This window comes from Dipteris shenzhenensis, chromosome 1 (assembly GCF_047967505.1).
Source record: "Dipteris shenzhenensis isolate YYH24624 ecotype China chromosome 1, Dip_SZ_1.0, whole genome shotgun sequence".
In the NCBI taxonomy this organism is placed as follows: domain Eukaryota; kingdom Viridiplantae; phylum Streptophyta; class Polypodiopsida; order Gleicheniales; family Dipteridaceae; genus Dipteris; species Dipteris shenzhenensis.
In genome coordinates, this window is record NC_141596.1 from 3,797,929 (window position 1) to 3,942,107 (window position 144,179).

At 43.6% G+C, this 144,179-nt stretch overlaps 1 protein-coding gene across 1 annotated transcript; it reads right to left on the reverse strand.

Annotated features, from left to right (window-relative positions):
• Nucleotides 1–52,755: 52,755 nt before the first annotated feature.
• Nucleotides 52,756–115,553, reverse strand: LOC147905270 (putative E3 ubiquitin ligase SUD1). Its single transcript, XM_087397025.1, has 9 exons — nt 115,178–115,553; nt 113,951–114,682; nt 113,034–113,789; nt 59,853–60,064; nt 59,389–59,760; nt 59,131–59,288; nt 58,722–58,885; nt 58,034–58,180; nt 52,756–53,823 (listed from the first exon to the last, which is right to left on the reverse strand). Exons 1-9 carry the CDS (start codon nt 115,433–115,435, stop codon nt 53,083–53,085), a joined length of 3,540 nt encoding a protein of 1,179 aa, XP_087253151.1. The 5' UTR covers nt 115,436–115,553; the 3' UTR covers nt 52,756–53,082.
• Between the last annotated feature and the right edge of the window lie 28,626 nt (nt 115,554–144,179).

The following is a 144,179-nucleotide window of genomic DNA, read 5'->3' on the forward strand; positions in this document are numbered from 1 at the left end:
CTAGACAAACTGAACCTATAGATTGATATTCCACTAATTTTATTGGCTGCAGTAGGATAATGGCAAAAGTGCCAATGCACATGTGAGTTTAGGATTCCTTGTGCATGTTTTCAGGTCATGGTATGAGATTGGCACCACTACCATTCTCCACTTGTACAAATGTTTACCTTACTATTCTAGGAGGGGTATTCCAGTGATCATAGGAGAGTGGTGAACATTTGTACATAGCGGAGACAATGATCAGTACATAGAAGAATGCACATGTGAGTTTAGGCTTCTCCACTAGTGGTAATCTAGACAAACTAAACCTATAGATTGACATTCCACTAATTTTATTGGCTGCACATGTGAGTTTAGGCTTCACAGTGCCATTTTCTAGGGCCTAATAAGAGATTGGCACCACTGCCATTCTCCGTTGGTACAAATGTTTACCCTAATATTCTAGGAGGGGTATTCCAAGGATCATAGGAGAATGGTGCTCGATTCCAATCCACATGTGAGTCTGAGGATCTCAGTGTCATTATGTAGGTGCCAGCATGCGTTTGGCATCACTGCCATTCTCCATTAGTGGTAGTCTAGACAAACTAAACCTATAGATTGACATTCCAGGGCCTAATAAGAGATTGACACAATTCCATATGATCTCTACACAGCGGAGACAGTGATGACTACATAGAAGAATGCACATGTGAGTTTAGGCTTCTCAATGACATTTCTTAGGGCCTAATAAGAGATTGGAACCACTGCCATTCTCCACTTGTACAAATGTTCACCCTACTATTCTAGGAGGGGTATTCCAGTGATCATAGGAGAGTGGTGTCCGATTCCAATCCACATGTAAGTTTGATGAACTCAGTGTCATTATGTAGGTGCCAGCATAAGTTTGGCATCACTGCCATTCTCCATTAGTGGTAGTCTAGACAAACTAAACCTATAGATTGACATTCCAGGGCCTAATAAGAGATTGACACAATTCCATATGATCTCTACACAGCGGAGACAATGATCACTACATAGAAGAATGCACATGTGAGTTTAGGCTTCTCAATGACATTTCTTAGGGCCTAATAAGAGATTGGCACCACTGCCATTCTCCACTTGTACAAATGTTCACCCTACTATTCTAGGAGGGGTATTCCAGTGATCATAGGAGAGTGATGTCCGATTCTAATCCACATGTGAGTTTGATGAAATCAGAGATTGACACAATTCCATATGATCTCTACACAGTGGAGACAATGATCTCTACATAGAAGAATGCACATGTGAGTTTAGGATTCCTTGTGCATATTTTTAGGTCATGGTATGAGATTGGCACCACTACCATTCTCCACTGGTGGCATTCTCCATAGAGATTGACACAATTCCATATGATCTCTACACAGCGGAGATAGTGATCACTACATAGAAGAATGCACATGTGAGTTTAGGCTTCTCAATGACATTTCTTAGGGCCTAATAAGAGATTGGCACCACTGCCATTCTCCACTTGTACAAATGTTTACCCTACTATTCTAGGAGGGGTATTCCAGTGATCATAGGAGAGTGGTGTCCTAATCCATTCCACATGTGAGTTTGATGATCTCAGTGTCATTATGTAGTTGCCAGCATGGGATTGGCATCACTACCATTCTCCGCTAGTGGTAATCTAGACAAACTGAACCTATAGATTGACATTCCACTAATTTTATTGGCTATAGTAGGATAGTGGCAAAAGTGCCAATGCACATGTGAGTTTAGATTGGCATCACTGCCATTCTCCACTAGTGGTCCAATAATTTTATTGGCTGCAGTAGGATAATAGCAAAAGTGACAATGCACATGTGAGTTTAGAATTCCTTGTGCATGTTTTCAGTTCATGGTATGAGATTGGCACCACTGCCATTTATTAGGGCCTAATAAGAGATTGGCACCACTGCCATTCTCCACTGCCATTTATTAGGGCCTAATAAGAGATTGGCACCACTGCAATTCTCCACTTGTACAAATGTTTACCCTACTATTCTAGGGGGGTATTCCAGTGATCATAGGAGAGTGGTGTCCTATTCCATTCCACAGGTGAGTTTGATGATCTCAATGTCATTATGTAGTTGCAAGCATGAGATTGGCATCACTGCCATTCTCCGCTAGTGGTAATCTAGACAAACTGAACCTATAGATTGACATAACACTAATTTTATTGGCTGCAGTAGGATAATGGCAAAAATGCCAATGCACATGTGAGTTTAGGATTCCTTGTGCATGTTTTTAGGTCATGGTATGAGATTGGCACCACTGCCATTCTCCACTGGTGGCATTCTCCACAGAGATTGACACAATTCCATATTATCTCTACAGAGCAGAGATAGTGATCACTACATAGAAGAATGCACATTACCACTAGCGGAGAATGGTAGTAGGATAATGGCAAAAGTGCCAATGTACATGTGAGTTTAGGATTCCTTGTGCATGTTTTCAGGTCATGGTATGAGATTGGCACCACTGCCATTGTCCATTGGTGGCATTCTCCACAGAGATTGACACAATTCCATATTGTCTCTACATAGCGGAGACAGTGATCACTACATAAAAGCATGCACATTACCACTAGCGGAGAATGGCAGTAGGATAATGGCAAACGTGCCAATGCACATGTGAGTTTAGGATTCCTTGTGCATGTTTTCAGGTCATGGTATGGGATTGGCACCACTACCATTCTCTGCTAAAGGTAATCTAGACAAACTAAACCTATAGATTGACATTCCACTAATTTTATTGGCTGCAGTAGGATAATGGCAAAAGTGCCAATGCACATGTGAGTTTAGGATTCCTTGTGCATGTTTTCAGGTCATGGTATGAGATTGGCACCACTGCCATTCTCCACTGGTGGCATTCTCCATAGAGATTGACACAATTCCATATGATATCTACACAACGGAGACGGTGATCACTACATAGAAGAATGCACATGTGAGTTTGATGGTCTCAGTGTCATTATGTATTTGCCAACATGAGATTGGCATCACTACCATTCTCCACTAGTGGTAATCTAGACAAACTAAACCTATAGATTGACATTCCACTATATTTATTGGCTGCAGTAGGATAATGGCAAAAGTTTCAATGCACATGCATGTGAGTTTGATGATCTCATTGTCATTATGTAGTTGCCAGCATGAGATTGGCATCACTGCCATTCTCCACTAGTGGTAGTGCCAATGCACATGTGAGTTTAGGATTCCTTGTGCATTTTTTCAGGTCATGGTATGAGATTGGCACCACTGCCATTCTCCATAGAGATTGACACAATTCCATATGATATCTACACAGTAGAGACGGTGATCACTACATAGAAGAATGCACATGTAATGGTAATCTAGACAAACTAAACCTATAGATTGACATTCCACTAATTTTATTGGCTGCACATGTGAGTTTAGGCTTCACAATGCCATTCTCTAGGGCCTAATAACCACTACATAGAAGAATGCACATGTGAGTTTAGGCTTCTCAATGCCATTTCTTAGGGCCTAATAAGAGATTGGCACCACTGCCATTCTCCACTTGTACAAATGTTTACCCTACTATTCTAGGAGGGGTATTCCATTGATCATAGGAGAGTGTTGTCCGATTCCAATCCACATGTGAGTTTGATGATCTCAGAGATTGACACAGTTCCATATGATCTCTACACAGCGGAGACAGTGATCACTACATAGAAGAATGCACATGTGAGTTTAGGATTCCTTGTGCACCACTGCCATTCTCCACTGGTGGCATTCTATAATGGCAAAAGTGCCAATCCACATGTGAGTTTAGGATTCCTTGTGCATGTTTTCAGGTCATGGTATGAGATTAGCACCACTGCCATTCTCCACTGGTGGCATTCCCGACAGAGATTGACACAAATCCATATGATCTCTACACAGCAGAGACAGTGATCACTACATAGAAGAATGCACATGTGAGTTTAGGCTTGTCAATGCCATTTATTAGGGCCTAATAAGAGATTGGCACCACTGCCATTCTCCACTTGTACAAATGTTTACCCTACTATTCTAGGAGGGGTATTCTAGTGATCATAGGAGAGTGGTGTCCGATTCCAATCCAAATGTGAGTTTAGGATTCCATATGATCTCTACATAGCGGAGACAGTGATCACTGCATAGAAGAATGCACAGTAGGATAATGGCAAAAGTACATGTTTTCAGGTCATGGTATGAGATTGGCACCACTGCCATTCTCCACTGGTGGCATTCTCCACAGATATTGACACAAATCCATATGATCTCTGCACATGTGAGTTTAGGCTTCTCAATGCCATTTCTTAGGGCCTAATAAGAGATTGGCACCACTGCCATTCTCCACTTGTACAAATGTTTACCCTACTATTCTAGGAGGGGTATTCCAGTGATCATAAGAGAGTGGTGTCCTATTCCATTCCACATGTGAGTTTGATGATCTCAGTGTCATTATGTAGTTGACATCATGAGATTGGCATCACTACCATTCTCCGCTAGTGGTAATCTAGACAACTGAACCTATATATTGACATTCCACTAATTTTATTGGATGTAGTAGGATAATGGCAAAAGTGCCAATGCACATGTGAGTTTAGGATTCCTTGTGCATGTTTTTAGGTCATGGTATGAGATTGGCACCACTGCCATTCTCCACTGGTGGCATTCTCCACAGAGATTGACACAATTCCATATGATCTCTACACAATGGAGACAGTGATCATTACATAGAAGAATGCACATGTGAGTTTGATGATCTCAGTGTCATTATGTAGTTGCCAGCATGAGATTGGCATCACTGCCATTCTCCACTAGTGCCACTCTTAAGGACTTCTTATGAGGTCTTTCAATTTATCTCAAGGGATATTGGCACTAGTGCCACTCTCAAGGACTTCTTATGAGGTCTTGGAGAATGGCACTGGTGCCATTCTCCATTTAAAATTAGAATTTCAATCTCTAAATTTGCCATTCAATCATGAAAATCAAAATTGAGATTGAAGTTTAACTTGAAATCAAAATTTGAAAACTAGAATTTCGGTTTTGAAATACAATTTCAAACAGATTATACAAATTGAAATTAAAAATATCAATATGAATTTGAATTTAAATTTAATATTGGAGAGAATGGCATAAGTGCCACTCTATATATCCAAAATTCAAAAGGGAACAATGGCGGGAAGAGCTATATTTCAAAATTTTATTTATCTCAAGGGATATTGGCACTAGTGCCACTCTCAAGGACTTCTTATGAGGTCTTGGAGAATGGCACTGGTGCCATTCTCCATTTAAAATTAGAATTTCAATCTCTAAATTTGCCATTCAATCATGAAAATCAAAATTGAGATTGAAGTTTAACTTGAAATCAAAATTTGAAAACTAGAATTTAGGTTTTGAAATACAATTTCAAAAGAATAATTTCAATTTGAAATACAAATTGAAATTAAAAATATCAATATGAATTTGAATTTAAATTTAATATTGGAGAGAATGGCATAAGTGCCACTCTATATATCCAAAATTCAAAAGGGAACAATGGCAGGAAGAGCTATATTTCAAAATTTGAATTATTTAGTAGTTTCAAACTATCACTTTTAACTTTCAATCTACATTTCAGACAAATCAAGACCTTTTCTCTCATTTCAATTAATGCCTTTCCCTCATTCACTTTCTATTCATTCCAAACAACTCATTTCAATTTAGCAGAATTGGAGAGGAGTCTCAGAGTTTTACTCACCACAGCTCTCAGAGGCAGGGGCAGAATCGACTTTGTAAAGTCCCTTTTGAGGCCGGTGACTTTGTGAAGTCCTCTTGTGGGATTTTATCACTGAGATTGTTGTGACTCGAATCGAGGCTCACAGTGTAAGGAAGGTTCCCTAGACTGTAGGGAATCAGACCAAAGAGGTGGTTGAAGGACTTGAGCGTTCCGGGATTGCACCTAAAAGAATCGGCTGAAAGGTCGAGCTGCTCTAGGGCGAGAACGAGAGTCTGCAGCTGGCGGCATCCCATGATAGGCAAACGAATTTCGCCGAGCAGCTTGTTACTAGCGTTTTTTCTGCCGTCTTCTTCTTCTTCTTCATCGTCTCTTTGCTTAGGCGACTGATTTGAGGAGGCAAAGCTCCCGTTATTTGGTTGCCTCCATGCAAGATGGTGCAAACGGACGTCACGTTGAAGAGCTCAGGCGGGAGAGTTCCATGGATGCTGTTTCCCTGAAGAGCTCAAGCGTTGAAGAGCTCAAGCGGTGCAGCTGATCGACTGATCCAATTGATATGATGGCGTAGCTTTCTGTGGGATGGTGGTGCAAGAGATGCCACTCTAGTAGCAAGGCGTATCATTGCTCACGAGAGCGCAAATTCCCACGAGAAAACAGTCGATCAACTTAGGGCAACGAGCGCAATGACAGAGAAGGTATTAGGGTATTTCAATTTTTTACCTTCTAACCTTTTGCTTTTCGTTAAAAAACAAATTTAACAATTTTTTTCCTTCATTAGTTTAAGCTTTTGCTTTTCGTCAAAATTGCATTCAAGGCTTCATACTACATTGGCCTAGCCTATAATTTGCCATTATTGCCAGTCTTTATAATTAGCGTCCATGGGTTGATCCTCTTTTATCACATCCCTATCACATCCTCTTCATTTATTGTTGTTAGGGATTCAGATAAAATCGAAAAAGTGCCTTAAGATGTTTTCCAAGTAAATACTTGCAAGACTTTCTTTGGCAATTTCCCATTCCTTGCATCTGCATTCTAAGCAGCACATGCTTCAACATGTAATCCTTTGATAAGTCTTGATACATTTCTAGGGAAGCACTTTTTTCCAATGAGAGCTTGGAAGCACTCATTTTTGTGTGCAAGAGTGTACATGCTATCTTTTATCACCTGCAAGCTCGTTGAGTTGCAAGCACACCTTAAAGCTACATCGATTATCGAGATACTTGTCACCATTGAAGTATATGTTGCTTCCATGTTCTCTAGCAATTGCCTTTTTTGAATAATGTAGTAATGAGTATCATAGAACCAAATCACACTAGTTGTACAACAAACACGTGATCTTAACTTGAAAAGATGAGTATCTTAAAGCCAAATCACACTCCTTATTTTGTGATCCACCATGTGATCATAACTTGGAAAACATGAGTATTATAAAGCCAAATCACACACCTGATCTTAGACATCATAATGATCCCATATTTATTCTCTATTATGACACTAAAGCAGATATGCTAAACCTTAAGATCAAACAAGCACACACTCAAAAGAAGTACAAAGCTATTAGTGGCTATAAAGAATTTCCCAACAAAGCTGTCATTGATGTTAACATCATTGATAAATGAAGGCAATTCCTGTTTTGTGATAGATGATCTGTTTCAAAGTTTTTAGTATATGCTTTTCAAGTTGCTTTTTAGTATAAGCACCAATTAGCCAACTAATGGAGGAATTGGGACATATCTAACATTTATTTTATTTCTTTCATTTAACATATCTAACGTATGCATTTCTTTTATTTCTATTTTACATTGTCCACACTCATTTTCTTCCTTTTTTACATTGTCCTCATGCCTTTTATTTAACCTATTCTCATCTTCCTTTAAAAAAATCCATAGCTTGCGATCTAATGATGAGCATGATTACAATTTTTTTAACATGGAGAAAAATCACATTCTCGTCAACTAATTCAATCTATACCTTAAAATTTTACATTACTTGGACCTTGATCAAGAAAAACATACTCTAACATAAAAATTTGTAACTTAACCAACCTAACATAAACAAACTAACGTGAATAAACTCACATAACGAGCTAGGTTTCATAAAGTAATATCGATCAACTTTACCACATATATGAATAAATGGAAGTAAAATAATGTATGGTTTCAAATGAATACCACGTTCACACACACACACACACACACACACACACACACACACACAAAGTCTATGGTTTCAAGTTCTGGCATTGTAATGGGAGAATGGCACTACTGCCATCCTCCAATCTCCCCATTTTGCAAAGCTAAAAATTTCTAAATTTGCTCCACTTCCATTCTCCCATTGCAATGTCCCAATTCAAAACGTTGGCTTTGCAAAGGGGGAATGGCACCAGTGCCATTCTCCCATTGTGATTTCCCGAATCAAATCTTGGCTGTGCAAAGGGAAATGGCACTAGTGCCAATCTCCCAGATTCAAAGTTTTGGCTTCACAGAGTCAAAATGGCACATGTGAGTTTGATGATCTCAGTGTCATTATGTAGGTGCCAGCATGAGATTGGCATCACTGCCATTCTCCGCTAGTGGTAATCTAGGCAAACTAAACTTGTAGATTGACATTCCACTAATTTTATTGGCTACAGTAGGATAATGGCAAAAGTGCAAATGCACATGTGAGTTTAGGATTCCTTGTGCATGTTTTCAGGTCATGGTATGAGATTGGCACCACTGCCATTCTCCACAGAGATTGACACAAATCCATATGAACTCTACAGAGTGGAGACTATGATCATAGGAGAGTGGTGTCTGATTCCATTCCACATGTGAGTTTGATGATCTCAGTGTCATTATGTAGTTGCCAGCATGAGATTGGCATCACTGCCATTCTCCGCTAGTGGTAATCTAGACAAACTAAACCTATAGATTAACATTCCACTAATTCTAATGGGAGAATGGCACCGGTGCCATTCTACCTTTGTGAAGCCAAAATTTTGAATTAGGACATTCCATTGGGAGAATGGCACTAGTGCCATTCTCCACTTTCCTATTACAAAGCCAAAAATTTTAAATTTTAAATTTGCACCACTGCCATTCTCCCGTTGCAATGTCCCGATTCAAAACTTTGGCTGTGCCATTCTCCCCATGCAATGTCGTGATTCAAAATTTCTACTTCACAAAGACAGTATGGCACTAGTGCCATTCTCCCATTGCAATGTCACGATTCGGAATCTTGGCTTTGCAAAGGGAAAATGGCACCAGTGCCAGTCTCCCAATGCAATGTCTTGATTCAAAGTTTGCCTTCATAAAGGGAGAATGGCACCAGTGCCATTCTCCCATTGCAATGTCCTAATATAAAATTTTGGCTTTGCAAAGGGAGCATGGCACCATTGGCATTCTCCCAAGGCAAAGTCCCAAGTCAAAATTTTATCTTCCAAAGGAAGAATAGCACTAGTCTGTTCTCCTCTTATGAAGACAAATGTTTTTCTCAAGTCAATGCATGGGGAGAATGGCATTGGTGCCATTCCCCTTTTCAAAGATGGGATATGCAATTCTCCATAGGAAAGCCTAATTCACATGGAGAATGTCACCAATGCCATTCTCCACAATCCCACATGGAGAATGGCACTGGTGCCATTCTCCCCCCACTACAAGGACAACTTTGTTGGTCTTATGAAATTCTTTGGTTGTAGTTTGTTCATAATCAATTTACTGTCATCGTAATGAGAGGGGATGGCTACTATCAGATGCATGAATTAGGTCATGATGATGGTGAAAATAATTCATGCTTTAGAAAAAGTTTTATGAAATTGCTAAAATTTTTAGGGAAATAATTCATGCTTTCATGAAAATTTTATATAGACTCATTCATGCATTCTAGAGATTTGCACCAATGCCATTCTTCCCCTCTAGAAGGACATGTTTGATGGTCTTATGAAATTCTTTGGTTGTAATTTGTTCATAATTAATTCTCCGTAATCATAATGACAAGGGATGGCTATCAGAAGCAGGGACAAGGTCATGATGATGGTGGGGAATGAAGTGGTTGGAATTGGTGGAGTGTGTGTAATAGATCCGGAGGCCTACTATAGTGGTGTGAAGATTGGGACAGAAAATGTATCGGTGATAGTGGAGAAGTCTATCAATAGTGAAATGCTCTTGCCATTTCCCACTATGGATGCAGTGCTTGTTGGTGAGGCAATTTGGAGCGTTGTCAAGTGGCCTAAGGGCTCTCTAAAACATGTTGGTGATTCTTTAGATGATGCGGTAACTGAAGAAGCTACACCAAGTGAGCCTAAGCGACCTTATGTTGAGGCAATGCCAGTTTCTTCATTGGAAACTGACAATTTCATTCGTGAATCTTGGAAAGAGAAAAAGGTTGTCTTATGGGATGAGAGCAAAACAAAGACCGTGGGGGAAGGTGTGATCTTATATGTTTTCCTGGGAGACTCTATAAACTTTGACCTATTGGGTAACGATTGCATTGGTGTGGGTATTGAAAAGAAAGAACAAATTAGAGGAAGTGACTTAGGGTCTTCTATGCAAGATGTCGGCTCTCTCAACCTAGTAAAGTGGCCCATCAAGTAGATTACCTTACTTGAAGGAAGTCCATTGCAACAATATGTGCCCATGGACTGAGAGTGCTCTCAACGGAAGCAAGAACGGAAGAAGGAGAGAGAGAGACAGAGAGCCACACAAGTTTGGTGGGTGCAGAACCACCCTAATCTTCTTTTTTCATTCATTTATATATGTGTTTGAGTATTGTACATAATCGGGGTTAAGGCACAGTGACCTTTAACCCCCACAACCTCCCACTTAAAGGACAATGTGCCTTTAAGAGAGAACAACTAGTGAGCATACTATCCAATGCCCATCAATACACGACAATACTCAAACCGTTGACTAGGTAGACTCTTCGTCAGCATATCTGCAGGGTTATCATCTGTATGAACCTTGACAAGCTCTATGCGCTTGTCCTCAAGTACCTCCATGATGAAATGGTACCTGACCTCAATGTGTTTGGTCTTTGCATGAAAGACCGGATTCCATGCTAGTTGAATAGCACTCATGGAATCACTATGCAATGTCGGTACACCTGTATGAATCCCCAAATCTCCCACTAGTCGATCAAGCCATATAGCCTCCTTGCAACCCTCTGTGGTTGCAACATACTCAGCCTCTGTGGTAGACAAAGCAACGCACTTTTGTGCACGAGACATCCACGACACTGCACCACCTGCAAAGGTGAACACATAACCAGAAGTGGATCTCCTACTATCCACATGCCCTGCATAGTCTGAATCTGTGTACCCAAGTACACGCATGTCTCCTTTACCAAAGCAAAAGCACATCTCCTTGGTACCCTTCATGTACCTCATGATGCACTTAACTGCCTCCCAATGCCTCTTTCCTGGATTAGCAATATACCGGCTAACAACTCCCACTGCAAATGTAATGTCTGGTCTAGTAGCTATCATAGCATACATAAGACTCCCAACTGCTGATGCATAAGGAACCTTGGCCATCATGGCCCTCTCCTCATCTGATTTGGGACTATCTGTATGACTCAGTTTCACATATGGAGGCAATGGAGTACTCACTGCCTTCCCCCCCTCCATATTGAAACGCTGCAATACTTTTGTAACATACTCTTTTTGTAAAAGCCAAAAAAGTTTCCTACTCCGATCACGCGTGATGCGCATACCAAGAATATGACCTGCAAGTCCCAAATCCTTCATATCAAAGGCCTCATGCAACTTGGCCTTTAATGCATCTAGCTCATAAGTATTCTTGCTAGCCAATAGCATATCATCCACATATAGTGCCAAGATTATCAAGCTATTATCCTTAGCCCTTTTAGTGTAGAGGCAGTGATCAATTTCACTCCTTCTAAAACCTTGGGACCGAATGAAAGCATCAAACTTCTGATACCATTCTCTAGGTGCTTGCTTAAGACCATAGAGACTCTTCTTCAGCTTGCAAACTAAATGCTCTTTGCCCTTTTCTTCAAAGCCTTCTGGCTGCACCATGTAAATTTCCTCATGCAAATCCCCATGCAAGAAAGCTGTCTTGACATCCATCTGCATAAGCTCCATATCCTCTATTGCCACTAGTCCAAGCATGCATCTAAGTGTGGTCATCTTCATAACCGGAGAGAATATCTCATCAAACTCCACACCCTTCTCTTGCTTGAACCCTTTAGCAACCAAACGGGCGTTGTACCTAGGCACATCATCACATGTGACCTTCATCTTGTAGACCCATTTACATGGCAATGCTTTCTTTCCATGTGGCAAAGAAACCAAGTCCCAAGTCTTATTCTTCATAAGTGAACTCATCTCTGATTGCATAGCATACTCTCACTTGCATTGATCCTCACGCATCATAGCCTCTCTATAGCAAGAAGGCTCCCTGCAATCAGTAAGCATCACATAGTCTACCCCTGGAACAAACCTATCAGGCGGTCTAGACACTCTAGATGATCTTCTCAAGGGCATTTCAGCTTGCTGTCCCACTTGCATATCAGCCACATTTGGCTCATCATTTCCACCAATAGATGATCCATCATCTACCCTTGATTGTATACCTGTGGGAGTACTTGGTGGTACCATTTCTTGCACATTTGGTGCATGGATAGCTTGCTGTCTATCAACATAGGCAGGTGGATTTACATCCTCGAAACTGATTCTCCTCATTTCCACATCCCTCATGGGTGCCTTATGCATCTTCTTCTCATTGAAGACCACATCATGGCTGCGTATGATCTTCTTTGCTTCTGGATCCCAGAGACGATAGCCCATCTCTCCACTTTCACCATAACCCAGAAAGATGCCTTTCCTAGACTTAGGATCTAGCTTCTTTCGAAGCTCTTTTGGCACATGTGCATATGCCTCACACCCAAATATACGCAAATGAGAGTAAGAGGGCTTCTTGCCACTCCATGCCTCTTCAGGAATACCACCATCCAAACTCTTACTAGGTGATCTATTGATCACATGCACTGCAGTCTTCATTGCCTTAGCCCAAAAACCACCAGAAAGACTTGCATTGGAAAGCATGCATTGCAACCTTTCTTGAATGGTACGGTTCATCTTTTCTGCAACTGGATTTTGCTTTGGAGTACGAGGGGATGTGAGCTCCCTCTTAATCCCACGTGTATCACAGAAATGCTGAAAGTCATGAGAGAGATACTCTCCACCATTGTCAGTCCGTAGGCATTTAAGCATTCTACCTGACTGATTCTCAACCAAGGCCAGCCATTTCTGAAATACCTAGAACACATCACTCTTCCGAGCTATAGCATAAGCCCACACTTTCCTAGTTGCATCATCAATGAATGTCACATAGTAATCAGCCCCACCTAATGACCATGTAGGCATGGGACCACATACATCTGAATGCACTAAATCAAGCTTTTCAAACTCTTTCTTTCCTTTTCTTTTATGGGCTGATTTAGTCTGCTTCCCATAGAGACAATGCTCACAAAATTCAAAATTAGAAAAACTCAAATGCGGTACATAACCCAAATGGCATAAGAGTTTCATTCCATTCTGGCTCATGTGCCCCAACCTGCAATGCCACAAAGAAGTGCTTGGCTGCTCGGTTATTGCAACAAGATGATCAAATACCCCTGATACATGTAAGGGATACAAAGTCCCACACTTGGCACCCCTGGCCAAAAAAAGCATAGAGCCCTTCTGAATTTTCCAACTTTGAAAGCCAAAAGTGGTGTGAAAACCAGCATCATCTAGCTGACCCACTGAAATAAGACTCTTGGTCAGCATAGGCACATGTCTCACATGTTTCAAAACAAATGCAAACCCATTTGCAAAAGAAAACTTTATGTCACCTGCTCCCACTATGTCACATGCATAGTCATTTCCAAGATGCACACAACCTGTCTTTCCACTGTCATAAGTGGAGAACCATTCCCTATGGGGAGTAACATGGAATGAAGCACCAGAATCCAAAATCCAATCCTGGGAATATGCATCATCTGAAGTGGCAAGCAACTCTGCAGATAAACTAGACATGAAGAGAACGTCATTGTCACTATCATGTGTGACTGCATTGATCTCCTCGATCTTCACTTTTCCTTTTTCCTCCCTTGGACTCTCTTCCTTTTGATTTGCACCCCAATTTGCATTCTTTTTCTTATCCTTTTGCTCTCTTTTCAGCTTGTAGCAATCCTTTTTCATATGGCCCTTCTTGCCACAATGGTAACACTCAATGTTCCGTGCCCTGGATTTGCTACGAGACTTCCCTCTTTCTTGGGACTTCCCCTTGAACTGTGATCTGCCCCTTTGCACATTTAAGGCTGCATCCTGCTTGTTGCCATCCATAGACTTCCGTCTAATCTCCTCGGCCAACAAGCTACCCACAACATCATCAAATTTCAGTACTCCACCAGGTGCAGAGTTACTGACAGCTGTACGGAAGGTATCCCATGAGGATGGCAATGAACTTAAGAGAAATATTGCCTTAGTCTCCGCATCAAAATTCATTTTCTGAGCCTGAAGATGGCTGAAAATAATATTGAATTCATTCAAGTGAGAAGCAATGGAGACCCCTTCCTTCATCTGCAGCTCAAACAACCTCTTCATGAGGTAAACTTTATTAGAGGCAGTTTCCTTCTCATAAGTGGCACACAGTTTCTTCCACAAATCTTCTGTAGTCTGCTCATTTACTACTGTGAAATAAACTGACTCTGCAAGATGAAGTCTAATAGTAGACTTTGCTAATGCATCCAACTCATTCCAATCATCCTGAGACATATTTGCAGGCTTAGCTTCAATCCCTGCCAAGGGTTTAATTTGCTTCTTTTGAATAAGCACAACCCTTATTTGTTCTTTCCACAAAGAAAAGTTTGTCCCATCAAACTTTTTAGTCCCATCAAACTTTTTAATGCTAAAAAACTCCTTTTCAGACGTGGAAGAGGATGCCATGATGCAAATGAAACAAAATCCCAAATGCTAGTGCCTGCAAGAGAGAATCACACCAAATACTAGGTGCACCGAAATGTGTATGCCACAATAGAGTGAAATATCACCAAAATTCAAAGCTCAAAGCATCAAAAGATGCATCTGACTCATGTGCATATACTATGCATCCATATGAGCAAATCTGGCCCAAAAGAAAATGCCAATAAGTGCCAAATGACTCAAGCATAAACACCGTCCACTGGCATATGCATCAATAATATCTCATCCAAGAGAGCATAGCACTATCAGTGCATCACCTGCAATGTGTCAAAGCTGTTCCTCAGCATAAAATAGCATCCATGTGCAAAGCGTCCATAAAAAATAGCATCCCACAAGGCAATTTGGGCCTATCAGCGCATCCAATAAGGACCGCAATGCATCTAAATGGCCTATAAATCATCCACTGCAACCCAATGCACACCACGAATGAGCGCACACTACTCAAACTGCAACCAGAGTGATCTGCATAAGGTATGCTCAAGAAATCATAGTCCCACAGTAATGAGCGCTACTGAAAATAGAACCTGAGATGCCTCAAAACATGGGCGCCATTGCATAATCGGAATCAGCAAAAAAATCTGCAAATATCTCTCTTCTGCCAGAACTCCAAAATCCCAACCGATGAGTGAGAAATGGGAGTCAACACTTATCCACTGCCATGTGGCATAAATCTAAGGTTTCAAAACCTTAGAATGAAAAATGCATAACAGAGAGACGAAATCGAATACACAGAGATCTATAACTCTGAAAATCCTTCACCAAATCACGCAAGAACTGATAGGTAGGGGTTTTTTGGGCGTCCGGAATGCAATGGGACAGACGGTTTTGGAAACCGTGGTCTCAATCACTGGGTCCAACACACGGACTGAAAAACGTTTTTGGAAACAGAGCTGTTTGTAAACTCCACCGGAGTGCGAATGATGAGCAACATAGAAGTTTTAGGACCTCCTGAGTCCACTGGAACTGACAGATCTGCAAATGGTTGCTCCAAACTTGAGTTCCAACACCTGGGCAAAAAACGCAAGAACTGACACAGTGAGTCAGAAATCCAATGAAATGATCCCAGATTCAAGAATTAAGGTGTTTCCAAGCTCCTGAAGTAATGTGGACACCAAAAGCAAGCAATAGCTGCCTCTACAAGTTAATATGGAGTCTCTGTCATCGAACAGAACAGGGAAAAGCTCAAAAAACGACTTTTTCTTTGAAAGCTCTTAACAGGCTCTCAAAACCACTTCGCAAAGCCAAAGTGACTTTTCCAAAGATTCCTCCAAGGTCTCTGCACACTCGGATGCAAGTAAAGTCGCCCACAAAGCTTCCCACAAAGCTTCTCCTTCCTCCCACAGAGCTGCTGAGCTACAAGATTCACGCACGCTCAGCTAGATCACCCGGGCTCTGATACCAGTTGAGAGTGCTCTCAACGGAAGCAAGAACGGAAGAAGGAGAGAGAGAGACAGAGAGCCACACAAGTTTGGTGGGTGCAGAACCACCCTAATCTTCTTTTTTCATTCATTTATATATGTGTTTGAGTATTGTACATAACCGGGGTTAAGGCACAGTGACCTTTAACCCCCACATGGACCACGTTGCTGGTATAGATGAGTTGGTCAATGATCAAATGTTGAAAAGGGATGATCCAACATCAAAGAAAAGAAGGTACACTTTCATTAACAGGGTGCCTAAACAAAGAAAGCCTCCAACACCAATGTACAAAATGTCACTAGATTCAGTGTAGCAGGTTTCTTCCATCGATTGTTGTGGGAGTAGGTGTTGCCAACATGCAGAGTGAGATCTCTTAATGAATCTAAGGAAGAACTTTTGGGGCAGCTCCTTGGAGTCTCGTACAAACTTTATATACGATGTGTTGTCAACGGCTTGGCATCATGACTACACAAGGAGGATATGCTACAACTTCAGGATAAACGGTCGGGATGTCTGTTGTAGAGCATGGTATGAGATGCATGGAATTCCAAGGACATCATTTTATCGATACAGGGAGCAATTTGAGAGTGGTGTGCAGCGATATGTGCATGGCAATTCAGGGATTATGAGGAGGAGCAGGGAGCACATAGGTATGGGAAGGGCTCTCATTCAACACTTTCTGGATAATAGCACAGAGCATATGCCTCACAAGAGTAGAACCATGCAGGATGGTTCTAGAGAGACACAGCAAGTGATACCTAAAGTGTATAAGAAGATAGACGTCCTACGTGAGGTCAACACTTCACTTAATCATCGTGGTTATCAAAGCCTATCCACATCCACATTTGGCAGGATTTGGAAATCAGACTTAAAAAATGTAGCCCTTGCTAAGACGAGTGAACTCTCTAAATGTAGCTTGTGTAGCAGGCTCAATTGGCAGCCACAAAAAGTCAAGATGAGCACAATTCGCTGATGGAAGAGAGAAAGATGCATATGATACAGCAACAAAGTTGTAGGAATTTATACTATGCATGGCGTAGGTACTCCGAGATGGATCCAAAAAAGTATGTATGCATAATCCATGATAAGATGGACCAAAAAAAGATGGCAATTCCAAGACTTCGAGTGAGGTCCAAGGACACCGATTCTGCATGGCAATTACAGGTTTCACTCATTGGAATGATTACCCATGGGCATGGAAACGGTCATTATGGACACTTCACCCTCAATGGTTTATGGCCATCTGATCCCAGCCTGCTGACGATTGGATCGCTCTCAATTTGTTTACACAACCTCGAGAGGATGGATATGCATGACCTTGGAGACCTTGCTACCAATGGGATTCCTAGAAGCAATGCTGGCCTTTTGAATGCTCTATGTTCAAGAAACGCTTTGGACTCCCATTACAGTTCTAAAGGTGCACATGTTTCCACAAGTGGAGCTAGCTTGTCTGAAAATGTAGATGTCACGATCACAGATGCAAATCTAGAAACTGTATCAGAAAGTGACCTGAAGTCTGTCACGGAGGCCATGACAACTTCCATTGCAAGGGCTACAGACACATGTATGAATTTTTTTCCGTCAAATACAAGAGAAAACCCACCCTCTTTAGAGGAGAGTGTTGCTATTGAGCCACCATTCCAAAAGTTGCTAGAGAACTTGCTACTCCAACTAGATAATTGTGGGTCTGAGAACAAAAATAGATACTTGTTTGCATACCTTTCTCTTCTTGTAGCAAGGGGCATTTTCAAGACAGTTCAATTGGGCTTCTTGATGGTAGGGCACGCACATGAGGACATTGATGCAATGTTCAACAGGTTTTCTGAGAGCTTGCGGGTAAGACAACCTAACTTCAAGGATTATGTGGATGGCTACCTATGTGATGGGCAAGAAATGCTAGTTGGACATGCAAAGCCATTACAATTTCGATTTTACATGGAAGGTGACAGAGCAATGATGCAGTACAAGGTGCATCCAAAATCACTGAATTGGATGCCCATTGAAGGGGGAATTGAGCTATGGAAGAAAGATAGTGAGGGTCGATCATTGTTGCCAACAGGTTGTCCGGATATACTGCCAATGGCTGCATTTGTGAGAGATCACTTGCAAGTAATATCAGGGATAAAGGATTACATAAGTTTTGGGAGAGATGTGCAAGTGGAAAGAATGCATCCTATGAGTCCTACATTAGGCCAGTGATAGACTATTGGAAAACCATGATTGGTAAGCTCGAACAGGAAAACATCTCAGAGATAGGAGTGTACAGAGAGTTTTGGCCAAGAACACAATCTCCTGATGAGGAGGATGATATAGATGCTTGCATTAATGATTTCCAAGGCTATGAGGAATGGAATGATCACTATTAAGGGCCTCTAAAAGGTAAGCCGAGGGAAGAGTTTAGACCAATGGTGGATGTTAAGCAAGGTGACTTCCTCTTGGTGAGGCCATTAGATCCTATATACCCCATATGGCTTGGGGTTGCCATATCAAGTGCCGAGATGGATGCTGCTTCTCCTAATTTCAAGAAATTATTAATTCAGTATTGGGCACCATCAGTTAAGAGAAAGGGGCTCAATGATGCAGATGCCTATGTTGATTGCTGGAACAAGTATTGGGTAGAGAATAGGTTGGATCCACAGGTATGGGAGTGTATTGATGCAATTGTCTGGTCATGGACATCAAAATCCATAAATAGACCCAAGAAGATCAAGATTCCACAGAGCATATGTATCAAAGCACAGGAGAGCTTGCTTGGTATTAGAGCATAGAAAATGGTGTCGATTTTCTCCCTCTTAATCTCCCAAACTTCCATTGTAAGGTGTGTTCTCATGTGATGTTTCTCAATTGTTGTTATCTTGTCAATGGGTATTTGCATATTATTAATATGACAATTTTCAGAAGCTGACCTTCACCAACAATTGCTTTGTTTCTAGTGGAACTCACTATGCATGGTGTTTGTTAACACCACCAACTGTGTTTATTAACACCTCAAGTAAAATATACATGTTGTCCCTAGACGGTGTTTATTAACACCACCAAATACATGATTTTCAAACTTTGCCACAAATGCTTTATTCCGGTTTTTATACGCAATGAACTGTTTCAGTATTTCATAATCATTGGAATTCCAAATATTATTTTTTAATATTGGTAAAATTCCCACAATCAATGGAAATTTTCCCAATTTTAATGAAATCCACCCAATTTCAAAATTCCCAAAATGTAACTTTTGTCCCACTTTATCTAATACTGTGTTGCATGGAGATGGATATCCATCAAGCACATTCCATCGAAATGGTAGGTTATTACATGCAATCCATTTCAGGTAGAAAGTTCACTATGGAACGAGCATAATTACAAGAACTTCAATTGGTTATTGGAGTCTCTAGAGGGGTGAACCACAGGAAGTGTTTAGAGGTAGATGGTCAGAGCACAGATCAGGGAGGATAGGCATCTACATGAAGAAACAGGATGCCAAAGGTGAATGTTTTTTTGCTCATAGGTGGTGCACTCAAAAACCACAATATGTGTGCAGGGAAAGTGAGAGGTATGTGCTGTAATCATGAAAGGGCTTTTCAAGACATGAATAATGCATATGTTACACATATTTTGATTTTTTCATGTATGTTTATATGTAGGTCCATGTGATGCATGTAATGGTGTAAGTGTGCCAAGGTAAGGAGCATAGGGCCATCCCCTTAGATGAATTTGTGGAGGATGATATCAGCACCATGGAATGGATGCGCGATGCGAATGATATCCCTGTGTGAGGTACTGCTTAGCAATTGTGTAATAGCTTTGGCAAAGTTCGAAACACAAGCTAGGCTTACATTGACTTTTAATGTTATGGTAGGTGGCATGCAATGTGGACGATTATTTTGGACAAGGTTGTTGCAAGCCTTCTTAGAACATGGAGACATGCTCCTCAATTGCAATGCAGGGTGCAGAGAAATGGCAGTTACTGTAGTGTAAGAGGGGCAAAGAGTCTTGTGCCTCACCACAGAGGGAGGGGAAGCACGATTTCTAAGAGGCAGAGTATGGATTCGAGTTTGATGTTTGCATTAATGTTTGTTGAAATTCAACTACATATAATTTGGTTTTTCCTTTATGCAATATTTCACATTTGTAATCTCATCGAGCTTGTGGCTATGAACAATTGCCCCCAGCCTCAAGAAAGTTGGTGATTTTTTATTTGAACGGGGTGTTGCTGCATAGGAGGCTAAAGACTCAGGGTGCCTTGCTGGCCAAGGAATTAGAGTTGTGAAGCCACTGGGTCCTATTCCTACATGAGGTGGGGAGGCAGTTTGATGTGGCTATTTGGAGCTTGGTACAACAGGACAATCTGCAGAGACTGTTGGGCTTGCTAAAGGGAGAATGTTGCCAAGCCACTGGCTACACACCCTTCTTTGTGTTTGAGTATAGCTAGGATAAATGTACCACACAAGCCAAAGATGTAGGAAGAGGACAGGGGCGTGTGAAGCCCATGTTTGGGAAGCACTTGGCCGACATTCATTGGCAACACCTTGACCCTTTGGCAACGTTGTTTGTGGATGACAATGCAGAGAAGATGGACCAAAATCCCACAAACACGTACATTGTCCCACCCACTTTTATGGCGGATTGCATGGATATAGTTCTCCACTCAAGTCTCTTGCCGATTGACAAACCATGCTGGGACAGTTGAGGATTTTGTGTCCAAAAACCCCTTCCATGTGCCGCCCATGGAAGAATAAATAGAATTGTAATGCTGCTTTGAAATGTCAGTAAAATTGTTATTGTTTGAGACTCCAAGTACTAAATTTCTGGTTCACAAAAAGCAAGTAGCATGGACTTATGTCCAGTGTTTGTACGTGGTTTCTTCATCTGCATTTGTTAAAGAGAGAGAGAGAGAGAGAGAGAGAGAGAGGTTATGCACGCACATGCGCACGCACACACACACACACTCACATGCACTCTCTCTCTCTCTCTCTCTCTCTTCTCCCCTTGGGGAGCCTCGTGACCCCAAGTATGGGTCCACATGACATCCCCCTGAGGACCTTCATGAACCTCTGGTATGCTTATAACTGATAGGCCATAATGACACTGAGGGGATATGGATGCCACCTTACCCTCCTAGAGTGGATGGCCTTCACTTTATGAAACAATTTGGCCCTTTCTGTTTACTTTGAGAACTTATAAATGTAAAATGTGTATCCTCCTAAAAGCTTTATCGAGATTAGCATGTAGTTGTTGTGTCATTTACTCCATAGTGGGGTAAGTAATGGACCTAATGGAGGAGCTTGGATCACCACGTTTGATGCTGATTTGAATGAGAGAGTCACCATGTGCCCATAGATTTTCCCCCCTTCTTCTATCTTGGAATGCATGCTTCTCCTCTTCTTCCTGGCACTCGAACTCTTGGCCTCCACTTCCCTATACTGCGAGCTTGGAAGCCTTGGAGACTTTGGAGAGCTCTTGGCCATTCGAGACCTTGGAGCCTTGGAGCACACTGTCACGAGACTGAACCGTGGAGGATGTCCACATACTATAGAGAGCACACATTGAAGGTGATGGCCATTAAAAGGCTTTAGTGCACTAACATGCTTTATACGGCAAGATTTAATCTATTGTTGTCTCTGTGCCAACAAGGACTTAGGTATAACAGAATGTGTGTGTAGAGTAGTGGGGCAAAGCTCCACTTGTACTTGCATAAGGCTAGAAATAATCCCTTTTAGAAATCCAACTTGCATGTTCTACATGCAAGTTCTACATGCGAGTTCTACATGCAACTCCTACATGCGAGTTCTACATGCCACTCCTACATGTGAGTTCTACATGCAACTCCTACATGCAACTCCTACATGCGAGTTCTACATGCAACTTCTATATGTAAGTTCTACATGTAGAGAGAGAATGTCTTACAATTCCTACATGCAGAGAGAGAAGCTCTCCAACTTGTATAAATACCCCATAATAGAATGAAACCCACACTCTTTAGAGCATTGTGTTGAGTTCTACTTTGGTATTCCAAGCAATTGTCTCAAGTGTCCATGCTTCCTTGCACTCCACGTCCAAAAGCATGTCCTAACCTTGCAACTCCTCCTCCCCTCTCCTCCAACCTTGCAACCCATCCTCTCCCTCTCCTCCTCCCTCCTCCTCCTCCCTTCTCCTCCTGCCTCTTCCTCCTCCTCCCTTCTCCTCCTCCCTCCTCCTCCTTCTCCTCCTCCTCCTCCTCCTCCTCCCTCCTCTCTCTTCTTTTCCCCATGCTCTTACACCTTCTTCCTCTCCCACTCCTATGCTCCCCCTAGACCCTTAGTTCCTCAACCCTTAATCCCCATGATCTACAAGGGAGATGAGTTCTCCACCATGTACTCTACTCTAAAGCTTGGAACTTCTTCTAAACTCTAGAACCTCCTTCTAAACTTTGGAACCTCTCTCTAAACCTTGGAACCTCCTTCTAAACCTTGGACCTCCTTCTAAACCTTGGAACTCCTAACCCTCGAACCTCTTCTAAACCCTGGAACCTCCTCCTAACCCTTAAACTCCTCCTAAATCTTGCAACCCCCAATGAAGACGAAAGCCTTTATTACCTCAACCATGATGATACATGTTCCTTTTACACATGCATGCACTATGTTTGCTTACCACACTTAAGCCTACGTCTCTCACTGGAACATGACTCAAGGTCCTAAGCTATACATATAGTACAAACGGCAACCCCGATATATCTATAGGTGACAAAAAGCCTAAGAACCCTGCATATAGAGAATACCTTACTCTTCCTATGGAAGCCGTGGGAAAGAGCCAACATTTGGCCCCACTGCCGGGGAGACTAGTGTCTCAAGTAACGAGTAAACATCTGCAAGTATTAAAAAACAAACTACTTCAAACTTTCACGAACATAGCACTTAAGGGCAAAGAGAGTAAAATTTTTTCCATTTCTAGCCAAACATATCAACCCCAAGCATCAACCTTGGGTTACTACCTTAAGAAATTTTCTTTATTTGTTAAAAAGAAGCCACTTGATAAACAATCAGGCTAGGTAGTGGATAGAATGCATAGAGCTTGCAATTTCGATTATTTTGCCTTTTTGCAAAAGAGCAAACCGAGCTAACCATAAAAGTTACGGCTCGAGAAGAGTTTAGGGTTTAACCCTAAACCTAAACCCATTTCCTATAAATACCCACTCCACCCCCTCATTCTTTATCTTTCACATCTTGCCTCCATCCTCTTCCCCATTCCGAGCCCTACGTAAGACACTCCTCCCTCTCCATCGACCACCACCCTACTCCCATCCTCACATGGTAAGTTACTTCGGCCCATCTCACAGATAACCTAGCCATCCACCCACCATCCATTGGTCCTCAACAATCCCATTGCATCGAGAAAGACTTAGAGAGCGTTTAGGTGACCACCTCTTCCTCCCTTTGGATTTTCATCAAAATTTTCCGTCCGTCAAGTTTTATTTTTCTTTTTTCTTTTTCCCCTCCCCCTTCACCATTCCTCCCTCCACCACCATCCCCTCCATTTCCCCCCCCCTTTTTTTTCCCCCTCCCTCCATTCTCCCCCCCCTCCTCCATCTCTACCACCCCCCTCCTCCATCTCCACCACCTCCCCCTCCACCATTCCCCCCCCTTCTCTCTACCCCTCCCATTTCCACCACCTCATTCTTCCCTCCCCCACCCCCCTCCATCTCCACCACCCCCTCCCCCCCTCCATCTCCATCACCCCTTTTCTCACCCCCTTCCCTATACCCATCCCATTTCCACCACCTCTTTCTTCCCTCCCCCCACCCCCCTCCATCTCCACCACCCCCTTGTGAAGAGAGTGGGAGAGAAGGAAGGAGTCTCACTTGCAGCTTTCTCACATACACAATTAGGGAATACACACAAAGGTGGAGGCTGAAAACAGTTTTCCTCTTCTTGGTTGTGAAAGCCAAAAGAACTCCAAGTACAAAAGAATAGGTGAACCCTATATGTGGGTCTCAAACCAAAATCAGCTAACTAAGGTAGCATACTAACTGAGCCACTAACTAGAGTATATAAAGATAGCTGTCATCCAGCTATTATTCATGGGCAGTGTACCAACCGCATCTGCAGCTAACAAGTCGGTGACATAAATGCACAATGGTCACCCTAGCATATCACGAGTGGAGCTCGATATCTCAACACCCCTCCCCCCCTCCATCTCCACCACCCCCTTCCACCACCACCCCCCCCCCCCTCCACCACCACCACCACCACCACCCCCTCCCCCTTCCCCCCCCTCCATCTCCACCACCACCCCCTCTACCACTCCCTTCTGAGGGTTGAAGGTCACTATGCCTTTACCCCAGTTATGTACAATACTCAAACACATATATACATGAATGAAAAAGAAGATTAGGGTGTTCTGCACCCACCAAAACTTGTGTGGCTCTCTATTTCTCTCTCCCCCTCTTCCATTCTTGCTTCTGTTGGAAGCACTCTCAACTGGTATCAGAGCCCGGTGATTTAACTAAGTGTGCATGAATGCCTGGAAGCTCAGCAGCTCTATAGGAGGAAGGAGAAGCTCTGTAGGAAGCTTTGCGGGTGATTTTACTTGCATATGAGTGCGCAGAGACCTTGAAGGAACCTTTGGAAAGTCATTTTGGTTTTGCGAAGTGGTTTTGAGAGCCTGTTAAGTGTTTTCAAAGAAAAACTCGTTTTTAAAGCTTTTTCCTATTTCGTTCAATGATAGAGACTCCGTATTGACTTGTAGAGGCAACTATTGCCTGCTTCTGGTGTCCATTTCACTTTAGAAGCTTGGAAACAACTTCATTCTTGAATTTGGGATCACTTCATTAGATTTTTGACTCACTATGTCAGTTTCTACGTTTTTTTGCCCGGGTGTTTGAACTCAAGTTTGGAGTAACCATTTGTAGATTTGTCAGTTCCGGTGGACTCAGGAGGTCCTAAAACTTCTATGTTGCTCATCATTTGTGGTCCCATGTCTACACGATCATTAGGCGGGGCTGAATACTATGTGACATTCATTGATGATGCAACTAGGAAAGTGTGGGCATATGCTATAGCTCAGAAGAGTGATGTGTTCCAGGTATTTCAGAAATGGCTGGCCTTGGTTGAGAATCAGTCAGGTAGAATGCTTAAATGCCTATAGACTAACAATGGTGGAGAGTATCTCTCTCATGAATTTTAGCATTTCTGTGATACACGTGGGATTAAGAGGGAGCTCACAACCCCTCATACTCTAGAGCAAAATCCAGTTGCAAAAAAGATGAACCAGACCATTCAAGAAAGGTTGCAATGCATGCTTTCCAATGCAAGTCTTTCTTGTGGTTTTTGGGCTGAGGCAATGAAGACTACAGTGCATGTGATCAATAGATCACCTAGTAAGAGTTTGGATGGTGGTATTCCTGAAGAGGCATGGAGTGGCAAGAAGCCCTCTTACTCTCATTTGCATATATTTGGGTGTGAGGCATATGCACATGTGCCAAAAGAGCTTCGAAAGAAGCTAGACCCTAAGTCTAGGAAATGCATCTTTCTAGGTTATGCTGAAAGTGGAGAGATGGGCTATCGTCTCTGGGATCCAGAAGCAAAGAAGATCATATGCAGCCATGATGTAGTCTTCAATGAGAAGAAGATGCATAAGGCACCCATGAGGGATGTGGAAATGAGGAGAATCACTTTCTAGGATGTGAATCCACATGCATATGTTGATAGACAGCAAGCTGTCCATGCACCATATGTGCAAGGAATGGTACCACCAAGTACTCCCACAGGTATACAATCAAGGGTAGATGATGGATCATCTATTGGTGGAAATGATGAGCCAAATGTGGCTGATCTATAGGTGGGATTGCAAGCTTAAATGCCCTTGAGATGATCATCTAGAGTGTCTAGACCGCTTGATAGGTTTGTTCTAGGGGTAGACTATGTGATGCTTCCTGATTGCGGGGAGCCTTCTTGCTACAAAGAGGCTATGATGCGCAAGGATCAACACAAGTGGGAGTATGCTATGCAATCAGAGATGAGCTCACTTATGAAGAATAAGACTTGGGACTTGGTTTCTTTGCCACATGGAAGGAAAGCATTGCCATGTAAATGGGTCTACAAGATGAAGGTCACAGGTGATGATGTGCCTAGGTACAAGGCCCATTTGGTTGCTAAAGGGTTCAAGCAAGAGAAGTGTGTGGACTTTGATGAGATATTCTCTCCGGTTGTGAAGATGACCACACTTAGATGCATGCTTGGACTAGTGGCAGTAGAGGATATGGAGCTTATGCAGATGGATGTCAAGACAACTTTCTTGCATGGGGATCTGCATGAGGAAATTTACATGGTGCAGCCGGGAGGCTTTGAAGAAAAGGGCAAAGAGCATTTAGTTTGCGAGCTGAAGAAGAGCCTCTATGGTCTTAAGCAAGTGCCTAGAGAATGGTATTAGAAGTTTGATGCTTTCATTCGGTCCCAGGGTTTTAGAAGGAGTGAAATTGATCACTGCCTCTAGACTAAAAGGGCTAAGGATAATAGCCTGATACTCTTGGCACTATATGTGGATGATATGCTATTGGCTAGCAAGAATACTTATGAGCTAGATGCATTAAAGGCCAAGTTGCATGAGGCCTTTGATATGAAGGATTTGGGACTTGCAGGTCATATTCTTGGTATGCACATCACGTGTGATCGGAGTAGGAAACTCCTTTGGCTTTCATAGAAGGAGTATGTTACAAAAGTATTGCAGCATTTTAATATGGAGGGGGGAAGGCAGTGAGTACTCCATTGCCTCCATATGTGAAATTGAGTCATACGGATAGTCCCAAATCAGATGAGGAGAGGGCCATGATGGCCAAGGTTCCTTATGCATCGGCGGTTGGGAGTCTTATGTATGCTATGATAGCTAGTAGACCAAACATTGCATTTGCAGTGGGAGTTATTAGCCGGTATATGGCTAATCCAGGAAAGAGGCATTGGGAGGCAGTTAAGTCCATCATGAGGTACATGAAGGGTACCAAGGAGATGTGCATTTGCTTTGGTAGAGGAGACATGCATGTACTTAGATACACAGATTCAGACTATGCAGGGCATGTGGATAGCAGGAGACCCACTTCTGGTAATGTGTTCAACTTTGCAGGTGGTGCAATGTCGTGGATGTCTCATGCACAGAAGTGCATTGCTTTGTCTATCACAGAGGGTGAGTATGTTGCAGCCACAAAGGGTTGCAAGGAGGCTATATGGCTTGATCGGCTAGTGGGAGATTTGGGGATTCATACAGGTGTACCGACATTGCATAGTGATTCCATGAGTGTTATTCAACTAGTACGGAATCCGGTCTTTCATGCAAAGACCAAACACATTGAGGTCAGGTACCATTTCATCAGGGAGGTACTTGAGGACAAGTGCATAGAGATTGTCAAGGTTCATACAGATGATAACCCTATAGATATGCTAACGAAGAGTCTACCTAGTCAGGGGTTTGAGTATTGTTGTGTATTGATGGGCATAGGATAGTATGCTCATTGGTTGTTCCCCCTTAAAGGCACACTATCCTTTAAGTGGGAGGTTGTGAGGGTTAAAGGTCACTGTGCCTTTACCTCGGTTATGTACAATACTCAAACACATATATAAATGAATGAAAAAGAAGATTAGGGTGTCCTGCACCCACCAAAACTTGTGTGGCTCTCTGTTTCTCTCTCTCCCTCTTTTGTTCTTGTTTCCATTGGAAGCACTCTCATCCCTCACCCCCTTCACCACCCCCTCCCCCCCCCCCTCCCCCCCTCCCCACCCTCCTCCCCCTCCCTCCTCTCTCTCTCTCTCTCTCTCTCTCTCTCTCTCTCTCTCTCTCTCTTTTCCCCCTCTCTCTCTCTCTCTCTTTTTTTTGCCCCCCTCTCTCTCTCTTTCCCTTTCTCTCCCCCCCCCCCTCTCTCTCTCTCTCTCTCTCTCTCTCTCTACCCCCCCTCGCCGGTCGCTCCCTACACAAAACTAACCTACTAAGCAAGGGCCTTAAGGCTCTTGCTACTAAGGCATGGCGCTTGCAGTGACACCTGTGTGCAGCGTTAGCCCAGGGCGGTGTAGCGCTCACCCCACTAGCAACGGTGCCCGCCCGGCCCTTAACCCCTCCCCTCCACCTGCTTCCTCCCTGCTCCTGCCCGCATAGCCTCCCCCCTCCCATGCCCGCGCCCTCTACCTCCCACCCGTCTCCCTCACCTGCCCCTCCACCTCCCCTCCACCTCCCTCCCCTCCCCTTTGTTCGACCCCCCCTCATCGTTGCTCGCAAACCTGCCCGTCGCTACCAAGCGAAACCCCCCCGACGGCTCGAAACACCCCTCGGCCGCCATCGCGAAATCCCCCCCCTCCCCCCAATAGTTCTCTTTTTTTTTAAAAAAAAATTAACCTAAACCTAACCCTAGGTTAGTTTAACCTAGGTTAGGTTAGTCTAACTTAGTTAGGTTTACCCTAGGTTAGTTACTAACAGTTAGGTTAGTTACTAACAGTTAGGTTAGTTTAACAAACCTTCAGTTAGTAACTAACTATAGTTAGTGAACCTAGTTAAGTTAACCTCCTAGTTATAGTAACTGTGGGAGGATATAGGTTAGTTAATCTAACTAGATTTGACTTGGTTCAAACCCCTTAGTTGGACTTAAAGTCCATTCACACCACCCTTAAGACCCCCCAAAAAGCAAAAATTTACCCTACTTTAACCCCTTGTAACTCATTTGTTTGGGACCCAAATTGGACTCCGTTTGAACCAAGATTTCACATACTGAAACACCACACTATGGGGTATTTTTCCAGCCCATTGCACACCATTTGGCATCCCTAACACTCGCTCATTCATGCCCTCATGTGGGGGCTCATTTCGCATAAATTCGCTCATATCTTCACGCCGTGACCTCCGATTAACGATCCGTCTACACCGGCACAGTTCCCTACACACATAGGATAATCTTAGGCACATTATTAACACAACGGTCGCTACACAAACTAACACCACTCTAACCCTCCCAACAAAACGACATCCACACCCACACTTGTGGCCGAGACACCCTTTGCAACTCTTGCCCAATTTGCATTCAGCTACATTCCGGCCAATGCCTCTGACTCCAATGCTCACCAAATCCGTATACAACACTGCTGCAACCACCGCCCTTGGCAATCATCTACCTCGAATCCCCCCTGAGATTCAATCACTCCCTTTAACTCCTCCATGCCCCAACATGGCTGGACGCCATTGGCGACAATGATGGGGATATCGACCTCGATGCAGAGGCTAACAATTTCTTTAATCAAAGAAATAATAACAATCAAGGCAGACACCCCTTAGGAAAACAGAAACTTCCCAAATATAATGGTAGGGGAGATCCAGCCCGATTCCTCCAGCATTTTGATGCCGCATGTCGAGCAGGTGGAGATTAATCCCATGAAACCAAGGTGGCTTGGTTTCCCATGGCCTTAACTGATGAAGCGTTTGAATGGTACCTAGACCTTCTAGTGGAAGAGCGCGCCACATGGGACCTACTTCAAATAGAATTCAAGCGACGCTTTCAACTAGAGAGGCTACAAGATGATCCCACTCTCCAACTAAGCAAGATCGAACAAGGTCAGCAAGAAGATGTACGCACGTACTTGGGTAAGATGAAAAGATTAATCACCAAATGTGACCCACGCCCAGATGCAAAGTACCTCATTGCATGGTTCATTGTGCAAGACTAAGAAAGAAAATCCGAAAGGATATGAAAAAGATTAGCAGCTATGAAATGTTCAGTGCTACTCATGCGGCAGCCATTGACATTGAGGGTGGAATGACCGACTCAGACACTAGCAGTGTTGATGGCAGATCTAGTATGCGAGATAAGCGCTCAAAAAAGGGCAAATCAAAGTCCACTACTAAAACATCAAATGAAGATCACCTAGAGGCCATGGCCATGAAGTTGAAAGAAGACATGATGCAGGCCATGGAACAAAAACTTCACTTGTCTCAGCCACCAACTCAGACATATCCACAGCAAGAAAATGTCTGGTGTCCACATTGCACGGCCAGTCATATAGCAAATGAGTGCCCAGTCCTAAGAGCTAGGATCACTGCACAAGCAAATCCACTGCCAAGGTTGTGGTGCCATATCTGCATCGTCGGCAGCCATGATGAAAACAGTTGCATCTTCAACATGCGCAACAATTTGCCTCGACCTCAACAATACCAAGCAGTACCCATGCCAATGTATAGGCAACTGGCACTTGCACAAGCACCCCCAGCTCTGAGACTAAATCCTATTTTCATTTGGACACAAGTCCCACAACTACTTAGGAATCCAAATCCACGACCATATCCAAGAGCACCAAATCCAGCTCCTCAGGCAGTCCCAATACATCAATTACAAGCCAAGGAAGTAGACTCATCATTTGAGTATGAAACAGAGTACCCATCATACTATGTAGAAGGTGTAGAGGGTCTAATACTAGTTTATGCAAATCAAGTACGTCCCAACACATATCGAGCACCAATCAAGTGCTACAGTTGTGGCGAAAATCACCGGATCACAGAGTGCCCTCATCATGGTAGCTCAGCTACTTTCCAACCCCTCTGTAGAGATTGTGGCATAGGACATGCTTGTATGGATTGTCCCATGAAAAAGGCCCAAAACAAATAGAGGTTAAGCCTGACATCCTAATTGGCATCATTGGGGTGGACCATCAAAGTCTGGGTCCAGCAAGTGTAATATCACAACCTATAAATGTAATTACATGCCAACAGAAAGAGGCCACCAAGGACCCTAACATTCCAATCCGACCAAAGCAGCTTCTTTAAAAGAAAGCACAAGTGCCTCCACCTCCACCAAGCAATGAGCAGCTGAGCACATCGACATCAACTCCTGAGCCTCAAATAAAGGAAGCTCCATACTGAAATGCAGACGTGGAGAAGGCTCGCTTTCAGGCACTTCAACAATATGTACAAAAGGAACAAGCTCAATTTGAGACTGAGAAACAAGCTTAATTTGAGGCTGAGAAACAAGCTCAAGACCCAATCCATGACTTGGCCCCACAGAGTATTGATATTATACTCGAGCCTCTATTCTAACAACAGACTCCACAACATCATGTACTGCCACATCATCTTGAAGGAGCCGCACTCTCTAGCATCTTGAGTTGCCTTGTGTCAATTCCCATCGGAATCCTCCTATGGAATTGTCCCAATCTCTGAGAGAGTTTCAAAGGATGGATTGAACTCGCAAATCCCCCTCCACCTATGAATGACATTGAAGATATCCCTGTGCAGATGGATGAGAGAGATGACATATGCAACATTACTGTGCCTTTGATCCACAAGGCATATAATGAAGTCCAAGCCATAGTGGATGGTGGAGCCGGTGTAAATGTCCTATCAAAGGAGCTCTACGAAGAATGGGGTCTCCCACCAATGCAAAAGGCTAATTTCAACATACATCTTGCCGATGATTCATGGGCTAAACCCTTGGGAATAGTAAATGGCGTGTCTAGAAAGATCGCAGGAGTCTGCTTTTCCCTTTAATTCACAATCTTGGATCTCCCCAAAAATTCCTATCAAATCTTACTGGGACATCCTTGGTTACGAGAAGCATCAGTCCTCCATGACTAGGGAACTGATAGACTGACAATCCAAAATCATGACACCGCAGTCAGGGTGAATGTGGGGATAGGAGCTATAAAACCAATTGTGCCTAAAGCGTTGGATGACACATCTTCAATGACCAATCTCAAGCAAATCAACTCCCTTGCAACAGCATGCCATAGCGGGCGATTCACAAAGCAATGTCAATAACTGGATACAAACATTGGCAACCATCGACAACTGCCATTCATTAGACCCCATCTTCTCACAGATAGATGCTAAGGTGCTACAGGTAGATCCTCCACTCACACATGAAGAACCAATCGATTTGGAGATGCCATTCTTTATGGCTGACCTCGAGTGGGATAATGAACTTGAAGAAGGTACCCATACCAATGATGACTCAAATTTTCCTTGGGACCTTGAAACAGAGGTTGAGAATGCTGAAATTGAAGATCAAATATTTGATAATGACTTAGCCATTCTGCATGCCCTAATGGCAGTCAAACTCCCAAAAGTTGAACCTCCAAAGTTAAATAACGAGCAGAAGATCCCGTAAGAAAGCTGAAGGAGGAAATCGCAGAAAAGCCAAAGCCAAACACTTCAATGAATTCGAACGAGTCCAAACAAGGATCGTCAAATTGTACCTTGCAAAGCTAGCTCCCTCAAAATCAGAGCCACCACCTCTTGAATGGTTCCCTGAGGGACTGGAAGGAGTATGCTCAGCAAATGAACCCTTACTTGGAAACACCTTACCAGTGGAAAAGTTACCCCACAATTCCCAACGTAAAAAGTTTCAAAAATATAAGCCACATGTGTGGATGAAGCTCGATCAGGAGACTTCAAAAAAAGAAAGTCAAAAAGAGCCTAACAAATTGGTAAATGAAACTATGCCACCAAATACACATGGCACATGTCAGGCCAGTTCAACACCATCAGAGGCCAATCTTCGAGAAGTGCCAGAATACTTCAAGAATTACACAAGTGGCAATGCACCAATAGCAATGCCAAGACCACTAAGAGAATCTGAAGTTCAAGGAATAGATAGCTTTGGAGAAACTCCAATCTATGAGGGATCAGCAAAAACATGCACAATAAACCTTGCCCTTGAAGGGGAGGAAGAAAAATTGGATTTCATTGAGAAACAACTTCAACAAGAAGATGAAACCAAACTCAAAGCACTCCTAATGGAATACCGTGACCACCTAGCATGGTCATACAAAGAGATGAAAGGAATTTTACTAGATGTGGCAGTACACATGATACCTATAAGGGAAGGTGCTCACCCTAAGATATGTGGACCTTATCCCACAAATCCTAAATATGGCACCATGGTTTATGATGAGCTAGAAAAACTCCTAGATGCCGGATTCATCTACGAGATAGAGCACACTGATTGGGTTTCACCCATCATCATTGTGCCTAAATGCAACAAGAAGCTCAAAATATGCACGTAAAATTAAAAAAATGTGAATGCTGTCACAATTAGGGATCACTATCCCCTACCCTTAGCAGAAATAGTGTTGGAAAAGTTGGCAGGCTCCAAAATATATAGCTTCTTGTATGGCTTCAGTGGCTATAACCAAGTGCAAATTGCTCTTAAAGACCAATCAAAAATAGCATTTGCTACAAAATGGGGTATTTTTGCATGTAGAGTCATGCCATTTGGCCTTTGTAATGCCCCAATCACATTCCAATGAGCCATGTTCATAGCTTTCAAGTCATTTCTAAATAAGCTTTTACAGGTGTTCTTGGATGATTTGTGCATCCATTCAAACACAAAAGACCACTCCAAATGTCTTGAAGCAATACTAATCAAATGCAGGGAGTATGGCATCTCCCTAAATCCAACAAAATGCTAGTTCATGGTCACCCATGGAGTTGTTTTGGGACACCGTCTCTCAACATGGGATTGCAAAACTGACATGGTCAAAATCAAAATCATCATGGAATTGCCTCCTCCTACAAATTCCAAAGGTGTACAGGTCTTTATGGGACATGGCGGCTATTATAAAAGATTTATATTGCGGTATGCCATGATAGCTAGACCACTTTACAAATTATTAGTGGAATTCTTATGGACCGAAGAGTGCGACCAAGCCTTTGAGCTTTTGAAGTGGTGCCTAATCACAGCACCCATCCTTATATCTCCCAATTGGGATATTGATTTTCATGTTCATAATGATGGATCCAAGTATGCAATTGGGAGTGTGCTTTGTCAACCTGGTGAACATAAGAAAGACTACCCATTCTAGTTTGCCAGTTGACAACTCAATGATGCAAAGATCAACTATACCACCATAGAAAGAGAAGCCCTAGCAATGGTGTACAGTGTAAAGAAATTTCGGCACTATCTACTACTGGCAAATGATTTTGTCTTCTACACTAACCATCAAGCATTGCTTTATCTTGTGAACCATCTGTGTACAATAGGAAGAATAACTAGATGGCTCCTTTGCTTCAAGAATTCAACTTCAAAATACTGGTCCACAAAGGTGCCCAACACTACATTGCTGATCACATGTCTCGTGTCAAGTCAGGAGAAGAAGCCACTAGAGTAGAAGACGACTTACCAGATGCCACACTATTTCAAATAGATGCTGTTCCAGAGTGGTGTGGAGATATCATTGGGTACTTGATGGCAGGAAGACCACCCTTTGAAATGAAAGCAGTAGATGCCAAAAAATTGATTCTAAAGGCTGCACCCTATCAACTCATTGCAGGACAACTGTACAAGATGGGCAAGGACCAGATATTAAGAAGATGTGTAATGCCTCATGAGATCATGCCAATCCTGAGTGAAGTCCATGAAGGCATTGCAAGAGGACACTTCCAAGGGGAAGCCACAGCAAGAAAAGTTCTCCTCACAGGCTACTGGTGGCCAACACTGTGGGCAGATGCCTATGAATATGTAAAAGCATGTGATGTATGCCAACAGACTACTAAACCACAACACAAAGAATTCAATCCCCTAAGAATAGTTGTTGCACAAAAACCATTTGAAAAATGGGGGATTGACTATGTGGGTCCCATACATCCAGCAGCAAAAGGAACATAGGCACGCTACATCATTGTGGCCACTGATTACTTTACAAAATGGGCTGAAGCTAAAGCAGTCAGAAAGGCAGATGCCAGAAGCACAGCAAGATTCCTATACAAAAATGTAATCACCTAATTCAGCATTGGAAGACAACATCAATGAAGCCCCACTACAATGCACAATGGTGGTGTACCAAGAGCTTGTGGCTGCTCTACAAGTGGAATATCACCTCAACGCACGTGTGCTTATCCAATGGAAGCAACTCCAAATCAGGATCATATCTGCTCATCCAACAATCAAATGGGGACATTCCATCAAGACTAGAACCCTATGCATAATTTGCCAAGACTTGTCTGAAGATGAGAAAAATATCTTCTACCTATCTACACATGTCGGGTTAATAGCACTCAGGACGGATGCTTTCATTGCATATGTATGCCTCATGGGTAGTCCTCCCCTCAGGATTATTGCAAGTTTGTTGCCATTGCTACAAAGGCCATCACTATTATTTGCAAGGCACGACATAATTGGCATCCCACCCATACAACTGATGATCCCATTGCACCAGCAAAAAGAAGTGTTGGAAGATGACAAGGCCTATCTCACATCCAACTTCCATATCTAACCACTCTTTCTGCCAACATCATAACCTCACTTACCCTTGCTACTGCTACCACCCTCTTAACCTTCCTTGAGCTCCATCCTAACATCTATTCCATCCATCGTCTCTTTGCTTATGCCTCTCACCACTTTCAACTAAGCCAACAGTCACAAACTGACGAGCCCCTCACACCTAGCTTCTTCCACTTCCTTGCTAATCCTACCCTTGAGGATTACCAAGCTGCCCAAACCATTTGCCCAATTCTTCCCCCCCTCCCCTCTGCTCCCCCTTTTGCAACTAACACTCTTCCATATTTCTCCCCCATGTCCCTAGATTCTCTCCCTGCCCTGTTATCACCTCCGACACTACTTGTGCTTCCATCAGTAGAAAATGACACACTATTTGATTTTGAATATTAGGATTCGGATAATCCAATTCGTACTCCCATGCCAAAATTTTGATGAGATTCACTTCCCAGTAACCCCATTAAGAAAATTTGGAGCAAATATCCTAATATGAAATTTCGAGGTGGATGGCAACTTTCCTACCAACCTTCATCACCATCAAATTAGTGAAGGTTGGATTAGCAAGTTGGATCCACAACCTAATTGGCACTGCCCCAAGCTCTTTGATGTAATCTTCTTGAAGGAGCACCTACATGCACCTCCATGTCTCAGAACCCATCCCAAGTTCTATGCAGTTCCACGGCATAAAAAATGGGAAGCCAACATACACACGTTGGATGAAGATCGAACCATTAATTGGCCAATGATCGAACCATACTCTGGTGTAGAATGGAATATTCAAGGCACAATGGTCTGAGCACTTCAGTAGCATGAGAAAATAATGCGCGGCAACATTGATCGCTTCCTTCCCCTAAGTGCTATATTCTATAAAACATTGGAATTCATTCTAGAGGTCCCATGTTATCTCGATTTCCATTTGCCTCCACTCAATTTCAATCCCAATGAATGGGTCGATGCTCAGATTACAAGCTGACTCTATCAAAGAGTGATCTTCTTAGAAGCACGCCACATATCTCTGTTTGAGCAAATGGTGGATACAGGCTACCTAGAAACTGAGCAAAAATTGTATGGTGCCAAGGCTTTATAGCAATAGGATCAACTAGCACAACACAAGTTTCACAGCCATTGGACTAAAGGCATGGCAATCCAGGTTCGTGCTCGCAATAAGCCATAACTCGAGGACGGGTAACATAAGGCTAGAAATAATCCCTCTTAGAAATCCAACTTGCATGTTCTACATGCAAGTTCTACATGCGAGTTCTACATGCAACTCCTACATGCGAGTTCTACATGCGAGTCCTACATGCAAGTTCTACATGCGAGTTCTACATGCAACTCCTACATGCGAGTTCTACATGCCACTCCTACATGCGAGTTCTACATGCGAGTTCTACATGCGACTCCTACATGCGAGTTCTACATGCAACTCCTACATGCGAGTTCTACATGCAACTTCTATATGCAAGTTCTACATGTAGAGAGAGAATGTCTTCCGATTCCTACATGCAGAGAGAAAAGCTCTCTAACTTGTATAAATACCCCATAATGGAATGAAGCCCACACTCTTTGGGGCATTGTGTTGAGTTCTACTTTGCTATTCCAAGCAATTGTCTCAAGTGTCCATGCTTCCTTGCACTCCACGTCCAAAAGCATGTCCTAACCTTGCAACTCCTCCTCCCCTCTCCTCCAACCTTGCAACCCATTCTCTCCCTCTCCTCCTCCCTCCTCCTCCTCCCTCCTCCTCCTCCCTTCTCCTCCTCCCTTCTCCTCCTCCGTCCTCCTCCTCCTCCTCCCTCCTCTCTCTTCTTTCCCCCATGCTCTTACACCTTCTTCCTCTCCCACTCCTATGCTCCCCGTAAACCCTTAGTTCCTCAACCCTTAATCTCCATGATCTACAAGGGAGATGAGTTCTCCACCATGTACTCTACTCTAAACCTTGGAACCTCTTCTAAACTCTGGAGCCTCCTTCTAAACTATGGAACCTCTTTGTAAACCTTGGAACCTCCTTCTAAGCCTTGGACCTCCTTCTAAACCTTGGAACTCCTTCTAACCCTGGAACCTCTTCTAAACTCTGGAACCTCCTCCTAACCCTTAAACTCCTCCTAAACCTTGCAACCCCCAATGAAGATGAAAGCCTTCATTACCTCAACCATGATGATACATGTTCCTTTTACACATGCATGCACTATGTTTGCTTACCACACTTAAGCCTACGTCTCTCAACGAAACACAACTCGAGGTCCTAAGCTACACATATACTACAAATGACAACCCTGATATATCTGTAGGTGACAAAAAGCCTCAGAATCCTGCATACTGAGAATACCTTGCTCTTCCTATGGAAGTCGTAGGAAAGAGCCAACATATACAGAGCGGATATTGGTCTACCATTATACTTCAAGCATGGATTATGGCTTGCCTCACTACATTACCGCTATATGTTAGTGGAAAGCCATCTTTTATGATGGAGCATTTAAATGAGGATATGCAAGTGTCTAGAGGAGATGGAGAGTAGCATGGCAGCTTGAGGTATACCCTCCCCCTCCTCTCTCTATCTCCCCTTCCCCATTCCCCCTCTTCCCCCCCCCTTCTCTACAATGGAGGATTGTTAAAAGCGTGCATGAATCGGGGAGCTCCAAGCTCCTTCTTGCCTGTCATACCCTCTATAACCTGTAAGCTTACCTCCGGCAGTAGCTACTATACAACCCGACCACCATCTCTTGTTATGATGAGCAATTTGAGGCCATTTTTCCCTACTCAACCACGCTGCCATTATCTACATGCTCTCTTTGTTTGGCAGTTGCAGCTTACAAATGGAATTATATGAGTAGCCTCAAAAGGCTAGTATCAAACTGAGAGCCAATGATGCAACTGTGTTAAGACGAACATCCTTGGGACAGCACCCGAGATAGCTAAGGGGAGACGTTGCATTGAGGATATCCAGTGTGAACTTGAGATGAGCTTGAGACCTAGGTAAGATCTATACTACCTGCATTAATTTGTGCTTGATGAGCAAGAGGTTCGCCATTTTGGATTTTGGAATGGAAGAGGTAGTCGAAGGTCTTACGGCTTCTCTAGCTATACTCAGTTTCACGCTCTATTGTTGGTAACTATTTAGTGATGGGTGTGTGAATTGTGAAGCCTCAAACTTACTTCAACCATTGCTTCTACTGTCGCACGGATTCTTTTCTATGTTGTCAAATGACCAACGGACCTTATCTTCTTTGACGTTAGACAGATCTACTCTCTGGTATTTATCTACAAGGGAATAGCTATGGGAGCTGTGAATGAATCTACTATGAGGAGCATGCTCTCTTGTTTCTCTATGAATGCAGTTACACATAGGCACATGGGGTTGGAAGTATGGAAACTCGGTTTTAAAAATCTACTATGAGGAGCACGTCGCTTCAAGCTGTGGATCCTTGCAGAATCTCTGGCTCCTTCCAACTATCTCTGATGTTAGCACAACAGAGGAGTGGTGTGCTGTTGCTCAGAGCCATAGACATATGTAACTGCGTAATAACTGAGTCATTCATCTTGCCCCTCGGTTTGGGTATACTAGTAAATATCTACTGGCTCTACTGTTTGATTGAGAACTTCTGTGAGTACTACGAGAGCTTCACTTGGAACTGCAAACAGCTATGATGAGTGTACCCCAGTGTTGGAAGATCGTAGAATAGAGCTACCAGAACTCAAAGCTCATGGCGCAGAGAAATACCAAAATGGCTTTGCGTGAGTTGACCTTTGCCTCGAGTGGAGATGGATTTCCCTGGCTTTGAAGTTGGCTCCATTTACGACACTCTAAGCCTGTGCGGGACAAACAAATCTATTTATATCACATTAAAAGGTACTTGTTCTAACATATCTATTGTGTGGATGGATGCAAGTGAGTGGATCTCCTTCGATAACGTGTGCTATTTGTGCATTTTTAATAACTTTATTGCACAATCTTCATCAAACATATCTAGTGTCTTCCAATCTTATAGATGATGTTCATTTTTGTATGTCAACACCCACAATGCTAGGGGTCCTCTCTCTCTCTCTTTCTCTCTCTCTCTCTCTCTCTCACACACACACACACACACACACACACAAACACACATACACACACACACATACAATTGTCTCATTAAAAATTCCCACCGTTTCCCCCCCTTTGTTTCCGCTTCTATGTTTGGTAATTTTTTAAAGCTTTTTGCTTCCCCTTTTAGTATCTATTTTCCCCTTTTTTTTCAGTTTTTACATTCTAATTGTTTTATTTTTTACATTTTATTAAACCCTTATTAATAATAGTAGGTAACACACACACACACAAAATTTTTGTTTAATATGTCCTCACACACACACACACACACACACACACACACACACACACACACACATTAATTTTTCACAATTATGAGCTTAATTTACACCTACACTATCACATTTAGACTTAGGCACCCACACACACACACACCCCTACACATTCACACTCACACTTCTCCACCCTAATAATAAATCTCTTGAATTTACCTTTACATTTGTAAAAGGTATCACCTTTATATACATGTATACATGGTATGGGCTTCCTCATTACACGTATACTTGACCCTGATAGTCGTTGATTTGTAGTGGTTTACCTTTGATGCCTCTAAATGAGTGTCTTTTCACCAAATAATGCAATATAGATGTGGAAAAAGAGATCATAATTTTTAGTCTTATTGTCCCATAACAAGACCTCACCTTTTATTTCTACAAGTTGTTGCCCCAGTCTTTTGCATGGCTTGTCTCTCCCCCCTAGTTTTTTTTGTTTCCCCCCTTATATAATATGTTTTGCCCCTCCAATGATTAAGTCCTTTTTATACCCCCACCCCAACACCCCCCACTCCCTCTTTCTCTTGCTTTTAAACCTCCCAAACCTTTTTTATGCTAACTTAATCTTCTTCTGCTTTTTAATTCTTGTTTATTAACAACCCCCCTTTTTCTTTTAGGTTTTGTAATTTTTAATTCTTGTTTATTAACAACTCCCCTTTTTCTTTTAGGTTTTGTAATTTTATTCCTTTTATTGATCTGCCCTCCCTCCCCTCCCCCCCCCCTTTTTTTCCTCTTTTTCTTTTATTTTTTTGACAATTTTCTCTTTATTCTAACTAACCTTGTACTTACCTAACCCCTTGTATCTAACCCCGCCTCCACCTCACTATTTGCTCCACCGCTTTCCACCTCTTACGTGTGCTCCACCGCCACTGTTCCTTGTGTGTCATTACTCCAATTCTTATCCACGTTATTGGCGGCTGGCCCTGGTCTTTTCCCTTACGTATCTTCGACCCTGACTTGTGTTGTTCACAAGACTTGTTCTCCTCCTCACTTTTCCTTATCGTCTACTTACATGCTATTTGCACGGTGTTCCTCTTCGGCCTACCTTTTTGCCATCTTCTGTCGTCGAAGGTTGCCATAATAGTTAATCCCGCAGCTCCCTATTCATGGCGGTCTCTCGGGTGGACGGCTTCTCTCCTACCTTCTATGCCTCTTGCATGAGCTCCTTACGATACTCTTGTACATTCTTGGTACACCTCTTCTCACAACTGTGCTTTAATACTAGGCTTGAAAGCGCTCCATGTCGCCTTTTATCGCAGCTTTGGCGATGTAAAGTAGCAAGAGCTAGCAAGTTGCTTCGTCTCCCGCTTCCCTTCTTGCAAGAGCTCCGAAGTGGCGACTTATTGCTTGGCGACTTATTTTTAAAGCGCAGACTGTTTGCTTTTACTTGTGCAAACCTTTGCCGTAACCCTTCTCTCCACAAGTTTACGTCGCAAGCATCCTCTCCTTCTCCAGGCGATGCCCTTAGATGCCCAAGTCTCTGTTTAGACTCTCAGAGTCTTCTTTACAGGCCCTACCCGTAGCTACCTACTGGGTGCTTCTACGCTGTAGGTAGTCGCCTCCTGTGCTTTTTACTTTGTAAAGTGCCGACCCGTTACACAGTTCTACTGGTAGCTCTTACCGCCCTCGCTTCCCTTCGTTATTTGAGCATTTTCTTAATAAATATGCTTATGTATAACTCTAATTAGTTGTATTTGGATTTGTAGTTTATTCTAATTTTTACCCCTTCCTAACTTTATATATATACATATATGTATATATACATATATATACATATGTATATGTATATATATACATATATGTGTATGTATATATATATATATATATATATATACATATTCATTTTACTCCTACCTTTATGTTTATGGTGAAGCCCTTTATTCTATTAGCTAGTCTTTGTATAATTAATTGATAACCCTAAAGGTTTATTGATTGCTTTATTATCTTTGGTAAGGGCGTGGACTACCCCCCTTGAGCAAAACTTCTTACTATATAATAATGGGTATTATGCCATGGTGTGTTAATGGTTAGGCCTTCACTTTTGAGAGTGGACTACTACCCTTTGATGATCTCTAAGATGTGGACTAATCTCGTTTTGTTTTCTAATGTTATTTAATTTATTAACACTCTCTTTAATGTTTCCTTATTATTATTCTTTCATTTTTTAAAAGTTATCTCACTATATTCTTTCATTTGTAAGCTATATAATTTTATTTTGCTTTGTGATTGTCAGTTTATAAAAGCCCTTTTACCCAATCATTGTTTTAACCCGTAACTCCGTCTAAAATAAACTTTATTTGTATTTTTTCCTTAACGTATATTGCCTTCTTATGAGGTTTTGATGACCTTATTGTATTATCTATAAGTCTAATTTTTTCCCCCTTAGCTAACATTTATATTCTTCATCGAAAAATCACAAGGGTCCTTTAATTAGCCTTCTTGTCCCCTCCTAATTTTTTTCCGGATAACCCTTCTTATTATTTTGTAAAACTTGTCTAAATTAATAATACAATTTGTTTGGCCTTCAATTACCACTCATGGACGAGGATTACCCTCCTTCTTTAACTAATATTTTCATGCATTTCTTCACTCTTGGGCATGGATCCCCCTTAGGATTTTCATGCATTACTTCACTCTTGGGCATGGATCCCCCCTAGGATTTTTTTCACTTTATCAGAATTTTGTAGAATGTAAATCCCCACTATGTTCTTAAATTTCTTTAGGGCTTCCTTTTTTTAGAATTCTGAAAGGTTTGTTCATGTTCTTTGGTAAAGCGATAACAAGCCAGGGGTTACAGGCATTACCTGTCTACCCAAATTCAACTTCATTGTTCTAACAATTGGTTGGTTTGGATAGTGGCAAGTAAGTGAACCCTGACATTGGAGCTTGGACTACCGGATGGATTCTACACTTTTGTAAACCTACCTTGTTTGGTTGTAATACCTTCGAAATAAAATTATATCTCATTTCTTTTAAATGTTTTAATCTCCATATTTGAATTATTTATAAATTTTAATTGTTTAGTTTAAGGCCAATCTATGATTGAATCGATTGTATCGTTTAATTATTGAGGGGATAATGAATTCTAAACACACACACACACACAGCTACATTTTTAACATATTTATTTTTTTCCCCATAATTTTTACACTCACTATATTCTATGCTATGACTTTATTCCCATAATTAAGTGATTGATTGTATATGATTCAACCCCCTCTTTTTATTCTTTCTTGTTTCTAATTTATTTACTAAAAATTGTTAACATTTTTCTAGTTCTAATAAGGTCCCCCCTTTTTTTTAAATCTAAATTAATTAAGGTATTCCCTGTCCCTAACACTTTTTATAATTGTTTTTATTGTAGCGCCTTAGATTAATTACTTTTTTAAAAGTAAAGCTATTGCCCCCCGTCCCCTTTTCCATTTTTACACACACGCACATGCACATACACATTTACATCTTATTTGATTAAGATTCCTACTTGACCCCAACGACATAGCCACGTCGACTTTAACTACTTCATGAACTTCAATTATATCAAGATATTCCGTAATTTTTTGATATTAGCTCATGTGTCCACCTTTATGAGATATGAATTTAAAATTTTACACCCCTCTAATTAGTGTCCTAATTATATCAAGATACTCCGTAATTTTTTGATGTTAGTTCATGTGTCCACCTTTATGAGATATGCATTTAAAATTTTACACCCCTCTAATTAGTGTCCTGTGTTTTAATCCTCTTATGATGTTTTAAGTAATACCCCCTTGCACGCTTACCACCCTCTTAAACTCTTTTAATTGTGGTTATTACCTTTGTATTTTATATGTTTAATTCTCGCCCCTTATTTTAATTTCAATTGGCGCTCTAGTTTTTGTTATAAACCCTAAACTTAAGGTCTTCTACCACCCTAGTACACCTATTTTATACTCTAAACACCTCTTCACACACACTAAAATCACGTGTTGTTTAGGGGAGAACCTGGGTTGTTACCTTTACACTACTTGACTCTACTTGATCCGTGACGGCTTCCCTTTCCCTAGTATTCTGTTGCTTATCTTGTACTCGGTCTCTTTGGAAACTGCTGTTCTTCTCCTTGCGCTTGCTGTTGCTCTTTCTCCCTGTACTTGTGCAAACTCTCTGTGTGCTTGGGCCTCTTCAGTACCTTACCTTGGGTCCACTACTTCACTCCTTGGTTACGGTCTGGCTCGTCAAACTTTTAAAGTGATCTTCTTTAGTAATTCAGCATGCTTCAAAGTCTTGTGTCTAGTTGTGTATTTATAGGAAATTCTTTGTTACGTTTCTAACTTTTAATTTTACTGCTTGTGCTTCTCTAAGTTTTAGCGCTCTTGGATCTCTATTTAGCACAAGTTTCTGGTAGTACGTTTCTTTATTTTATATATATATAATCATTTATTGTCATCAATACTTCAAGGTGGTCGATTGCCTCTATGGCATTGTATATTTTACAAGATAGAAGTAGAGTTGAATTGTGAGAAGACTATGTGATTAAATCAATTACTTTATTCTAATTAATTTATTATTTTCAATTACTTTAGTCAAATTGCTTTAATAAGTCTTTCATTTGAGGGAGTGGATCACCCCCCTTCAATCGCTTATGGTATTTTTAATTTTACTTGTGAATCTAAACGGTTGTCTATGTTCCTAGGTAAAGCAATAACACGCCAGGGCATACAGGCATTACCTCTCTACCCATTTGAAACGATGATGTTCTAACACCTCGTTTTTCTTGGATGGTGGCAGGTAAGTGGACCCTGACCTCAGAGCCTGGACTACTTGATAGATTCGACATTTTTACACTAATTCTTGTTAGCAAACTCAATACAAAGAAAAATTCTTTTGCGAGCTCGCCTATTTTCTTTTTTATAAAAGTTTTGGATTGCATTATTATCTAAAGGTACTTCCATTTAGTTTTTCCAAGCAGTGCTTGCAACTGGGAGATCCTCAACTGAAAGAATTGGTTTGGCTTCTGCTATTTTCTCTGCCTGAACCTCTTTGTTTGCCATCTTCACCAAAATTCAGACCTGCACTGAGGCATCTTCAAAACTGTAGTCTGTCTATATTGCTTGCTCAGTGCTCGCTGTTCGGCTTTCTAGTATGAGAAGGGTCTGAGTCGTGACCCCTTCTGGCCCCTTGGTTTGTGAGGTGCCTCCCCCAACCAAGGATTGATGGCCTGAGGTACCCACATGCTCACTCCGAATAGGTCAAAGTCGACCAGTCTAACCATCGGTCCCGTCATTGTCCGGTGGTCAGCGATGCAAGTTGTCCAAATGCTCAGCGTACTTAGAGAAGACAAATCAGGTGCTGGAGCTATTGATTCTTTTTCATCTTAGCTTGTATCTTTGTGTTCTCCTCCCTTAACACTTGGCCTTCCACGATCGCCTCCCTTAGGCATGCGTTTTTTTGTTGGAGAGCCTCGAGCTGGTCTCGAGGTACTTGCTGCTACCTATCTTTTGAGACCTTTTTCTGTAGGCATTGCAAGGCATGTTGCAGCTTAACATTCCTCCTAGCAAGAATGGTGACAACATTTGCCTAGGCCTTGCCTACAGTATCCTTTAGATGCACCACTTCACACTGTAGATTACTAAAGTCTATTTTTAATGTAGTGTGTGCATATTGCAACTGCACATGGGCATGGACCAAGTCATCTGAAGTGCCTTCTTGCCTTTTAACTGCTCTTGCAGAGACTTGCATTCATTGCCAAGTCATGCACAGCTCGGCACAGATTAGCAGTCTATTTTTCAAAGAACTTGGTAACCTCCTTTCGGTACTTAGCTTATAAAAATAAATTATTCTCAACTACCTAGGGAGGGATCTAGTGGTTGGCCAAGTAGTTAAGTGCCTGCACTACATGGACCATGTTTTCCCTGAGTACCTGCCACTGACTTTCTATGCGTAGTTCGATCTTGGTGATCATCTTTTGTGAGAAGCGTGTCCGGGGAAAATGGCTCGCCGTAGACGCAAGGCTCTAAAGGGGTGAAGGAGGCAGAGGCAGAGTAAGTAGAGTGAGTGATAGCTACTCTGCCAATGCTCAGCCTGGTGGGATAGCTCTACATCATTTGCTCGGACTTCCTGCTTGGGCGTTTCTTGTTCATTTGTCTCCTCTCCCTCCTTTATTGCTTTATCTTGGAGGTGCCTTGCTGGATGTTCCCCTCTAGGTCATCCTGTTTCTATCCTTAAACCTTCGGAGGTGCCTTCATAGCCGTTCCTCTCTTGCTTGTCCTATTTCGGCTCAGAGGTGCCCTCATCATTGTTCCCCTCTAGCCTCTTATCCCCCTACTACTCAATGAGATGTCTTTCTTGTTGCTCTTTCTCCTACCGTTCCTATTTATCCTACTCTTACTCCTGCTCTTCCTGTTTTTGCTCTTCCTGTTCCTGATCTTCTTGCTCCTGTTCATCCTACTCTCGCTCTCGCTCTTCTTGTTCCTTCTCTTCCTACTCTATTCTTGCTCACCCTGCTCTTGTTTTCCTACTCACCTTTCCCTTCCTACTGAGTGCCCAATGGTTCAGCTTCGCTTCATGGTAGTGCTCCAGGCCAAGGAACCTACCCTGACATCAACCTATGGTAGAGCATGCACAAGTGGGGGGAAACCTTACAGTGGGTCTAGCCTCGGTGGACTACTCATAGTTGGTTCTCGAATGCCTCCTCAAAAATTGAGAACTAGTTGACCATCACCTGGTCTTCCACTGTGGTGATGACCCGAGCCATGTATTGCCTTGAGACATACCCCATGCTCTTCTTGAGTTTGATGAACTCATACAGGAACCTGCGGGTGGCCTTCAAGCCCTCATCCTCAGCCTTGTTGATCAAATACCCTTGTGAGGATGAGCCGCCTCCTTTGAAGTACGCAATGTAGTGCTTGGTGTTCACTAGCTTTGTAGAAGTGGTGCGCTACTTCAGCTAGAAGCCTTCTTCAGTAAGTCAGAGGTGATCCTTATATGTGCATTTCATTGATGATGAGACTGTGGTCATCCACATCATATGAGTCTAGGATCTCCTTCGCCAACTCCTTGTTGTAAGCATCCCTCCATGGCAGTTATGCAAATTCCAAGATGCCTCTGAGGACGTCATTGGACTAGCCAGACCCTAGCCAGCGGCGATTGATGCTTTGGAAACAACTTGACCAGTCATGCATTCATGTCAACAGACATGAATCCTATCACCATAGTTGCATTATTCATATCTCTCATGTCGTTGCCCAAGACATCCCAAAATTCTTTGCAAAACTCTGTCGGGGAAGCCACCCAAATTGGGTGCTCTATCATTCTCCATGGAGTTTAAGGCTTTTGCAAGCTCTGAATTGCACAGAATAGACAATTAATTACTCGCTCATTTCCATTGAATCAAACTAACTTGATACGACCAAGCCACCTCGGCTTGCAATGGACACGCCCTAACCTAGCAGCTCAGGTCAGCAGAGGAAGAGAACTCGGCACACTGGTCTCTTGTTCTCTTCTCTACCTATTACAATCAAAATAACTACCTAAAGAACCGCCTTCTAAAAGAGTGTGCCCTTGGTGCGCCAACCTCCATTCATCTATTGGCTGCATCGCCCCAATCAACTACACCTCTGCTACAAAATGGGTGCTCTATCGCCTCCACTATTCCTCGCTCCTAATCGAGGTATGCTCAGTGACCACATGCAATTGTTCACCTAACCTAGGGCTAATCCAAGGCTAAACCAGGGGCTAACATTATCCAATAGAGGTCTTCAAGAGTACAAAGCACCTCTCTTTCAATTTTAAAGTAGGAGATGTTTATCTCTGGCATCTGCAAGAGTCAACCTAGCCCCATCTTGGAATTGATTTTCCACTTGTACCATTGGGAATAGCAATCGGAAGTGCACCTTTAGTTGCATCCTTTTCACGACGGTGATAGTGCTTCCTAATATGGGGTTGTCCCTCTCCTTGAGCTGGCTGCATATCTAAAACATTTGAGAGAGAAGAATCTTAATGTGGCAACTTAACTGGAGTCTGAGAGGTAGAGGGAATATCAACTTGAGAACCCAAATCAACTGAAGGACCGAAATCAGCATCATCCTCAAACTGAACAATATCGAGAGGTGAATGAGGTCATTTGCAAATAAGAAAGTAGCAGAAGGTCAAGTATTAGAATTTGAATAAGAAGAGCAATTGTCATTTGTGCAGATGAGGATCCTAAAAGTCACTGATGATGGTATGGATGATAACACAACCTCTTTGGATGGTCCCTACTATGAGGTAGGCAAGGTTATGAGATGGAGCATGCAATTTTTGAAGATTAGAATGAGACATGTGGTTTTCAATGCTAAAGCTAAGATATAATACAATATCGAAGGACTTAAAAATGTGCCCACTTACCTAAGCTCTCTTCCTATAAAAGTGGATGATTTCAATGTTGAATCTTCTGTACTCAACTACAGAATTGATATTTTATCAGGAGTGGATTAATTCATTGGTATCAAGAAAGTTAAAGATTTTAGAAGTGAAGTCTTATCTAGAGTGGATGAATTCATTCACATTGAGAAAGGCAAGTGTTTCGTTTGTGATGTCTTATCAGGTATGGATGAGTTCATGGGTATTGACAAACTTGGTGTCAAATATAAATTGTGGAGTTGTGAAAACCATGCAAGGTGTGCCAATGGGTGATGTTCTAGGATTTTCAAGGTTCTTAATACTTTTAGAGCACATTTAATGAAAATGGCTTTACAATTGTATCAAAGCATGCAAATTGTGGCATTGTGAAACCATGCAAGGTGTCTCAATGAGTGATGTTCTCTCAGAAGTAGAGGAGTTTCAAGGCTGTTCTCAACACTCTCAAAGCACATTTAATGCAAACGACCCTATGATTGTGTCAAAGCATGCAAGGTGTAGAGTTGTGAAAATCATGTAATGCATGTCAATCAGTGATGCTCTCTCAAGAGTAGAGGAGTTTCAAGGTTCTCAACAATTGCATAGCACATTCAATGCAAACGGCCCTATGGTTGTATCAAAACACCAGATGTCGTGTTGTCAAAACCATGTAAGGTGTATTAATGAGTGATGTTCTCTCAAGGGTACAGGAGTATTGAGGTTCTCAACACTCTCAGAGCACTTTTAATGCAAATGGTCCTATATAGAATTGTATCAAAAGCAAGGATGAAATCATCAAAAAATTATTTGGTGTTTGGCTTTAATTGTGATATGATCAAGGATGCAACATGCCATGGATGCAATGTGACAAACAATTGTGAGGGATAAAGGAGCACAATTACAAAGAACAATGTACACGAGGAACGAAAATGGACATACAAATATATGAAGAAAAATTGAATCTAGGAAAATCCTCAAAAGCAACCAAAGAGAATAAGAGTGTTGAATGAAGAGCTTATGGTTAATGAATTGGGACTTAAGTGTTGTAAACGAAGATGTATGCACTTGCGTTCACTTGCTCAACATCCAAGAATATAGAGAAAATGCGTGGCAAAGGAGAGGAAACGAAAATTCCTCCTTGCAAGATTCTCTTGATTTTTTTATAATGACAAGAAAAGGCCACGTTTAGGAAAAAAGTTCAACCCTCTCATAAATGGGAAGAGGATTTGCAATAATGCATATTGCACTATTACTAGATTATCACATGGCACATATTTTAGTTAATAAAGCCAAAGGAGGAGTAAAATTTAGCATCCATGGTAACACAGGAAGGTCCAAAACAAGAAGCACAAGTGTAACGGCAATAGCAATTTTGAAAGACTTCATCGAGAAAAATACTTTACATCAACTACCAAACTCCATGACGGTGAAGAGGTAATTGAGAAGCACCTTCCAATGGGCTTCAGTGAAAAGGAAGTATTTGAGAAAATCGGAGAAAAAATAAGGTGAAGAGGGCATTACATGAATTCTTCTCATACTTTGTATACTCTTTGACAGAAGAAATTTGCACATGTTAAAGCCCCAAAAAGGCAAAAAATCTCAAAGTGAAATGGTTGTGATGATTTAAAGCATGCAATTGAGAGTGCACCTGGTCCACAGGAAAGGAAATTATACAAAAAGAAATGATATTATCATGGACTTGCTTGGCATGCGAGACATAATTATGTATTTTGGAAGGAGCAAGCTATTTTGCATCCAAAGAAGCACATGGGCCTTATTGTGGATGGTATGGATAAGAATACAACATTGCCTCGATTTTTCGCCACTCCATCTAAGCTACAAGAAGAACACCTTTTAAAGACACATTTATGTGGAGTGTTTGTGCATAACTTTAGGTTTTTTGATAACATATGGATTGATCCCTTGGATCCACATGATAGCAATCACGTTACACTAATGTCAATAGGTCTCAAAGAGCTTTAATCCACAAGAATCGTCCAAGCATTGAGCTAGTTGAGTGCTTCCGAATGGCAAATATTGTGCATGAAAAAACCATGAAAAAGTCTCCAAAATTAGACAAATGTAGTTTTCAATATATCAATGGTGTGACAGGTTCATTCTATCATGGTGTACCTTGTGTTATAGAGACATATTCACAGGTGGGATTGTTCACTCGCACAATAATAGACGGTGAGGTGGGAGAATTGGAGGCAATGTGTATATTTTCTTAAGAGTGATTAGTAAGTAAAGGAGTGGGTGGGAATAGACACTATAAAGGATCGGGACAAGGCTATTGGAAAAGATACTCAATACAACAATCCATGTGTAGGAAAAGCATTGTTCATCCATTCTGGTGTAGATTTGTTTCCATACAATGACACAGAATTCCAATTATGTGAATGGAAAGCTTTGGTGCAATGCAATCCACGAATTCAGAAGTACACACTTTGTGAGGATCACCATGTACAACTAGAGACCGAGAGGGTGATGATTAGAGGACTAGAGCGAGGGAATATGGGGGCACTCTTGTTGTAAATCCCGACGCAATTGTGGACGCTTGAAGCTCTTCTATAGGGTTGAGGTCTAGGTTGAAGTGCCGCTGAATGATGTCATAGTGGCATAGGACTAGTCTGTATGTGCCATTTAATGGACTATCTTTTCATAGATTAAGCAGTTTATAATTGTTAGTGCATAGATTGGCTTGGTCTATGAGTTTACAGACATAATCCAAGCTAGATTTGAACCTATAAAGGCCCTTGCCATGTTGAACATTGTTCGAGCACTATGTTGCATGAGCCCTACGTTGTGTCACCAATGTTGGCGGTTGTCCATAATATTGTGTATGCATTGAAGCCTTCATGCCTTCGTGGTGTCAGTTGAATCAACAACCGGTTCATCACCAAAGAGATAGAGACTCAGAGGCTCCGATGCTAGTTTAGTACATCTAGATGTTTCAAATGACATCCTTCTTACGATGTTTCAAATGACATCCTTCTTACGTTGGGAGGCATTTAGACTTAAGGCTCCCCATCCTTACTTTGGGAGGCATTCCAAATTCCAAACCTTGAGGCTACTTACAATACTCAAAGTCTACTACAAGTCTTCCATTGAGTGTCACGTGTGACTACTTAATCATGCCTACATATGATGTAGTTGCCTTTGGTGCCTCCAATACAACTATGAGGCAGCCCCATCAAAGCCACCAAAAATGGAAAAACAAAGCACCACTTAGGGCAAGATCTGTATGCATCACAACTCACTTGAAATTTTAAAGCCCTCTAAAATTCACTTCGCCTATATTTTCATTCCCATGGCATGCTTGGCAAAAGTGAAGGCCAATTTGCAACGTATGGTGGTGAGGAGAGGGTGGAATGGGATAAGTCCAAAGGCACAAGTACATCATCTTTGATGGAGATTTTTGGCATGGGACACAACAAGTGAGTACAAGTACTCGTGCCTTAGGTTTTGCCAAACGCAAACGATTTTCAAGATGAATGGATGATGCAACCGCTTGCAAATGCAAAGAGATTTGCAAACTCTGTGCGTGTGTGTGTGTGTGTGTGTGTGTGTGTGTGTGTGTGTGTGTGTGTGTGTGTGTGTGTGTGTGTGTGTGTGTGAGAGAGAGAGAGAGAGAGAGAGAGAGAGAGAGAGAACCAAAATATAAGGGGGCCATTTGGCAAGAAACTATGGGGCACGCTTTTTAACAAAAGTGTTAGTATAGCGCTGCCTAGCAGTGCTAACAAACCTTTGGTATCGTGCAACCCCTCTTTATTACCCATTGCCTCAACAAGTGTTGCACTAAAGGATTGATGTGAGTTCATGAAGAACGCAATGAAAGGTTGCACTTCATTGCTTGGAGAGCGGTAATGGAAAAATAGTACACGCATAGGCACACCTTCAAATATGTATCCTCGATGCACTTTCTACATACATTTGGCAAAAAGACTATTTTCTTGAGAGCAAATGTAACTCTTTCATTAAGCTTTGATACTCAGAATGATTATGACACTTTTCAAAGTAACTCTAGTAACTCTTTCATAAGGGTAATCAATTGCAAATACATAACATTAATTAGAAAAATTTTAAGGGATTGACATCCACGTACCAAAATACAAGGAATTTCAACTAAGTTTTAAGTGCACTTCTAGCACACATTTGCTTTTACCTGCATGACCCATCCATGAGAACTAGAAACCAGGATTTCAATTCCAATGACACAGAACCAAAAGCACATTTACAACTAAGAGACTGGCATCTAATTCCCCTTGCATATTTAAACTAAACCATTATTTATTATGATTACATTACATTACTGACAACATTGCCAGGTCTTAAAGGGTAATCTTGACGTAAATTAGGCACTCCCATTGGATGTCAACATTTTGAAGTAGCTCTCTTAAAACCTTTTGGAATATCCAACATACGTATAAAAATAACCAGATGTATATCAGCTCTTTGATGTCACTGCAAAAAAACCTCATGGATGGTGCCAGAGCATTGCAGGGAAGATGTATGCAAAATCCATGCACCAAGATCAAAACGGCGACATAAAAGCCATTATAAGACCGACATGATAGGACAATCAAAATATTCAGTAAAGTTATCTCCCATCTTCAACAATTTAACTAATAAATACAAGAAATATAACAGATTCATGGCAATAAATTAAGTCATAACTGAGTAAATCACCCGAAGTAGTCTCCAAGGAAAAACTTAAACTAGTAGCCCACAGTTACACAGACAAAAAAAAAGCTATTCCTGAACTTACAAAAAGGCATGCAGCAATACAGGTTTGAGACAATTGTCCGCAGAGGTTTACAGGTACAAATTACTATGCAGGGAGCATAAAACAAAAGTTGTCCCCATTGTTCTCAAAAAGCAAGCTTGGCTTCTTGCAATAGGAATGGTTAGTTTATACAATGCCAACGAGGCCAACGAGGCCATCTGATTTCAGAGCCACATATTGATAAAATACTGATACATGATTAAGGATAGGCTATTTAACATGGCATAAACCTGTTTGAAATTTCTGAGAGTTGCCAACAACACATGATTGCCCACTTCCAATGGTTTACTTGGCATGGCCAAAGCACTGACCAAGGGTATTACTTTCGCACACTTGTTGAGCACCTTCACTATCTGTGCAGAAACTGCCTGTCCTTGACAAGCAATGTCTTCTTCTCAGTCCAAAAGAAAGAATTTCCTCTTCAAATTCCTCATTGCTTACAATTGAAAGTAGCCCTTCCTTTCCTCTTACACATTGAAAAGCTCTCTCTTCCTTTCCTAACATTGTCTCACTGGTAGAGAGACCAGTTTCAGTGCACAGATTTGAGATCCTGGAAACAGAAGATTCTGGAGTGTCCACCACAACAGATGAACTGGACCCTTCTTCTGAGGCCTCTAATGTTTCAACACTTGCAAGCTGAGTGCTGGAAGGTGGCCTGTTCTCCCCAAAATTATGCAGCCTTTTCCCAATGAGATATCTATCATCCCGAATAGAATTGTGAAGGTCTAAAACGTAATGATGCGCACATTTGACTCCATACCACACAACCCCCAACATAAGGCATCCTGACCAGACAAAGCGGTAGACTGCAGAATTTACAGTAGGGGAGAATCCAAGTGCAGGAAACAAGCCACGAGCAAACACATATGGAACACACAAAACTGTCAACAACTTCACGAGGATAGGTGCCACAATCTCCTGCATGACCCACATTACTCTGAGACGGGAAAATCCATCTGCTTTGACTTGCTCAAACTTCATGCGCCAGCTCTCATCGGCCAGCGGAGTCACCTGACCCAACATAACCTGTAAAATACAGTTTTTCTTTTAGCTCGAAAAATAAAAACTGCTAGTTAAAAAAGGTTCAAAAAACGTGATGTTATCTTTCAAGTAGCAGGAATCAAAGTACCTACCTTTCAAGTGGAGAGTTCTTACATGAAAATTAGAGCTCTATCAGCGAAGTGGGAAAAATAACATTTGAAAACACACAAACTGTCAGCGAGTATCTACTAAACCATAGTAATGTGAGACAGACAGCCATGACTAAGGGAAAAAGCTGATTTCTCGCGACTGTCAGCAAGCATCTCAATGTCTAATCCTTGCATCCGTTATTAAGAAGCTGAACATCAAAAACAGGAATGGATTCTGACTACGTTTGATTCTCCAATATTCTTAAATATGCAACAATACTTAATAAAGATTAGGGCAGTCAGCTTAATATTGGACCCCTATTTTGTGTATTAATAGGTTTCCACTTACAGTTCTTTTAGTAATCCTGCAGTTTTGTACTTATTTTGGGAATTGAATGTGAGCACGCCACATGTCATAGGGAAGCTCATGAACCCAGCTGTACTTTCAAAGTAGCTCCCATCCTCTTTGTGCTTGAACATACAAGGAGTACAGCCTCATGTGAGCTCCCATTGGTCACTGCCCTCTTAACACTTTTACCAAGTGTTATCTTTTGACCTCCTCCCTTTACCTTGTCTCTATTTCCTGCTATTTAGTATTGTTCCAATTATCAGTAGCTGTAGATTTGTTTGATTTGGTATAAGAGCCCTTTCTTGGAAAATTACAGCATGAATACATGCCACAAGGCCATTATATATGAAACTTGGAGCAATAATTGCTTGGACCATATACAAGAAGTTAAGCCAATCAGCAGATCGCCACATGTCCTCATCTGGAAGGCTGACCTCGAAATGCTCAGAAATAAGTTCTTTTAATACCATCATGCTCTTTTGAGCACAACTATGTGCTGATCACTGAAAATTAAGCAGATTTGAGTCGCCCAATATTTTGTCATGACAAGGAAAATGGCTATTTTGTTAATTATAGACATGAGAACATTAGTACAATGATGCGCCAATTTCATGGTGATGTATTTATGATGGACACCGACCGATATTGTTATGGCGGTCGATCATCTGAGTAGATAGGGCCGTTGAGCTAGAGGCACTGCTTCAGACGGCATCAAATTTGGACATGTAACACTTACTTTATTAATAAAGATGTGCACCCATGTGTCTACGTCCTAGGGGCAATAGGAAAGGGAAGGGTGCATTAGAGTACATTGAATGGTAGGTACATGGGTCATAGGCTAGGGGTAGGTCTAAATGGGGAGACGGAACTTGAGTGATCTCAAGGATATTGATGAAGGGGTTCTCCCCTTCATTGTGATCTCACGTAGCATTCTCTCTACCATCTTGCATTCATCCACTATCTCTCTCTCTGACCTTGCATATAGGTGAAACAGAAAAAAGTACTCTCAAGAGGGCGCTTTTTCTAAGGCCCCAATTAGCTTGAAATTCTGCATGCATTGCACTCATTTGCATTCTTGTATGTCTGGAACTTCACATTTAATATCAGAGGAGCAGGCTGTTGTTCGGGCACAGATTTACGGACAGTGCAAAGAGCGCATGGAAAGAGGAGGTGCTTACATGAGCAGAAGGATGCCGCATGAAAATGTAGGACATGTGGACCAGTGCTTCCCAAGCCTCTTCTTGAAACGTTGCTTCATTGCTTCATAAGGTTCCGGGACTTTTGTCATAGATTTTTTTGTAACTGCCTTTGAAAAATTGCACCTTCAATGTTCCTTTGGAATGAAATGGAAGCTCCAGGAGCTGCTCATAGTTGGGTGGTGCATCAAAGTTTAATTGCACTTTCCTCCATTACTATTTTTAATAAATAGTAATGAATTTGATTTGGGGCATTAATGCCTCCTCATTTGCTGACGTGGTGGTGTGGTGATGACTTGGCGGTGCAAGAGCAACAGTTATTGGCCCTCCCTATGGCACTATAGTAGGCTTGAAATGCGTTTCCGGACAGCCCAAAACTACGAAATGTTTCAGAAACATTTCAATTCTGAAACTTGCGTTTCGGGACCCCCAAAAACCCCAATGTTCAAAAAATCCCAATATGTCCCAATTTTGGGAAATCTGGTGTCGCCTTGCATTTTTGCCACCTGTGTATAGAAATCGACCTTCAACCCGTACATTTTCCTTTAGCCCGTCCAAGTGCAGCATGGACATAAATCATGATTCATGATTCCATCTATCTTTTTCAATTTTCAAATATGACCATTGATGCTTGAACCTACAATGATGTGTTGTTAATTTTCTGATTTAGGATTTAGTAATATGTTTCAAGCATTCAATTTCAAGTTCTAAGTGACATATCAAATGATGTTGTTAGAAATCGACCAACAGAGGATACACACAGCGGAAGACTGATAGAATAGCCCAGGAGCTCACACAATGTGCGTGGGGAGTGGGATCACAAACTTCTTTACTTAATGTGTGTAGGCAGCCTCTGCATGGCTGCCACATGTCACAAGGAGCGCCAAGTATGAGGGTCCCACTCCCCCGCCTCCTAGCCACGCAAGCCTCCCCATTCCCAAAAAGAGCCGCTCGGGATATGGGGAAGGTCTCTCCAATGCCCTTCTTATATTCCAGGATTCCCATGATCATCCCATGCTTATAGGATTTCTTTATGCCCAATTATCCACGTGTCACCTGCGCGTCCCAAGGGCCTTCTTAGCCCTTTAAAGCAAGACAGTCCTGCATGGATCTGCTCCTGACAGCCAGGTTTTTTTCTTTGGCTTCCTTTGAACAATGCTGCCCACATGACAGCCTTGCTGCTGTCCATGTGGTAACCACTTCTCTCTTTTCTCTATCTGATCCCTGCCCTCATGGCAGCCATGCTGCCGCCCATGTGGCCATCTCTCCGACACCAGGTTCACCCCCCCATGCTCTCCTCATATGGGGGCTTACAAATGGAGAGGTGACCTTTCCAACATAGGTTTCATGAGTTTTTTTCAAGTATTGGACTTCTGGTGGTAATAATCTAAGATGTTTTAATATTTTTGGGAAAAAATATATGCTTAAAACCCCAAAACGTGTTTCAAAACTCCTCGACTACTATGCCTCAGCTCTGAGGAAGCTTGTTTATGCAAATATCGATAGCAAGTTCATCCATAGATCACTGGCTATAAATAGAAACTCAAAACATCTATATCTTGGAACTTAATATTCTTTAAGAGTTTCCAGTTGGTGAGCTCTTCTCTTTGAAGATAACATTCAGGTAAAGTATTATCCCCAAGGTGTATTGTAGGCCATCTTTATCACTCTGGTGGAGTAAACGCCATATCGCATCACATTCCATTAAAGTAAAAAATCTTAAAAGTTAGTGCATGGACCTAGAGAAGCAGAGCTATACAAACCGGTCAGGCACCCTCCTATTAAAGTATGACCTAGCATTACCATACAGAGTGCCCTTAAGCAAATTATGCAGAACTGTGCATAGTCTTGGTGAGGCGGACCTCAGGCCGCCACCTTACGGATTAGGTTTTTTTGATCCGTTGATTCCAAGGTAATGGCACACATCTCAAAGTCCTTAACCAATTTGTGTGCACCAAGTTAGCCTCTCTAGTGATTCTGGTGCTCAAATAAATATATAGGCAGAGGTGTGTCAGTGGCACCTAGCAATCCTCTTGATGATTGCATATCAGGTCCTAGCTCAATATGTTTAAGCTCCGCATGACTGAACAGGTCACCGAGCCTTGATGGCTCTTATGTTGGGCTTCCATTAACCACCTCTCTATTTGGGTTGTGCCTTTGTTGAGCAACACCAGGGATTTCACCCCATAGTTATAACTAGGGTGGACATTGAGTCCCAAACCCCTCAAATACATATACCTGATTTATAAGGAAAACCAGCTGGGATTAATTTTAACAAGACATTCACCTGAAAAGGATACTTCTTTAATCTGGTTCATGACAGAAATAGCACAAGAAACGCAACATACAACTTATCGATGATTCAATAAAAGTGAAGCATGACATCAATAAACTGATGCCTGCAGAGGACTAACAAATAAGCACACAAACAGACACATAAAACATCACAGAACCATAGGCGCACGTGCATGCACCCACCTGCACGGGTGCATGGTTTGGTGTGGAGAACATCCTGTGGGTAAAAGAGAAGGGGGTAGAGAGAGAGAGAGAGAGAGAGAGACCAGTCTTGTCCAAATCTTGAGAAACACCAGACCCAAAGCCCAATCTTGATATAGAAGGAACATGGGACTCTCATCAATGGGAACACGCAAGGGTACAACCACCAGAAGCTCAAATAGAAGACCTATGAGGACCGGGATAACGACAATCTGCAAGAACATAGAACTGTGTCAGTACTCACATCGGTAGTTACAGTGTAGAGGGTTAAAACATAAACTTTCACATGTAGGAAATGTGCCCACACGCATCCTAAAAGCAAAACACACAGTGCAAGTTTCTCCACATGATACATACCCAAGGTAGAAATCATTAATCCATGACACATAGTAGGACTAGCTACTTTGGCATCCCCACCGATGTCATCAATGCACAATGGTGGGTGTATTCTAGTATAAACAGTTCCTATAAGAACTTTGGAGGTAGAGGCCAGGATCCCCTCATGAAAGTAGTCCATATTCTCTTTATCCAAAGCTACAGCTGTTAAAAGACAGGACTATTTCATTTTTGGCTCCACAAATTCTACAAACATAAAGGCCTTATTTTGATTTGGCACCTTCATCAGGCTTAGGAGGACAACATACTATGCTATTACTCACATTGTCAGGGTCTAAGGTTTTAACAGAAGATATGTTCGCTCTAATATTCATTTATTTATACACGGGGGAAATTCAAGTCTATTCAAGAGCTTACCCATAAAGATAGCAGCATGATGCTTTTTGTCACAATTGCAGACCACTTTAATGTTTGCATGGCTAGGACTCTGGCGTCATGTCTTTTGAAATAGTCCACAGCGTACCCAATTGCAGCAGCAGTTGCCCATATCACATAGCAACCAATATTGAATGCATACAAATCTGTAATCAAAGAATCAGAATGAAACCTCCATATGCTGCAACCAATGCTGAAAACACACAAATCTGCAATCCTGGAGGTTCAAAATGCAGCTTTCATGCCCTGCTTATCCTAACTCTGAAAAATTAACGACTCACCATCTCTTGAACTCTAGTGGCCTACAAAGAATCTTAAGACAGTTTTCAAAACTATCAGATGATAGATTTTCTTTGTAAAACCTTGAAGTGAAAGTGAGAATCGTATTTACCATTACATTTTACACCATAAGTAATTGGAAGGCGAGATATAGAAGAGAATAAAGCTCTTCCAAATGACACAGGCAACAGCACGATGGCTGAATTGAAAAAAAGGAGCGTGAACCATGCCGCAAATAGCAACAAAACAACACGTACTGCAAACTTGTACCTGTTACAATGGAATCCAAAATCACTTAGAGCTCAATAGAAACCAGCTCATACAGAAATCTAAGCTGGTTCAAAAGATTAGCTAAAAGACAGGGACTTACTCCTCAGAGTCATTTCGATTTTCAACATCAACGTCTGCGATAGTATCTCCATTAGCAGAGTCACCTGCTACAAGGTGAGGCACATTGCCATTCTCACCTGCACCAGGGTGAAGTATTAACCTATTTTGATTGACATCTCGAGCATCAACCTGAGGAGCATCCTGTGCCCGTGCTCCCCTCCCCTGTTCATTTCTATCTTCTGGCCCAGGGAGTAGAAACTCAGAGAGCCCCAAGGCCCAACCGACTGCAGAAAACCAATGGAAAAGAATAGTTTTTATTGTTGTCCTTGGTCTAAAGTGTTCAATCGCAAAGGGGACGCAAATGTGGAACAAAAGCATATCTGCTGGAATTTCTGTAAAGGGATCAGATATTCTGCATCAACATACAAAAAGGAACACATTATGACCCAACCGCAAATACAAGAAGAAATTAAAACACAAACTGCTGAGGCAACCTTCACTTGCCTGATGTCGAGAGGGAACATTGATGGGGCTACGGATAAGGCAAATTTCATGGGCAAAAATATCAGCATCACAATTAAACTGCCATAAACCACCACCGACAGAAGCACACGGCGAGCATGCTTATGGATGGGATCTTCAATCAGATCATGGAAAGGGTTATAGTTAGGATCTGCAGGATCACGTAAAAAGTAAAGTACTCCTGGCCGAAGAACCTGAAACAATATCAAACAAAACATAGCAGTTGCTTTAAATTTTTGAGACAAAAAAGACATACAACGCCGCCTCACAGTCCATGATTTGAGGATTACACACATCCAGTATTTGGGAAAAATTATTTTGGCAGATGGTGCCAAATTTTAAAGTGGCCACAAGTGAGATCACACTCCAGAACACTAAGACTCATCTTAGAAATGTCAGCAACCAAAAACCAGTATATTCACATGTGTTAATCACTTTGTCCCCCTGGTTCCAGACAGCATATAAAATGTTGGAGTGCATTATTTCCCTGGTGTCAAAAGCTTCAGTGTCACAAAGACCTATGACCTCGTTTAACAAAGTTTTAATTTGGAAATATTTCGGGATGTGATGTACGTCTCAAAATGCTTGCCTTGCCAACAAAACAAGGTGGACCATGAGCTTCCAGCTGGCCTATTGCAGTCATTCCCATTCAGGAATGCAAGTGAAGACATGGTACTGTGAATTTTATTACACAGCAGCCTGCTGACAGGCAATGGGACAGCAGCATTTGTGTGGTAGTCAAAAGGCTTACCAACAGGCTCCCTTCATACATACCAAGCCGTGGTATTTAGCATCTAGTTCACTGATCATGTGTAAGGACACCAAGGAGATTGTTGGTGATAGGTATGCAAAGGCCCCCTCAACCGGCATCGGACTCAAATTTGTTTCAAAGCCCAAATCTTTGATGGTGGATTATAAGAAATTGTTAACCACAAGACTAGAACCTTCACACAACCCCCAAGCGGTCAATGCTGGGCCGTCTCACAAATACCCAACAGTGGTATCAGAACCAAGATGCCTTGTGAGTCTGAGCGTGTGTAACATGCAACGGCTATCTAATCGTGTAATCACAGCGAGACCTTCTTTAAACCTTTAGCGAGGGTTATGCACCATAGAGAGAGAAAGTAGAGAGAATAGAGACGACAACCGATTGGGTCCCTGTACCCACTGAGGGCCCCCTCCACCAATCAGAGGAGAATTTTCTTTAATACTTGGAGAATTGAAAGATACAAATAACACTCTTCGAGAGAGCACAGAAACACGCTTTTGAAGAGTACATTGTGCACATGTATTGCAGACACAATGACTTGAGAGGCAACTCCAACCAATACCGAGACCTTGATGCTGTCCACACTGACAATGTAGGGCACTTCTGAGGTAAGGAAGAGGCTTGTGCTGTCCACCGGTATGCAAGGTTACTGCGTGAGTGAGAGAGTGAAAGCTAGGAGTAATAGATCTAAGAGAGAGCTGAGATATGACTGAGATATAGAGCTGAGAAGTGATATGTGCAAACTGCAAAAGAGAAATTCAAAGAGCTGCTGAAACAGTACCCAAACGTTACTCCGTTTGCTAGTCCAAATCCCCAATTGTTGTGCTGCGTATACACATTCCAGAAAGGCTGAACTGAGGGCCAAAAGCTGAGGCTGATCAAGGCCAGATGTGGAGGTGTTCAGGAGCTGCACACAAGGGGCTGGAAGGGAGCTGTAGGACTGATGAAGGCTGGGGGAGCTGAGTAAAAATTAGCGCTGTAGGCCCCCTTTTTATAGGGGCTGTGGGCTGAGCCAACCAGCCAACTTTCTAGTCAGCTGGTTTGGGCTTGTTGGTTGGGCCCTTGGCCCCATAAAAGGCAGCCTAGGAAGGGGTGCAGGGCAGCCTATAAAGGCAGCCCTTCCCCAATCCATTCTTCCTCATTGTCTCAGCCCTAAAGGGGGCCAGAAGGACTCCTATCCTAGGCTGAGACCTAGACCTCGGTCCTCCTAGAATCCTAAGATGGAAACATTATCCACCTAGAATCCTAGACCGACCTAGACCTAGACCTACCTAGAATCCTAAGATGGAAACATTATCCTACTGTTCTGCAATGGGTACCAGTGAACAAGGACTTGACCTAAGGCTGAGAGACTGACCTATGTAGCTTGTGCCTGACTCTCCCTGGACAAGGGCTCACAAAGGGGTCACAGCATACGACAAAATCTCCTATTAGGGAACTATAATACACTTGTCGATGTAGCCAGTGTGTAACATTGCACCGAAGTGCAGGGGTGCATGTGACATTGAGGTTAGGGCTTGACTCTTGAGTCTGTGAGAGCTATCGAGTTGTCTTGCGTTGAGAAAGAAAGAAAGTTTATTAAAGTCTTCAGAACACCGATGGGTCTATGAGACTGTGAAAATCCTGGTACAAACGAGTTGTGGTGGTGGAGCTACTAAACGAGCACCCACACCAATGCAAAATGCAGAAAATGTAGAATGGTAGGACTAAGTACAACATAGTCAAGTCGGTAGTGGACTATATATCATCATCATCATCATCATCATCATCATCATCATCATCATCATCATCAAGACATCAAGGTGGATTAGGCAATGGAGGCATGAAATGGGCGATAGAGTGCTGTCAGCCACCCACGGGTGCGGCCCTGGCACATCTCCTGGTCATAGCTATGCGCCTAACAAGGGCTACAGTAACCCCTGTTGATCGGAATCCGACTCTAAACAGGTAGGGGATAGACCCAAGTGTAATCTGTGTTTCAACCCTCTGTCTGAGCTGTTGGGTCGCTGGCTCTGGGTTACGGTTATGTCGAGGCCTCGTCTCGTGGGGATCCATGTGATCTTAAAGCTCCATGATAGAGCTTTGATATGGATTAGCCAAGAAAGAAGTTTGCTCCTGTCCCCGTGCTTGAAGTATTCTCTCAGAGTGTCTACGTACCTCATGAACGAAGCCTGACAAACACCTTTGGTCTGGGTAGGAGAGGAATTGGGCCAAAACCCCATAGATATCTCTGAAGAGGCAGTAGAAGCGCCCTCGAATCTCATAATAAATAGGACACCTAAAGATGAAGTGATCCTCTGTCTCTCCTCCTACAGGTCACATAATGTGCATATGCGCCTCTCCCTGGGTAGGCACTTTCCTCTGCCGTTCTTGATACGAAGCCTATGTGAAGAGACCCGAAACTACCCAATAGAGATCCTCAGTGACTCGGGTAAGTAGATCTCTGTGTATCCGGGTGGGCCAATGAAACCCTCCTCTGTGATATGTAAGCAATGATCTCTGTAAAAGCTAAGCTTCACTGGGAGTTCACTCGGTCCCCACTAGGTCCATAATGTGTGTAGCTGTAATAGATCCTCATGGATAAACTGATTGACCTCGTGTGATAGGAGAGGAGGAAACTAAGCATCCATGCTATACTAGAAGGGAGGAAGTCTATCCATGTGGAGCCCCAGTCGCTCAAACTATCTCTTTGTGCATGCATACCAGCATCTCTGGTCCCTCCTGCTGAAAGTGCCATAGAAAAGGACAGTGCTTGCCATGGTAGCCTGCTGTGCCTAGAAGTTTAATCCCCATAGTCCCCGACTCATTACAGATACATCATGACCTGAAATGCAGCATCTAGCTGTTATGGGGATGACCTGAATGATCCGGTGAAGAACGGATGTGTTATGCTCTAGCCGAGATAGCATGACCTCGGAAAGATCGGTGGGCATTTTCTCTTAGATGACCAACTTTTGTAATAGTTAATGTACGTAATTGAAATGGTCAAGAGAAGTAACTGCCAAGGTCCTAGGTGAGGGTGAAATGGCATTGACTAGGTAGTTCTAAGTGCTGAGGCCTAGGTGCACCTAAATGTGCAATAATGCCAATGGGCAAGTGGTTGTAGATGTGCCCCAAGAGAGGGGTAAAAAGGTGCACCAAGTGGAGAGGCTAAAATGATGACATTTGGCAAGGAGAACTATCTAGGGAAATGAGGGTCTCGTGGATAAGCATGAGAAAAATAAAGGAACGAACTAATTTGAATATCTGTGATCCACGAGAGTTAGGCTGGGTGGAACAAAAGAAATGCCATCGCCCGTGATCTGTATCAACGTAGGAATAGAGATTCAGAACCAAGAGATAGAGTCTTTGATAGTGGACCAAGAGATAGAGTCGTTGACAGTTGGTATTAGAGCCTTGTTGAGAGAGCAAGGGACAAGTGACGGAGGCTGTGCGTGAAGGGACCAAGTGGACAGGCGTTTTTGTTTGGTGTTCTGCTACGACAACTGGCGTAGGCGACGCACTGATCGCAACGAGGCTCCGCAACGAAGTGTTGACTGTTCGTGGCTGGACTTAGGGGTCACGTAAGGCAGCAGCTGGTAGCAGGTGGAGCGCAGAGGTAATGTGGACGTTCGTTTACGTAGGCGCAGATTTAAATTCCAGATCGTGCGCTGTCTTACGGGATTAGGCTGTCGCTAGTGAGTTGGCGCATAATGGAATAGACTGCGCACAGAAGGATTCACTGGCCGTAAGTTTTGGTTGAACGGCGTATACCTGGAAATCAACGGAGTATTCCACCTTGACGACTCAGAGAGGAATTGGTCCGTTAGATATTTCAGCCGTTGCAAGTACAGTGTCAAATTTTGGCCAGGCGGTTACTGTTTTTACAGTTTGCTGTTAAAAAAAAAAGGGGATACGTATTGACGCCTTTGCAAAAAGCGACTTGGAGAAAAGATTATAGACGTCACGGTCTGCATATGAACATCAAAATTGAGTACGCTGTGAACGATTAAGGCTGAGCAGCCGGGATTGTTGCGAACATCCTTCGAAGACAACCAGGGAGCATCTTTTCTCTTATATATATATATGTTTCAGGTTTTCAGTTTGCAGTTGTTGTTGGGGTAAAGGCACACTTAGTACTTTATTTGTGAAGTACACTAAGTACACCATACTTAGTGTTGTAACCTTATCCTTCTATATAAAAGGTTGACTGTGTGCTAGGGGAGGTACACACATACGTTTTATCCCCACACTTCTTGTGTCTTATCCTGCTTGTGTGTGTCAGTGTGCTCTCACTCTCCCCTTCCACAACCACATGCAGCATATGCTACTGGATGCAAGTCAATGGACGTGCAGTCACATGCCTTATGAGCAATAGCAGATTGGTGCCATTTACTGTGTTAATGCACGGAATGTGCTGTCAATTCAAGGGGCTTTTGATGCTATTGTGCGTGGGACAAATGCTGTAATTTGTTGCTGAAAGTACATTCACATTTGTTACAGATTTGGTCAATTTTGACCAAGTTTGACTTTAGTCAAATTTGGGGCTTTTGACATTGTTATGCATATCAGTGTTGGGGGAAACACCTAGATGCTTTATGTGATCATTGGAGCTTTGGGAAAGCGGTGTATGCACTAAAATCCTCAAAATTGGCTTCCAGTCAAGGGGCTTTTGCCTCATTCAAGTTCTAAACTGTGTAACACAGTTATAGAGGCAAGAGAAAGTCTAATTCTGACAGTTTTGGACAGTTATACAGTCAATTTCTGTTGTTGTACTAGAAAGTACAGTCGGGTACTGTCCGGAGTCAATTTTTTGGACTGTAAACAGTCATTTTACTGAAGTTTAAAGTGCATAAAACAGTGCTGTTTTCACTGTTACAGCAGGGACATACATTGTATCAAATCAAGGTACTGCTGTACTGTACTACAGAGCATCAATTAATAAATTAAGTATTGCTTTTTTGGATCTGCAGCCGGCAGGAAACAGACAGTATTTACTGTTAAGTGGGAGAAAATTGCAGGAATTAACTTTTGAGCACAACTACAAGTGCATCTGTGCACTTAGTTTGCAGGGAGTCAGGCACCCAACTGTGGGTTATATTTCTTGCTGATTGTAATGGCTTCATCCTCGGAATCTTCTCTTCTCAATATTAAAAAGTTGCAGGGTGCTGCTAACTACCCAATGTGGAAAAAGATGGTCCTGAATGTGCTAATTCTCAGGCAGTTTCATGCTCCTATTATACACAAAGGTGTGAAGCCCACTGGCACATCTGATGATGCTTGGGCACTAGCTGATCTGTCAGCAAAGTCCATAATTGAATTGTCACTCCATGAGAGTGTTATTTGGAATGTGGATGGTGAAAAAACAGCCTGGGGTGTGTGGAAAAAGCTACAGGACACATATGAGCAGCAGAGTGTAGCCACAAAGATATATTGGCTGCGCAAGTTCTTCAATCTGAAGATGAAGGAAGGGACCTCCATGGATGCACATCTCAATGAGTTTAATTCAATTGTCACTCAACTTGCAAATCAAAAATATGTGGTGGATGAGGAAACCAAGGGTATGGCACTCTTGATTTCTCTTCCTGAAAGTTGGGATACATTCACCACAGCTGTAACAAATGCAAACACATTCATAAGTTTTTCAGATATCACAGGGCTGATTTTGCAAGAAGAGCAGAAGCTGAAAGCTCAAGATGCAGTAAAGCCTAACAATGCCTTAAATGCAAGGGGGAGAAGTCAGCAAAGAGGCAAATCTCAGGAAAGGGGAAAAGGGAGAAGCAAGTCCCGCTCCAACAAAGATGTTGAGTGCTACTACTGTGGCAAAAAGGGACATACTAAAAAGCAGTGCTTTAAACTGAAAAATGATAGATGTGTCAGATGCAAAAGCAATTGTACCAGTAAGCAATGGCAAGAGCAGTGTGAAGATTGAAGGGCTTCATTCTACACACGGTTATGACAGTGAGGGAGAGGTTCTATTTCTCTCTACTTTGGATGCTCATTCTCTCCATGCAGGAGATTTTGCAGACATGCACTCTTGGATCGTTGACTCAGGTGCCTCATTCCATGTTACACCTTACAAAGAATTGTTTGTAAGATATGCAGCAGGCAGTAATGGAGTTGTTTTTCTAGGGGATAATCATGCATGCAGTATTGTTGGTATTGGAGATGTCAGGCTTGTATTTGCTGATGGTACTCAGCTTATGCTTCACAATGTTAGGCATGTACCCGAAGTCAAGAAAAATCTGATTTCTACTGGCATGTTGGATGACGAAGGTTTTGTGACCAGCTTTGGTCAAGGTCACCAAAGGTGCCCTGGTTGTTGCCAAAGGCTCTAAGGTTGACACAATGTATACTCTTCATGCTAAAGTATGTAATCATGCTGATATTCATGCCACCGAGCTGCCGAATATTTCTATGTGGCATAGCCGGATGGGACATATGAGCATAAGTGGAATGGAGCAATTGGCTCGCCTTGGCTACTTACCGTCTCTTAAATTTTCTGATTTAAAGTTTTGTGAGCACTGCATATATGGTAGACAGTTACAGTGTCCTCATAAAAGGAGATTAGGACATAAAGATGCTCAACTTGAGCTTGTGCATACAGATGTGTGTGACATGCCTAGTCCTTCACTTGGAGGTGCACGGTACTTTCACATTTATAGATGATTCCACAAGGAAGGTGTGGTTGTATCCTCTTCGATTGAAGAGTGATGTCTTTCCAGTGTTCCAGAAATGGCTTGCTATGGTTGAGAACCAAACAGGCAGAACACTGAAAGCTTTGCGGTCAGATAACGGTGGGGAGTATATGTCTAATGCATTCAATGCATTTTGTGATGCTAGAGGTATTAAAAGAGAACTCACTGCTCCTTACAGTCCAGCGCAAAATGGCACTGCAGAGCGTATGAATAGAACCATACAGGAAAAGTCTCGCTCTATAATGTCACATGCTGCTTTACCTCATGGATTTTGGGCTGAAGCTGTAAAAACAGCAATACACCTCATCAATAGGTCACCAAATAAAAGACTAGATGGCAAAGTGCCAGAGGAGCTTTGGACAGGAAAACCTCCTTCCTATAAGCACTTGAGGGTCTTTGGCTGCACTGCGTACGTGCACATATGCAGAAAAAATCGCAGCAAGCTTGATCCTAAGTCTCTTAAATGCATTTTTCTTGGATATGGTGACAGTGGTGAGATGGGTTACCGCCTATGGGATCCTGTGAATAAGAAGCTAATACGCAGCAATGATGTCTTATTTGATGAGTCATGTATGTTTAAGGCAGCAGATAAGCCTTCTGATGCTTCAGAGGTTGACATTGATGACTCGGGACATCATGTACAATTCAGGCAGGCTGCAAATCAGCCACAACAGCAGCGTAATCAGCCAATGCATGATGCTGCAGCAGGTCCAAATGGACAGCCCGTAGTGGCGGAAGATGTACTACGGGACATGCCACCTTTGGAAGACCTCCCAAGCATAATTCTGCAGCCTGATTCTACTAGAACAGCAACCTGTTTTAGGTGAGCAGCAAGTTGGACAGCAAGACCAATGGGTCCGAAGGTCCACTCGACAAATGAAACCGCCAGACAGATTTGTTCCAGGAGCAGATTTTATTATGCTTACAGATTGTGGAGAACCTTCCTGTTACAAGGAAGCCGTGCAAACGCATGATAAAAGGCTATGGGAACTAGCCATGAAGTCTGAAATGGACAGTCTCCATAAAAATGGTACTTGGGAATTGGTGCAGTTGCCTAAGGGCATGAAAGTACTGCCATGCAAGTGGGTGTATAGATTGAAAGTCACACTTGGAGCTAAGCCAAGGTATAAAGCCAGGTTGGTTGCCAAGGGCTTTAAGCAGGAGTATGGTGTTGATTTTGATGAGATCTTTTCTCCAGTGGTTAAGATGACCACACTCAGGATTGTACTTGCTTTGGTTGCATGTGAGAATTTGGAATTATGCCAAATGGATGTGAAGACAGCCTTTCTTCATGGTGATCTTCATGAGGAGATCTACATGCAGCAGCCAGAAGGATTTGCAGTCAAGGGCAAGGAGTCACTTGTATGCAAGCTTAAAAAGAGCCTTTACGGGCTGAAACAGGCACCAAGGGAATGGTCTAAGAAATTTGATACCTTCATGAAGTCCCAAAGTTTCAAGAGAAGTGATGACGATCACTGCTTATATACCAAAAGGGCTGCAAATGGCAGCTTAATCATTCTCATTTTATATGTGGATGACATGCTTATTGCTGGTAGAGCTCGTAAGGAGCTTGATGACCTTAAGAAAAGATTGCATGAGGCCTTTGATATGAAGGACCTTGGTGATGCAAATCACATACTAGGAATGCGGATACGGAGAGACAGGGGACAGCGTTTGTTGTATTTGTCTCAGACCGAATATATTGGCAAAGTATTGCACAGGTTTCATATGGAAGGGGGGAAAACCCTTAGTTCTCCATTGCCTCCGTATGTGAAACTCAGTGCAATGGACAGCCCACACTCAGATGCTGATAGGGCTGAAATGGCCAAGATTCCATATGCTTCAGCTTGTGGCAGTCCATGTATGCCATGGTTGCTACCAAACCTGATATTGCGTTTGCAGTGGGAGTGGTTAGCAGGTATATGGCAAATCCAGGCAAGAAGCATTGGAATGCAGTGAAAGGTATCATGAGATACCTGAAGGGCACACAGGAGTTGTGCATATGCTTTGGCAAGCGAGATGCAAAGGTGCATGGTTATGTGGATTCAGATTTTGCTGGTCATCCTGATAACCGGAAGTCTACTGGTTATGTTTATACATTCACTGGAGGTGCAGTGTCATGGATGTCAAGGATGCAGTAGTGCATAGCCTTGTCTACCACGGAAGCTGAATATATTGCAGCCACAGACGCATGCAAGGAGGCCTTATGATTTTTTTTTTCCCGAAAAAACAGTGCTGATTATATTACTTCGAAAACAAGATACAAGAGGTCAGATTGCAGCTGACGGGCTGCGTTCACAAATCGGACGCAGCCCAAAAAGGTAACAAAAGTAAAGCTCTCTCTCACGGTGGGATAAGGCGAGTGTGAATGAACAGCCAAAGAGGTGGTGAGTAGCGCCACTGAAGGCCCTGCGAAGCCTGCTCGAAGAAGAGGCCCTGTTTGTCCCAAACCTGGAGGAAACGTCTCCGCTTCTCCCGACCGGCCCGGGAGTCCCCCTGTATCTGGTCCCACTGGCCTCTGAGGGTGTGTATAATCTCACTCCAGATGTCAGTCATGATCTGAGCAGTCGATAAGGAGGTGCCACCGAGGATCTGCACGCAGCGCGAGGTCCAAATGTGCCATCCTGCGATGCTGCTAATAATCTCCCAAACTGGCTGCCTCTCCTGAGCTTCTGTGTCAGCCTCTGCCAGGTGCTGCGGGAGACTCTCGAGCGGCCCCCACGTCCCCTGTGTGATAAGGAATGTGGGGTCCTGCTGACATGCCTCGAATAAGTGATGACAACCAGGTGCGGTGCTGCACCAACAGAACGCGCCCCGAGTGATCAATCCTAGCTCCGGTGCTGCGCGAGTAAGGATCCCGAAAGTCCACCTCCACACTTCCTGGGCGCGAGTGCAACTCCATAGGCAGTGTTTTGGTGACTCCTCGTCCTCATGACAGATCTGACAACGTCCGTCCTGGCCTATCTGCCGCAACCAGCTCCCCACTGGAAGACCTTTGTGGGCAAGAAGCCACAGGAAGTAGGAGATCTTCCGCGGCCGCCAGCTCTCCCACAAGGCCTTCCAGAAGGCTTGCAAAAAGAACTTGGAAATACCCTGTGCATACCAACTGGGCCGCTGGGTGGGAGGGCGGCTCTGCATCCTCCCAAGAACTCGCCTGCCCAATGTCGTGCTGTAGGCAAAGAAAGAGGTTGCCCCTGACCTGTCACAATCTCTGGCCATCTCCACTCTCCTGGGTCCCAATCAAGCTTTGACAAGGCCCACCCCTCCCAGAGCCAGAGTCGCCAAAGCTGCAGCTGATCCTGCTCTATGCTAGGATCGGTCCGCCAAACCTTCCCCACGAGGCCTACGACCCGAACCCTTTGTCATGGGAGTAGGGGGTCGATGAGCACATGCTCTCTCCTGAGTCGTCCATCCCCCATAACCGCGAAGAAGAAAACAGAGGAGTCGTCCATCCGCCCTACGACCACCAGTGAAATGCCACGGGGGGTGAACTGTCCCAGCCAACGGTCATCACCAGGCATGAGGATCTGAAGCTCAGGTGGAACCAACCAATCAGCTGGAATCGCGCCGTCGATCTCCGTACGTCTCGCCTGGGCTCCACGGGCACCTCCAGCTGCGTCTGCAAGATCAACCGTCTCCAAATGTCTGTACGTGTCCCTCCAAACTCGAAGGGGCCGAGCTGGCCCCCGCATCCAGCTGGCCCACCTGATGTGTGATCTTTCCCCCAACTGAAGGCCCTCGGCATCTCTGACCTGATCGTTCCAGATAAGCGGCTGGCGATCGATCTCCTCCTGACAGCTAGGAGGGGACTGAATGAGACTGAGGCGGAGCTGCCTCCAAACCATGAGGAGGCTACGAATGAGTGGGGAGCGGGGCGGAAGTGAAGATCCACCTGAGGGACGGAAGCCACTCTCCACCTCGGCGCGGGACACAAGAACCGACCCCCTGCTGAAGTAACATCTTCCACGTTTGCCCCCCGGGGTCAAACCGCGGATAACTAGCTTGCCTAACAGGGCCCGACTCTGAGCTCTGGATCGATGACCCCCAAGCCACCCTCAGCCTGCGGAAGAATGACTGTCTGCCAAGCAACCCTGGCTCTGATATCTCTGAGGCCATCCTCCCCGGACCTCCGAACCAACCTCCTAAGCTGTGCCACGCTGGATCTCGAGAAACACCAACAGGAAGCCACATACCAAGCTGTGGCTAGGAGGACCTGGTTGACTACCAGGGCAGAGTACCAGGGCACGACCTGCAAGGGAGAGCTTAGCAGCGCTCTAGAAAGCCAGCTTCCGTCGGATGGAATCTAGCACCGGGAGAAACTACTGAGCTGGCGTGATATCCAGGCCGACCTGAAAACCGAGATATCTAGCTGTCTGTCCCCGCGGGATCCACCTGAAACCCAAAAACCTCCCCCACTGAGAGCACCCCCCGGGGTCTGTGAGAAAACCAACTGATTTGTTCCAGTTGATTTTCGCACCGACAGCCGAACAGAAGACCTCTAGGGCCAACCTCACCCTCTCCAGCATCATCTCATCATCCTGGACATACAGTGATGTGTCATCCGCATACTCCGAGTCCAGGAGCTCCGTGTCCTCCCGGAGTGGAAGGCGAACACCCCTGATCCCAGTAGACCTCGCCCGAAGGTAGTATGTCATAGCCTCAGCGAAGAAGAGAAACATGTAAGGAGCAAGGGGGCAGCCCTGACGCACTGATCTCTCCAGACGAAAACGCTCACCCATCCTGCCGCCAATGATGACCTTGCTAGAAGCTGTCCTGTACAACGCTGAAATACCCTGAATCCATCCTGCTGGGAAACCTAGTCGCTCCAGAGTCCCCTCCAGAAAGGACCAGTCCACTCGATCGTAGGCCTTCTCAAAGTCGAGAAGTAGGATGGCTAGGTGTGACCCACTGTGTTGAGCCCACTCCGCTGCCTCTGAGAAGGTGAAGACATTATCCAGGATACTGCAATCCTGGACAAAGCCTGTCTGAGTGTCATGAATGAGGTCTGGAAGTAGAGGCCGAACTCTGGCGCTGATCATCTTGGCAAGGATTTTGTAGGCAGTGGTAAGGAGGGTGATCGGGCGCCACTGACGGATCTCCTGTCTATCTCCTCCCTTCGGGATGAGGCAAATCAGTCCCGAGGAGAGGCTCTCTGGCATATAACCGCTGCTGAAAATCCTCTGAAGAGCTGCTAGGAGGGGCTGATGGATCTGATCCCAAAAGAAGGTGAAGAATGCCCGGGATAGCCCATCCTCGCCCGCGCATTTCTGCCAGTCGATGGCCATCAAGGCCTCCAACATCTCGTCCGTAGTGAACGGTGCCAACGTCGCCTGCATGCTCGGCTGGACCAGGGGTGGAATGTGCCTCCACACCTCCTCACGGGAGCCTCGAGTGCGAGGGGCGAGCGGCTCTTGCTGGAAAAGAGTCCTGTAGAAGTCGGTAGCCAACCCCAAGACCTCACCCGGATCCGTAACGATGTGCCCCTCCGCTGTCCTGAGACTCCGAAGCTGATCACCTGCTGCTCTCTAGCCATGCGTCCTGAAGAACTCCCTCATCCGGTCACCCTTCCGAGCCCAGAAGGAGAGAGAGGCGTGATAGAAAAACTCTGACCGGCGCTGGAGGGTCTCCTAAAAAAGGGCTCTGACTCGAAGGGCCTGGATCCGAAGCTCCTCCGAGCCCGAAGCTGCCTGCTGGAGTCGCTGAATGGAGGCGAGGTCCCTCCGAAGAGCTCTCTCTGCCCCACCACTCCTGTCGAACCTGTAGGGCTGCGAGCTGGCAAATCTGGCTGGACTCCTGCAAAGCCTGCGCCACCGAATCAACCAGATCCACGCACTCGCCCCAATCTCTGTCCCATAGACTGCATATACTGCTGCGCACGTCCACCCTCAAGAAAATGGAGTCGAGAATCCGGCATGAACGGGGGGAAGGGCCTGAACTGCCGAGTCTAATGATAAGAGCACAAGCGCATGGTCGGAAAGTGTCGTCCCTGGAACTATACCCGCCTGACTGCCTCTGCTGATGGCCCAATCACTGACATAAAATCTATCCAGCCTCTCCAAGAGTCTGTCTCCTTTCCTGCGGAAGCCCCACGAGAAGTCCAAGCTCCCATGCCAACGCCGGAAGAACGGGTCTCTCCAACTGCCCCTACCTCCTGTCGCGAAGATGAATGAGTCCCAAGCGGACTGCTCTGCCTGAGACATACCTGTAAACTCCGGTCCTCTGCCCTGCTGGTCCTCCAAGGTCTCCAGATTGTTGAAGTCACCTCCAACAATCCAGGAATCCATGTCTGGGAGAATCCCTGTAAGTGTCCTCCAGAAGGTGGCTCTGCAACGGAGGTCTGTGAAAGCATAAATGTTGAGGATTCCTATTCTGAAACCCTCCAGTTTCAGGCCTACCCAAAGGGCACGGCCTGGGATCAACGTGCCATGACCGAAAAACTCCCTGGGCTAGCTGCTCGCACACGGAAGTACAGACACCTCCACTCCTCCCCTGTGCGCCGATCGAGGGCTCCCAATAAGTGTGAGAACGTCCAGGGAGAATCTTCCCGTAGCTACGGGAGTGAGCCGCAGAAAGCTTGTGCTCCTGGAGCAGAAGTACATCCAAACGACCAATCACTGCTGGCTGAAGTTCCTATCTCAAAATGAGCTTCCTAGGACCACGGGTGCTGGAAGAATAAAACCCGTTCACATTCCAAGATACAAGGTGTAGGCTCATGGTGAGGACTGGGAGGCTGCGAACAACTGTCTGCTCGCGGTCGAAGTCGATGAAGAAGCTGACATTTCGGAGTGGAGGCGCTGACGCTTATGAGAAGGTTTGGAGGGGGAGGCGGGGTCGTCCTGCCCGTTCTTCAACACCTTCAGCAAAGGCGAGAGGCCTTTGGTGCCATGAGCAAATGCTTTCTCGAGCCAGCTCGAGATCTCTGAAGTAGTCATCCCGTAGAAGGCTCGGAGTTTCTGAGGGGTCCAGGCTCTGACATCCTGGGGGAGGGGCCATGACAGGGGGGGCCTGAGGATCACAATCACTCTGAAGCGTTTGGCGGCGCAACGCCACCGCAGGCGCACGTCACCCTCGGACCACTGAGTCTCGAGAAGCTGCCCACCGCACGGGCCTATCCAGGAGCAAACCTGAGCGTGCGTCTGCTCTCTGAGAGCCTCCCAGACCGAGTCGTCTGTCCAGGTCTCGGTGCCGTCGCTGAGGAATGTGAAAGCAAAGCTAGGGCCATCCCTAGGGACCAAGGCGGCTATCTTCCCATCCGCCCCTTTGCGGAGCAGGAAGATACTGATGTCGAGACAAGAAGGGAAGGTCCCGAGGTCAACCACATCCAAGTAGTCCCAGGGGCCAGATCTGTAAAAGTCGCGAGGAAGCTCTCTCTCCTGAAGCTGAGGCCCATCAGAGTCTGTCACTGAGGGGCTAGCGGACAGGGAAGCCTGCTCCAGTGGTGGTGTAGACTCAGGGTGTCCTGCCAGTGAAGGGGGAGGGGGAGGAGGCTGGGGGGTAGGCGACTCAGACTCCACGGAGGCGACTAGCGGAGGAGGGGGAGCGGGGGCTGCCCTCGGCTGAGGAGCCGTCGGTGCAGCTAACTCTGCAGGAGAGCTGAGAGAGGCGGGGGGGGGGGGATGGGGATGCATCTGGAACTGGGGCTGAGAAGGAGGAGGAGGAGACTGAGGAGGAAGAGGCGGGGGCTGAAGCTGCGGGTCGGGAGAAGGGGGGTGCAACTGGGGAAGGGGCTGGGACTGAGTGGAAAGGGACTGGGGAGCGGAAGAGAGGGGGACCTGAGGCTGTGAAGGGCGGGCTACCGTCGAAGAAGAAGCTCTCCCAGGTCCCTGGAGCGACATCCTGTCAGGTCTCTGAGGTGCTGCTGCAGGTTGGGTAACCTCTGCCTCCTTGCCTTTATCAGAAATCTTCTTGTTCTTTCCTCTTTTCCTTCTAACCTCAGTCCAACCGCCAACTAACTCTGGACCGAACTCCGGCTGCCTCTGCTCCTCTTGACGTGGCTGCCCGGAGGGGGCGGAGGGGACGGAGGAGGAGGGGGCGGGGGAGGCCGAGAAGAGCTGGCGAATCGTGGACAAACAGCCGCCAAGTGCCCAAAGCCGTGACACCTCAGGCACTGGCCTGGCTGTCCGGTGACTACCATGCTCTGGGTGATGCTGCCGGCATCTGTCACGATCTCGATCACTGCAGGGAGAGTCGCAGGATCCGCCACAGCCACACGGACTCGAGGGGCTCCTGCCGTAGTCACCGCGTCGACGAAAGTGTCGTGCATAACCCAGCCAAAGTGGGAGACCAGGTCCCTGACAATCGACCGCAGCTCAGCAGCAAGACCTGAAAAAACTAGCGTTACTGGATGGCGAGGTATACGGAACCAAGCATCAAAATCCGCTGCGCTGAATCCACGGTACCACGGGACTATCATAATAATCTTTCCATCCACCGACGTGGTGGAACCAGCAATCAGGTTGCTTGCAGCTTTCGCATTGGAGAGTTTGAGCCAAAAGATGCCCCTTCCCATAAGGGCCACCTCCTCAATATGGCCGTCCTCTAGCATGAGAGTGGACTGGAGTCAGTCCCTGATGGCTGATCTGGAGGGGAAATGTCCAATGACTCTGCCATAAACAGAGGTAAGGGCAAAGTCATTGGCAACCTCCTGAACCCGAGACGATTGTTGCTCTGTCAGGATGACGCGGTAGGCATCTGGAGAGGGAGGGTCCGACTGGGCCTCCGGTTCCGGACAGGGAGCCGCCATACCGCCAAGACAAACTGCGAGGCTTCCGATGAAGAAGAGACTGCCACCCAGAAAAAGAGAGGGATAGATGCGGGAGGGTGGAGCCTGGGTGTGAAGAAGACGGGTGCGGAGGCGGAGAGCGGGAAGGATGGGGGACGGAGGGCGAAGGAAACGGGGCGGGAGGCCGGGAGGCGGAGGTGGCGCGGGGTGGAGGGGTGAGGACAGAGAGCGGGTGAGGTGAGGAGGCGGGAGCGGGGGAGAGGCGGGGCGGGGCGGGGGGGCGGGGTGGAGGGGCGGGGCGGAAGGGCAAGAGGGGCGGGGCGGGGCGGAAGGGCAGGAGGGGCGGGGGCGGAAGGGCGGGGTGGAAGGGGCGGGGGTGGAGCGGAAGGGCGGGAGGGGCGGGGGCGGTGTGGCGAGGGCCGGGAGGGTGAAGCGGGAGGCGGGGGAGGAGCGGAGTGGGGCGGCGGGGCGGGTGAACCGAGGGGGTGGGGGGGTGAGGCGGAGCGGCGAGGGGGGGGTGAGCCGTAGCGAACGGGGGGCGGCGTGAGACGGGGTGCGGCAGAGGGGCGAGGGGGTGAGGGAGCGGAGAGGCGAGGGGTGAGGCGGAGAGGCGAGGGGTGAGAGCGGAGGGGGATGAGGGGGTAAGAGCGGAAGGCGAGGGGACGCGGCGGCAGCGGCGAGGTGAGGCGGCGGGTGAGGGGGGGTGAGGGCGGAGAGGCAGGGGGTGGGGGTGGTCGAGGCGAGGAGGAGCTAGGGGGAGGTAGAGGCAGCGGGAGGGGAGGGGAGGCTCGCAGGAGCAGCAACTATCTCAAAGTTGAGATCAGCCAAATCTCGGAGGCCTTATGGTTATCTCGGCTAGTGGGAGATTTGGGCATTACAGGTGATATTCCATTGTTGCATTGTGACAGTCAGAGTGCTATTCAGTTGGCACACAATCCTGTCTTTCATGCAAAGACAAAGCACATTGATGTGAAGTATCACTTCATCAGGGAGGTGATAGATGATAAGCTGATTCAGCTTGTCAAGATTCACACAGATGATAATCCAGCAGATCTGTTGACAAAAGGCTTGCCTGCAGAGCGGTTTGCACATTGCCGACAGTTGATGGGTATAGGTTGAGCCTCACTTATTTTACTTGAGGGCATATTGCCTTTAAGTGGGAGGTTGTTGGGGTAAAGGCACTATGGCCACCCAAGTATGTTGGGGTAAAGGCACATTGCCACCCTTTAAAATGTTATGACCACTATGACTGTCTTAAGACAGTCATAGGGTGAGTACCTAATCCTAATAAAACCCTTGAGTTTGTGGTGTGGCTCAAGACATTTCACACACCCACACTCCTAGTGTCTCCCTCTCCTAACGTTCCACCCCTCTCTCTTTCCCTCACAAGTGGTATCAGAGCCTCTCTCCCTCTCACTCCGGTCTACCCCTCCCTCTACCCCTCCCTCTCCCCTCGGGCCTCGTGCCCTCAGCAGCGAGCAGGACGCGGCAGCAGCGAGCAGGGCAGCAGCAAGCCAGGGCGCAGCCACGAGCAGCAGGTGCACGACCCGCCGCGCGCAGCAGGCGCGCAAGCAGCCATAGCTGCAGCAGCAGCTAGCTGCTGCTAGCTGCTACCAGCAGCCAGGCGGCCGCAGCCTACCAGGCTGCCGCAGCCAGCCAGGCAGCCGCAGCCAGCGGCTGCAGCCAGTCGACCGGCTGCAAGGCAGCAGCGGCGACCAGCCGTACCGGCTGTACGGACGCCGCGACAGGCAGCCGTACCGGCTGTACGGACGCGTGCACGTACAGGCAGCCGTACCGGCTGTACCCTCAGCCAAGATTTCGACATTTTTTTTTTGGGGGATCCGTGCCCTCGCAAGTACAGGGTACATCAGGTACACTGTGCAGGCACAGCAGGTACTTGCAGGTACAGCAGGCACAGAAATTTTTTTTTGGGGAAGAGAAAAAAAAAGGGGGAGCACTCTGCTCTTTTTGCATGGTACTTGCAAGTACACGCAAGTACAGAAGTACAACGAGGTTTTTTCTTGATGCATTTCCGGAATTTTTTCAGTTCTAAAACTGTGTGTTTGAGGTACAGCAAGTACACTCGTGTCCCTCGTGCTTGAGGTGACTAGTGCCACAGTGTGTGGTAGTTGCACAGTTATTTTTCGGGAAGGTCAGATGCCTTAATTTGCAGAGGGCTTTTATGCTTTTGCTGAGTGCAAATCTCAGTTTTCGGGTGACAATTTCATAGGGCTTTTGCCTGGAAGTGTATGCAGTGTATGCCTTGAGGCAGTGTGGAGCCAAGGTGCCCACATTGGTCTCGTTTTCCGCAGTGTATCAGTGACATTTCTTTGCAGGTCACAATTTGTGTACGACACTTTGAAAATCTCAGTTGAGCAACGCTTGGCCAGGGCGCATCGAGTTTACTCGGTCCCTAACTGTCCATCGTTGACAGTGCTCAAAAGATCTTCTTTTCGGTGTTTGTACGTTGGGATCTGTGTTGCCACTGTGCACACAGGCAGTTTATGCATTACTTTGTCAGGTGAAAGTGCCAAGAGAGCGCTGTATTTTGTATGCTACCTCAGTGTTGAGGTGTTTTTTTTTTACTTGGTACAGGTGTCAAATCAAGGGGCTTTTGCCCAGATTTTGCTTGTGAGCACTTGAGTTACTGTTTGAGAACTTTAGATGCCTTTTATCCCCTTGGCAGAAGGGTGATTGTTTGGGATTTGTCCCATACTTTGTTGCAGGTTTTGTGACAGGCTGAGGTGTTTGGAGCCTTTTTCAGTGGACAAAACAGTGTATGACAAGTGGTTTATGCATATAAAATCAGTGCAATACCTCATCTGAGGTGGGAGAAGTGATCAGGACATCAGTGTTTTGTGTTTCGTCAGATGATGATGCACTTGTAAAGCACTTGTGGAACAGCTGCAGCATTCTAAAGTTACTGTTTTATGCCTATTTGAGCACGGTACAGTGTGTCAGAAGGTACAGTGACTGGAGGGAAAATTTTCTGTTTTGCTGCAGGATTTTTTGACTGTGAAAAACAGCACTACTGTGAGTGCTCTTGGCTCTTGATAGAGCAGGTTTTCTGAGAAATCAGAATTTTATAGGCACTTTCCTTGTCTGATATGGCACCAGGGGGAAGTGAATCCTCAATACTGTGACGGAGAACCGGAGTGAGTAGAAGTAGGGAGTGAGGAGACACACACACAGTAGTCACACACCAGTGGGTGGGGATAAACAACGAGTGGTACCTCCCCAAGTACACACACTAGTATATATATCTGTGGATAAGACTAGGACCACTAAGTACCTAAGTACAATGTGTACTTAGCGTACTTAGTAGTACTAGAATAAAAACTGTTACAGGGTGGCCAGTGCCTTTACCCCAACAACCTCCCACTTAAAGGCAATGTGCCCATAAGAGAGAGTAAAGAAAAAAAACAGCAATATACATCATCATGTACAAGACCAATTGGTCTGCTTATCCTATACCCATAAGCCGTCTGCAGTGTGCAAACCGCTCAGCAGCCAATCCTTTGGTCAACAGATCTGCTGGATTGTCATCAGTGTGAACTTTCACAAGCTGAAGTTGCTTGTTCTCAAGCACCTCCCTGATAAAATGATACTTCACGTCGATGTGCTTCGTCTTTGCATGAAAAACAGGATTTCGTGCCAACTGTATGGCACTCTGACTGTCACAATGCAACAATGGAGTATCACTAGAGTAGCCCAAATCTGCCACTAGCCGAGATAGCCATATAGCTTCCTTGCATGCCTCAGTGGCTGCAATATATTCAGCTTCTGTAGTAGACAGAGCAATGCACTGCTGCATTCTAGATACCCACGACACTGCACCTCCAGTGAAAGTGAAAACATATCCGGTAGTAGACTTCCGGGTATCAGGGTGACCGGCATAATCAGAGTCTGTATAACCCTGCACTTTTGCATCTTGACTGCCGAAACATATACACAAGTCCTGCTCATGACACCTTTCACTGCATCCCAATGCTTCCTGCCAGGTTTAGCCATGTATCTACTAACCACTCCCACTGCAAACGCAATATCGGGCCTGGTTGCAACCATAGCATACATGAGACTGCCACACGCTGATGCATAACATGAGACTGCCACACGCTGATGCATACGGAATCTTTGACATCTCAGCCCTCTCGGCATCTGTCTGAGGGCTGTCCAAAGCACTGATTTTCACATAAGGAGGCAATGGAGTACCAATACTCTTCCCCCCCTCCATGTGAAATCTCTGCAAGACCTTGCCAATGTATTCCTTCTGAGACAAGTATAGCAACCGCTTTTCCCTATCCCGAAGTATCCGCATGCCCAGTATATGGTTGGCATCACCAAGATCCTTCATATCAAAGGTTTGGTGCAATCTTTTCTTCAAGGCATTGATCTCCTTATGAGATTTTCCAGCAATCAACATATCATCCACATACAAAATGAGGATCAGTAAACTGCCATCTGAAGCTTTCTTGGTATACAAGCAGTGATCAATGTCACTTCTCCTATAACCTTGGATTCGCATGAATGTATCAAACTTATGATACCATTCTCTGGGTGCCTGCTTAAGACCATAAAGACTTTTCTTCAGTCTGCACACAAGCTTCTCCTTTCCCTTCACTCTAAAACCTTCTGGCTGCTGCATAAAAATCTCTTCATGTAAATCACCATGAAGAAATGCCGTCTTGACATCCATTTGGACCAAGTCCATATCTGCATGTGCAACCAATGCTAATACAGTTCTGAGAGTTGTCATCTTAACGACAGGAGAGAATATCTCATCAAAGTCAACACCATATTCCTGCTTGAACCCCTTGGCAACCAGTCTGGCTTTATGCCTTGGCTTTTCACCAGGTGTGACCTTAAGTCGATAAACCCATTTGCATGGCAGTACCTTCTTACCAGTAGGCAAGGATACCAATTCCCAAGTGCCATTCTTGTGAAGACTGTCCATTTCAGACTTCATAGCAAGATCCCATTGAACCTTGTCTGCCCTCTGCCTAGCCTCTCTGTAGCATGAAGGCTCTCCACAATCAGTGAGCATCAAATAATCAATGCCTGGAACAAATCTTTCTAGCTGCCGCGTCGGTCTGGTTGACCTTCTAACCCAATGACCATCGTCTTGAGCTGGCTGTCCAGCCTGTTCATCACCCAGATAAGGTGGCTGTCCCATGTCTCCTGGCTGCATTTGCATGTCAGGAAGATCACCTAACTGTGCCTCATCCATTGGGATGTCTTCTGCCATACCTGGCTGTCCATTAGGACCTGCTGCAGCATCATTTAATGGCTGGTTATGCTGCTGTTGTGGCTGATTTACAGCTTGTCTGTGTTGCCCATGATGCCTGTCATCATCAATAGTTACTTTTAAAGGTCCCTGCTGTACAACAGGTTCCTTGAACATGATGGTTTCATCAAACACGACATCATTGCTGCGTATAAGCTTTCTGTTCTTGGGATCCCAAATCCTGTAGCCCATCTCACCTTTGTCACCGTAACCTAGGAATATGCATTTAAGAGACTTTGGATCCAGTTTAGTTCTGTCCTCCCTGCGTACATGCACATACGCGACACAACCAAAGACCCGTAGGTGTTTGTAAGACGGAGGCTTACCCGTCCATGCCTGTTCAGGCACACTGCCACAGTCTCTTGTTTGGTGACCTATTAATAAGGTGCACAGCTGTCTTTACAGCTTCAGCCCAAAATGTGTGGGGCAGTGCAGCATGTGACAACATGGATCTGACTTTCTCTTGAATGGTCCTGAACATTTTTTCAGCGGTACCATTCTGTGGAGGATCATATGGTGCAGACAACACCCTTTGAATACCCTTTGCCTCACAGAATTCTTGAAACTCTTTGGACAAATACTCTCCACCATTGTCAGATCGTAAAGCTTTCAGTTTATTGCCTGTCTCATTTTCGACCAGTGCAACAAACTTAGTGAAAGCCTTGAACGTATCACTCTTCTTTTTGAGAGTGTAAACCCACACTTTGCGGGTGGCGTCATCTATGAATGACAGTATGTACTTAGAACCTCCTAAAGAGAGTGTAGGCATCTCACACACATCTGTATGTACAAGCTCCAAGAGCTGTAATTTTTGATCTGACCTTCTCTTATGAGGTATTTGTACTTGACGACCGTAGAGACAAAATTCACATTTCTTTAAATCTGAAAATTTTAGACTCGGCAAGTAACCAAAATGAGCCAATTGCTCCATTCCCTTAATACTCATATGGCCAAGCCGGCTATGCCACAATGAAATCTTTGGCAGCTCGGCGGCATTTACATCGGAATGCGGACAATGTCCAGCATGAAGTGAATACAAAGTATCAACCTTAGGACCCCTGGCAATAGCCATTGCCCCTTTGCTGATTTTCCATTTCTGACTGCCAAAGGTGGTCTGATAACCATCGTCATCCAATAAACCTGTGGAAATCAAGTTCTTCTTCACTTCAGGGACATGCTTGACTCCTTTGAGCATTAACTGTTGGCCATTTTCAAGAACAAGCCTGACATCACCTATGCCAATGATCGAACATGCATGGTTATCACCAAGAAAGACAACTCCCTTCTGCCCTCCTGCATATCTGACAAACAGATCTCTGTAGGGTGTAACATGAAAGGAAGCACCTGAATCTATAATCCAGGAAAGCATATCTGATCCATCACCAGCATGAAGTGTATGAGCCTCCAGTGAAGAGGTGAAACATATCTCACGTCCATTGTCACTGTCACTAACATAAGTAACATGCAGCTCCTCTTTTTCCTTGCCCTTAGACTTGCCTTGAGTCTTGCCTTCTTTGGCTCTCATGTCGTTCTTCTTTTGAAAACACTTTTTCTCAATATGTCCCTTCTTGCCGCAATAGTTGCATACAAGATCACTTTTAGAGCGGGACTTGCTCCTCTCTCTTTCTTTGTAGTTTCCACGTGTCTTGGACCTGCTGCGTGCATTCAAAGCATTCGACTTCCCAACAGCATTGTTCTTTCTGTTCATCTCTTCCTGTAGAAGAGCACTCTCCACATCTGCAAATAACAGAATGACATTTGAGTTGCTGGTAGAAGTCCTGAATGTGTCCCATGACTCAGGTAGAGAACATAGGATGAGTGTAGCTTTCAGCTCATCATCGAGCTTCAACCCCTGGTTGATCACCTGGCTGAATATGCTGTTAAACTCAATAATATGAGTGGACATAGGTGTCCCCTCCTTCATTTGAAGACCGACAAGCTTTTTCAGCCAGTAAGCTTTTCCCGTGGCACTTTTCTTGGCATAAGTATCCTCAAGACGTTGCCACATCCTCCACGCAGTAGGTTCATCCCTGATGCCTACAACTAGTGAATCAACAACTGTAAGCATAATGGTCGACATGGCCAAGTTGTCCATCTTCTCCCACTGCTCATCAGTAACGTTGGAGGGCTTAACACCCTTCTCCTTTATAGGCTTGTACTGGTCCTTCTGCATCAGCACATTGTAGCATTGTGTCCTCCATATGTCGTAGTTTTTAGCTCCTTCGAGCTTCTTTATCTGGAACAAGGACGACACGTCGCTGCCGGAACTCATGGTAAAGAAAGTAGAGTTTGTTCCTCAATGGAACCGCCTGACTCCCTGTAGGCGTGCAATTAAGCACCAGTCACTCCAAGAAAATTCTCCCGCAGCGGAAGTACGATCAAAAGTGAACTTGGTACTGTTTCAGTGGCATAAAACCAACTGAAAGTCTTTCTCCCACTTGCTGCAGAAACAGTACAGCAAGCTGTTCCTGTCTTTTCGCTGGCGAAAGTGCGGTACGGCTGCGTCAAATCGCTCCAGAAAAATCCCAGAACTGATATAATAAAAAACAGCAGTACTTTTTGACTTTTTTTTTTTTTAAAGTCAAATATGGTCAAACCTGCTGTTTGACAGTCCCGGACTGTCAAAAAACAGTAAATCTCTGATTTTTTGATGAAAATCCCTGATTTTAGACCTCCATATGCTCCAGAAACTTCCCCCCCAACTGAATTTACAGTTTGGAAGTGAGGTGGCTCAAAAGCCCTTTGAATGCATGAAGAAAATCAGAGATTTGACCTCCAATCTGGAAAAGATTGACCTTTGACCAAACACTGTAAGTCAAATTTGCACTTTCAAAGCATAGTAGTGCTCCACGAGATAGTCTGATCCATGTAGAGTGCTCCCACTTGACAAATTGCCGGTCAGGCAACAAAAGCCCCAAATTTGACGAAAGTCAAACTTGGTCAAAATCGACCAAATCTGTACCAAATGTGGTTGTACTTTCAGCAACAAGTTAAAGCATATGTCCCACGCACAATAGCATCAAAAGCCCCTTGAATTGACGGCACATTCCGTGCATTAACACAGTATATGGCATCAAGTGCTACTGCTCACAAGGCATGTGACTGCACGTCCATTGACTTGCATTCAAAAAAACATACGCTGCATATGTCAACACAGATCTGACCAATGCATATACCAGTGCCAACACTGTGTACAATCACTGGCCAAGTGATAAGACCTGTCTCAACACTGTTTGCGGCATAAGCTAAGCCTCAGTGCGAGTGTAAGCCCTGCCCAAGTAGAACACCTGTACGTGCAAGTTTGCAGTACGAGGTACGAAAGCCTATGATGCCGGCCTGAGTCTCTCTCTCTCTCTCAAGCCCTCCTACCTCTCACTGCCCCTTGTCCCCTCAAATTGGGGGCTCACAAGTGGGCACAGTGAGTTTCTAACACCCCCCCTCAATGTCACAACTGTAGGCCAATCCCCATTTGTTTGATGAGGTGCTCCATCTGTTCTCGAGGAAGTGCCTTCGTGAAGAGGTCAGACAAGTCCTCGGCGGTCGGGCAGTACATAAGCTCGATCACGTCGTCGATAATGAGCTCTCGAACAAAGTGGTAATGAACTTCGATGTGCTTGGTCCGTGCATGGTACACTGGATTCTTGGCAATGGCTATGTGATTGTCGCACATCAGCACTGTTGCATCCTCTTGACACACGCCCATGTCCTCCAGAATCCACCTCAACCACAGTGTCTCACAAGCTGCTGTACACGCGGCTCTGTACTCTACCTCTGTAGATGAAAGGGCCACTATGGGTTGCTTCTTACTCAGCCAAGAGATGGCACCAGATGCAAGTAAAAAACAATACCCTATTGTGGATCTCCTGGTGTCAGCATCACCCGCCCAATCACTGTCACAAAACCCGCCTAGTTCGATGCCTTTGGTATAGGTGATCCCGTAGGTGCAAGTACCCTTTAGATACCTCAGCACCCGTAAACCTGCATCCCAATGACTCTTCCTTGGAGAAGCAGAGAACTAGCATAATAGCCCAACTGCATAACAAATATCAGGTCGAGCATTGGTAAGGTAAAGCAAACTTCCTACCAATCGTCAGTACAAAGGAGTATCAACCGGCTGAGATGTGTCGTGAACACTTAGCTTGAGCCCGACCTCCATGGGAGTTACTGCTGTCCTGCAATCCTCCATCTGAAATCTCTTCAGAAGTTCTCTGTAATATTTCTCCTGTGAAATGAAGATCCTGTCTTTGGCCTGCTTTACTTCTATCCCAAGGAAGTAGTGTAATAACCCAAGGTCAGTCATCTCAAACTCAGACATGAGTAGCTCCTTGACCTGAGAAATCTTCTTGACATGGTCACCTGTCAAGATAAGATCATCAACATAGAGGATGAGTACCAATCGCAACCCCTTCTCAATGAACAAGTAGAGGTTTGCCTCAGAAGGGCTCCGACTTAGCCCTATCTTCTGAAAGAATACATCAATCCTTTGGTACCAAGCTCTGGGGGCCTGTTTCAGCCTGCATAGCACCTCTTCAACTTGCAGACCTTTAATGGGGACCCTGGATCTTGAAAGCCTGGTGGCTGCTCTACGTATACCCCCTCCTCTAGGGTTCCATTAAGGAATGCGGACTTCACGTCCATTTGAAAAATAGGCCACTGGAATTGGGCAGCAAGAGCAATCACTGTCCGGATAGTAACCATGCGAGCTGTGGGAGCAAAAGTTTCATCAAAATCCATGCCTTCAGTTTGAGCAAAACCTTTGACCACTAACCTTGCTTTATACTTATCCAAGCTGCCGTCTGATTTGTATTTAAGTTTGTATACCCACTTAGTGCCGATGACTTTCCGTCGCAGGGGCCTGGCCACTAAGTCCAAGGTATTGTTCTTCAAGATAGCATCCATCTCTGCCTACATGCCAGCCTGCCATTATGGATGATCCTTCGCCTCCTCGTAGGTCCTTGGCCCTTCAAGCTGAGCCACCAACGCAAAATTCACGGATGGGGTCTTCTGAAGACGTTGGGACCGTCGCAATCCAAAACTGTTACTCTCAAGTATTTCGGTGACCCAAGAGTCTTCCAATGTCCGTAGATATCATTCGGGCAACCTCTTCTGCTTCTCAGTGGGAGGAGGAACTGGAACTGCTTCTGGAACATCCTGCTCTTCCTCAGTACCTTGTGGAACATTGGCTTCCGATTTCGCCACCTCTTGGATGGTCAACCTGGGGCGGGGTGGGTTCAGGGTTGAACAATCTCCTCCTCCTCAATCTGAGGCTCCTCCTGGGGTTCAGGTTCATTTTCCTCGAAGACAACATCCCGACTGATAAGGATCTGCTTCTTTACTGGGTCGAAGAGTTGATAGGCCTTGGATTCTTCGCTGTACCCAACAAAGATACATTTTCTGCTCCGGGAATCAAGCTTGGTCCTGTCTTCCTTGTGCACATGCACCCATGCGTTAGAACCAAAAATGCGAAGATGAGTGATAGAGGGCTTCTTACCAAAAAATGCCTCATATGGAGTCTTGTCCTTGACGGCCTTCGTCTTGGTCCTGTTGAGAATGCGTACGGCTGTATTGATAGCTTCACTCCAATAGACTTTAGAAAGGTTCCTACCTCGAAGCATAGCAAGCCCTGTCTCCATGGTGGTTCTATGCTTCCTCTCGGCTACCCCGTTTTGCTGAGAAGTATGTGCTGTGGTGAGTTGTCGCTTGATCCCATGCTTGCGACAAAATATGTTGAAGTCATTTGAGGTGAATTCACCCCCCTATTTGTACAGAACGTCTTGACATCCTCCCCTGTCTCCTTTTCAACTCTACCCTTCCAGTCCTTGAACTTCTCAAAAGCCTGTGACTTTTTGGCCAAGCAATACACCCAGGTCATTCTATTGAAATCATCCACAAAGAGAAGTGAGTACCTGGATCCTGCCCACGATGCTGTAGACATTGGGCCACAAATGTCGGCATGAACCAACTCAAGTGGTTTGCTGGCCCGAAACGAGGCCTCTTGTGGGAACTTATCCCTGTGCTGCTTGCCTTCTAGACAAGCCCTACAGACACCATCCTTACCTATAATTGGTGGAAGTCCATCCACCATCTTCGACTTTGACATTTCAGCCAAGGTTCCATAGCTGGCGTCATCGAAGCGCTCATGCCAAAGTTTGGGCTTTCCGTTGTCTTCATGAACCAACATTGCACTGAGGCGGTACAATCCGTTCTCTTCAACTCCTTGAGCCACCATATGTCCATTTGCTTTGCATGTCACGGTGACCTTGCCATCTTGAAAGAGAACTGCCATGTTGTTTTTGTTCATCTGACTTACAAACAGTAAGTTCTTGCAAAGATTGGGTACATAAAGTACTCTTGAGATATCCTTCTCCTCACCCGTTGTTATAATGAAAGGAATGCTACCGATGCCCTTCACAGGACACGTTACCGATGCCCTTCACAGGACACGTCCAGCTATCCCCGACAGAAACTTTGGAATCCGGGTGTATCCTTTCCATGGTTTTGAACCAAGTCTTTCTGTTAGACATGTGCTTTGAAGCACCGCTGTCAACATACCAACCCTATTTTCCTTCACTGACTGCATACGCTGAACAAAGTTCATTGATTAAAAACAACTGTCCAGTCGTCACATTGGCAGAATCATTCTTAGGCTCTTCTTTGTTCCTGGCTTCTGTGATGTGCACGGATTTGTATCCGGGTACACAAGACTAGCTCAGGTAGCCTGGGGAGGCTTAGAGCTAGGCAGGCTTGATGGGTTGAGTGACAAGGGTACGAACCAATTAGAGGTCTTCGCTATTTTTGGCACTTAGGGCCCGAGTCTATATAAAGGGCCAAGAGGTTCAGTTCTCAGAGAGCCGATGGGAGCAAGTCTCGTTTCCAAGTGCTAGGTCTGCTCCTGGATTGAGTCGTGGACGCGCGCCTGCATCATACCGTAGCCCAAGGCCCAGCAGCAGAGCTTCACAGCACCACCTCGTAATATGGGACACCAGGCTGGTTAGGATCTAGTTGGGAGTTTGTGCCAGTGGCTCAACTCGTGGCTCGAAGGGGACATCTCTTGATTCGGGATCACATCTCGTAGATGTCATGGTTGGGTGGTGAGCAGCCTGCTCAGTTTTCTCATGTTGGTGTGTTCTTGTGTTTGCTTGCAAATCCAAAGTTTCAGGAGTGCTCGGATTGTGTCAGTTGGTATCAGAGCCAACTCCTGAGGTAGGAACTTTTGTTGCGAGAATTTTGGACGATTTTTTTTCTCCAGGTATGCCCTAATTTCGAAATTCATGTTCAGTACCCTGCAAGTGCTTGTTTGGTTCATCGGTTTTGGGAAGTGGTTAAGATTAGGCAAAGAAGGTAGGAGAAAGCAGAGGGTGAGTGAATTCGGAACTGAGGCGTTAGGTAAGAGAGAGAACGAGGTGTAACTTGGAGGGCCAGCGAACGATTGCAGGGGAGAGAGATTGTAGGTGAGAAGCGCTCATAGGAGTGAAGATATGGGCTGATCGTTGGTAAGCGATGGGCTGAGGCGGAGCTTCAGTTGCACCTAGGTATGGTCGGACTGAGCAGAGACCCGGAGAGCGCCATAGGCTGGAGCAGTTCATTAGAGCAGCTCGCAGCCAAGGGGTGAGTCATGGGGTGCGCCATGGGTGGGAGCAGATCGCAGGCAAGGCTGTGCTAATTCGGGGGAGGTCTGGATGCTAAAAAAAGCACCAGCCCTCCAACTTAGGAGGGTGGGCTTTTTTGCTAAAAACAGCACCACCTCTCCAACTTAGGAGGGTGGGTTTTTTTTTTGACAGCTGAACTCTCTCAGAGTTGCGCCCACCTATTCTAGAGCATAGCGCGGCAGCAGCTCCTCCCCTTCTCATGATCTGTGCGCAAGTCTCTACCCCTCTACGCCCCTCTTGACGATTCCTCTCAGGTACCGCCTGCTGCAGATTTTCGTGCAGGCCAGCAAGGAGCTCGGCTCCTGGATGGACAGCCTCCGCCAGCCCCTTCTTCTTTCGACCAGCCAGCCTCTTTCTCTCATCCCCTTCTGTTTCGTCAGATTTTCTCTCTGTTCCACTCTCCTAGTTTCAAGCCCACCTGTCCCTTCTCTTCTCTCAGCCTATTTTCTTCATCAGATTCGATTCAGTTATGGCTGATTCTGTAGACCCTGAGCTTGCGATGGGAGACTAGGATATCAACTACCATGCGGAGGATCATGAGGGTCTCTACGATGATCTGATTACGAAAAAAGCCTTCAGTGAATCCACCACTGCTCTTGATGGAAAGTTTGAGCAGGTTAACACGAATCAAATGGGGTTGACACAGCAACTCCAAGGGATTCAGACTACACTCACACTTTTGACTAGCACTGTTGAGGCGCTCACGCATGTGGATGCCATGGCTTCAGTGTTAGGTCCGAACATCACTCCAGATCCTTTCCCCCGAGACCACAAGTCTCGTACCAAGGAGGTTGTTGACACTTGGTTGCACAAGTGGCAAGTACACTTCCAGTTTCACCCTTATCCAGATGACAAGAAAATACAGCTTGTAGCCAAGTTTATGTCAAGAAAGGCTTTATTGTGGTGAAAGAAACCCCAACCCAAGCCTACAACATGGATAGAATTTGAAGGGGTCTTCAAGAAAGAGTTTCCGAAGAAGGAGGAAGATTATGATATCGTAGGCAAGCTCAAAGCCCTCGATATGTCCAAGCTGAATTTGACTTTTGAGGTTTATCTTCAGAGGTTTCGGGATTTGCAGACAAGAGCTACAAAGATGGATCCAGTGACCTTGTTGGGTTTCTTTGTGGATGGTTTGCCTGACTCGTACAAGTTACAGATCAAGAACAACAAGTGTACCACGTTGCAAGAGGCCATGAATTACGCGCGCATTTATGATGATACCATGGCCAGCGCAAAGGGAACCACAGTAGCCGACACAGGTGGAAAGAACAAGAGGAAGTTCTTCCAGTCTACCACTGGTACCGGGGAGTCAAAGTCTATAGACAACGCCTCCAAGAAACATTTGACTCCGGTGAAGAATGGTCGTGCCTGTTTCCTTCGTACCTTAAAGCTAAAGAAAGAGGGACGTTGCTTCATCTGCGAGGAGCCGGGCCACACTAAGAATGATTGTCCTAAGCGCAAGAACCAGAAGCAAGCGCTGGGACCGAAGCTCTATGCGGGTCCGGGTACCAAAGCTAGGGGAGCTAATCAAGTTTCGATGATAGGTATTTCTGTGAATGTCATTACCTGCCCACTTTCTTGCAATTGCACTTTTAATACTTCGTTATTTGGTTCCCATGATCTTTTCCGAGTTTATGGAGAAGTTAGTGACCAAAGAGTTCACATTCTCTTTGACCCGGACAGCTCTCACAACTTTGTTAATTACAAACTTTTGCAGAAGATGGGGCTGTCCACGATACCTAGCGATCACACCTATGAGGTGCAGCGTCCAGCTGGGAAGCAATTTTGGGATCGCAAGATTGAAGCGCTTTCTATCCGGATTCAAGATTACGCAGCGGCTCTTACATGCTATGTCATGCACTTGGAGCATGTGGACTTGTTAATCGGAATAGAGTGGTTTAAAACCCACGATATTTGGATTGGATGGAAGGACCATACTCTTTCTTTTTTGGATAAGGACACCCGATTTTGTATTCAGTGTGATAACATTCCCTCTTCTCAGGGACCTATTGTATCTACGATGCAGCTTCGGAATATATTAAACACTTCTCAGTATGATGTCTATCAGTGTGTTTTGATTCCGCTTTCTTCATTTGTTGTCTCTGTTAATAACAAGAATGATTTAAGTGTGTTTGAACACCGTGAATTGAGAACGTTGTTAGATGATTTCATGGACGTATTCCCTGTTCAACTGCCGGAAGGTTTATCTCCAGAGCGGGCAGTAGATCATCGCATAGACTTAGTACCTGGGGCTCAACCTATTAGTGTTCCACCTTATAGGATGAGCCAGCTTGAGGAGGATGAGTTAGCTTCACAGCTACAGGATTATTTGAATATGGGCTATATTCGCCCAAGTAAATCACCTTGGGGAGCACATGTCCTCTTAAGAAAGAAGAAAGATGCTACATGGAGAATGTGTATAGATTATAAACGATTGAATAAAGTGACAATTAAGAATCGATACCCTCTACCTCGTTCCGATGATCTAATAGACCGTTTGGCTGGAGCGAAGTATTTCACTAAGATTGATTTGCGTACGGGTTATCACCAAATCCGTATCTATGCTAAACACATAGATAGAACCGCATTCCAAACTAGGTATGGCCACTACGAGTTTCTTGTATTACCTTTTGGTTTGACCAATGCTCCTGCCACCTTCTAGCAAATGATGAACGATTTGTTCCGAGATTTTCTGGGAAAATTCGCTGTAGTGTTCTTAGATGACATCTTGGTATATAGCCGAACGCTAGAGGATCACATAGGACACCTCCGGATTGTCTTAGTTATTCTAAGACAGCATAAACTCTATGCCAAGATGAGTAAATGTGACTTCTTTATGAAAGAGATCATTTACTTAGGACACAAGATTTCTTCTGAAGGTATTAGCATTGATCTGGATCGTATCCAAAAGGTTTTAAAATGGCCTATCCCTCAAACTGTGAAACAACTTCGTTCTTTCCTAGGATTTACGGTATTTCTACAAAAGTCTGTGCGTGATTATTCACACATCACGGCACCCCTGACAAACATATTAAAAGGTCGTGGACGCAGGTCTACCCAACCGATCTCTTGGAATGATGCATTGAACAAGGCTTTTGAAACCTTGAAGTTTTCTATCAAGGAAGCACCCGTTCTTGCATTACCCGATCCTACCCGGCCTTATGTTTTAGAGGCCAATGCGAGTGATTTTGTGATTGGGGCAGCCTTATTCCAAGAGGACAGACCTGTAGCTTTTGAGAGTAAGAAGCTGGACGACACCCAATATCGTTGGCCCAAAAGAACTCTATGCAATAGTATATGGCCTGAAGGTTTGGAGACACTACTTGTATGGTTCGAAGTTTCTTGTATTGACCGATCATCAGTCAATCAAGTATGTGTGTGATAGGTCTGAATTGAGGGGACGGAAAGCTAGATGGGCAGAATTAATGCAAGATTTTGATTTTGAAATACATTATCGCAAGGGTTCGTTAAATAGTGTGGCAGATGCCTTAACGCGAGTCAAGTTTATAAATGCTATGTCATTTACAGAAATATCCTCAGACCTATTTCAATCCTTGAGAGGACCTTGCGCAACTGATAGTCATTTCAGTTCTTATTGGCAGAAAGTCCAAGATGGGAGCTCCATGGTTGACCAAGACTCAGCGATTGTGCCCCCTACGTTACAGGCGGCGGGAGGTCAGTGGATGATTTGGAACAGCTTGCTGTTCCGGAATGGAAAGATTTGTGTGCCAGATGTTCTGGAACTTCGATCCAAGATTCTCTGGGAGTGTCACGATGCTGTAAGAAATCCTAGATTTACTATATTTAGAAATGTGCTAAGGAACAGAAAGGAGACTGAAATAGCAAAGAACAAGAAATATTTGTATTGCTTGAGTGTCTGTAGTATCTGTAGTGTGTCATCCATACAATTGGGCCTCTCTTATATAGAGAGTGAAGAGTCACACATGAAAAAGTGTGTACTCCAAAGTGTATGTGCATGAAGAGGTGTGTACCCCTTGTGAAGGGTGTAACCCTTGATGAGAGGGTACATTACAATAGGAGTGTCTCTTCAATAGAATGTCTCTTGTGAAGGGTTGTGCCTTATAGGAAGTGTCCCGTCGAAAGGGCATACCCTTCCACAAGTGTCCATTCATCAAACCATCCATAAGTCTAAGGTATAGAGAAAGGAATACGTCACAGATCGTGACATCCCCTCCCACTCAAAATAAGACCCTGGTGGAGATAATGAACTGATGTAGAAAATATCACGGTAAATTCTGAAAATACTGCTGTAAAATGTCAGGGTACTGCAATAAGTCTTCATCACATTGCCAAGTAGCGTCGAAGGCGTCCAGATCTCGCCAAAGAACAAGGAATTTCGTGATAAGTCGATATCGAGTCTCTCGCTGTCGATGGTCCAAAATACGCTCAGGAATAGGGAGAACATAATCGTCTTTGATTTTTGGGACATAATCACCAGCAGGAGGAACTGCTTCATCGCCTGAAATATACATCTTTAGCCAAGGAATATGAAATGTCGGATGGATTTTACCCCATGATGGTGGTAATTCCAATTTGTAACTTAAAGGTGAATTTTTCTTGACGATCCAGAAAAGGTCCATAGGATCTTGGGCACAACTTAGGAAACACAGACTTAGCCGTCTTATAGCGATGTGGGGCTACAAATAATAGCACCATGTCACCACTGTCAAATTACAGGTGATGTCTATGTTTGTTGGCAGACCGTTGATACGCTCTTGCGCTTTTTGCATATGATCCATGACTTGGAGTAGAATGTCTTGCATTTCTTGAACCAGTTGATCGGCTAGGGCCACTCGATGTTGAAGTACAAAATTCGTCGGTACAATCGGAGTGTGTCCATAAGCTGCTTGAAATGGAGTCATGCTGATGGCACTATGGAAAGAGTTATTATAAGCAAACTCAAGGAGTGGTAGATACTCTTCCCAAGCTGCTAGGCGTGACTGAATATAATGTCGAAGCATTTCTTCTAGAACTTGGTTGACTCTTTCAGTCTGACCCTCTAATTCTGGGTGGTAGACTGAACTGAATTGTAGAATTCTACCCAAAGATTCGAACAGTGAAATCCAAAAGTGACTGGTAAACTTAGGATCTCTGTCGGATATAATATCCTTGGGCAATCCATGGTGTCGGAAGATGTGTTGTATGAAGAGTTTGGCTATGTTCGGAGCCTGTGCACTACTTTTGCAAGCAACAAAGTGTGCCATTTTGGACAATCGATCAACAATTACCATAATCTGAGTGTTACCTCTGGAGGATCGTGGTAGTGTTGTAATGAAATCCATGGAAATACTTTCCCACCTTTCAATTGGAACTGGAAGAGGCTGAAGAAGTCCTGCTGGAAGTCATCGGCTTGCTTTCATTTGTTGACAAGATAGGCAAGATGTAACCATTTTGATGACGTCGCTTTTCATCTGAGGCCAGTAGTATGTTGCACTAAGCAACCTATAAGTCTTATTGATGCCTGGATGGGCAGCATAAGGAACTACATGATGCTCTTTTAACAAAAGACGTCGAACATCCTTGTCATGTGGTACACAGACGCGATCTTGATAATACAGAAGGTCGTCCGTATAAGAATAGGATGAGAAAATCTTCTGTTCGGAAGTCAAAGGTTGATCTTTTGAAAGAACTTGTACTATTGTGCCGAAGTCTTTATCATTGAAATACTTCCCTTTGAATGAATTCGGAACATCCACAAATAATGTAGAGATTACCATAGCTGATGCTAGAGTTAACCTGCTGAGAGCATCTGCAACTACATTGCGTAGTCCTAGAATGTACTCAATGGTCATGTGAAAGTTGGCCAGAAACTCAACCCAGCGTGCTTGTCGAGCGTTCATGACTGACTGAATAAAGATATACTTTAGAGAGTGATGGTCTGTCTTGACCACCGAGTCGGCTCCCATGAGATGATGTTTCCAAGAGCGATAAGCATGTACAACGGCAAGAAACTCCTTATCATAAACCGGGTATCGGGTTTGGATATCGGAATGTTTATGGCTGTCAAAAGCAAGAACTCTGCCTTCTTGCATCAAGACTGCTCCTGTAGCGATGTCGGAAGCGTCGGTCATAACCTCAAATGGAAGGTTTGGGTCAGCAATAGCCATAACTGGTGTGGTAGTGAGTGCTTGCTTGAGTTGTTGGAAACTATACTCTGTTTCGGGAAGCCACTGAAAAACTGCTGTGCTTTTCAATAATTCGGACATAGGAGCTGCGATTTCGAAAAACTGATATATGGTAGAAGTTTGCCAATCCGAGAAAAGAGCGGACATCATGAACATTCTTAGAAGTAGGCCAGAGTTTCGGATTACCTCGACCTTCTTGGGATCCACAGAGATGCCTTGAGCTGAAATAACATGTCCCAAATATTCGGGTTGGGTCTTGAAGAACTCACTCTTCTCAATGTTGATGTAGAGAGAATTTTTTAGCGGAGAGCTTCAAAAACTTGGTGAAGATGTTGTTTGTGCTCATGTAGGGATCTGCTGAAAACGAGGATGTCATCGAGGTAAACGATGACAAACTTATCGAGGAAAGGCCTGAAGATGTCGTTCATTAGTGTCATGAATGTGGCCGGGGCATTGTTTAACCCAAAAGGCATGACCAAACATTCATAGTGTCCATACTTTGTTCGAAAAGCTGTCTTGTACTCATCGCTTTCTCGTATGCGAATTTGATGATAACCTGAACGAAGATCAATCTTTGAGAATTGTGTTGCGTGTAGAAGTTGATCGAAGACATCATTGATGCGAGGCAATGGATACTTGTTTTTTATAGTGAGCTTGTTGAGGGCTCGGTAGTCGATGCAGAGACGCATTGACTTATTCTTTTTTTCACAAGTAGTACAGGAGATCCGAAAGGGCTACGACTGGGCCGAATGTGACCTTTGTCAAGTAGTTCGGTCACCTGTCTTTGGATTTCTTCATTTTGAGTGTAAGAAACCCGATAAGGAGGTTTCAACGGTGGATTACTGCCAGGAATAAGTTCGATTGGGTGATCCACTGGTCGTCGAGGTGGTAACTGCTTTGGCAATTCCTGTGGAAAAATATCCAGGTAGGGCTGAAAAAAAGGTTGGTTGAGGTATTTTGGAGGATCCTTTGTCGGTGTCTCCTCTACTGCCATAACCAACAGAAGTGAAGTCTTTACTTGACGTTTACGAACCCACTTCTTTACTTGTAGGGCAGAGGTAACTAGGATTCAAGGAGAGTCCCTAGAACCAGTTAGCTCAATAAGTTTTCCCTGGTGGAAAAACTGGATAGTATGGCTACGAAAACTGATTGATGGATCATAGTCGTAGAGCCACTGTTGTCCAAGTATGACATCGTACCGAGAAAGAGGCATGATGTCGAAGTTCAACTTGTCCGTATAATGTTGGATGCGAAAAGACAAGTTTTTGATCCTAGTGTTGCACAAGAAGGTAGTTCCATTTGCGAGTTCACTCTGATAGTCCATGAGACTAGGACTGGTAATCAACCGAAGTTTGGCGACCATAGAACTAGCTAGGAAGTTATAAGAGCAGCCACTGTCGATAAGGATAGTGACCGTTGTTCCACTAATCGATCCTTGAACACAAAGTACTTGAGTCGCCAGGAAGGTTCGGGGTTGCTGGCAAGGCTCAGGTGGATGGTATTTGCCATTCGAACAGCTTTGCCTTTCTTGTCTTGTGCTGGGGTAGCATCTTCTGTTTGGGAAGTGCTAGGTTCCATATTGGAATTTTGCTTTGGTCGCTTGGGACAATCGAACCATCTATGGTCGCCTGTACAGATGGTACAAAGTCCTTTTGTGCTAGAGTTGTTCTTCTTGTCAGTGGCCGCACCTTTATGTTGGGGATGACGGTGATGACTTTGTGAAGAAGAAGAGGCGCGATCCTTGGAGGAGTGCTTCTGTTGAAATCCAGCATATAATTTCTAAGACTTGTGGGGATCTTGAGACTGTCGCCGACCTTGATTACCCGAGTTTTTTCTAAACCTGGGGTTATCTTGAGGGCGAGCACCTTTGGCCATAGTAGAGTTCTGTGTTCGATTAGCACTCTGCTTCCCTGTGTTTTGGAAATCTGTTATGCGCTCTGCATAAGCAATAGCGCCAGCTATGGTGGTGATGTTTGCTTTAAGGACATCAATGCGTAACGAGGGATTTAGGCCTGAGATGAAAGCATGAAGGCGACCATCATCAGTTAACCCATCACTCTCCAGCACCAATGTGGTGAACTGAGAGATGTAGGAAGACAAGGAGCATGTTTGCTCCAACTGTCGGAGTTTTGGACATGCTTGGAAGTCCGCATTGGCAGGTATGAACTGCTTACGGAGCACATGTTCAAAACGTTCCCAAGTTAACACACTTTTGCCATCCTTTAAGCGTCGTTGCCACCATAGGAAAGCTGTATCCTTGAGGAGGGAGGCTGCCAAGGCAATCTTTTTGCCTTCAGTGAGGTCAACAGTATCAAAGTACATGCGCAGTTTTGCGAGCCATTGGTCAACTGTTCGGCGATTTCGTTGACCAGTGTAGGCTTCCGGAAGTTTAATGTCAAGTCTTTTAGTTTTGGAAGCTTGGAGTAAACGGTAGAGGGCACGGAGTTCAGTGTTTTCTACCTCTGGTGGGAATGAGTCCACATAGTCCTCTGGTTGCGTCACGTCATCCTCTGTATGTGTGGTACTGCGAGAATCTTGGAGTTGTTGGACTTTCTGGACCAAGTCGGAGATGCTGTCCTGAAGCTGGGAAATTTGAAGTCGCCTTGTAAGTTGACTTCAAGGGTCTTTTTTGGACTTGAGTCGCTTATTTCCGAAGAGGTTGCACGCGAGCGTTGCAACATATCGGAGATCCCTGTGAGAAAAGCACGAACCTGTGCTCTAGTTTGTACCATTCCTGGAAGAAGATTCGGGCAGCTCCCTGAGGTTGCTCATGTTGGAGGGGGCAGGAGAAGCAAGATGAAACCAGCCGTGGAAATCTGGTAAAGGAGGTCCTGTCTGAGGTAACACTGGTGATGCCGAAGTGGATGTTACTGCTCGTGAGAGTACAGGGGTAGGTTGCACAATCCACGGATCTGAGAAAGGATAAGGAACTGCTGTCGGAAGTGGAGGATATCCAAGAGGAGTGCCTTCAGAGTGTAAATACTGTCTTGGGGAAGGTACAACCTATATAGGAGGATATATGGGAGCTGAAGGAGGTGGAGAGTACCCTGGAGATGCTGAAGCTGAGGGGTAAAAATCTCTCCAAAGATGGACAGCAAACTCGTGAGAGATATCGGGTTCTGGGTATCTACGTGTCTCGTGGAACACAACCTGGACTGTGCTGAGGAAGTAATGTAACTGAGGTGCCTCACGCAGAAGGTATAGGATGTGGTCCAAATCACTGGAAGGGCACATGACACAGAAGACCCACGATGCAAAAGCTCCGAATACGATATTGTGTGGTAGATGATGCCTGAGGTGTCCTTGAAGGGACTGGGGAATTACCAAGGGTTTCCATGCTTTAAGGAGGCGGCTTTCATTTGCTGTAATTTGATAATAAGCGTCAAATAACAATATGAAAGAGAATCCTTATAAATAGAATGGAAAGAATCCACCTGGCATAGATTAGGTCTGCCAATTAGTTGCATAGAATGGCCTGAAAATCTCTGTCCGGAGGTCCATTTACTACCTTTGCAGGTTCACGTTGAAGTGTGAGCAAGAAAAAGGTGCCTGGCGAGACTTTCGAGGCAGATTGCGGCGTTGGCAGAGGCTTGGTGCAGAAAAGGGCAGATTGCGTGAAACCAAACACGCTTTTCCTGCGTTGAATTCAGATGAAAAGTGCCTGTGGGGTGCGAGGAGCAGATTGGGGCCTGGCTGGTCGAATTGGAAGGCAGCAAAAGAGCGCTGTTCACAGGCTAAGGTGGCAAGATGAGCCAGCAGGATTCAGGCTGGTCTGAATCGCGATAGAGGGGCAGAAAAACTGCTGGGCACAGGTAGGTATGGTGGCGAAAAAAAGGGGCAGCCTGCTTGCTTGTGGCGATGCTTGCTGCGTGCTTCCAAGGCTGATTCGCGGCAGCATGGGCAGGGATCTGGCGCTGAGAGACTGGCAGGAACCCAGGGCAGCAAACCAGCTGATGGAGGGCTGCGTATGGCGTGGAAAGGGAGGCGAGCCTGCGTGACGAATTTCCGTACGGGCTTCAAACGGGAATCGTCATTTTTTGTGTGGCTGCCTTGGTTGGGTGGTTGCCAAAAATTAAAACGTGGGTTTAATTAACCCTTGGGTAGTCTAGGGGCCTAAGGTATGGGGCTGGGTTTTCCTTTTTAGCCCCTCTAGGTACCCTTTTATAAGGTGCTTGGTGCCAAAAGGTGTGCCTATTCTAAGGGGTGTGACCCTTGGAATAGGTGTACCTTTTCATGAAGGGGTGTGACCCTGTTTTCAAAAGGGGTGTACCCACACGAAGAGGTGTGTCCTTTTTTCCATGATGGGGTATGTCCCTTGACGTGTGAGATAGGAGTGGTGGTGGAGCTTGGGGTGGTGGGTTAACTTGGGGTGGGCCCAAGGGCAGAGGCCATATGGGGTATATAGGATGTGATGGCCTCACCAAGACGAAGTCACCTTGCTTAACATCCACCATTGGTCTAAACTCTTCCCTCAGCTTACCTTTTAGAGGCCCACAATAGTGATCATTCCATTCCTCATAGCCTTGGAAATCATTAATGCAAGCATCTATATCATCCTCCTCATCAGGAGATTGTGTTCTTGGCCAAAACTCTCTATACACTCCTATCTCTGAGATGTTTTCCTGTTCGAGCTCACCGATCATGGTTTTCCAATAGTCTATCACTGGCCACATCAACTCGTGATGTGTGGGAGATGGAGAGACCATTGATGACTTTAGGTAGCGTTGGCGCTAAAAATTTTTACGCTCATTCTCTCCATCTCTTCCATGCACAATGTGCACGGATATCCTTCTAGCGGAAAGAGATGTATCAGATAGGCGCTAGAAGGTGGGGGGCATTTCCTACAGGTAGGAGCAAAATTTGCTCTGATACCACTCTAAGAAATCCTAGATTTACTATATTTAGAAATGTGCTAAGGAACAGAAAGGAGACTGAAATAGCAGAGAACAAGGAATATTTGTATTGCTTGAGTGTCTATAGTATCTATAGTGTGTCATCCATACAATTGGGCCTCTCTTATATAGAGAGTGAAGAGTCACACATGAAAAGGTATGTACTCCAAAGTGTATGTGCATGAAGAGGTGTGTACCCCTTGTTAAGGGTGTGACCCTTGATGAGAGGGTACATTACAATAGGAGTGCCTCTTCAATAGAATGTCTCTTGTGAAGGGTTGTGCCTTATAGGAAGTGTCCCGTCGAAAGGGCATACCCTTCCACAAGTGTCCATTCATCAAACCATCCATAAGTCTAAGGTATAGAGAAAGGAATACGTCACAGATCGTGACAGATGCTCCTAGTGCTAGACATCCAGGTATACATCGGACTCTATCTCTTGTGAAGCATACCTTTTATTGGCCTAAGATGCGTGCATTTATTGAAAACTATGTGGTAGGTTTCCGGGTTTGTTAGATTACTAAGACAGAACGCCTTAGAAGCACGGGTTTATTACAGCCATTGCAAATTCCAGGTAATAAATGGGAAAGTATTTCCATGGATTTTATTACTGGTCAGCCTCGAACGCGCAAGGGTCATGACTCCATTTGGGTCATAGTCGACCGTCTGACAAAAATGGCTCGATTCTTACCTACAAGAACAATTGTTTCAACTGTTCAGCTGGCACACGAGTTTGTGGAACACTTGTTTAAGCTGTATGGTTTGCCCTCTCACATAGTCAGTGACAGGGACTTAAAGTTTACAAGTAACTTTTGGACACACGTTTTTGAGAAGTTAGAAACTACTCTAAGTATGAGTTCCTCAGATCATGCACAATCCGATGGCAGTACAGAGAAGGTCAACCAATTGGTTGAAGATATGCTTCGGGCATATGTTTCTAAGAGACAGTCTTCATAGGAAGATTATCGACCTATGATAGAATTTGCTTATAACAATGCAAACCATTCGAGTACTGGTTACAATCCTTTTATGCTTATGTACGGGTTTCAACCTAAGTCACCAGTTATGGTTGGGTTAAAGGGAATCCAAAATGATGCTGCAAAGACCTTCTTACTAGACATGCAGGAAATGTTGCAGTTTGCCAAGGAGTCTATTAGAAGTGCCTAAGATCGGGATAGATTTTATGCTGATAGACATCGTTCACCTAGAGAGTTCTCTGAAGGAACGATAGTATATTTGCGAATTCCCAAGGAATCCAAGAGCCTAAGTACCGGTTTGGTTCCAAAGTTATCCCCTAGATACTGTGGTCCGTTCAAGGTCATTAAAAGAATTAGACCAATTGCATATCGACTAGAATTGCCTCTTGATGTTAAAGTACATCCAATATTTCATGTCAGTAGACTGAAAGAAGTATTGGGTGCGGATGATCAACTTGTTTCTCCTCAAGAAATAATAGAAGTTACAGATTTGACTTTTATTCCACATGAACCTGAGTGTATTCTTGAATTTCGTAAAAGACAGATTCATAATAGAACTATCACGGAATACAAGATCAAGTGGAGGGATCGTGTTGAGGAGGATGCAACATGGGAGACATTACAAAACCTCCAGAGGACATTCCCGGGTTTTTTAGCGAACTCAGGAGTGAGTTCTTAGAGGAGGGGAAGTATGTCATGTGCACAGATTGGTATCCCACATGTACTGGGTGCACAAGACTAGCTCAGGTAGCCTGGGGAGGCTTAGAGCTAGGCAAGCTTGATTCCCGGGTTGAGTGGCAAGGGTACGAACCAATTAGAGGTCTTCGCTATTTTTGGCGCCTGGGGCCCGAGTCTATATAAAGGGCCCAGAGGTTCAGTTCTCAGAGAGCCGATAGGAGCAAGTCTCGTTCCCAGGTGCTAGGTCTGATCTTGGATTGAGTTGCAGACGCGCGCCTGCATCATAGCGTAGCCCAAGGCCCAACAACAGATCCCAGGCTTCACAACGCCACCCAGTGGTATGGGACACCAGGCTGGTTAGGATCTGGATGGGAGTTCGTGCCAATAGCTCAACTCGTGGCTCGGAGGGGACATCTCTTGATTCGGGATCACATCTCGTAGATGTCATGGTTGGGTGGTGAGCAGCGTGCTCAGTTTCCTCACGTTGGTGTGTTCTTGTGTTTGCTTGCACATTAGAGGTTTCAGGAGTGCTGGGATTGTGTCAGCTTCTCTCTTCCGTTTCTGATCCGCCTTCTTCTTCAGGCATTCTTTGGCGGAGTGGCCAAGCTTTTCACAGTAATAGCACTTCATTTTCTTCTTTCGGTCAGCGTCCTCTAACTTCTTGAACTCCTTTGGCTTGCCTTTTCCAAGCTTGTCTTTGACCACTAATGCCTTCTCGTCGGATTGCGTAAACAGTTTCTCTCGAGCCTCCTCCTGAAGCAGGAGTGGACCAAGCTCCTCAAAGGTGATTGGCTTAGTCCGTTGACCCGCAATGATCGTAGTCACAAAACTTTTGAAACTCCGTGGCAACTTGTGGAGTGTGAGCAACGCCAATTGACTCGAGTCCGCGAGCGGGTCCCGCACGACTTTCACCTTTATCAGATGGTCATGCACACTATCACCCTCATTCATATCAAGATTATAAAGCTGATGCTGAAGAGTAATGATACGGGCTGTATTATCAGTTTCATACAGCTCCTTCAGTATGGCCCACCCCTCTGAAGACGTCTCTGCCAACTGGATATGAGGAATCACAGCATCTGATGTCGTGCCAATTAGCATTGCTAAGGCTTGAGCATCCCTCTCCTCCCATGCACTGAGTTCATCCGCATCTGCTTCAAAAAAAACTTCATCTCTTTTGTCCACAATGTCCTCTGACTTCTCCTCGGTCCCAATCACTATCTTCCACAGCTTCTGTGCCAACAGATGGCTTCGGATCTTGACTTTCCAGATTGGATAGTTCATCCCATCGAGCTTTCCAACTTCACCAAAATTGGGAATAAATGAAGAAGGAAGATGACTGGAGAAGGAGGAAGGACGAGCAGTGGGTGTAAAGGCTTCTGAACGCTAATCCATCTCGTTGAATAGCAAACTGAACAACTGAAGCAAAAAAAGATGTACTGACCTCCCGTGCTAGCCTGAGCTGAAAACAGAATCGCCTTTCTGCCAAGGGACTCCTTCCTTCAAAGAGTGCTTTGATGAAGAAGAGTTGTGAGCCTATGGCTCTGATACCATGTTAGAAATCAAGAGGGAATGAATCACTCAAACCTCCACCCAAGATCTCTCCAACTCTTACACACACTCAACTCAGATAGATGATCACAGATGCAATAAACACTCTCTCAGAAATAAATATATATTCATCCACCAGATGATGGGCAGAAAAATAGCTCCAAGGGAGCAGTACAAAACACAGCAAAGTGCTGGAGAATATTGATGGACTCTCTCTCTCAACAACTGCTCCAGATCTGAGTGCTGAGTCTCTCTCTCCCCAGCTCTCCTACCTCTCACTACCCCTTGTCCCCTCAAATCGGGAGCTCACAAGTGGGCACAATGAGTTTCTAACAGTTAAGGTGTCTCTGGAGCTCCTCTGCCGAGGAAGACAAAAGAGCCACATCATTTGCATAAAGTAATATCCGGATCAGTGTGCCCGCAAGAGAGCAACCAGCCCCTCCCTGTGTCTGCATCGCTGTCTCAAGTTCATCAATGTAGAGGCCAAACAGGGTAGGTGATAATGGACACCCTCGTTTGATCCCAATAGTGCTCATGATCTCATCTGTCCACTCAGATCCTGCCCAGGACTCTGCCTGAAACTCTCTCGTAAAGTGCCATGACAGCCAAGATGATCTCCTGGTCATAACCCAAATCCTTTAGGCGTCGTATGAGGTGGGCTCTCGGAACCGTGTCAAATGCCTTGCAGAAATCCACAAAGCAATAGTAAACCCTCTGCTTCCGCGCCCTCGCCTCCTCCCATAAGCATGAGAATGTGGTCCATGGTTCCATGATCACGCCGAAAACCAGCCCGTCCTGCTACTCTTAGTCCTCGACACTCCGCAACTCTGCTAACCTCGGAATCAAGCACTGATGCATAAATCTTGGACATGACATGTCCAATCATAATGGTCATGTAATTCTCCAAGCTCATAGGATCCCTTGCCTTGTGGATCGGTGAAATAGTGTTAATGGCCGAGGTGCGTGGAAACCCCAAACAAACAGCTTCATTAAAGAGCTTTGCTAAGATCGGGGCTAGAAGGTTAATCCCTTTTGCAATGAACTCAGTGCATAGTCTCTCATGATCCTTCGCTCGGCGATTATGAAGTTTCATTGCGGCATCCTTTACCCCCCCTTAGTAAAGAGGGTGCATGATGTGGGGCGTGGCATATGTGAAAGATTAGGGACTGGCTAATTTGGGATGTCATAAAGTGTGCGTGCATAATTATACCAGACCTGAGTGTCAGTGAGTGGTGATGGGGACCCCGTCCCTCTAGAAATCTCCGCCAAAAGTCCTTAGAGTTGTTACTAAACAAAATGTTCAGTAGTTCCTCCTCGTTCCAACGAATGAAATCTAATTTCTTTCTACCTACTAGTCGACGATACTTGCGTAGCGTCTCTGGTCTCGCTCAGAAGACTACTTTTGGTTTCGAATCTAGCTATTACGAGATACGGTCCCAAGGGGTGGTGGGCGGGTGGAGCAAGTGGTGTGAGGGAAAGCATGAAGGACAGCCTCGTGCAATGAGCAGGTAACCATGGCAGCACGGTCCTGTAATAGGGGTATGAAGTCAATATAAGCGAGAAGTATGTACAGACGGCCATAGTAAGTAGATGAGTGGTCGCGGTCAAAGCGTATATCATGATAGGTGGAGTAAGAACTCAGTGGGGTGGAGGGCGCTGTGGGACGAGGAGTGGAAATGCTAAAGAAAAGGTAGATATGATCAACCCCTGGAGGGAGAGGTGCTACAATAAAATCAATGATGCGAGATGTGAAGACAGGGGATCCCATGATGTAATCAACAATGCTAGAACCTCCCCCATGTGGAAAACATATGAGGACCACCTGAGGCAAGCCATCTGTCAAGACCATTATAATAATGAGATCATGCATCCTACCGAGGTCTAAAAGGGCTTGCCCGTAAGATGTGACTGGACCTCGTCTGTCAGACGAAACCTGTAGCATACATGCATCCTCAAGGTCAATGTCTGGCAATAGAAGGGAATCATCCCTGAAGTCGAGGAGTGGTACCTGATGGACGCCTGTCCTCGTGTTGAAGTCCCAACTAGGAGGACTTCTCCGCGGCTAGAAAAGTCAACAATGGACTGATAAAGAGCTGCAAATGGAGATGTCTCATCCTCGTCTCGAGTATCCCTAGCAAAGTGGGAGGTCTCAGGAGGGAAGTAGCATACTGCAACAAACAAATCCTAGCTGTCCAAGTGTCAGATCCAGATTAAGAGAAACCTAGAATGTGCATCTCTCAGCTCTATTAAAATGGATCCCAACAGTGTGGATCTATAAAGCAATGCTACTCCACCTGACCCTTACCCTCCCCCTATATCCCTCGTCTCATCTCTGTAGGCAGACTCCCATGTGTACCCGCTGACTACTGGTAGTGGGCGCTCTGAGCTCTTATGTGTCTCCGAGTAAAAGACTATGACGTGACCTATGTAGGATTCCGAGAAGTTCCCTAGTTCAGACCATAAGGTACCATTACAGTTCCAAATGGTCAGGATAGGGTCTTGGATATCCGAGTCTCATAGACCCCACTTCCCTATGTAAGGGAGGAGCTACCCAACTGGGGCCTGTAAGAAGTCGTCCCTCTCGTACCACTGCCCCCTTCCCCTCCTTCCGGGCCTAATCCTGCTATCATAACAAGGAGCGCATCTCCTCAGACTATAGGGAGGTGAGGTCGTCATCCATAGAGACCGTTGGCTGATCTCGTAGGACTGACCTGTGCCGTAAAGCTGAAAGTCGTGCTTGAGCGTCATGAAACCATATGATTAGGGGCTGCTCTCAATTGGGGTCTCTCCCCACCCGCCATGCCCTCTCCATCCTGTGCTCAACCAAACCTAGAGTAGTGGCCACAAAGGCCGTCACATCTCTCATCGGTGTAGCCTTAGTGCGCCGCATCCCACGGACTCTGATGTTAAGAGCCTTGCTACTGCTCCATGAGGGTAGCCAAAACGGTTACCCTTGCAGGTTCCCGTTTGGCCACGTCAACCCATGTGGAAGTCCCCTCAATGATAGATTGCATGCTCACAATCTGTGCCTCAACAACCGGGGTGCTCCCTGGAACTGTGTGTGGCTATGACCTCCAGCTGGAGCTGCGACATATCCTGTCCGGGTCCCTGAATGAGACCAGCCTGCTCCCGAATGGCGCGAGCCTGTTCCAGTATGACGTGGCTCTGCTTTGGTTGAAGCGGACCTGCTCCTGTGCGAAGCGTGTCGGCTCCATCCCACGCTCACGGATACTATGTACCTCCATGAGCACGGTCTCCCAAGCCTCTGGTGCGTAAGCCCGTCCGTGTCCTAGCTGAAACTGGAATGGCTGTGATATAAGAGTATGGGGATGTTGGAAAGGTCACCTCCCCATCTGTAAGCCCCCATACGAGGAGAGCATGGGGGAGGGAGACCTAGGACAGTACCCAACAGAAAAAGAGAGAAAGGGGCTGCCACATAGACAGCATCATGGCTGTCATGTGGGCAGCACATCTAGAACTGTTATGGGCAGGACAGAGGGCCAGGAAAGTGCGGAAGCATGGCAGATCTGTACGGATTACAGATGCCTGATGTACGGCTGGTTTCAGGGTCACGTATGGAGCTCAGGCAGGAGCCCTAGAGCTGGAACAAGCCCGGAGCAGAGGCAAGACAGTCTGGGACAGATTGCGATGGATCTACGACAGGAGGCGCACTGTTTGCAGTAGGTTTTGGGGGGGGCTGGACCTTGTATTTATAGGGCATCTGCCCTTGAAAGGTGGGCCAAGGGCCCTTGTATTGAGAGCCCCAAAAGGGCAGCCCACAGTCCCATAAATGGGGAGCTGTGGGGTCGGTTTTCAGACAGACTGAGTCGGCCAGATTAGGGCTGACCAGTCGGTATTTTTGCAGGTCTTGGGGCCTATATAAAGAGGCCATTCAGGCCTCATTTGATATCATCTGAAGCAGCAATTCCACCAGCAGAAGGAGCAGCAGCAGGGCTACCTTTGGGCCTACAGTCAGGAGGAGAAAGAAGTACCTTGTGCTGCAGACTTAGCTTGCAGGAGGCTGCCCACCTAGGCTGGTTTCCAGACAGCAAGGTGGAGAGGATCATTCTGGACGGAAAGTCTACTCACGCTCGAGGTGGAGCACGCGGACTCTAGTCTAGAGATAGCCAGCAGATAGGAGGACTTTGTGGTAAGATCAGAGGACCACACCATTGGTGGGACTCTGGATCTGTCTTTCTTGTATTGTGTCCATAGTTGTGGACAGAAATATATTATTTGGTGGTTTCTCTATCTGGTTGGTTCATTGTCTATTGATGAGTCTGCACACCTATTGTATGCACATAAGTAAAGAAGTCTGTGATTCCACACCCACACCGCCCACTGTGTGAGCTCCTGGGCATTACTACAAGTCTTCCGCTGCATGTACCCTCTGTTGGGTATTTTCTAACATGGTATCAGAGCCCAAGTAGGAGGCTCACAGGTGTGGGAGCCTAAAGGCAGGGACCTTGCTGAAGGATGACCCTGATTCAGAAGCTCTTGGGAATCGACTTCCACGACTGGAGGATTGTGCCCTTGCGAGAAGGAGGGTGACTCAGGTTCAGTCAGGTGCGTTCAGAGTTCTGGTTTACTGAATTTGAGTTTGGTTGACTTTGCTGTGTGGTATATACAGCAAAGATGTCGACATCTACAGCCTCTTCAGCCCCTACTTTCCCTTCCTCCTCCTCCAGTTTTCTCTCTTTCACTATCCCTAACTTTGGAGAGTCTGGGAACCTGGACGGGACTAATTACCCGATCTGGAAAGTGAAGATCCGGAGTCATTTAGTGGCTCGGAAGTTGTGGAAGCTGACCACGGGAGAGGAGTCGAAGCCGGAAGACTTGGTGGACAGTAAAGGGAAGGTACTCATGGCAGTAGACAGAGAGGAGCTTGAAGCTTGGGAAGAAAGAGATGCCCATGCCCTGGCAATAATCATAGGGTCTACGGCGGACTCTGTTCTTCCGCATATCCAACTGGCCGAGACGTCAGTAGAGGCGTGGGCCACACTGAAAGATCTGTACGAGACAGATAATACCTCCCGGATTGTGCTTCTTCAGCATCAACTCTACAATCTTGATATGGAAGAAGGCGATACGGTACATAGCCATTTGACGAAGGTCAAGGTGGTGCGGGATCAACTGGCAGCAATTGGTCAGAAGACGGACTCATGCCATCTGGCCTTGATGGTACTGAGGAGATTGCCTTGGAGTTTCAAGAGCTTTGTTACGGCTGTGATAGTAGGACAGAGAACCAAACCTCTGACGTTTGAGGAGTTGTGTCCATTACTGCTACAGGAGGAAGCTCGGGAGAAGCTCTACAACGAGGACAAAGATGACAAGGCGATGCTGGCAAAGGATTCTGTTGGCAAAGGCAAGGGCAAGCCTAACGGTGGCAAGTCCAATAAAGACGACGAGGGGACTTCGAAGAGAAAGCACAAGAAGAAGTGTTTCTATTGTGATACGCCCGGACATTTTGCAAAGGACTGCAGAAAGAAAAAGGCGGATCTGAAAAACAAACAGGAGTCTGACTCAGATTCAGAGGGAAAAACCAAAGCAAATGTGGTAGTCGAAGAATTGTTCCTGGTGACATCACCGAGTGTTACCGAGGTCAGATATGTTGATCCAGAAGTCACAGTAAGGATGTCTGACATAGAGATGTGGGTCGACGAGGAGTCAGATGCCTTTGTGAAGGTAAAGGACAGTATGGAGCGCTTGGTACCTTCCAGGTGTGTAGCTGTTGACACTGACACAAGGGTGGATTCCATGGAAAGCCCTGGGGTCTCATGGTCAGATGGATGCTGGATTTCAGAAGGGGACAGGACAGGATTACACAGGATCTTGGCGGGTGCCTCATTGAGGTACAGGGTGTGCTTTTAGAGCGAACATTCAGGCAGTACAACAGTCTGGTATGTATTTGATATTCTGCATTTGAGCCTTTATAGCATGCTATGGAGAGATTCTGCTCTTCATTCGTCTCAGGTGATAAGAGATTGGAAGGAATTGGCCTTCTTCGAAGGCAGAAGGGGAAGTATTGGTGCTTCTTCAAATCTTGGACGCAGATTGCTAGAAGGTGGTGGACAAAGAGTACTGAAGCCAGAAGAGTACCTGCTTGAGAACTCAGCAAGAGTTCATGGTCCAGGTTATCTGGAAATATTCATTGGTTGCAGACCTTGCCAAAGGAAGGACGGGTTGAAATAGACCCTCAGAGCAAGGTGCCTGGAAGACTCCAGGTTGTTCACTCATTATGAGGGGGACGACTGGAAGATCGTGACGGCTGGGTTGCTCAAGTTCAGAGGCGGGAATGCGACTGAAGGAGGTGGTACCAGGAGGTGCTACCAGAGATGGACCTGCGTACCAGGATGGTGTGCCGAAGCGGAACCGGACCTGGTGGAGCAGGAGCCACTGGATGCAAAGCCAGAAAAAGATTTCGACACCGAAAGGTTCCAGAGGACTACGACTAGGGAGTTACTAGAGCATCTTCATCGACGTGTTGGCATTGGGCTGAGATGTGTCAGTGAGAGGGGGTGTTGGAAAGGTCACCTCCCCATCTGTAAGCCCCCATATGAGGAGAGCATGGGGAGCGCTTGGTACCTTCCAGGTGTGTAGCTGTTGACACTGACACGAGGGTGGATTCCATGGAAAGCCCCGGGGTCTCATGGTCAGATGGATGCTGGATTTCAGAAGGGGACAGGACAGGATTACACAGGATCTTGGCGGGTGCCTCATTGACGTACAGGGTTTGCTTTCAGAGCGAACATTCAGGCAGTACAACAGTCGGTATTTTTGCAGGTCTTGGGGCCTATATAAAGAGGCCATTTGATATCATCTGAAGCAGCTATTCCACCAGCAGCAGGAGCAGCAGCAGGGCTACCTTTGGGCCTACAGTCAGGAGGAGAAAGAAGTACCTTGTGCTGCAGACTTAGCTTGCAGGAGGCTGCCCACCTAGGCTGGTTTCCAGACAGCAAGGTGGAGAGGATCATTCTGGACGGAAAGTCTACTCACGCTCGAGGTGGAGCACGCGGACTCTAGTCTAGAGATAGCCAGCAGATAGGAGGAGGACTTTGTGGTAAGATCAGAGGACCACACCATTGGTGGGACTCTGGATTTGTCTCTCTTGTATTGTGTCCATAGTTGTGGCCACAAAGGCCGTCACATCTCTCATCGGTGTAGCCTTAGTGCGCCGCATCCCACGGACTCTGATGTTAAGAGCCTTGCTACTGCTCCATGAGGGTAGCCAAAACAGTTACCCTTGCGGGTTCCCGTTTGGCCACGTCAACCCATGTGGAAGTCCCCTCAATGATAGATTGCATGCTCACAATCTGTGCCTCAACAACCGGGATGCTCCTTGGAACTGTGTGTGGCTATGACCTCCAGCCGGAGCTGCGAAATATCCTGTCTGGGTCCCTGAATGAGACCAGCCTGCTCCCGAATGGCGCGAGCCTGTTCCTGTATGACGTGGCTCTGCTTTGGTTGAAGCGGACCTGCTCCTGTGCGAAGCGTGTCGGCTCCATCCCATGCTCACGGATACTGTGTACCTCCATGAGCACGGTCTCCCAAGCCTCTGGTGCGTAAGCCCGTCCGTGTCCTAGCTGAAACTGGAATGGCTGTGATATAAGAGTATGGGGATGAGGCCGGAAGCTGGGCGGTGACTGGGTGAGCTGGGTGAGGTACGGAGATGGCAGTGGCATGGATGAGGCAATCCCAACGAGATGTGGGAGCGTAGGTTGACTGAGAGGGAGAGGGGAGAGAAAGGTCAAGGCGTAAGGCGGAGCATTGTATGATACCTCCGAAGTAGGTGCCATAATCGGTGCGAGAGCTGTAATGGGGGAGGAGGGGACAAATGAGGACTGTGACAACCTCCCTTTCCCAAAGCGAAGGGAGGAGGCCAATGTGATGGGTATATCACTGTCTTGTCATGGCTGACAGTAACCGTGGCTGGAGATGTAGATGCTGTAGCTGAGTCTGAGGCTGAAGCAGAAGATGAGGATGTAGCGAGAGCAATGGTTACTTGGTCCAAAGTATTGATTAGCTTATTGTGGTTGAGTCATCTCTTACAAAAATTTAATGGGAAGAATTTCCCTCGTGGGCCAGACAGGTACAGCAGCAGTACAGGTCAAATAGCAACAGGACAGCACCGTACTGACTATTGGCCTATTGACCTCAACCGTAGATGGGCAAAGCAGACACGAGCAGGCATAGGCAGAAAATGCAGGCGTAGATGCTGATATGGCAGCTCCGAGCAATGTGCACACAGGTCGGGGCAGTTTGCTGCAGGCCCAGAACATCAATAGGGATCTACAATAGCCTTTTATAGGCTCCAAATCCAGTCTGTAAACTCACAGACCAGTCTGAGTCTATGAGATGGCAGTTAAACATGAGTCTTCAAAAGAGTATTCTAGGCATTTCCGTTGCATTAACATCCAAGGCAGGAAGTTAATAATCCACACAAATGCCGCATTTGATGGGTTGGATGCAAAACCTGCCAAATGCATCTTTGTTGGTTATGCAGATGAACAAAATGGGAAAAAGGCTTTATGACATCCAAGGCAGGAAGCTAATAATCAACAGAGATGCGGCATTTGATAAGTTTGATGACTCTCAGCAAAAGCAGCAAAAGCAGCAGCTAGTCAGCTTGGAAGATGATGGATAGCAGGAGGTGGAGCTTGAACAGCCCACACTGCCTCATAAGCAAATAAGCTTGTAATTCCACCCACACCACACACTCTCTGAGCTCCTGGGCTTTTCTATAAGTCTTCCACTGTGCATACCCTCTGTTGGTCAATTTCTAACAACCCTCTATTCTAAGAGGCCTTAATCTCAACAAATTAATCCATACATATATCTTAGACACACACACACCCACACGCACGCACACACACCTACCTTTGTAAGACTAGAATATATCCAATCAGATAAATTATTCACACACATACCTTAACCTAATTTCTTAGGTTAGAGGGATGGCTTCAAAATTTCACGGAAAGGAGGGGGTTGAACTCAAGATATTTGATACACACTTTCACCATGGATATGATGTGAAAACAGTGGTGTAAAAAGAGTCTTGAATGCTTACCCTCTTAAATAAGAGGGGAGGGAATCCCTCCGCTCATAAACAGAGGGAGGTCTATTAATGTCCCCTCAATTTCATCTTTCCACCTCTGCCTTTTTCCCTTTTCCAATTTATTAATATATCAGAGTAACTTCTAGCGTATAATGTTAGCGGTGCGCTCAGAAGTTAAAATAGTTAGCCTAGGAGTAATTTGGACATGGCAAACCCACTTTTTGGGGTGGACATGTGGCATGGGAGGCATGCTTACTATCATGTGGCTAGCTTTCATTGGAGATTAGGGACCAATTTAAAATGTAACACACTATACGGCACAGAATAAAAATATTCCCATGACGGAGCATGCAAGATCCTTGGTAGCATCAAGTGAAATCGACCATGGATAAGCCATAGGCAGCATATCACCTAATGACTCGCCACAAGGATTGGGTAGCAAACAAGATCCTTACCAACAATAGGAAGCTTATGACCTAATGGCATCTTGCATATAATTGCAAGGTCTTATTCCACCCCATCTTCCACCTCAAAAGGCTGAAGAGAGAGCAACAACTAATCCTCAACAAACAAGCATGTATATGGCCATTGTTTTCTTGTTTTATTAACAAAACACTAGGTCAGCCATAAACAACTGAGCAAAAGAAAATGACACGCATGCATAAGCACCAATGTGTTTGCCATGTAAGTGTGTGTTTGCATTCCCCACCAAAAAAACAAATAGCATGCAGTTTGCAATGCTCCAAAAATTAGAAGGGCGTACCTCGCGAAGCAAGCTTACAAAAATGCTTATTTGAAGCATATACACAATGCCAACAAGCCAATGAAGAAGAGTGCTTGTAATAGGTGAAGCCCGAAAGAAATTGAATCGGTTTGCAATGGTGCCTCCAAGCATACCGAGGGTGCATATGTCTAACCACCATCCACACAAGAAGGGGAAAACTCCAAGTTCGATAAGCAAAAGGAAAGCAACTTTAAGCATCGTCATCATATACTTTAACCCTGTAATGACCTGTCTTGCAACAGAGGGGGCAGCCTCTGCCATAGAAGCTACACCACGAATTCGCCCTAAAGTGAGTGACTCTCCCTTGTTATACTTGATAAGGGCTATGAGCCCAAAGTAAAAGCTGATAGCCATCAAAATAACGCTGTAGCCAACCGCGACAGTTGCAGCATCAGAAAGTTTCAACGATGAAACCATAGCCTCTGTCAAAGCATCCATGGAATTTTCAACCACCTTCATACTTGAAACAGAAGCAAAACCTTCGATGCCAATGTTTGCAAAACTGGTGTTCCCACTAATTGAACCATCTGGTAAAAATGCAAGATCGTTCATGAGCCCTGTTGCTACCTTACTAACAGGGATAGTGCGATTCATACTGAGAACAGTTTGGGCTGCTAATTTAGCACCATCAGAGCCAGTAACTATCAGGCGAGAAACAAGGAAAAGGACTGCACGTCCTAGAGTGAAGGGTAAGAAAGCCACAAGTCCCAGAAAAATAGCATTGCTTGCCAAAACCTGCAAAGCATTACCAAAACAATATCTACCTTCATCAAACTGGAATATACACCCTTACAAGCAGAGATCTTAAAAACAACCATCTTCTTGATTCTTAAAAAGAGATTCTCGGCAAAAATTGTAAGAAAAAACAACAAAGGAAACAAGCCTGAAGGACTCACAGTGATTGCATTCTCTACCAAATGGAAAACTGGACCTTGCATGCCAACAAGTTCATCAAAAGGCACATCTTCGGCCCCATCAACATCATCTGCTCCGTCAAACATTTGCTCTACATGGGCTTCTAATCGAGCTGCCTGCATTTCCAAGCGTGCAGCAACATTCTCTGCATTTCTTCTGATTATCTGTCCAGCTCCAGCAGCTAAACCCTGCCCTACACCAGCAACTTCTCTGTTTCCTCCACCAGGCTGGGCTTGAGCACCAGCACCATCAAACCTGTCGCCCACTGGAGGAGCTTGTCCTTGCCTCCTTCCTGCTCTAACCCCATGTCGCCTGTCTAGGCCACCATCATCTCTATCCAAATCAGGGCCACCTAGTTCCCGGAGATGGCGGAAATATTCCCTCAGCGAGGTTGCACCAAGGAAAATAAACACTATACCAGCTGACAATAGGAACCCATGAAGACAATCAGTGAGGAGCAAGGCCGGAGTGAGCCGGCTAATGAAACAGCTCTGGGCTTCTGAAATACTTCTGACAAATGTCAAGCGCCATATCCAGAATGTCGTGAAAGGTATGAAGACTAGCCATACTGAAAGCACAAAGACAAGCCGCAGGAAGAAATGCATTCCCCGACCAGCCTTAAGTGCCATTCCCAGTAGAAATTCCTGAAAAGGCAACCTTGGTGGAGCATTGTCTGCATAGACTGGAGAAAATGCAAAGGGATGCTTACAAACCTGCCAGCAAAAATTACTTCAGTTCAAAAGATCAAAATAAACATTTTCCCTCAAAAAAACCCTTTTTCGCATAGCCAAGATATTAAAGAGCTCATTATACCCTTCGACCAAAATAGTTTCGTACAGTGGGGCGTGTTTGGACTCAAGTGGCACAAACCAATTTAACTGTAATGTTGTCACCTTACAAAGACCATTTGCATCGAATTACTTTTGTCCATTTGAAAAGTAGAAATCTGCAGTACGTAAAGAAACCTGTCGATGTAACTGGCTCAGGGATTGGGGAATGTCACATTTATAAGATGGCTGATGCTTATTGTCGAATGAAAACCAAGAAATGTCTCTCTCTCTCTCTCTCTCTCTCTCTCTCTCTCTCTCCGGGACATCTAATGTGGTCACGTAACGTGACAGGGCAAAAGAGCTCACAAAGATTACGGTAGATTCCTCTCAACCACTTCTGTTTTCGTGACGGAGAAGGCGGCGGATCAGGGGATGTACCTCACACTGTCGAGCGTTGCTGTGATTGAGCCACTGCAGTAGACAATCCTGATGAACATACTTGATGCTTCCGCTGCAGGCACAGGGGTAATAGAGGGGCGAAGCCTTCTCACTTGGGGTGCGACAAATCCGACAAACATCTTCCTCCTCGTCAGCGTCGTCGGTACGGGGAGCAGCCTCCACCAGGCTGCGGGCAGGAGGGGAGAAGGTATCGTGAGATCCTTTGGCTAAGATCTCGGAGGGGGGAGGCAGAGCCATGGGGAATGTGCCAGGGCAAATTGGAGTGTTGGAATGAGACGATGTTCTGAGATGCTAAGGTAAGTCTGCGATTCTTCAGAGGCTCAAAAAACAAGATGGGAGTCATATATACATTAGATGTCGGTCAAAACAGAGTCGGTATTCAACTCACCGCCTATGCTCTTTTAATAACTTAACCTAACCACCTTTGCCCTAGGGTCAATTTCCCCTTACCCCATCCCTTTCGCACCAAATTTCAATCTCCTTGTTGAGCCCATCTGGGTTCGCACATGAGTCCACGGTTTCTTGTTGGACTTGTTTGGCCACCTAATGCTCTATCTCTCCTAATATAGCCAGCACGAATACCAAAGGCCAAACCAATTGGTCCAACCTTTCATGCTACAGTAATCCACAAATGTTGGTACCACTGTGCAGAAATGTGAGGAAAAAATTCCCTACAAATCTGGCCGATCATTATGTGTATAGACACAATCCCTGGCCAACGTACACATAAACACCTAACTGTTTGTTCAATTGCTTTCCTGGATTTTGTATACTCAAACTTAAAAGTTTTAAATCAATTGGCATTGAGTAGGAAAGTAAGAGCCAATAACTTGTCCAAATGGCAATGAATCTCCTTGATAAAAACTATGAGTAGTTTGTGATCACAATAGTCATAAGAGATGCTCTAGTTATGTTTGAAGTCATGTTCGACATTGTTATGCAAGAGCAGATGTGGAGTCCTTGCATGTTAAATTCTGAGAGCCATCTAGAGATAGAGGTTCTCAAAGAGGCCAAGGTAGAAATCACAAAAAGGCTGATGAGAGAAACAATCATCAAGCCAAAAGTAACTAACAAAAAAGGCCTAGCAAACATTCGTAGACTCATCATGTAGAACCACCTTCCACACATCAACATATTCTAGCTTTAAGTAAGCGTTGTTCTACTTTCAAATGCTATTCTAAAAGTAAAAAGACACGAAAAATCCTGACAAAAAAGGCCTAGCAAACATTCGTAGACTCATCATGTAGAACCACCTTCCACACATCAACATATTCTAGCTTTAAGTAAGCGTTGTTCTACTTTCAAATGCTATTCTAAAAGTAAAAAGACACGAAAAATCTTAGCTTTGCATTTGAGAAAAGCTTAGCTTTGCATTATAAAATCTCCTTTCTCTTCTTACACATAGATAATCCCAAATACATACATGTTCTAAAAGCAAAAGGACATGGAAAATTCTAGCTTTAAGTAAGCATTGTTCTACTTTGAAATGCTATTTCCATTTGAGAAAAGCTAGAGAATCTGCAAAATGGATCCTAGGATAGGACTTCAACCATGGCTTGACCAAAATGAATGGAGCTTCAACAAACAACACTTGAGCTAGCCTCTTTGGATAGTATTTGAAAAATGCGTCTACCTATATTATAAGAATAACAAGTAGCCCAGTTAAGATGTTGTAGAGTACATTTATTAGAGTAGATTGAATGTAAACTCACCAAAAACGTCATAAAATTTTAGGTCCCCATTCTTGTGAGTGAATCCTCTCAAGTTGAAATCCTCTTCACCTACAGGCAATAGGCTTAATGCTTTCTCGCTCAAATAAATGTAGAGCTTTTCACTTTCGATGAGATCATGTCTCTAAAACAATGTTCAAGCAAGTAGAAAAGGTATAAGCTTAGGCATTCCTAAATGATTTTGCATACAACCCCAAATAGTTGAATTTGGCATGCTTGGGAGATGGAATACTCACTTCCTGGAACATGGTTGGCAGCCAAAACAACTACAATAGCCCTCCCTCCACATCAAGTTGCGTATGGAGGTAAGCTTTCCCAGTTGCCACAATGTTCCTAAAAGAATCTTGCGTAAGCAAATTGACATCAAACTCCCGGCACCACATCCTCCCGGCACCACATCTTGCATACCTCTTTGTTAACAATGGAAGGTTTTGCATAGAATTTGCATAAATGGTAAATATAAAAAGTAGCTACATTCCTCAGTTAGAAGCATCCAATCACCTTGACAAGCTTGCCAATTGACACTTCCATATTACACTTTTTGATCTTTCAAAAATTGTCTCACCAATTTTTGTTTTTTTTGAAACTTTGCAAGTTCATACCATTAAAATAGAATTCAATCATGACATGCATTTCGAAATCTTGAACTTCATGTAGGCTAGTCATGTAATGATTCTTTATCCTCTTCTATAATTATACATGCTTGAATAATAAATTTAAAGGTCCACTTTGTACATTCACTTTATGAAATATCACATTGATAACTATTCATTCAATTTTCTCATGAGTCTCAAACTTTAAAAATTCTCTACTATGCCTTTACAAGCTACACCACTACATATCTCTAAAAAACCCACCTCAAGGGATATAGTAATAGCCCACAAGGGGGTGAGGTGGGAAATTTGAGCAAAGTGACATATGGCTTTCAAGAATGACAAATATCCACTATGCTTTAAATGCATTTGAGAAAGCATCAAAGTTGGTCCATTCAATGTTTAGATTATGGCATTTACATTATCATAATAAGTAAGTATATAGTATATCTAAAATCCAAGTGATGAGACATTTAGGCCACTGTCTGTTTCTCGCAATGTGGGTAGGCTGTACACTTGTATTAGGGATCCAAATAGTCACCAACTTACAAGGGTCGCATAGTTGGTATAATAAGACTTTCAAAAGACTTAGGTGAATATAAGAGATATATTCTAGTGCACTCGTATTTATCCTAGGGCTTCACTTGTAAATATATAAAATATATCGCATGGGTTCAAATGTAGGAGTTTTTGAATTCAAAAATTCATGGTATACCCTTTATGGAAGGTTGTATCTAAGCTTTCTTACTACTGCACCCCTTGCGAGCAAGATCCATAACTTGCAAATATTATGCATCAATAATAATTCATTCTAAAGCTTGGTGGCATTGAGGGACATTTGTCTATGGATTGTCTACCCATGACAGTCAATGTAGTCTCTTCTTTAGAAATTAACACATCAGACCATTTGGTTCCAATAGTATCTCTTGTATACTCTACGAACATCAATGTATCCCAAGGATGGGAAAATAAATAGATTTTGATGCACTTGTAGCAACGTTGTCTAACCATTTCTATGGAAAGGGTGGGAAGCACTTCAACTCAATCTTGAAAGGCTGCATACTTGGCATCAAGAAGAAACATGATTGACAACCAAGAAGCAAGGACTTGTGTGCATTCATTGTGACAACTTTGGCCACTATTAAGAGAAGTGTTTCAAAAGATAGTTTGCTAAGAAGGTGAACTAGGAAGGCAAACTAAGATTAAACTTTTATGTAGACAATCACAAATAGTAGCCTTACAACATATAACAACCTACAATTTTAGTGTATTGTTGATTTATAAACCATTAGTGCATCAACAAATATGCAATGCTTAGTCAACTTGTTAAACACAATCATGTAATACCTAGTCAGTTTGTTAAGCACAATCGTGGAATAGTATATCACCATGTTTTTAGACCCTGTGAGAGCAAAATTTATCAATTTTGCAATATGAAAATATAACCCAAGACCTAATAAACATAATATTTCCCCATTATTTCACTCAATTAATTGCATTTCGATGGTTGAAATCATCCACTCCCCAAGTGATGAATGGTTTAATATTGAACTCTATGGACGATAGCTTAATGGGGTTTTTGGTTTCTTTATCCACCACTAAAAATTGAGGGGACTATTGGATCTCATTCATTAGAGGCTATGTACTGGAAGCCTTGAGGGGATGAAATTTTGGAAATTGTCAAGTAGGCAGATTGATATAAGTATAGGTAAAAATTGACAACTTGGGGAGAAATGGAAATTCTCCTAATAGTTGGATCTTTTCTATTTTAGGAATTTTGAGCTTCATAATAAAAGAGCATACAAAAACTTCACAAAAACTCAAGCAAAAGAAATGCTAGGAAATTTCTTAGACGCAATGGGGAGTTAAGAGAATTGATTTTATGATAAATAACTTTAGTCATATGAAGGTTTACTATTCGGTCTAATAAAGTAAGTTTCTTCTTTTAAATTAATCGGATCATGTTATGAGAGAATGAGGGGGTGTTAGGTTGCTTAAGTAAGATTGGTAGGTGAGTTTATGCTTTTCTTGGATGATAAGGTAAGTTTGATGTTCTTTTTTAGTTGGAATTTTTCTTTCCCTCACTTTCAATCAGATCTTTGTGTGTGCTTTGTGGTGGTTTTTTAAATTGGAGACTTAGTTAATTAGCATCACTCTCTAGCTCTGTATTGCCCTTGGTTTGGATTTTTGCTATGAAAGGTAAATCATCATTGATGTCTCAAGACTCTCGTTTGGGGTCGATATCTTAGCATTTGTTATTTGTAATGTTAATGACATAGATATATATATAGTTAATGGATGGCTGCTCTTAGTCATAATAACGGGGGAATCGATGTTCTTGGTGTTGAAGCTCTCTAGTAGCTTCTAGTGGGGGAATCGATGTTCTTGGTGTTGAAGCTCTTTGGTAGCTTCTAGTGGGTTTGTTTGCTCCGACATAGGTCTATTAGTCGTGCTTTCGCAGTCCTTTGGATGATAATTTGTAGAAAAGTTTTCTAAGATTTGGGTGGTTTATTGGTTGTGAGCTACGTGCACTCTTCTCCCTTTAAATCTTCTATGCGGCTATAATGTTTTTGACATGGAGTTAAATTTGTCTCTATAGTATTCCTTAGAAATGTTCTAGTGTTTAGATAATCTAAGTTGATGTGATTAATTACTGACTAATGGGTAGTAATATCATTGTAGCCTCTTGCATGGTTAATTTCAATTATCAACGAATGGGATCTTTAAGGTGTTAGTTCTATTCTTCCATGCGCGTTAGTTCACACACACACACACACACACAAATTTCGCATAATAATTTTTCTCATTTTCACACCCCCCCCCCCAACCTCCCTCCCTATACTCACATATGATTCACACATACCCTATTTCCTCCCTCCCCTTACCTTCCCTATAATTATTTATGATTTACACATGCCCCCCCCCCCCCACACACACACACACATACACACACCCACATACCCACACACACACACCCAATTTGCTATACTTTACAAACACATACACGCACACACACACATACACACACCCTCACCCACACCCACACACACAATTTCCCTTTCTTTGGCAGAATATGTACCCTTATATTATGGTCCCCACACCCCCGCCCTCACTCCCCACTTATGATTAACATAAAATAAACCCACCCACTTGAATGCTTCTTATTAATGCAACTAACCTTTAAAATGTTCTTAGACTTTTTATAATTATGTGAATTTAATTAACCCTACCCCTCCCCCTTCATTTAGAATATATAATTTCTTTCAAATGAATTATTAAATCCCCCCCCCCCCTTTCCTACCTCCTTGTTTTCTTGGTTGTTTTATGAATGATTACAAATTCTACCCCCCCACACACTCATACTCAAAACTTAAGCCCTTAAGTATATGGCCCCCCTTCTATATAGTTTCAACCCCTTTTAATTTGTTTAATTTTAAAATTTACTTTGAAACCCCCATTTTTTTAAATTTTACTTTGTAACCCACCCATCCCGCAAGAGAGGGGGGGCGGGAGGGGGAGGCCAGCGGGAGAGGGGGGGAGGCGAGAGGCGAGAGGGGGGGCATCCTGGTGACTGCAGCCGCCAAGGTGAGGTGAGAGGTGGGGTCCTGGCGAATTTTCTTTGCATTTGTACGCCCACACCATGGCAGTTTCACAACGCTAGCCTACCTTTCTTGAATGTTCACTAGCGTTGTGTTTCCATTGTGTCTTCTTTTGCTCACACACACACACACACACACACACACATACACACACATGCGTGCGCGTGCACACACACGTATCCTTCCCCAACTATGAATTATACTTTTATGTACCCCCCCCTGAAATCTCTCCCTTACACCATCTTTTTAATCAACCCACGCACCAAGCACACCAATCCTCCCAGACCTTCACCAATCCCTTCTCAACCCATGCACTCATTCGCTCCTTAGCCCACTTGTGACTTAAACTTTATATATATATATATATATATATATATATATATAATCTAAGAATCCATATGGTTGTCTATATTCCTAGGTAAAGCAATAACAGGTTGGGGAAGATAGGCATTACCTGTCTACCCAATTGTAACTATGATGTTCTAACATCTAGTTTGTTTGGATGGTGGCACAGGTAAGCGGACCTTGACCTCAGAGCCTAGACTACTTGATGGATTCGGCACTTTTGTAGTCATTCTTTTCTTAAATCTGCAAACTCAATATAAAGAAAAATTCTATTGCCAATCATGTTGCTCAGGTCCTTACCAGAAATTGTTTGGATTGCGATATTGTTAAAAGTTATATTAATTTTGTTTTCTTAAAAAATTTTCAATCCATTTATCATATGCAACTTTTTATAATTATCCAAATGATCCAATTAATTGTATGGCTCATTTATTGATGGGATTATTAAATCTAAACACACACATTGATCTCCCAACTAGCCTTTGTATGCAACTAGTGATGGCATCGAGCTTTTATATCACTTTTGACACTTAGCATAGAGATCCAATTTTCTGGTGATTACTATTAAGTGGGGAGTATGTTCCACATGGTGGGCTTACTCCCCACCATGTGGTCTTACCTCTTGGTTAGGGGTGGGCCACACACACACACACACACACACACTTCTCTCTCTCTCTCTCTCTCTCTCTCTCTCTCTCTCTCTCTCTCTCTCTCTCTCCGGCTTTCTTATGTTTTTCCTTAATTTCTCATTAATTTTGTATTTTATTTTTCCTAAATTTTCATCGTTCTATATTTTTTCTACTCGTTCTTAAAATTTCCACCCCCCCTTCTTTTTTAGGTTCCTACACACACACACACACACACACACACACACTTCCTACACCCTTCTCTCTTTTTTGTTCAGACCATGGCCCCTGGTCTCTCTCTCTCTCTCTCTCTCTCACTAAGTGCTTACTCTTTTCATTTGTAAGTTTTTAATTATCCCCAATCTTTTTCCTACTCCTTTTTTTACCCTTTTCCTTGATCATCTCCTCTTGTCCCTAATTTTATTTTAAAAAATAAAATAAATTCTTACTATTTTCTTATTATTTACCTCAGACACACGCGCGCACACACACACACACACACACACACACACACACACACTCTTACTATCTGTTCCTCCATTTGTTTTGCCACTTGCTCATTAGAGCCCCCCTTGAAAAACCCCCTTAGTTTTATTTCATATTTAATCCTTTAACTTTTCCTTTTGTTTGCGCCTTTTATTTCATATTAAACCCCTTTTTTTGGTCTTTTCCAATAAAGATTTTTTATAAACCTATTCTAGTTATTCTAGTTCCTAGCTACTAGCACTTACTAACCTCCCCCCCCCCCAACTCCTCGATGACCTCATCATTACAAAGTATCTCCTGTCCTATTTTTTTGGGCCTCTCTCTCTCTCTCTCTCTCTCTCTCTCTCTCTCTCTCCATCTCTCTGTCTGGTTTTTCTTAAAATTTTCCTTAATTTCTCTTTAATTTTTCTTTGATTTTTCCTCCTTGTAATTATTTCATAGTTTTTTCTAATTATTTTTCTTTAAATTTTCTCTCTAATTATTTCATAAAATTTTTAAAATTTCCCTATTCATTTCCTTTTTTTCCCCTAACTTTTCCATAAAAATTTCATTAATTTCTCTAATTATTTTCTTTAAAGTATCTCTCTAATTATTTCTATTTTTTGGCTAGTTTTCCCCTATTTATTTCCTAAAATTTCCCTTAATTTTTTCTAAAACTTTTCCTAATTAGTCCCCTATTTTTAAACTTTTATTAAATCCCTTACTATTTATGCTACATTAAATTAAACTCCCTAAACCTATACACTACTAATTTTTCCTCCTAAACTAACCCCTCCCTCCCCCTCTATAGTCACCCTCATCATCATGAAAGCCACTTTTTCTCGAGCCTCCTCCCAACTTAATCCCCAGCCGCCTGACTCCTCCTTGACTAACCTTCCCTCCCCCTATATATATAGCCTAACCTCCTCTAAACTATTACCTTGTCTGGTTGCAAGCTAAACTGCCCTCTGCCCATGGCCTATTTACTCCCCAATGCCTCGAGGTTGAGCTCCTACTGCTAGACCTTTCCTCCCCCCATCCAAACTTTCATTTCACTTAGTCCACCCATGCGAAGCTGTCCGGTTTGCTCTCGTGCCTTGTGCGTTGATCTCCACCGCTCGTACTAGTGACTTCAGGTTTGGCCCCTGAGCCTTCTTTTAATCCCCCATCACCCCGTGCCTCTTAGTGCCTCTAGGATCTTCAGTTCCTTCAAAGATGCAGGGCTTCAATGCCTCCAAACACTTGTTTCTGATCGTGTAGTTTCTCTCTCGGGGGTCAGGTTTTCTTGTCTATTGTGCCTTCTTCTCTCTCAGGTACACGAGACCCTTGACACGTATCTTATGATTGGTGAACCCGTCTCTTCCTCTGTCTTTTGCATGCTTCCGTCAAAGTCTCTCCGGTTTTTCTTTAGTTTGTAACAATCCCCCTGAAGCCCCATTTAATTTGCATATAGTACTTTTCTTCACACTCCCTCCCCATTCTTTTAACTCTCTTTCCCTTCCCCCTTTTTTAATTTCCCACTTCTATGTTCTTTTCCCCTCCTCGCATTATTATTATTTTCATCCTCCCCCTTTATTACTTTTTACCCCCCTCCCCCCTCTTTTTTCCTCATACCTATTTATCCTTCTTCCACACCCCCTTTTTTTTTGGCTCTTACTTCTTAATCAATTCCTTTTAAAACATCCCCTACTTTCTCACCAAAAAAACTCCCCCTAATTTTTTTCTTTTTTTCCCTTTTAAAATTTCACCCTACTAATTACCCTCATATTAGTTAATTTCTTTTTGTTATCATTCCCACTTATTGTCCTCCCTCATAGATTTCCCTATTTCCCCCTAATTCTCTCATCTCCCCCTCTAACTTACTGTAGTCCTCACCTATCTATTTCCCCCATAATTTTTACATTCCTTACACCCCTCATTCCCCGTATTGTCCCTCATTCTCCCCCTTATTCTCCCTCTAATAGATTACTTACATTTTTTCTTTTTTTCTTTAATATTTTTTCATCTTTAGTGTCGTATGTTAAATTCCCTTTTAGGCTTTTTTTGCACCCTTTCTTTACTTTTTCAAATAGATGTTATTAACCTTCACTCCTTATAAAATACTTTTTCTCCTTATTTTTCCTTACAAAATACTTTTTCTACTTAACCCCTCAACTCGATCCTTTTTTAATAAACCCCATCCTTTGCACTTACATTTTGCTGGTTAAATTTATGGCTAAGCTTCTAATTTATTGTGACCCCGATAACAAGGGAGGAGGGTCTACGACACCTATCTTCCCAGCCAAAGTTAAACTGGTTCTTATCATGTTTTCTTGTTGGATGGTGGCAGGTATGCAGATTCTCCTCTTCATTATGTAAGATGCTTGTCAAGATTGCACCGGCGTTATAATTGTTGTTTACACTTTGTATGAACAACCATGTAATAAACAAGCTTTTATCCACCCTTATCTGAGCTTCGTGTGCCGTGTTGTTAAAAGGCTTTTTATTTTAAACACACACACCTGAACCTTGTTAACCCTTGGCCAGGTTAACCATGTGCCACGTTGGTAACCCTTGGCGGGGTTGCCACTTGGCACATGCCACGTGCCACATTGCTCACTAAACCTTTATCAAGTTGTCCAGGGATGAGGTTGTTGTACAACTCGGCTTGAGGTAAGATTTATACCTTTTAGGTTGTACTCTTTGGTGATATTGTCATAACTATGCAATCGTTGTGCCTAGTGCATGATTGTTTTAAGATAGTTATGGTAATTTCATTATGTGTCAAATTACATTGAACAAATTGATGATCACAATTGGAATAAACCACATAGAAACACTTGTGATATGTTCCCTTTTTCAAATAATTATAAACAGGCTTCCTCTTTTGGGTGTGGGGCAGGACACCACTTGATGGGTGTCCTGCCCCCATCTTGTGGTGTCCGTTTGGGTAAGGGTGGGTACACACACACACACACACACACACACACCTACCTCTCTCTCTCTCTCTCTCTCTCTCTCTCTCTCCAATTTTGTATGTTTTTCCTTAATTTCTCATTAATTTTGCATTTTATTTTTCCTAAAATTTCATCTTTCTATATTTTTTTAACTCTTTCTTAAAATTTCCACCCCCCCTTGTTTTTTAAGTTCCTACACACACACACACACACACACACACACACACACTTCCTTTACCCTTCTCTCTTTTTTGTTCAGACCATGGCCCCCTGGTCTCTCTCTCTCTCTCCCTCTCTCTCTCTTTCTCACTAAGTGCTTACTCTTTTCATTTGTAAATTTTTAATTATCCCCAATCTTTTTCCTACTACTTTTTTTACCTTTTTCCTTGATGATCTCCTCTTGTCCCTAATTTTCTTTAAAAAAATAAAAAAATAAAAAATTCTTACTATTTTCTTATTATTTACCTCACACACACACACACACACACACACACACACTATCCCTTCCTCCATTTGTTTTGCCACTTGCTCATTAGAGCTCCCCTCAACAGCCACCCTTAGTTTTATTTCATATTTATTCCTTTAACTTTTCCTTTTGTTTGCTCCTTTTATCTCATATTAAACCCCTTTTTGGGTATTTTCCAATGAAGATTTTCTATAAACCTATTCTAGTTATTCTAGTTCCTATCTGCTAGCACTTACTAACCTTTCCCCACCCCTCCCCCCCCACTCCTCAATGACATCATTACAAAGTATCTCCTGTCGTATTTTTTTGGGCCTCTCTCTCTCTCTCTCTCTTCTCTCTCTCTCCATCTCTCTCTCTGGTTTTTATTGTCCTCTCTCATAGGTTTCCCTATTTCCCCCTAATTCTCTCATCTCCCCCTCTAACTTACTGTAGCCCTCACCTATCTATTTCCCCCATAATTTTTATACTCCTTACACCCCTCATTCCCCGTATTGTCCCTCATTCTCCCCATTATTCTCCCTCTAATAGTTTACTTACATTTTTTCTTTTTTTCTTTAATATTTCTTCATCTTTAGTGTCGTATGTTAAATTCCCTTTTAGGACTTTTTTGCACCCTTTCTTTACTTTTTCAAATAGGCGTTATTAACCTTCACTCCTTACAAAATACTTTTTCTCCCTATTTTTTCCCTATTTTTCCTTATAAAATACTTTTTCTACCTAAGCCCTCAACCCGATCCTTTTTTAATAAACCACATCCTTTGCACTTAATATTTTACATTTTGCTAGTTAAGTTTATGGCTAAGCTTCTAATTTATTGTGACCCCGATAACAAGGGAGGAGGGTCTATGACACCTGTATTCCCAACTAAAGTTAAACTGGTTCTTATCATGTTTTCTTGTTGGATGGTGGCAGGTATGCAAATTCTCCTCTTTAGTAAGTAAGATTCTTGTCAAGAGTGCACCGGCATTATAATTTTTGTTTACACTTTGTATGAACAACCATGTAATAAATAAGTTTTTATCCACCCTTATCTAAGCTTCGTGTGCCGTGTTGTTAAAAGGTTTTTTACTTTAAACACACACACACACATAGACACACACACACACACACACACACACACACAAAATTTCCCTTTCTTTGGTAGAATATGTACCCTTATATTCTTGGTCCCCACACCCCCACCCTCACTCCCCACTTATGATTAACACAAAATAAACTTGCCCACTTGAATGATTCTTATTAATACAACTAACCTTTAAAATGTTCTTAGACTATTTATAATTATGTCAATTTAGTTAACCCTCCCCCTCCCCCTTCATTTAGAATATATAATTTCTTTGAAAGGAATTATTACATTTCCCCCCCTTTTCCTACCTCCTTGTTTTCTTGGCTATTTTATGAATTATTACAAATTATACCCCCCACACACTCATACTCAAAATTTAAGCCCTTAAGTATATGGCCCCCATTCTATATAAGTTTCAACCCCTTTTAATACTTTTAATTTTAAAATTTACTTTGAAACCCCCATTTTTTTAAAATTTACTTTGTAATCCACCCATCCCCCTTCTATTTATGTCAAAGGAATTTATCAAATTTTCTTTGCATTTGTATGCCCACACCATGGTAGTTTCACAATGCCACCCTACCTTTCTTGAACGTTCACTAGCATTGTCTCTCCGTTGTGTCTTCTTTTACACACACACACACACACACACACACACACACACACACACACACATACTTCCCCAACTATGAATTATACTTTTATGTAACCCCCCGTGAAATCTCTCCTTTACAATATCTTTTTAATCAACCGATGCACCAAGCACAGTAATCCTCCCATACCTTCATTAATCTCTTCTCAACCAATTCACTCATTCTCTCCTTAGTCCACTTGTGACTTAAACTTTATATATATATATAATCTAAGAATCCATATGGTTGTCTATATTCCTAGGTAAAGCCATAACAAGTCAATATAAAGAAAAATTCTATTGCCAATCATGTTGCTCAGATCCTTACCAAAATATTGTTTGGATTGCAATATTGTTAAAAGTTATCTTAATTTTGTTTTCTTAAAAAACAATCAATCCATTTATCATACGCAACTTTTTATAATTATCCGAATGATTGAATTAATTGTATGGTTCATTTTTTGACGAGATTATTAAATCTAAAGACACACACACACACACACTCTTTTTTTGTGAGTACACACACACACACACACACACACATGTGCGTGCACACTCCTTCCTTTGCCTTGGCAAAAAGGGTGGGGAGAAAAAAGAGAAACCATACTTTAGGCCAACAAGGATGATAGATACGATACAACTTCCCAAAAGACAAGTTTGAGGTTAGGTTAGGTTAGATTAACTGACAATTAGTTAGGTTAACTCACCTTAGGTGTAACTAACTCACAGTTAGATTAACTAATTTAGGTTAGGTTAGTTGCGGTTAGGGTATCCAAACTAACTAGTTAAGTTAGTGGCTAACTCACAGTTAGATCAACTGATTAGGTTAGTTAGACTTTCAGTCCATTCACACCCAATTTTAGACCCAAGACCCCCCCAGAAGGCCTAAAATTGACTCACATTTAAAGGTCCATAATGCGCTCATTTGGGACCCAAATTGGACCCGGATTGAACCATTGATTCACACATGGAAACACCACGCTATGGGGAAGTTTTCCAACTAGTTCCACACCATTTTGGCATCCCTAGAACTCATCAATTCACACCCCCATGTGGGCCACTTTTCATACTAATTCACTCATAAGTTTCCACCCTGACCTCCAGTTGACGATCCGTTTGTATCGGCACGTTCCCACACTCACATGTGGCAATACTGGGCACATTATTAACATGATGGTCCCTACTACACTAATGCATCTCTAACCCCCCTAACATTTTTTTCCCTTCTTCGGGGGCCCGTATGCCGTTTGAAGGCTAAATTGCACCAGTATGAAGCCAAACTTCATGCACGCAAAGACTATATCAAACAAAAAATTTCAAGTCTTTTTATCATAATTTTTAGTCTTGGTTGTCACCACTACATAGGCATTGATTTTGACCGATCGATTGCATATTTTTTGCCATTTTTAGGCTATGAAAGTCGAAATCAATTGTAGATTTCAAAGTCAAATGCACTCACTTGAAAGATACAATTAAGCATTGTGTATGCACCTTAGATTTGGATGAAGACTAGCACCTGTATACTTTTGCAAACTTTCTTCTACCCTCGACGCTCTCCAAGAATTCAACCTCTCACTTGATCGACAAGTAACATGGAGGACCTAAGGGTTAAAGAAGAAATAGATAACGGCGATCTACATCCCGTACATTACTTTGGTCAATGATGCAATTGCAACAACAACAACAATGGCAGAAGACACTTTGACAAATTGGAAATGCCAAAGTATAATGGACGAGGGGATCCCATCAGATTCCTTCAACTCTTTAACACAACATGTTGTGCTAAGGGGGAATAAATGAGGCCTCGAAATGGTACCTTGACCTTCTTGTAGAAGAAAGAGCCACATGGGCATTGCTATCTGAGTAGTTCGGAAGAAGGTTCCAAACATAAAGGCTTCAAGATGACCCCGCATTGCAACTAGGAAATATAACAATGTGCAAGAAAGAAAAGGTCAGAACATACTTAGGAAGAATGAAGAGATTAATAGCAAAGTGTGTTCCCCATCCGGACGGCAAGTACCTCATAGCATGGTTTATCTCTAGACTAAAAAAATCCATTTGCAAGGACATGAAAAAAGTTAGTAGCTATGCACATTTCAGCGATGCTCATGAAGATGCAATTGACATTGAGGACGGAATGACCAATTTTGACAGCTATAGTGATGACTATAAATCAAGTCATCGCGATAAGAAATCTTTGAAGAAGGGAAGTACTTCCAACAAGGATCGCACCACTGAGGATAGAGTGGGGCCATGGCCCTAAGAGTAAAAGATGAAATGATGCAGGCCATTGGCAAAAGTTGCATGTCTCTCAGCCACCACAGTACCCACCATGGAGAGAATATGTTTGGTGCCCACACTGTATGGCCAACCATATAGCCAATGAATGCCCAATCCTGAGGAATAGACTAAATCCACCAGAAGTGGCTCAGCCCCCATGGTTATAATGTCCCATTTGCAATGTTGTAGGGCATGATGTAAATTCCTATTTCTATAATATGAGGGTAGCATAACCCCAACAATACCAACAACTGCCGCCAGTCCCAGTATACAAGCAAACAGCACTAGCACCTAATGCACTAGTGCCACATCTCAACCCCCTCCTAATGAGGACACAAGTGCCTCAACTATTGAGGAATCCCAATCCTCTGCAATATCCTCGAGCTTCCAATCTTGCCCTAGTAGTTCTGGTGCAACAACTCCAACCTGAAGCGCTAGAACCTCACTATGAGTATGAAATAGAATACCCTATGTACTATATGGATGGTGCTGAATGACTCATTCCGGTGTATGCTAATCAAGTAAGGCCCTGGTATATATCGAACATCCATCAAGTGTTTCGGTTGTGGAGAAAAACATCGCATAGCGGAATGCCCACACAAGGGTAAACCCCATTACATTTCAACCTTTTTGTAGGGAATGTGGAGTTGGGCATAGTGTGGCGACATAAAGTGTGGTATCACAGCTAGTCTTGATCATAATAAGACAACAGAAAGAAGGGGCATGGCAAAAACTCCTTTCCACTCAAAAATCAAAGAGCCCTCTAGCAAAACAAGCCACCCCAGTCCCACAACTCAGTGAGACCATGCCCAACACATCTACGAAAAGTACCACCCAAAAATCCAAGGAAGCATACCCCCACATTGAAACTGAGAAGGCTCGTTATCAAGCCTTGAGGCAATGGGTACAACAGGAGCAACATAAATTTAAGATAGACATGATGGCAGCAACAGAGGTTAGAGCACCTTCATCAGCCATCATTGACACAGTGATTGATCCCAACAACTTCTAAAGGGTAATGGAGCAAGAGGCAAAACATCCCCAATTGGATGGTACTGCACTAGCGAGTTTGATAAGCTACCCTGTCACAATGACAATTGGAGCCTTACTGAAAAATTGTCCTATACTGTGGGAGAGTTTCAAGGGACAGATAGAATCTTCACAATACTTCCCCCCACCTGAAGATGAAGAAAATGTTATTTCAGTAAAATTCATGCTAGGGATGACATAAAAAATGTAACCATCTCGCTAGAGCGTAAAGCCTTTGGCCAAATACCTTGCAATAGTGGATGGTGGAGCCAGTGTAAACATTTTAGCAAGAGATCTATATAAAGAATGGGGCCCACCTCTGATGCATAATGCCACATTCAACATCCACCTAGCCAACCACACTAAAATGAATCCATTGGGTATTGTTGACAATGTGTCAACAAGAATTGATGGAGTTAGGTTCACTCTCTAGTTTACTATCTTGGATTGTCCCAAGGGAGCCATAGCATACCAAATGTTGTTGGGAAGACCATGGATTCTGGAAGCTTTACTACTCCATGATTGGGGCACTGATAGAATCACAATCCAAAATTGAGAAACCACTATCAAGATAAATTTGGGAACAGGGGAAATCAAACCCACTATTCCTAGAAATGTTGAAGACACTTTCTCCATTACAGCCACCAGTCATGCATCCCTTGTACCTACAAATGTACTAAAACCCATAGAAGTGGATACGCAAAGTGACATCAATAATTGGATACAGGTATTAGCTATAATAGATAATTGTAAAACAACACATCCATTGGATACATGCATTGGATACAATAGATAATTGTAAAACAACACATCCAATGTTGCCAGATGTGGATGCCCAAATGATTCAACTAGAAGCACCGATTTGGGATGACAAATAAGAAGAGGTGGAAATGCCAGTCTTCATGGCAAGTGTCGAGTGGGACAGTGACCTTGAAAAGGCCATAATAAAAGGTTGTGTAGACTTTGATTGGGACCTAGAAACAAAAGCTGATAATGCCACCTTGGAAGGCCAAGTATTTGACAATGACTTGGCAATCCTGTAGGCACTCATGGCCATAGAATACCACAAGATAGACCCTCCAGCACTAACCAATAGCAATCGGTCAAGAAAAAAGGAGAGTGTGCAATGCCAAAAGGCCAAGATAGAGCACTTTAACGAATTCAAAAGAATGCAGACCAGAGTGGTGGAATTGTATTTGACTTAACTCATAAGAGCACCTGAGTTCCCAAATTTTGAATGCATGTACGGCCAAAGAACCTCTCCTTGGGAGTGAGACTCCTATAAAAAATCCATCACTAGTCTCACAAAGCAAAACACTTTGCAAGTTTAAACCCAATGTGAGCATGAAGAGTGAAATTGTGAATACTAGAGCAAAAGAGAAGAGCAAGGGAACACATCCGAATTGTTCCAAACATCTTTCACAACATCTAGTGGAGCTAGCAGCCAAGCAAGCACCTCAAAGTGCCATGAAGGCCTAAGGGAATTTCCTAATTACTTCAAAAACTACACCAGGGGAGAAGCAACAATAGCAACCCCTAGGCCAGTCAAGGAATCAGAGCTCATAGAAACAAAGAATATTGAGGATACCCCAGTTTATGAAGGACTAGCCAAGACAAGGAAACTGAATCTTGCCTTTTACAGAGAAGAAGAAAAGCCTATATACATCAGTGAACAGCTCACTCCAGAAGAAGAAAAAGAATTAAAAGCATTGTTGATGGAATATAGAGATTGGATGGCTTGGTCCTACAAAGAATGAAAGGGATTTCCCCTAAAGGTGCAATACATATCATACCAATAAGGGAAGGATCCAAATCAAAGGTATGCGGACCGTACAGGACAAATCCCAAGTATGGCATGTCTATTAAGAACTAGAAAAATTACTGGATGCTGGTTTCATTTATGAGATTGAGCATATCGATTGGGTGTCACCAATTGTGATTGTTCCTATTTAAAAAAAGGATCTTAGAATATGTGTGAATCTCAAGAACATCAATGCAACAACAATCAAAGATCACTATCCCCTACCATTGACTGAAATAATTTTAGAAAGGGTAGCGGGGTTTGAAGTGTATAGCTTCTTGGATGGGTTCAGCGGGTACAACCAAGTACAAATTGTACCTCAAGATCAGGCAAAGTCCACGTTTGCCATAGAATGGGGCATTTTTGCATACAAAGTCATGCCATTCGGCTTATGCAATGCCCCATCCACTTTTCAAAGGGTCATGTACACCGCCTTCAAGGAATTTCTCAACAAGTTCCTACAAGTCTTCCTCGATGACTTGTGTGTACACTCAGGAAAAAAGGATCACTTGAAATGCCTTGAAGAAGTACGAAAAAAATACAAGGAGTATGGAATCTCTTTGATTCCTCTAAAATGCCAATTCTTGGTCACACACGGAGTAGTCTTGGGACACAGTCTCTTGACATGGGATTGCAATTGACATGGACAAAATAAAGATCTTCATGGAACTTTCCCACCACTAAATGCCAAGGGTGTCCATGTCTGCATGGGCCATGTCGGATACTATAGAAGGTTCATACTTAGGTATGCCATGATTGCAAGACCCCTATATAAGCTCCTAGTCTACTTCATTTCAACAGACGAATGCAAACAAGCATTCGAAACCCTCAAGTGGAGATTGATCATAGACCCTGTTCTAATGGCACCAAATTGGGACATAGAATTTCATGTACATACTGATGCTTCCAACTATGCAATAGGGAGTGTGTTATGTTAGCTTGGCAAACACAACAAAGACTATCTAGTATACTTTGCAAGCATACTGCTAAATGATGCAGAGGTGAATTAATCCACAATAGAAAGAGAAGCCTTGGCAATGATCTATAATGTGAAGAAATTTCGACACTATCTATTGGCTACTGACTTTATCTTCTACATAGATCATCAAGCCTTATTATATCTTGTGAATTGACCATGTACCACATGCTGGATCACTCGATGGCTTCTATTGCTACAAGTATTCAATTTCAAAATCATGGTGAGAAAAGGAGCTCGATCACATGTCATGATTGAGGACAAGGGAAGAGGCGAAAGGAATAGAAGATGACCTACCAGATGCCGCATTATTTCAAACATATGCTATGCCTGACTAGTGTGGAGACATCATTGGATACTTAAAGGCAGGAAAACCACCTCCTAAAATGAAAGTAGTGGATGCCAGAAAACTAATTCTAAAAGCTGCACCCTATCAACTCATTGCAGAGCAACTATACAAGATGGGCAAGGACCACGTTTTAAGGAGATGTGTAATGCCACATGAGATCATGCCAATCTTCAGCAAAGCCTTGTGAGTGGACATTTCCAAGGGGAAGCAACATCAAGAAAAGTTTTTTTGCAAGATACTAGCCAACACTTTGGGCAGATGCCTGTGAATATGTCAAAAGCTATGATGTATTCCAATGGACTACTAAACCACAACACAAGGACTTCAATCCTCTAACAATAGTTGCTGTAACCATTTGAAAAGTGGGGGATTGATTTTTTGGGTCCCGTCCATCCAGCAGCAAAGGGAACACAGGCATGCCACATCATTGTGGCCACTGATTACTTTACCAAATGGGTTGAAGCTAAAGCAATAAAAAAGGCAGATGCCAGAAGCAGCACAAGGTCCTTGTACGAGAATGTGATCATCCGATTTGGATGTCCCATTGAAATTGCGTCAGATAGAGGCAGACATTTTGTTAATGAGTTCATCAAGAACTCTTGTCTGGCTTTATGGTGATCCATTGAAAGAGCACACCTTGCTATCTCCAAGGGAATGGACAAGCCAAATCCACCAACAAAATATTATGCATTGTCCTCACCAAGGTAGTAGAACCACACTCAAGGTCAGTACAGGGAATACATCTTTTCAATTGATGTACGACCTTGAAGCTCTGGTTCCACTGGAATTTGTAATACCCAGCCTACACATAGTAGTACAAGAACATATGGGAGATCATGCATCCCTAAAAGAAAGACTCTAACAATTAGAGAAGCATACATAGACCAGATTAGTTTCCTAGCATGCCATGACAAGAGAAAAATGAAGAAGGAAGGCATGGTTTGATAGAAACTTTAAAGACAAAGACATCAAGGAAGGTGACTTGGTTTGCTGTACGATACCAAAGTCCACAAGGGCAAACTCAAATTTCTAGGTCAAGGACCTTAGAGTCAAGAAAATGAACCCCATCGGAGCTGTGCTACTAGAAACACTGGATGGAGTCCAGTTCACAACAACACTAAATGGGAGCCGACTAAAGTGCTACTACATCAACATGCAAGCCATCCTCAACAATAACAAAAATTTGGGGGCCCCAAGTCTTCCATAATTAGGACTAGATTATATCACGAGCACTCACTAGCATATGTACAACTTCACACATATAGGTAGTTTCAACCAATTTTAACCTAGGGCTCAGAGGTGATGTGACTGAGTCCTAGTTACCCTATGATTCTCTTGGCAAATCAAGCATATGAGAGGAATGCCCGCCTCACTAGTTATGCATAGGGCACCCACACATTTTGAGCACCATGAATAAATTGCACAAATAAAACCCCCAAGAGATACTTGCTTTGATCCACACACATGGCACTCTCATCACGAAAATAGTAAAATGCATTAGCCACTCACAAAAGAAAGAAGCATTCTTAGCACATGGCACTGTCAAATTGGGACCTGATTCATGTGTGAAATGCTAGGGTGGATAGTTCAATAAGATGGGAAAAAGGCCTACAATGCCATCGACAAAGTGACACCATGCCAAACGACCCAAATCTCAACCTCAATAGCCATCCTCAAATCACCAACCTAAAGAAGGACAAGATCCAGAATCACCAACCCAGAGGTCAGCACCAAAATGACCATGGCTAGTGGTTCTGGATATTGATACTGATGAGCAAATAAATGCAACATGTCAAGGAGATATACCATAGAACCTAAGGGCCCTAGAGTTAGGAGAGATCGAAGCAAAGCAATTGACTATGCAGGATGGAGGTGAAGAATAGCTTGATGGCCCAACCAACAAAGAGCTAGCAACAAATGAAACAATACACCTTGTATGGCCACGATCTCAATGTTCACCACGTGACTCGATGCATACGACTTCTTGCAGTCAAGGGGTCTAGGAAGTCTTTTTGAGAAGCTACAATCCTACTTACCGACACCTCATCATGCATGGTCATAGGAAAACATGCCTCAATGGTCTTCTAGCCATGCAAATGGTATCCTACTTTGCACGGTGAGTTTATGGCCATGCAGAGTATCAGTCTCATCAGTACCATTTTGCATGGTGAAGAAACCATATTTTCTTGTTGCACCACACGATTGTAGGAAAACATGCCTCGATGGTCTTCTAGCCATGGAAATGGTACTTGATGGTCATAAAGGCATTTTGATGGGGATCATGCATGTATATCAAGGATTGTATGATTGCTCATGTATAGAAACTATATTCCTCCCAATTCATCAAAATCGATTTGCGATTGACTGTGCTTTTCTTTCTCTTCTCAAGCTATATCTTGTTGTCCTATTATTTTAATGGGTTTTCCAAGTGGACCGATACTTTGCATGTCCAAATTTTGTGCAAGAGATACTCAAAAGATCTTTCAAAGATGGTATATGAGCAACACAGGCGTTTTCTTCCAATGGACCATCCATATCATGTGGATCCATCTTTTACAGAGGCAGAACTAGCTCCTATTCCTCCAATCTTGAGATTTAGTTATTGGGAGTGACTTTAGCATGATCCAGAAGTCTAAGTACCTCCACTTGGCATGCAACATCTTTCCATATTTTACACTCTTCCTTATTGGAGGCAACATAAGGTCACATATCTATTGGACCCAATGTTATATTCAAAATAATGTCAAAAAACATATGATTAGGGGATGATTAGGGATAGAGACAACCCAAAAGCATGAGCTAACTTGAGATTGATGAAAATCAAAAGAGCCTTCCAACCAAAACAAAACCATGTCAACAAGGTGATTTTATCAAAGGCAAGATGGGTGTTGACAAAAGTAGAAGAGACCTAGGTGAAGAGCATTATTACAGGTACAAAAACCCCAAGCAGTACATGCATAACTTAAAGGGTGCCTGTACTTCAATGGAAAACTAGGTGGTCTAAAGTTGCATGGGTGGTACAAAATAATACAATAACATTATTTCCACTTGATTTCAACCCATTTTTAAACTCTTGTTTCAATTTTATAGACAGCTCATTGTTTCTATAGGATGTACTTCCCATTGCTTTGCAGCGATGTAGTACTAAAGATGCATGGAAGGACATCAACAAACTCAGTGTGTTTGTTAGGTATGTCATAGGGTCTGCAAATGCATGTCTAGTTTCCCTTGTCATTGCAAAAGTGGGTTTCATTGCTTACCAACCTATAAATGCAAGTGGATATTATCAAAAGGATCAAGAAATCATTCATTTTGGTTATGGTACTTCTTGCCATCAAAGCCAATCTTTTATTTTTTGACTAAATTAGGTGACCTTTGCCTGTAGCATAAGGTTCATTTTTTCTAGTAGGAATAATCAAATTTAGGATAATTAACTAGGCCAAAATTATTTTATTGGGACTTTGTAAACTCATTAGCATACAAATTGAGTGATAATAATGAAAAACAAAACCAAAACCATGTGGATAAGCTCAATATTGCCTTGATTTGTGTACATAACTCAACCCTTAAAAAAAACCCCTAATTCTAGCTACCTCAAGAATGCCAAAGAAAATGTAACCTATGGAGAGTGTATTTATGAATATCAAATTAGAACACATGCCCGTATTTACTGATTGTGCTTTTATGGCTTTAATACTTGCATGCTGTAACATAATTAAACAATGGACTCAAATGCTAGCATGGGAAGCCTTAATAGTTTGTATAGAGAAATTTATTTATCGACTCACATTAGGTCTAAGTTAATGCACTATTCAACTCACTTTAATGTTAGAGGCATGTTCAAGGATTATTGTAAGCCTCATTCACATCTAGAGGTGATAAAGTTTGCTATGGGCATGGCCACATTGTTACATATTATACCTCACATATCGTGCACATAGGCATTTCATAGTATTTAATGCTTTGCATCATACTTTTTTTCAAATTTGAATATAATTGATTCTCTAAGACCTCCTTCTATGAGTGGCATATTTTCAGTAAGTGTCGATCTAAATCCAAATAAGATGTAAATTTTGGAGGACTACTATTGTCATTGTTCATTAAATTAAAAAAGTCAACCAATATGTTGAAAGTTGTAAGATTCACTAATAAAATAATACAAGGTATGAAAATGTTAGTATTGGGTGTCAAAATTCACAACATATATGTTCTTTACACAATTTCATGTTTTTTGGCTTGGGCTAGAGGAAAAAAACAAACTATTTTAGCTCACCAAATCACATGGCATACTTACTACTTATTACAAATGTTCAACAGAGTATGCATGTTATATTAGTTCCATGGTTCTTTCAAAAAGAGGGAGTCCATAAAAATAAAAAAATAAACAATTTTGAGTATCTTGTACTAATGATCTAAATGTATTATTTTTTACTATGATGAAAAATGGATATGTATAGCTACAGTATCATGAGTGTTAATAAAAAATCAACACATCATGTGCTCACATGATTTCATGCTTTGTAGTTGTAACCAGCCTTTTAAAAAGTAGTACGTTAAAAAGGTCCTTTTAAAGGCTATATCCTCTAAGATTCATTTTAAAATCTAGAAATGGAACACATGAAGGAAATGATGCAATGAGACACCAGTTACCATTATTGTGATGTCGTTCTTTATAAACATGAACACACTAAAAATATACTCTCGTTAGCCAGTAATATTAGCTAGTCATTATAAGTCCATTGAATAATACAAATAGCATATAGACACGAACACACTAAAAATATACTCTCTTTAGTCATTAATATTAGCTAGTCACTCTATGTCCACTAAAATTATACACTCTTTAGTCATTAACATTAGCTAGTCACTCTATGTCTAATGAATAATGTAAATAGCATAAAATAGGGGCTTATAATAGAGTTTGAAATATAGAGCTCTACTATCTACATGCATATATCTACATGCATAATAAGAAAACACACATAATCTCAATATTGTACTATAGATAGGTCCCATCAAACGAACTATTCAAAGTGCACATGTGATGATCGAGAGAGAGAGAGAGAGAGAGAGAGAGAGAGAGAGAGAGAGAGAGAGAGAGAGATTTGACAATCTCTTGACAATTTGAATAAATTACATAGGTATAGCTTCCCTTAAAATTTCAAATGATTCATGGGGGACCTTCCAATGCATTCAAAAGTCACCTCATGATTAATCCATAGTTGTAAGGTGTGATCCAATATAGTATCTTATTTTGTGCCACTACAATTCTTTATGTTATGTGTAAAGAATGTCTCTAATTGACATTGACATGAATGAACATGATATCTAAAGGTTATCTAGCCACCAGTTGAGTGTCCATGGATTTAAATAAATCTATAGGCTAAGTCATCATATTGCTTGGGAGAGTATCTTCTTCTCCCTTAGGTTTCCATTCTATATATGTGAGTATCATAAAATTTCTATATATATATATATATATATAGTAGTTCTCCATTGTATATTATGAGTATACATAAACTTACATATATGTATTAGTTTTTGATTGTATATTTGCGATTGTACATAAACGTTATATGATGTCCTTCAGAACAATGTAGATTACTTGCAATATACATCCCTTGTCTCCTTTCAAGTTGATAACTTAGCCAAGCTAAAGATATAGATTTAAAAAATCATCATATGCACTTTTTTAAGGTGGAGCTTTCATGCTATAGTGTACAAATGCAAAAAGATGATATACATGTTTATGTGGAGTGGAGTGTGCTTGGACATATGCATGGTCACATGTCTTCATGTTTGCATGTGCACACGCATGCACATGCTCATGCGCATACACACACAAGTGCACGTGTGCGCATGCACATGTAGGACACACGCACGTAGATGTACACGCATTGGGGCACACACATGTGGGTTTGCATGTGTAAAAATATACATATGTGTACTTTTGCATGCATGTACTTATGTAAGTATAGCATTATATGCACATGTGCAAGCTTGGGACATACAAGCATTAGACCACAAGTGTGCACATTTACTGTAACATTTGCATGTGCATGTGTATATGCATGCATGGGTGGGGGTGTGCATGTGCATGGGTGTGTGCGCGCACATGTCTAGCATATGTACACTCATGTATGTGCATGAATGCATGCATGCATGTGTGGTTTCAGCACAAAAAGAAAGTATGCACGTGTGGTGGAGGAGGTGTATACATACATGCATTTGTGCAAGTGTGTGCTGTGGGTGGTCTGTACTTGAGTACATTTGTTCAAGAAAATTGTTGGTGTTTTGTGTGTGCGCGTCTATGCCACGCATGTGTACACATACACGTGTAGAGGCATTCATGCATGTACAACTACATGCACTTGTGTGCATGTGCATGTGCATGTGTGTGTGTGCATATAAATGTGCACATGTGTGTGTGCATGCGTAAGCATGTATGTATAGATGTGTATGTGCGTATGCTTTCATGTACATGTGCCTGCACTTGTGTGCATGTGCATGTTAATGTGCACATGTTAACGTGCGCATGTTAATGTGTGCATGTATGTGTGTGCATGCGTGTGTGTGCATGAATGTATGCATGCACATCCATGTGTTCATACCCTATCCATACACAAATACATGTATGTGTACATGCATCTAGTGTGCGTATATACATCTATATGTGCACATGTTTTATGCGTGTCCATGCATGTGTACATATTTGGTGGATGTTAGAGAGAGAGAGTGGCGTATGCATGAAATGGAAAGAAAGTAGTGTAAATCCTTTTATTTTAAATTACAATGTTCTTTGTCCTAGCTTGAAAAATCTATTTTTATTGTTACATCTCCCCATGAGGCCAAAAAGCTAGGCAAAGGTTTTGATGTGGTAAGAAATGATATAGTAGGGCCATAGTTTAGACATTCTAAATTGTAGTATGAGGGCTACTCATTTTTATTTGTTCAATTGGCTTTATTGCTTTTTGGGAGGGGGAATTACTTTTAAATTGATAAATTTTATAGGCTTATAAGCTCCGCTCTTTTATATGTGTTGTTATTTTGAAACCAAGGTCACATGGTTGTCTTCTAGATGTATATGGCATAATTTATCTTGAGCATTCTTTTGGGTGTTACATGTGTTACCCTATAGACACAATTAAGGGCAAGTTGGACACAAAAATCAAATCATGCTTTCCAAACCTTCATTCGGGGGATTTCCAATATAAATGTGTGAAACACTCACATTTTCCTTAATGACACTATCAATGTACAAAAGATTCATAAATTCAAATATCTTTAAAGTAGAAGGATAGACTTGCGAGATTATTAAAGCCTTGAATATCTTTCATTAAATAAAGTGCCCCACCTATGCAAATCATTGTTTGTACCACCAACTTTGTCCATAACAAGACTAATCAGAGATACCACATCATGCTAGGCTAATACTTTTGGCAAAATTTGTCACACTTTCGGTGTTACAAGACTTGGTTGTATGCTTGTTGAGTGTGAAGAATTAACCATTAAGATAGACACAAAATACTAGCTTTGCATAACATTATGGGAATAATGTCTTGTTCTCATGTCTTATGGGCCACTGATCAAGCATCCCATTGGAATTCTCATAAAAGCCTTTGGGTTTTTTGAGGACTTCTACATAAGGGAGGGCAAGAGGCAAGTGATACAAGGACATGGGGTTTCTATAGGGTGGTGGATGTGTGGGTCATGGTACGTTGTATAGTTGAGGGAAAGCAATATGATGGATGATAAAAAGAGATCAAATAGATCTAGGACTTGTCGTAAAATAAGTCTTGCATTTCATACAAAAAGTACAAATCTGTGTGGTGGAGATGAGAGCTTACAATCTCAAGCTTCAAATGCAAGCATCCTATGGCCAAAGGCCATACAATCCAATCTAATGACCTCATAGACACTTGGCACCCACCCTTGTCCGTTGTATTAAAAAATTAAAATCATTATCTACAAATTTCTTGTGGGAGTATACTCAATTGTCTTAAATGCTAATGTTGTATGTTGAAGTTGTTCAAGAGTCACACCATATTAGCTCTAATTGAAGCTTATAATCAACATCTCTAGGCTATATCTGGGGCGTGATGAGCCTAGTTACTACATGGACAGGTAGAATTTCCCCTTTCTTGGGGAGTCACATCATGCTCTACACTCTTTTGGAGGTCTCAAATTTATTTGAGAGTTGAAAATATATGGGCCTTCCTACCTTCTAATCCATTCTTCAAACCTTGCGCACTTTCTCTAAATGAATGACACAAATGAGCGAGGAAATTTCCCATGAACATGTGAATCCAACAATAAATGAATGTGCTTTCAAGATTCCAATAGAGTAGGTACAAAGTGAGTAACTATGAGAGATACCCTAGCCCCACCGTAACCCACCATGATGTCTAAATTGTACCATAATTATTAATACATGTAGTTTGCAAGAGGCTTGATTTGAGAGTGACCCCAGGTAGGTGGAATGACAACCCTGCTAAAATGGAAGTATTTGGGTAGGGAAACTATGTGGGGACATACATAACGTGGTCTGTCCAAGGGACAATGGTGATTTTATTGCTTAATAAATAAAGGTCGGATTTCTACAAGAGATGCTAAAGTAAGATGCAGTTCTCAAGGATAGGCTTAGTACAACCTGCATTTATTATGCCTAAAAGTTTCACTAAAGGGGACCTTTGAATTGCCTTGCTAAAATTCCTCAAAGAATATTGCCCTTATCTTGCTTTATTGTAGTGATCCTCTTTAAGCTGGCGTCCTCCCTTGCAATAGCAAAAATCAAAGGAGACCAGTTGTTCATAGTATTTGAGTATTCCCTACTTAAGTATTTATTAAAGTATAAAGGTACAAAGTGAAACCTGAATTGCTACATAGATAGGCCCTTACAATAGCTTTAACCATGTACTAGTTGATGTTTGCCCATGGTTTCATCACTAATTGTGATCTATGACTTGTGGATGTACTTAGGTTGAGGGATGGTGACCCTTGTGGTTATGTATCACAAAGAGCCTTCTTGTTTCGCATGAGACAGGGAAGGCAACATTGTTGCCTCTAACTTCAAGGCCTTACCAATGGTCAGAATGGTGTCATTATTCAACTTGTCGTATATGATCTCCACAAGGTGCTTCCCTTATAGGCCTATTGGGGGGCTAGATAGACATTGTGATCGTAAGTTATCCTATACTGATAATAACTGTAAAGGATTGTTGGATCTTTGGCATCTCTCCAGACTTATTGTTGGACTAGAGATTGTGTCCTTAAGTTGTCCCACATCATTAGCAATTCCAAAGTGTTATTGGTTTAAGGATTTAGTCTCCCCCCTCCCCCCCCCCCCCCCTCTCTCTCTCTCCCCCTATGTGTGTTTGTGTGTGTGTGTGTGTGTGCGCACGCATGTGTGTGCAGGCATGTGCATGTGCACACATGCATAATTCTCACACATGTGCATGTATGCACACTTGTATGCTTTGTTGCTCTTTTGCCTAAGAAAGGAATAGTTGGGCTATACCATTCAATGAGTGTAAAGCTAGTGTTTAACTATTGCATTATGCCAAACCAAATTAAAAGGGGTAGAATTCAATGAGGGTTCAACTAAATGGATAGTGCCAATCAGGACCGCCATCGTTAAGTTGGCCACTAGAATTGAGGGGAGCTTCCACATGCCTAATGGGACCCCAGCGTGAATTCTTGAACCACTTGGCATTTCTACATAGGATGGTTAGCAACATCCCTTCCGCACATCTTGTAATCTCGCCCACCAGGCCAAGTTGTGTCTCAACAAGGCCATTTCGGCCCTCAGTTCCTTGTTCCACTAGATCTTGCATGTCTCATGTCTGTGCCCCGTTGCTCTTCTTGTAGTTTCGGGGCCTTCAAGCTCCCATGGCACGTAGTGCATTCTTTCCCTTCCCCCCTCATCGGCCCAGCTCGGGTTCAAAGTTTTGGTCATTCTCACACTGGTCAAGGCTTACTTCAGAGACTTTAGTAGGGTGGTAGGACAGGAGGACCGAGTTGTACACCTTGCTATTTTAGATGTGGAGCGTACCTCTATAGGGTAGTACCAAGTTGGTCACAGCGTGGGCC

Coding starts and splice junctions, on each gene's coding strand:
- LOC147905270 (XM_087397025.1), bottom strand. CDS start 115,435: ATGGCTCTGCCTCCCCCCTCCGAGATCTTAGCCAAAGGATCTCACGAT. Junction 113,790..113,950: donor TGGTAGAGAATGCAATCACT/GTGAGTCCTTCA, acceptor AATGCTTTGCAG/GTTTTGGCAAGCAATGCTAT. Junction 58,181..58,721: donor TCATGCTGCTATCTTTATGG/GTAAGCTCTTGA, acceptor ATGTTCTTGCAG/ATTGTCGTTATCCCGGTCCT.